General features: G+C 46.5%; 1 protein-coding gene and 2 non-coding genes across 4 annotated transcripts; 2 read left to right on the top strand and 1 right to left on the bottom strand.

Annotated features, from left to right (window-relative positions):
- Positions 1 to 38,677: 38,677 nt before the first annotated feature.
- Positions 38,678 to 138,528, top strand: C1H5orf34 (chromosome 1 C5orf34 homolog). 2 transcript variants are annotated; one of them, XM_063961751.1, is made up of 12 exons: positions 38,680 to 38,971; positions 42,089 to 42,178; positions 43,711 to 44,258; positions 50,868 to 50,963; positions 67,261 to 67,384; positions 69,012 to 69,103; positions 77,915 to 77,984; positions 88,061 to 88,231; positions 89,406 to 89,536; positions 110,095 to 110,181; positions 136,680 to 136,720; positions 138,105 to 138,528. In XM_063961751.1, exons 1-12 carry the CDS (start codon positions 38,780 to 38,782, stop codon positions 138,278 to 138,280), a joined length of 1,818 nt encoding a protein of 605 aa, XP_063817821.1. In that variant the 5' UTR covers positions 38,680 to 38,779; the 3' UTR covers positions 138,281 to 138,528. The 2 variants fall into 2 exon arrangements, with proteins under 2 accessions (XP_063817831.1, XP_063817821.1); XM_063961761.1 differs by lacking the exons at positions 136,680 to 136,720; positions 138,105 to 138,528 and adding an exon at positions 133,700 to 133,785 and having other exon boundaries at positions 38,678 to 38,971.
- Positions 46,358 to 46,476, bottom strand: LOC134935074 (5S ribosomal RNA). Its single transcript, XR_010179884.1, has one exon. It is a non-coding gene; the product is annotated as a 5S ribosomal RNA (ribosomal RNA).
- On the top strand, positions 49,483 to 49,601 carry LOC134934992 (5S ribosomal RNA). Its single transcript, XR_010179849.1, has one exon. It is a non-coding gene; the product is annotated as a 5S ribosomal RNA (ribosomal RNA).
- Positions 138,529 to 144,179: the final 5,651 nt, after the last annotated feature.

Genomic DNA, 144,179 nt, shown 5'->3' with positions numbered 1-144,179 from the left:
TGGAATGTGAAATAATTGTGACTTAAGATGAATTTTATAAAGTCACAGATTGCGTTCTTATGGAATGTTGATAGTTCAGGGTCTTTATCCAGGTATCTTCTGCAGGCTTCTATTCCTTTTTCATGAATAATGGAGGTATATAGGCTTTGCACATCAATCGTAATCCAGAGGTAAGAATCCTTCCATTCCACTGTGGACAGTATATTGATTGCACTGTTGGTGTCCTTCAAAAATGATGGTAAATTGATGACGTATTTACACAAAAATATGTCTACATATTCCGATAAGTGGCTAGTAAGGGAGTCAATCCCTGCGATGATAGGTCTGCCAGGAGGCTTGGAGAGATTCTTGTGTATCTTTGGAAGGTGGTAAAAAGTTGGTATTACCGGTGTTGTCGTCATAAGGTACTGAAATTCATTCTTATCCAGAGTGTTCTTTTGGAAATAGTGTACCAATAGTATTCTGAGTTCTTCTACAAAAAGATTGGTAGGATCTTGTGGAAGCTGTTTATAGGATGATGCATCGTGTAGAAGGCGTAAAGCTTCGCATTCATATGCCTCTCTGTCGAGGATAACAATGCCACCTCCTTTATCTGCTTGTTTTATGATAATATCATTGTTATCTTGTAACTTTTTGAGAGCTTCTTTTTCTTTGTTCTTCAGGTTTGAGAAGGAGGATTTCTTAATCTCGACATCACAAAGGTCCTTTCTTACTAATTCCTGGAACACATTTATGTGATTGCCTTTAGACTCAAGAGGGTAATACTTCGATTTCCTTTTTAGTCCTGATTTTGAAGGTTCAATTAGATCTATTTGTTGTTCTTTCTTCGCAAAATGTCTCTTCAAGGTGAGGGCCCTTAAGAACTTGTTGAGATCTATGAAAGTATCGAATTTGTTCATCTGTTTATCAGGTGCAAATTTTAATCCCTTGCTTAAAAGTGATATCTCTGCTTCATTAAGAATGTAACCCGAAAGGTTAAATATTCCTTGTTCCATCGGGTTCTTTATGGTTGGTACCGTCTTTTGTTTGTTCTTCCTGTGCCCGCCCCTTGTCCCTCTTCTTCTTGGAGGCTTCTTTTCATGGGGGAAACCCCTTTCAGTCTTTCTCTGAAGAATGTTTTCCTTGAAGAGAAGGTGTTGTCTGTTGTTGGGTCCGGGGATAAAAAATCGGAGTCACTATTTGATTCTAGTCTTTGAAGTGCTGAAAATCTGTTATATGTAGCTGTAGTTTTTGAGGTTGTGGGATAGGTTCTTTCTTTTTCGTGATGTATTTGTTGTCGATTTTGATTACGGTAGTTTTTATTCCTGTATGGTGTCATTTTCCATTTCCTTGCTCCTGGGTCCTGATATACAGGAATGTGTTGGTATTGTTTGTCTTGAAATCTGCTCCAATTTTGTATTTTGTTGTGCAGATAATCTTGTTTATCTCTGAAAAATTTCTTTTGTTTACCTTTAATGACATCATCCTCAATGTGTTCAAGTTTCTTTGTTAGTGTTAGGTCATTTGCCTTGAATTCTTCCTTGTCCTTATGTATGGCTAATTGCTGTTCCTTCACCTTGAGTTCGTCCTCAATTTTAACCAGAATTTTTTGTTTTTCTAGGATTATGAGATTCATCAGGTTGATTGAGCAACTGTGCAGAATCTCATCCCACTTGGATATAAATTCCGTGTTGTCTAGGCCAAAGGTAGGCCTTTTTATTAGTCTTAGGCCTCTTGGGATCCTATTGACTTGTTTTTTTAAACAATACTTTTACTGTATATTCTGTGCATAATTACCACATAAATTGCACCCGAGCGCCGTGGTCTCCAATTCTATACTCTAGCTCTGTGGTTCTTTTCTGTCGGCAGCTGGGGCTATTTTTGTGTGTATTCACCAATAATGTTTAAAAATAGAGGTCACGAAAAAAGGAATGATCTCTGTCACCAAATATTTAATGAAGGTTCCACAAATGCTGATACAAATATTCACAACGAAACTGACATAGATTCCCTATTCTGGGAAGCAGAAAGACTTCTCACCAAAGAAATTAAAGCATGGTGGGAGATAAAGGGTCTAGAACAATATATAAAAGTCAATAGGATCCCAAGAGGCCTAAGACTAATAAAAAGGCCTACCTTTGGCCTAGACAACACGGAATTTATATCCAAGTGGGATGAGATTCTGCACAGTTGCTCAATCAACCTGATGAATCTCATAATCCTAGAAAAACAAAAAATTCTGGTTAAAATTGAGGACGAACTCAAGGTGAAGGAACAGCAATTAGCCATACATAAGGACAAGGAAGAATTCAAGGCAAATTACCTAACACTAACAAAGAAACTTGAACACATTGAGGATGATGTCATTAAAGGTAAACAAAAGAAATTTTTCAGAGATAAACAAGATTATCTGCACAACAAAATACAAAATTGGAGCAGATTTCAAGACAAACAATACCAACACATTCCTGTATATCAGGACCCAGGAGCAAGGAAATGGAAAATGACACCATACAGGAATAAAAACTACCGTAATCAAAATCGACAACAAATACATCACGAAAAAGAAAGAACCTATCCCACAACCTCAAAAACTACAGCTACATATAACAGATTTTCAGCACTTCAAAGACTAGAATCAAATAGTGACTCCGATTTTTTATCCCCGGACCCAACAACAGACAACACCTTCTCTTCAAGGAAAACATTCTTCAGAGAAAGACTGAAAGGGGTTTCCCCCATGAAAAGAAGCCTCCAAGAAGAAGAGGGACAAGGGGCGGGCACAGGAAGAACAAACAAAAGACGGTACCAACCATAAAGAACCCGATGGAACAAGGAATATTTAACCTTTCGGGTTACATTCTTAATGAAGCAGAGATATCACTTTTAAGCAAGGGATTAAAATTTGCACCTGATAAACAGATGAACAAATTCGATACTTTCATAGATCTCAACAAGTTCTCAAGGGCCCTCACCTTGAAGAGACATTTTGCGAAGAAAGAACAACAAATAGATCTAATTGAACCTTCAAAATCAGGACTAAAAAGGAAATCGAAGTATTACCCTCTTGAGTCTAAAGGCAATCACATAAATGTGTTCCAGGAATTAGTAAGAAAGGACCTTTGTGATGTCGAGATTAAGAAATCCTCCTTCTCAAACCTGAAGAACAAAGAAAAAGAAGCTCTCAAAAAGTTACAAGATAACAATGATATTATCATAAAACAAGCAGATAAAGGAGGTGGCATTGTTATCCTCGACAGAGAGGCATATGAATGCGAAGCTTTACGCCTTCTACACGATGCATCATCCTATAAACAGCTTCCACAAGATCCTACCAATCTTTTTGTAGAAGAACTCAGAATACTATTGGTACACTATTTCCAAAAGAACACTCTGGATAAGAATGAATTTCAGTACCTTATGACGACAACACCGGTAATACCAACTTTTTACCACCTTCCAAAGATGCACAAGAATCTCTCCAAGCCTCCTGGCAGACCTATCATCGCAGGGATTGACTCCCTTACTAGCCACTTATCGGAATATGTAGACATATTTTTGTGTAAATACGTCATCAATTTACCATCATTTTTGAAGGACACCAACAGTGCAATCAATATACTGTCCACAGTGGAATGGAAGGATTCTTACCTCTGGAGTACGATTGATGTGCAAAGCCTATATACCTCCATTATTCATGAAAAAGGAATAGAAGCCTGCAGAAGATACCTGGATAAAGACCCTGAACTATCAACATTCCATAAGAACGCAATCTGTGACTTTATAAAATTCATCTTAAGTCACAATTATTTCACATTCCAGCGGAACTTCTATTTACAAATATGTGGAACAGCCATGGGCACATCATTCGCTCCCAGTTTTGCAAATTTACTAATGGGCTCATGGGAAGATGAGTGCATCTACAACAACAACCCATTCTTGAAAAATCTAATCATCTACAAACGATATATAGATGATATCTTAATAATCTGGGAAGGAGACGAGGAAACATTCAAAAGCTTCTTTGAGATACTCACTGCAAACCAATATAACTTGAAGTTTACCTATGAGATCAGTAAAGACAGTGTGCATTACCTGGATCTTACCCTCTCGAGTGCCGACTCAAAAGTCATAACTAGTAATCATATAAAAGAAGTAGATACTAACAGCTACCTACATTTCAAAAGTTGTCATGCTCGGAATTGGAAAACAAACATTCCATACTCTCAGTTTCATCGCATTAAACGTAATTGCAGTAACGAACAGGATTGCAATAATCAACTATCAACATATGCCACAAGATTCAAGGAAAGGAGATATCCGGAACGTGTGATAAGTGAAGCATTAGAGAAGACGGCCAATGCACAAAGAACGGATCTATTCAACAAACAAACACAAAAGAAATCTAACAACTTCACTCCGTTCATCACCACATTTAGCAACCAAGAACGCATTATCAAAAAATCCATTAACAAACACTGGAACATCTTACTAATGGATCCAATACTAAAAGATATTCTCCCACCAAAACCAGACATTGTATTTCGGAAAACCAGCAGCCTGAAAGATATTTTGGCTCCAAGTCATTTACAAAACAAGAACAAACCCGGGAATAGCACATTTATCAACTGCAAAGGATGCTATAAATGTGGAAACTGCAATATCTGCAAATATCTTCACCCAAATAGGAAAAAATTCAGTAACCACGACAGCACCAAAGACTACAGCATTAAGGATTTCCTAAATTGCAACTCGACTATGGTAATATACCTGCTGGAGTGTACATGTGGACTAAAGTACGTCGGAAAGACGAAACGAGTTCTCAAGTTACGAATCCAAGAGCACATTAGGAATATCAAGAATAAGGTAGACAACCATACCGTTTCCAAACATTTCACAGAAAAACACAAATCAAACCCGGAAGACATCTCATTTAAAGCAATTGAACTGGTAAAACTTGGGGAAAGAGGAGGTGATGTCCTAAACAAGTTGTCGAGACGGGAAATGTTCTGGATATATGAACTCAAGACCCTATCCCCATTAGGACTGAATGAGGCGTTTGAAATTGCCCCTTTCCTCTGATGCTTCATTCCCCACATATTCCTTTATCACCTTTTATTACCTTTTATCTCCTTTTTAATTCATTACTCTCCTTGATATATAATTAAGTATGGAATTGGTTTCTTTTATATATATATACTAAGTCAAGGCTTTAAGTCATAAGCCATTTCTATGGTCTTTTCCAGCTAAATTTTTCAATGGACGATACCATAAACAAATATGAGAAGTACCGCAAGACGTCCACAAGCGATGTACAAGACTGACTTTACGGATACATCAAAAACTATGGACATCTTCTAAAAACGACTAAGGAAGAATGAATCCACATGACTGTATCGGAAAAGAATTTTTTATTAAGATAAAATGAGTCCAGATTTTACATATACATTATATATAATTATTAACAATTTTTAATAACATCCATTTGCACTCAAAATAAATTAATAATAAATACAGCACTAACACTTTAAATCTAAATGATATATCCCAGGGCACTGTCACTTTAAACCTTTACCACTCACGAGAGATATGTAATTATGTATTTACATATATATACATGCATGTGTATATATATATACAATAATCCATGACACTTGGCACATTAGCACACCACAATCTTAATATCTTGCTAAGTACACTCTGTTAAATTTGGCTATGCGCTCCATAGCGCTATTAAACTACGGTGCGTTCCACCATAATTGACATGTATCTCACTTCCGCATTTCTCACGGAAGTGATGTCATCGGCATAGCGGTGCGTTCCACCGCTATGTCCTATTCCCCTCTAACTTAATGGCGGTGCGTTCCACCGCCCGAATGCACTCACTTCCGTGTTTCCCACGGATGTGAATTAAGTGCTGTGGCGGTGCACGCCACCGCTATCCTTTATTTCTTCTTCCCTACTTGCTCCAGCACATTACTGGCTCACCTCCGATCTATTCTTTACACAGTGAATAATTCACTATTTTAAAGTACACTACGCCGGCCGGAAATGACGCATGCGTTCCACATGCGTTCCACCACCATTTCCGACGGCAATAGACGTTAATTCACCTTCTAATCATGCTTTCTATAAAAGTTTCGGTTCTTTTTTACTCTAATTATACTTCTATTCATTTCCACTGTTTTGAGTGCATATTAGATTATAGATATATTGTTTTCCAACAAAATTAATGACAATCACAGGAAGTGATGTCATTACCAATTTCCTCCTTCTGGGCATAAATAGAGCTAAACGTGCTCAGTGTGGTCATCCCCTTGATGAAGTCCTGTTGCTGACGGACGAAACGCGTTGGGAGTATCTGCAGACATCTCCTCTTTATGGACAGATAAGCCTAAAATAATTTTAAATCCTGTACGCATGCATTTCAGTCATTTTTCATGGACAGATAAGCCTGATATAATTTTTATTCTGTACGCATGCTATACAGCTATTTTTATGTGTGTTTTTATATATTTTTATGTGTGTTTTTATGTGATTATGTTATTAAATTTTTTGTATTTCTAATATATATACTGCTCAGGCTGCAAATTTATATTATGTGGGAATAAGCTAGTTCCCTAATTAGGCCTGTGAAACTAAGCAGTAACATAATACGTAACATAAACGGTACACACTATGTTAGTTTTCTTCTGTTTTATCCGCATGTTCTTAATCCACAAAAAGAGTACTGCTTGAGTCAAGTCTCTACCTACCAGATAAGTGTTTTTAAACCGATCCTTATCATCCGTTTCTCTATACCTTCATTTTCCCTGACTCTAATAATCACACTCTTGGGCGCTTGTTTTCCCCAATTCTCGCAACAAATTTTATATGCACGCCAAGCATATCTATATGTATTACAAGCTGCCGCTCTGATAACTTATTGAGAAGTGCTTTTATATGAAATAGGGACTTTTACCTCACGTATTTTCTTTATTATATTCACTACGTTTTTTCATATTTTTAAACAATACTTTTACTGTATATTCTGTGCATAATTACCACATAAATTGCACCCGAGCGCCGTGGTCTCCAATTCTATACTCTAGCTCTGTGGTTCTTTTCTGTCGGCAGCTGGGGCTATTTTTGTGTGTATTCACCAATAATGTTTAAAAATAGAGGTCACGAAAAAAGGAATGATCTCTGTCACCAAATATTTAATGAAGGTTCCACAAATGCTGATACAAATATTCACAACGAAACTGACATAGATTCCCTATTCTGGGAAGCAGAAAGACTTCTCACCAAAGAAATTAAAGCATGGTGGGAGATAAAGGGTCTAGAACAATATATAAAAGTCAATAGGATCCCAAGAGGCCTAAGACTAATAAAAAGGCCTACCTTTGGCCTAGACAACACGGAATTTATATCCAAGTGGGATGAGATTCTGCACAGTTGCTCAATCAACCTGATGAATCTCATAATCCTAGAAAAAGAAAAAATTCTGGTTAAAATTGAGGACGAACTCAAGGTGAAGGAACAGCAATTAGCCATACATAAGGACAAGGAAGAATTCAAGGCAAATGACCTAACACTAACAAAGAAACTTGAACACATTGAGGATGATGTCATTAAAGGTAAACAAAAGAAATTTTTCAGAGATAAACAAGATTATCTGCACAACAAAATACAAAATTGGAGCAGATTTCAAGACAAACAATACCAACACATTCCTGTATATCAGGACCCAGGAGCAAGGAAATGGAAAATGACACCATACAGGAATAAAAACTACCGTAATCAAAATCGACAACAAATACATCACGAAAAAGAAAGAACCTATCCCACAACCTCAAAAACTACAGCTACATATAACAGATTTTCAGCACTTCAAAGACTAGAATCAAATAGTGACTCCGATTTTTTATCCCCGGACCCAACAACAGACAACACCTTCTCTTCAAGGAAAACATTCTTCAGAGAAAGACTGAAAGGGGTTTCCCCCATGAAAAGAAGCCTCCAAGAAGAAGAGGGACAAGGGGCGGGCACAGGAAGAACAAACAAAAGACGGTACCAACCATAAAGAACCCGATGGAACAAGGAATATTTAACCTTTCGGGTTACATTCTTAATGAAGCAGAGATATCACTTTTAAGCAAGGGATTAAAATTTGCACCTGATAAACAGATGAACAAATTCGATACTTTCATAGATCTCAACAAGTTCTCAAGGGCCCTCACCTTGAAGAGACATTTTGCGAAGAAAGAACAACAAATAGATCTAATTGAACCTTCAAAATCAGGACTAAAAAGGAAATCGAAGTATTACCCTCTTGAGTCTAAAGGCAATCACATAAATGTGTTCCAGGAATTAGTAAGAAAGGACCTTTGTGATGTCGAGATTAAGAAATCCTCCTTCTCAAACCTGAAGAACAAAGAAAAAGAAGCTCTCAAAAAGTTACAAGATAACAATGATATTATCATAAAACAAGCAGATAAAGGAGGTGGCATTGTTATCCTCGACAGAGAGGCATATGAATGCGAAGCTTTACGCCTTCTACACGATGCATCATCCTATAAACAGCTTCCACAAGATCCTACCAATCTTTTTGTAGAAGAACTCAGAATACTATTGGTACACTATTTCCAAAAGAACACTCTGGATAAGAATGAATTTCAGTACCTTATGACGACAACACCGGTAATACCAACTTTTTACCACCTTCCAAAGATACACAAGAATCTCTCCAAGCCTCCTGGCAGACCTATCATCGCAGGGATTGACTCCCTTACTAGCCACTTATCGGAATATGTAGACATATTTTTGTGTAAATACGTCATCAATTTACCATCATTTTTGAAGGACACCAACAGTGCAATCAATATACTGTCCACAGTGGAATGGAAGGATTCTTACCTCTGGATTACGATTGATGTGCAAAGCCTATATACCTCCATTATTCATGAAAAAGGAATAGAAGCCTGCGGAAGATACCTGGATAAAGACCCTGAACTATCAACATTCCATAAGAACGCAATCTGTGACTTTATAAAATTCACCTTAAGTCACAATTATTTCACATTCCAGCGGACCTTCTATTTACAAATATGTGGAACAGCCATGGGCACATCATTCGCTCCCAGTTTTGCAAATTTACTAATGGGCTCATGGGAAGATGAGTGCATCTACAACAACAACCCATTCTTGAAAAATCTGATCATCTACAAACGATATATAGATGATATCTTAATAATCTGGGAAGGAAACGAGGAAACATTCAAAAGCTTCTTTGAGATACTCACTGCAAACCAATATAACTTGAAGTTTACCTATGAGATCAGTAAAGACAGTGTGCATTACCTGGATCTTACCCTCTCGAGTGCCGACTCAAAAGTCATAACTAGTAATCATATAAAAGAAGTAGATACTAACAGCTACCTACATTTCAAAAGTTGTCATGCTCGGAATTGGAAAACAAACATTCCATACTCTCAGTTTCATCGCATTAAACGTAATTGCAGTAACGAACAGGATTGCAATAATCAACTATCAACATATGCCACAAGATTCAAGGAAAGGAGATATCCGGAACGTGTGATAAGTGAAGCATTAGAGAAGACGGCCAATGCACAAAGAACGGATCTATTCAACAAACAAACACAAAAGAAATCTAACAACTTCACTCCGTTCATCACCACATTTAGCAACCAAGAACGCATTATCAAAAAATCCATTAACAAACACTGGAACATCTTACTAATGGATCCAATACTAAAAGATATTCTCCCACCAAAACCAGACATTGTATTTCGGAAAACCAGCAGCCTGAAAGATATTTTGGCTCCAAGTCATTTACAAAACAAGAACAAACCCGGGAATAGCACATTTATCAACTGCAAAGGATGCTATAAATGTGGAAACTGCAATATCTGCAAATATCTTCACCCAAATAGGCAAAAAATTCAGTAACCACGACAGCACCAAAGACTACAGCATTAAGGATTTCCTAAATTGCAACTCGACTATGGTAATATACCTGCTGGAGTGTACATGTGGACTAAAGTACGTCGGAAAGACGAAACGAGTTCTCAAGTTACGAATCCAAGAGCACATTAGGAATATCAAGAATAAGGTAGACAACCATACCGTTTCCAAACATTTCACAGAAAAACACAAATCAAACCCGGAAGACATCTCATTTAAAGCAATTGAACTGGTAAAACTTGGGGAAAGAGGAGGTGATGTCCTAAACAAGTTGTCGAGACGGGAAATGTTCTGGATATATGAACTCAAGACCCTATCCCCATTAGGACTGAATGAGGCGTTTGAAATTGCCCCTTTCCTCTGATGCTTCATTCCCCACATATTCCTTTATCACCTTTTATTACCTTTTATCTCCTTTTTAATTCATTACTCTCCTTGATATATAATTAAGTATGGAATTGGTTTCTTTTATATATATACTAAGTCAAGGCTTTAAGTCATAAGCCATTTCTATGGTCTTTTCCAGCTAAACTTTTCAATGGACGATACCATAAACAAATATGAGAAGTACCGCAAGACGTCCACAAGCGATGTACAAGACTGACTTTACGGATACATCAAAAACTATGGACATCTTCTAAAAACGACTAAGGAAGAATGAATCCACATGACTGTATCGGAAAAGAATTTTTTATTAAGATAAAATGAGTCCAGATTTTACATATACATTATATATAATTATTAACAATTTTTAATAACATCCATTTGCACTCAAAATAAATTAATAATAAATACAGCACTAACACTTTAAATCTAAATGATATATCCCAGGGCACTGTCACTTTAAACCTTTACCACTCACGAGAGATATGTAATTATGTATTTACATATATATACATGCATGTGTATATATATATACAATAATCCATGACACTTGGCACATTAGCACACCACAATCTTAATATCTTGCTAAGTACACTCTGTTAAATTTGGCTATGCGCTCCATAGCGCTATTAAACTACGGTGCGTTCCACCATAATTGACATGTATCTCACTTCCGCATTTCTCACGGAAGTGACGTCATCGGCATAGCGGTGCGTTCCACCGCTATGTCCTATTCCCCTCTAACTTAATGGCGGTGCGTTCCACCGCCCGAATGCACTCACTTCCGTGTTTCCCACGGATGTGAATTAAGTGCTGTGGCGGTGCACGCCACCGCTATCCTTTATTTCTTCTTCCCTACTTGCTCCAGCACATTACTGGCTCACCTCCGATCTATTCTTTACACAGTGAATAATTCACTATTTTAAAGTACACTAGGCCGGCCGGAAATGACGCATGCGTTCCACATGCGTTCCACCACCATTTCCGACGGCAATAGACGTTAATTCACCTTCTAATCATGCTTTCTATAAAAGTTTCGGTTCTTTTTTACTCTAATTATACTTCTATTCATTTCCACTGTTTTGAGTGCATATTAGATTATAGATATATTGTTTTCCAACAAAATTAATGACAATCACAGGAAGTGATGTCATTACCAATTTCCTCCTTCTGGGCATAAATAGAGCTAAACGTGCTCAGTGTGGTCATCCCCTTGATGAAGTCCTGTTGCTGACGGACGAAACGCGTTGGGAGTACCTGCAGACATCTCCTCTTTATGGACAGATAAGCCTAAAATAATTTTAAATCCTGTACGCATGCATTTCAGTCATTTTTCATGGACAGATAAGCCTGATATAATTTTTATTCTGTACGCATGCTATACAGCTATTTTTATGTGTGTTTTTATATATTTTCATGTGTGTTTTTATGTGATTATGTTATTAAATTTTTTGTATTTCTAATATATATACTGCTCAGGCTGCAAATTTATATTCTGTGGGAATAAGCTAGTTCCCTAATTAGGCCTGAGAAACTAAGCAGTAACATAATACGTAACATAAACGGTACACACTATGTTAGTTTTCTTCTGTTTTATCCGCATGTTCTTAATCCACAAAAAGAGTACTGCTTGAGTCAAGTCTCTACCTACCAGATAAGTGTTTTTAAACCGATCCTTATCATCGGTTTCTCTATACCTTCATTTTCCCTGACTCTAATAATCACACTCTTGGGCGCTTGTTTTCCCCAATTCTCGCAACAAATTTTATATGCACGCCAAGCATATCTATATGTATTACAAGCTGCCGCTCTGATAACTTATTGAGAAGTGCTTTTATATGAAATAGGGACTTTTACCTCACGTATTTTCTTTATTATATTCACTACGTTTTTTCATATTTTTAAACAATACTTTTACTGTATATTCTGTGCATAATTACCACATAAATTGCACCCGAGCGCCGTGGTCTCCAATTCTATACTCTAGCTCTGTGGTTCTTTTCTGTCGGCAGCTGGGGCTATTTTTGTGTGTATTCACCAATAATGTTTAAAAATAGAGGTCACGAAAAAAGGAATGATCTCTGTCACCAAATATTTAATGAAGGTTCCACAAATGCTGATACAAATATTCACAACGAAACTGACATAGATTCCCTATTCTGGGAAGCAGAAAGACTTCTCACCAAAGAAATTAAAGCATGGTGGGAGATAAAGGGTCTAGAACAATATATAAAAGTCAATAGGATCCCAAGAGGCCTAAGACTAATAAAAAGGCCTACCTTTGGCCTAGACAACACGGAATTTATATCCAAGTGGGATGAGATTCTGCACAGTTGCTCAATCAACCTGATGAATCTCATAATCCTAGAAAAACAAAAAATTCTGGTTAAAATTGAGGACGAATTCAAGGTGTGTTTTTATATATTTTTATGTGTGTTTTTATGTGATTATGTTATTAAATTTTTTGTATTTCTAATATATATACTGCTCAGGCTGCAAATTTATATTCTGTGGGAATAAGCTAGTTCCCTAATTAGGCCTGTGAAACTAAGCAGTAACATAATACGTAACATAAACGGTACACACTATGTTAGTTTTCTTCTGTTTTATCCGCATGTTCTTAATCCACAAAAAGAGTACTGCTTGAGTCAAGTCTCTACCTACCAGATAAGTGTTTTTAAACCGATCCTTATCATCCGTTTCTCTATACCTTCATTTTCCCTGACTCTAATAATCACACTCTTGGGCGCTTGTTTTCCCCAATTCTCGCAATATATATATATACATACATACGTACACATACACATACACACAGATGCTGTATTTCTCTGACGTCCTAGTGGATGCTGGGAACTCCGTAAGGACCATGGGGAATAGACGGGCTCCGCAGGAGACTGGGCACTCTAAAAGAAAGATTAGGTACTATCTGGTGTGCACTGGCTCCTCCCTCTATGCCCCTCCTCCAGACCTCAGTTAGAATCTGTGCCCGGCCAGAGCTGGGTGCTCCTAGTGGGCTCTCCTGAGCTTGCTAGAAAAGAAAGTATTTGTTAGGTTTTTTATTTTCAGTGAGATCTGCTGGCAACAGACTCACTGCTACGTGGGACTGAGGGGAGAGAAGCAAACCTACCTGCTTGCAGCTAGCTTGTGCTTCATAGGCTACTGGACACCATTAGCTCCAGAGGGTTCGAACACAGGGCCTGACCTCGATCGTCCGTTCCCGGAGCCGCGCCGCCGTCCCCCTTGCAGAGCCAGAAGACAGAAGAGAAGCGATGAAATCGGCGGCAGAAGACTCCTGTCTTCATTAAGGTAGCGCACAGCACTGCAGCTGTGCGCCATTGCTCCCACAGCACACCACACACTCCGGTCACTGTAGGGTGCAGGGCGCTGGGGTGGGGGGAGCCCTGGGCAGCAATTATAATACCTTTTGGCATAAAATACACATAATACAGTCAGTTAACTGTATATGTGTAAAACCCCCCGCCATTAAGTTACAGAAAACGCGGGACAGAAGCCCGCCGCTGAGGGGGCAGGGCCTTCTTCCTCAGCACACCAGCGCCATTTTCCCTTTACAGCTCTGCTGGAAGCAGCTCCCCAGGCTCTCCCCGGCAGTATCCTGATACAAGAAGGGTAAAAAAGAGAGGAGGGGCACATAAATTTAGGCGCAAATAAGATATTTAAGCAACTATTGGGTAAATCACTTTTTATAGAGTGAATCCCTGTGTTATATAGCGCTGTGGTGGGTGCTGGCATACTCTATCTCTGTCTCCCCAAAGGACTTTGTGGGGTCCTGTCCTCAGTCTGAGCATTCCCTGTGTGTGTGCGGTGTGTCGGTACGGCTGTGTCGACATGTTTGATGAGGAGGGTTACGTGGAGGCGGAGCAGGGGCAGATAAATGTGGTGTCACCCCCGACGGGGCCGACACCTGATTGGATGGATATGTGGAAGGTCTTAACCGACAGTGTCAACTCCTTACATAAAAGGTTCGATGACGCAGCAGCCTTGGGACAGCCGGGGTCTCAGCCCGCGCCTGCCCAGGCGACTCAGAAGCCGTCGGGGGCTCATAAACGCCCGCTAGCTCAGATGGTAGACACAGATGTCGACACGGAGTCTTACTCCAGTGTAGATGAGGATGAGACAAATGTACAGTCTACAAAGGCCATCCGATGCATGATTACTGCAATGAAAGATGTATTGCACATTTCTGACATTAACACGGTTACCACCAAGAGGGGTATTATGTTTGGGGAGAAAAAGCAGCCAGTGACTTTTCCCCCATCTGATGAATTAAATGAATTGTGTGAAGAAGCGTGGAGTTCCCCTGATAAGAAACTAGTGATTTCTAAGAGGTTACTGATGGCGTACCCTTTCCCGCCAACGGATAGGTTACGTTGGGAAACATCCCCTAGGGTGGACAAGGCGCTCACACGCTTATCTTAAAGGGTGGCACTGCCGTCTCAGGATACGGCCGCCCTAAAGGAGCCTGCGGATAGAAAGCAGGAAGCTATCCTGAAGTCAGTGTATACACACTCTGGTACTCTACTGAGACCTGCTATTGCTTCAGCCTGGATGTGTAGTGCTGCAGCAGCATGGACTGATACCCTGTCAGACAACATTGATTCCCTCGACAGGGATACTGCTTTGCTAACCCTCGAACATATAAAAGACGTCGTCTTATATATGCGGGATGCCCAGAGGGACATTTGCCTGCTGGCATCTAGAATTAATGCAATGTCCATTTCTGCCAGGAGAGTACTATGGACTCGGCAGTGGACAGGTGATGCTGATTCTAAAAAACACATGGAGGTTTTGCCTTATAAGGGTGAGGAATTGTTTGGGGACGGTCTCTCGGACCTCGTATCCACAGCAACAGCTGGGAAGTCGACTTTTTTGCCTCAGGTTCCCTCACAGCCTAAGACAGGGCCGGCTCCAGGCATGTTCGACTAGAGCGGCCGCGCGGGGCGCCACTCTTATAGGGCGCCGCACGCTGCGGCCGCCATATTCCTGCCTGGAGCCAGCCTTCAATCAGTGTCCCGGCTGCTTGTGTGCGCGCTATGCAGCGCGCTGTGCAGCGCCGGCGTCTGACGTTAGACGCCGGCGCCGCGCAGCGCGCATAGCGCGCATACAGAAGTGTTCATCCGTCCGCCCACAGCAGTACTCCCCCTCCCGGCTCCCAGCACCGCAGTGACATGTAAGTGAAAATCTGGCACTGTGGGGTCATAACTGCACTGTGAGGGCGTTTATGTTTCTGGCACTGTGGGGCATATCTGCACTGTGGGGGCATTTATGTTTCTGGCACTGTGGGGGCATATCTGCACTGTGGGGGCATTTATGTTTCTGGCACTGTGGGGGCATATCTGCACTGTGGGGGTATTTATGTTTCTGGCACTGTGGGGGCATATCTGCATTGTGGGGGCATTTATGTTTTGTGGCACGGGGGGCATTTATGTATCTGGCACTGTAGGGGCATATCTGCACTGGGAGCATTTATGTATCTGGCACTGTGGGGGCATATCTGCACTGTGGGGGCATTTATGTTTCTGGCACTGTAGGGGCATATCTGCATTGTGGGGGCATTTATGTTTTGTGGCACGGGGGGCATTTATGTATCTGGCACTGTGGGGGCATATCTGCACTGTGGGGGCATTTATGTTTCTGGCACTGTGGGGGCATATCTGCACTGTGGGGGCATTTATGTTTCTGGCACTGTGGGGGCATATCTGCATTGTGGAGGCATTTATGTTTTGTGGCACGGGGGGCATTTATGTATCTGGCACTGTAGGGGCATATCTGCACTGTGGGGGCATTTATGTTTCTGGCACTGTGGGGGCATATCTGCATTGTGGGGGCATTATGTTTTGTGGCACGGGGAGCATTTATGTATCTGGCACTGTGGGGGCATATCTGCACTGTGGGGGCATTTATGTTTCTGGCACTGTGGGGGCATATCTGCATTGTGGGGGCATTTATGTTTTGTGGCACGGGGGGCATTTATGTATCTGGCACTGTGGGGGCATATCAGCACTGTGGGGGCATTTATGTTTCCGGCACTGTGGGGGCATATCTGCATTGTGGGGGCATTTATGTTTTGTGGCACGGGGGGCATTTATGTATCTGACACTGTAGGGGCATATCTGCACTGGGAGCATTTATGTGTCTGGCACTGTGGGGGCATATCTGCACTGTGGGGGCATTTATGTTTCTGGCACTGGGGGCATTTATGTTTCTGGCACTGTGGGGGCATTTATGTTTCTGGCACTGGGGGCATTTATGTTTCTGGCACTGTGGGGGCATTTATGTTTCTGGCACTGGGGGCATTTATGTATCTGGCACTGTGGGGGCATATCTGCACTGTGGGGGCTTTTATGTTTTGTGGCACGGGGGGCATTTATGTATCTGGCACTGTGGGGGCATATCTGCACTGTGGGGCATTTATATTTTGTGGCACTGGGGGCATTTATGTATCTGGCACTTATGTATCTGGCACTGTGGGGTCACTGATTTATCTGGCACTGTGGGGGCACTTATGTATCTGGCACTGTGGGGGGCACTTATGTATCTGGCACTGTGGGGGCACTTATGTATCTGGCACTGTGGGGGCACTTATGTATCTGGCTTTGTGGGGGCATTTATGTATCTGGCACTGGGGGCATATCTGCACTGTGTGGCCATTTATGTATCTGGCACTGCTGGGGGGCATGTCACGTGTAGCTGGCACTGCTGGGGGGCATATCATGTAGTGTATCTACTAGGCGTCTGTGGCTAGGCAAAGTGTCTAACGTGCGCTGCCTGGCGCAAAGTGTCTAACGTGCGCTGCCTGGCGCAAAGTGTCTAACGTGCTCTGCCTGGCGCAAAGTGTCTAACGTGCTCTGCCTGGCGCAAAGTGTCTAACGTGCTCTGCCTGGCGCAAAGTGTCTAACGTGCTCTGCCTGGCGCAAAGTGTATAGGAGGTTCTACCTGGTGCAATGTGTATTAGCTGCACTACTATGTGGTGTAATGCGAATTGCCACTATTCTGTGGTCATGCACCCTCCCCACAAAGCAATGCCCCTAAATTTTTGCTGCGCGCCTCCGGCGCGCACTGTCCCTGCTTCTGCATGTGGGTGGAGGAGCACCAAGCATTACAGTATGTACATCATTTTGCCCTCCTTACTTAAAAATGTGCCCTCCTTGTGATCAGCACCCTGCCCTAAAACGTGAACACTATCATGTGTAGCTGGCACTGCTGGGGGGCCTATTGTGTGTAGCTGGCACTGTTGTGGGGCATGTCATGTGTAGCTGGCACTGCTGCGGGGCATGTCATGTGTAGCTGGCACTGCTGCGGGGCATGTCATGTGTAGCTGGTACTGCTGCGGGGCATGTCATGTGTAGCTGGCACTGCTGCGGGGCATGTCATGTGTAGCTGGCACTGCTGCGGGGCATGTCATGTGTTGCTGGCACTGCTGCGGGGCATGTCATGTGTAGCTGGCACTGCACATTATGTGTATCTGGAACTACACTGGAGACATTGTGTGTAAGGAACACTACTGTGGCTGTTCTGCGTAAGGCTGCTAATTGTGTGCATAGAGGGGGTGTGAAAAAATATATTTATTTATAGTTTGATAATATGAAGTTACGAGGCCACACCCACTTTCCCAGGAGGCCACGCCCACTTTCACCGAAGCGCGCATGGGTTCGGGGGCGCTTTTACATTTTCTCGCTCAGGGTGCTAGTAGGCCTGGAGCCGGCCCTGGCCTAAGAAAGCACCGTATTATCAAGTGCAGTCCTTTCGGCCTCAGAAAGGCAAGCGGGTCAGAGGAGCATCCTTTCTGGCCAGAGGCAAGGGTAGAGGAAAGAAGCTGCACCAGGCAGCCAGTTCCCAGGAACAAAAATCCTCCCATGCTTCCACTAAGTCCACCGCATCACGTTGGGGCTCCACAGGCGGAGCCAGGTGCGGTGGGGGCGCGCCTCCGAAACTTCAGCAACCAGTGGGTTCGCTCACAAGTGGATCTATGGGCTGTACAAATTGTATCTCAGGAATACAAGCTGGAGTTCGAGGCGACTCCCCCTCGCCGTTACCTCAAATCTGCCTTGCCAGCTGCTCCCAGGGAAAGGTGTCACGATCCGGGTATCTGGACGCCATTTCTTACCCATCAGATGCCTCCTAAGGCTGGCTCAGCGCTCCAGGACCGGATCCCATCTGTTATCCTAATGTTCACATTCCTGCATCCTCTCCTGTCTCTCTGAGACGCTGTCACAGTAACGCCATATTACATCTGGCATGGCGTCTCCCGCGGCCTCCGCCGCCGTCCCTGAGCTTCTGCATGCAGAGTGTCAGAGTGGCGATTACGTCAGCCGCGGCCTCCGCTGTGTCCGCGTGGTTGGATGTGCACTTGTCAGCCTGGCGTCTCCTGTCTCCGGTGGCCGGCGCCGCCATTACTGTTTTCATTACCACATGGATTACAAACCAAACTTCCCTCCAAGTGTCTGCATGGGCGCAGCCATCTTGGATTCTGTCAGCTGATCATTTCCACCAATCTGTTGTCAGTATTGTTAATCTGCATAATTGCCTAGCCAATCCCTTCCTTGCTGCAGGTATAAGTAATCTGTGCCTGAGCAAGGAAGGCGTCAGTGCTTTGGTTGTCAAACCTAGTTCCTGTTTGTCTCTCTCCTGTGATTGTCTTCCAGGTTCCAGCTCCTGTCTCCAGACTTCTGCTATAGAGACCCGCACCAGCATTCCATCTGCGGTGTAGCCTGACTCTCCGATCCATTCTGGACTCACCTGTTTCCAGCTTCAACAATCACCTGCTTCCAGCCCAGCTTCCAGCAGTGTACAGCTTCTCTTAAAGGGCCGGTGTACCAGCATTCCATCTGCGGTGTAGCCTGACTCTCCGATCCATTCTGGACTCACCTGTTTCCAGCTACAACAATCACCTGCTTCCAGCCCAGCTTCCAGCAGTGTACAGCTTCTCTTAAAGGGCCGGTGTCCTTTCTGCAGTTTACCTCTCTCCACCGGTATTATTATTTCTCCGTTCTCAAATTCTACATTTCATCCATATTTCATCGCTCTCAAGCCTCATTTATTATTTAACTGGTTCCAGCCAGTATCCACTCTGTGCCAACACCTGTCTGGTTCTAACCAGTACCCACAGCAGCATTTTATCTTCAGCAGTCCAGCTTTCCCTGGAACACCAGCTGGTACGACCCTGGGCTTTCTGCATTGCTACAGTTGAGCCTGGTAAGGACTTTCCAACTTGCAAATAATAAGAACTGTCTCATACCACCAGAGCTCTGTGGCCCCTGCCACCCTGTAGTACCCAGGAACTGTATTATTATTTCTCTGCTGATTTTTATGTTTCTTTACTGCTACTGTGATGCATGGAGTTTGTCATAAATAAACATCATTGACTTTTATTCCTGGTTGTCGTGGTCACGCCTTCGGGCAATTCTTCTATATGTCTAGGGGTCTGATACAACCTGCCAGGTTCCATTACACCTCAGCCCCTACAACTGAGGCTGCCTCCCGTCAGCTCAGGCCCTCAGTTGTGACAGTAAGCACTGACCTAATGAATCCAGCCGGAGACCAGGATCAAGCGGCTAGGCCAATGCAAGAACTGGCAGCCCGACTTGAACATCAGGAGGCTGCACAGGGCCACATCATCCGCTGTCTCCAGGATCTCTCTACTCGGCTGGATGGGATTCAGACAACCCTCCGTGGATCAGACGCGTCCGGTGCGTCAACCACAGTGACTCCAACTATAACCCCACCCACCTTACCCGTTTCTGCTCCACGTCTTCATCTTCCAACGCCAGCAAAATTTGACGGATCTCCAAGATTCTGCAGGGGATTTCTCAACCAGTGTGAGATTCAGTTTGAGCTACAACCTGGCAATTTTCCCAGTGACCGTACAAAAATTGCCTACATCATCTCTCTTCTCAGTGGCTCAGCCCTTGACTGGGCATCACCGTTATGGGAGAGGTCCGACACCCTGCTATCTTCTTACACTGCATTCGTGTCAACATTCAGGCGCATCTTCGACGAGCCAGGCCGGGTAACTTCAGCTTCGTCTGAGATTCTCCGTTTACGCCAGGGATCACGTACTGTAGGACAATATCTTATACAGTTCCAGATCCTGGCATCCGAACTGGCATGGAACGACGAGGCCCTGTATGCTGCATTCTGGCATGGTTTATCCGAGCGTATTAAAGATGAGTTAGCTACCAGAGACTTACCCTCCAAGTTAGATGAGCTAATCTCACTTTGTACGAAAGTTGACTTACGGTTCAGAGAGAGAGCAACTGAGCGTGGAAGATCATCTGCTCCAAAATCTTCTGCTCCTCCTCCTCGCCAACTGTCACCATCTAAAGATGAGCTCATGCAAATTGGTCGTTCCCGTTTAACTCCTGCTGAGCGCCGAAGACGTCTCTCCGAGTCTCTCTGTCTTTATTGTGCAGCTCCGTCTCACACCATTAATGCCTGTCCCAAACGTCCGGGACTCCAGACCCTAGCTCGCCAAGGAGAGGGCCGGCTAGGAGTAATGATCTCCTCTCCATCTCCTCAAGATTGTAATCTCCCAGTCTCGCTTCAAGTTGCTCAACGTTATCAGAACGTCATTGCCCTCCTGGATTCCGGAGCAGCTGGGAACTTTATTACTGAAGCCAATGTTAAACGGTGGTCCCTACCCACCGAGAGACTTCCTTCCTCCTTTTCCTTAACTGCCGTGGATGGCAGTAAAATTTTTGATACAGTTATTGCTCTAAGGACTCTACCAGTTCGTCTGAGAGTGGGAGTTCTTCATTCCGAACTTATTTCACTTTTAGTGATTCCAAGAGCCACACATCCTGTGGTCCTGGGCCTTCCATGGCTCCGTCTTCACAATCCTACAATTGATTGGACGACTACGCAAATCCTGGCATGGGGTTCCTCCTGTGCTGAGACATGTTTGTTTAAAGTGTTGCCTGTCTGTTCTTCCTCCCCCAGGTCGTCTGATGTTCCACCTCCTCCATATCAAGATTTTACGGATGTGTTCAGTAAAGCTTCTGCTGATATCCTTCCTCCTCATAGAGAATGGGACTGCCCGATTGATCTCGTTCCAGGGAAGGTTCCACCTCGAGGCCGAACTTATCCGTTGTCTCTGCCCGAGACGCATTCTATGGAGGAATACATTAAAGAGAACCTAGCAAAGGGGTTCATTCGACCTTCTTCTTCTCCAGCCGGCGCAGGCTTCTTTTTTGTAAAAAAGAAGGATGGTGGTCTGCGGCCGTGCATCGACTACAGAGGTTTGAACGACATTACCATCAAGAACCGCTATCCTTTACCCCTGATTACTGAGCTCTTTGACAGAGTTAGCGGAGCTACCATCTTTACAAAGCTGGACTTGAGAGGTGCATACAATCTCATCCGGATCCGTGAGGGTGACGAGTGGAAGACCGCATTTAACACCCGTGACGGACATTATGAGTACCTCGTCATGCCCTTCGGATTGAGCAATGCTCCAGCTGTCTTCCAGCATTTCGTCAATGAGATCTTCAGAGACATTCTATACCGTCATGTCGTGGTCTATCTAGATGATATCCTCATTTTTGCCAACAATTTAGAGGAACATCGTTTTTGGGTAAAGGAGGTTCTGTCCCGTCTCCGTGTCAATCATCTCTATTGCAAATTAGAGAAATGCGTCTTTGAAGTCAAGTCCATTCCGTTTCTAGGGTACATTGTGTCCGGTTCCGGACTAGAGATGGATCCTGAGAAACTACAAGCAATCCAGAATTGGCCGGTACCCTTAACCCTCAAAGGGGTCCAGAGGTTCTTAGGGTTCGCCAATTATTACCGAAAGTTTATACGAGACTTTTCCACCATTGTGGCGCCTATTACTGCTTTCACCAAGAAGGGTGCTAACCCGTCCAAGTGGTCTGAAGAAGCCATGCAAGCTTTTCATCTTTTAAAACAGAGGTTCATCTCTGCGCCTGTCCTGAAACAGCCTGACATCGACTCTCCTTTCATCTTAGAGGTGGATGCCTCCTCCGTTGGAGTAGGAGCGGTGTTATCTCAGAGGGCTAAAGATGGCCATTTACATCCTTGCAGTTTCTTCTCACGGAAGTTCTCCCCAGCGGAGCGCAACTATGCCATTGGCGACCAGGAGTTGCTAGCCATAAAGCTCACTCTAGAGGAGTGGAGATATCTGTTGGAGGGAGCTTCTCATTCAATCACCATCCTTACAGACCACAAGAACCTTCTATATCTGAAAGGCGCACAATGTCTCAACCCTCGTCAGGCCAGATGGGCACTTTTCTTTTCCAGGTTCGACTTTAAACTCCAGTTCTGTCCGGGCTCTCAGAATCGCAAGGCCGTTGCCCTTTCCCGCTCATGGGAGCAAGAAAATGAGTCAGAGTCTTCAGACAAGCATCCTATTATAAATCCGTTGGCATTCTCCACGGTAGGGATGGACTCTACGCCCCCATCAGGGAAAAGTTTTGTGAAGCCGACACTAAGGAAGAAGCTCATGCATTGGGCCCATGCTTCCCGCTTTGCCGGACATACAGGTATCCAAAAAACCCTGGAGTTTATCTCTAGGTCCTATTGGTGGCCAACTCTGAAAAAGGACGTTTTGGAGTTTATTGCATCTTGCCCAAAGTGTGCTCAACATAAAGTATCCCGCCAGTCGCCTGCGGGGCAACTGGTTCCACTATCTGTTCCCCGTCGACCATGGACCCATTTGTCGATGGATTTTATTACAGATTTGCCCATGTGCAACAAGTTTAATACCATCTGGGTGGTAGTTGACCGGTTCACCAAGATGGCACACTTCATTCCTCTCACCGGTCTTCCGTCAGCTTCCAAGTTGGCTCAAGTGTTCATACAAGAGATCTTTCGACTCCACGGTCTTCCAGAAGAAATTATCTCAGATCGAGGAGTTCAATTCACAGCCAAATTCTGGCGAAGTTTATGTCAAGTCCTCCAAGTCAAGCTAAAGTTTTCCACGGCTTACCATCCTCAGACCAATGGTCAAACTGAGAGGGTGAATCAGGACTTGGAGTCCTTCCTCCGCATCTATGTGTCCTCCTCTCAAGATGACTGGGTTCAATTACTTCCCTGGGCCGAGTTCTGTCATAACAACCAGTATCATTCTTCATCTTCTTCAACACCATTCTTCACCAACTTTGGATTCCACCCTAAAGTCCCTGAGTTTCAACCGCTTCCAGCAACTTCTGTTCCCGCAGTGGATATCACCTTGCATCAGTTTGCCAATATCTGGTAGAGCGTACGATCAGCTCTGCTCAAGGCATCGTTCAGGTACAAGAAGTTTGCGGATAAGAAGCGTCGAGCAGTTCCTGCTCTCAAGGTGGGTGTTCGGGTATGGTTATCCACGACGAATTTGAGGTTAAGAGTTCCCAGTATGAAGTTTGCACCTCGCTACATCGGTCCTTTTAAAATTGATCAAGTCATCAATCCTGTTGCTTACAGACTCCAGTTGCCTCCCTTCTTAAAGATACCCAGGACATTCCATGTTTCCCTGTTGAAACCGCTAATCTTGAATCGGTTTCATTCCTTACTTCCTCCAACTCCGAAAGTCCAAACTCAACGAGGCGTTGAGTATGAAGTAGCCAAGATCCTGGACTCGCGTCACCGTTACGGTCAACTTCAGTATCTTATTGACTGGAAGGGTTATGGCCCTGAGGAACGTTCATGGACCAATGCTTCTGATGTCCATGCTCCTGCCTTGGTCCGGAGATTCCATTCCAAGTTTCCTCAAAAGCCAAAGAAGTGTCCTGGGGCCACTCCTAAAGGGGGGGTGCTGTCACGATCCGGGTATCTGGACGCCATTTCTTACCCATCAGATGCCTCCTAAGGCTGGCTCAGCGCTCCAGGACCGGATCCCATCTGTTATCCTAATGTTCACATTCCTGCATCCTCTCCTGTCTCTCTGAGACGCTGTCACAGTAACGCCATATTACATCTGGCATGGCGTCTCCCGCGGCCTCCGCCGCCGTCCCTGAGCTTCTGCATGCAGAGTGTCAGAGTGGCGATTACGTCAGCCGCGGCCTCCGCTGTGTCCGCGTGGTTGGATGTGCACTTGTCAGCCTGGCGTCTCCTGTGGCCGGCGCCGCCATTACTGTTTTCATTAACACATGGATTACAAACCAAACTTCCCTCCAAGTGTCTGCATGGGCGCAGCCATCTTGGATTCTGTCAGCTGATCATTTCCACCAATCTGTTGTCAGTATTGTTAATCTGCATAATTGCCTAGCCAATCCCTTCCTTGCTGCAGGTATAAGTAATCTGTGCCTGAGCAAGGAAGGCGTCAGTGCTTTGGTTGTCAAACCTAGTTCCAGTTTGTCTCTCTCCTGTGATTGTCTTCCAGGTTCCAGCTCCTGTCTCCAGACTTCTGCTATAGAGACCCGCACCAGCATTCCATCTGCGGTGTAGCCTGACTCTCCGATCCATTCTGGACTCACCTGTTTCCAGCTTCAACAATCACCTGCTTCCAGCCCAGCTTCCAGCAGTGTACAGCTTCTCTTAAAGGGCCGGTGTACCAGCATTCCATCTGCGGTGTAGCCTGACTCTCCGATCCATTCTGGACTCACCTGTTTCCAGCTACAACAATCACCTGCTTCCAGCCCAGCTTCCAGCAGTGTACAGCTTCTCTTAAAGGGCCGGTGTCCTTTCTGCAGTTTACCTCTCTCCACCGGTATTATTATTTCTCCGTTCTCAAATTCTACATTTCATCCATATTTCATCGCTCTCAAGCCTCATTTATTATTTAACTGGTTCCAGCCAGTATCCACTCTGTGCCAACACCTGTCTGGTTCTAACCAGTACCCACAGCAGCATTTTATCTTCAGCAGTCCAGCTTTCCCTGGAACACCAGCTGGTACGACCCTGGGCTTTCTGCATTGCTACAGTTGAGCCTGGTAAGGACTTTCCAACTTGCAGATAATAAGAACTGTCTCATACCACCAGAGCTCTGTGGCCCCTGCCACCCTGTAGTACCCAGGAACTGTATTATTATTTCTCTGCTGAATTTTATGTTTCTTTACTGCTACTGTGATGCATGGAGTTTGTCATAAATAAACATCATTGACTTTTATTCCTGGTTGTCGTGGTCACGCCTTCGGGCAATTCTTCTATATGTCTAGGGGTCTGATACAACCTGCCAGGTTCCATTACACCTCAGCCCCTACAACTGAGGCTGCCTCCCGTCAGCTCAGGCCCTCAGTTGTGACAAAAGGGAGGTAGTACTGGCGGCAATTCACAAGCTGTACCTCCAGCAGGTGATAATCAAGGTCCCCCTCCTTCAACAGGGCAGGGGTTACTATTCCACAATGTTTGTGGTACCGAAACGGGACGGTTCGGTGAGACCCTGTCACAACTGAGGGCCTGAGCTGACGGGAGGCAGCCTCAGTTGTAGGGGCTGAGATGTACCGGAACCTGGGAGGTTGTATCAGACCCCTGGACATGTAAGTAACATGAATAATAACTGCCCGAAGGCGTGACCACGACAACTTGGATAAAAGTCAATGATGTTTATTATGACAACTCCGCAACACAGCAGCAGTAAAAGAAAACGTAAAAGTCAGCAAAGAATAAATACAGTTCCTGGGTACTACAGGATGGCAGGAGCCACAGGGCACTGGTAGTGTGAGATAGTTCTTATGATCTTCTAGATGGAAAGTCCTTACCAGGCCCGACTGTAGCAATGGAGATAACCCAGGATTGTGCCAGCTGGTGTTCCAGGAAAAGCTGGGTTGCTGAAGATAAAACAGCTGCTGTGGATACTGGCTGGAACCAGACTGTTGTTAGCACGGAGTGGATACTGGCTGGAACCAGTTAAATAATAAATGAACTTGGGAGCGATGAAATATGAACTGAAATGTAGAACTTGAGAGCGGAGAAATAATAATACCGGTGGAGAGTGGTAAAGTGTAGAAAGGACACCGGCCCTTTAAGGGAAGCTGTACTCTGCTGGAAGCTGAGCTGGAAGCAGGTAATGTTGTAGCTGGAAACAGATGAATCCACAATGGATTGGAGAGTCAGGCTACACCGCAGGTGGAATGCTGGTGCGGGTCTCTATGGTGGAAGTCTTGAGACAGGAGCTGGAACCTGGAAGACAATCACAGGAGAGAGACAAACAGGAACTAGGTTTGACAACCAAAGCACTGACGCCTTCCTTGCTCAGGCACAGTGTATTTATACCTGCAGCAAGGAAGGGATTGGCTAGGCAATTATGCAGATTATCAATACTGAGAACAGATTGGTGGAAATGATCAGCTGACAGAATCCAAGATGGCTGCGCCCATGCAGACACTTGGAGGGAAGTTTGGTTTGTAATCCATGTGGTAATGAAAACAGTAATGGCGGCGCCGGCCACCGGAGACAGGAGGCGCCAGGCTGACAGATGCACATCCAACCACGCGGACACAGCGGAGGCCGCGGCTGACGTAATCGCCACTCAGACACTCTGCATGCAGAAGTTCAGGGACGGCGGCGGAGGCCGCGGGAGACGCCATGCCAGGTGTAATATGGCGTTTACTGTGACAGCGTCCCAGAGTGACAGGAGAGGATACAGGAATGTACACATCAGGATAACAGATGGGATCCGGTCCTGGAGCGCTGAGCCAGCCTTAGGAGGCATCTGATGGGTAAGAAATGGCGTCCAGATACCCGGATCGTGACAGCACCCCCCCCTTTAGGAGTGGCCCCAGGACACTTCTTTGGCTTTTGAGGAAACTTGGAATGGAATCTCCGGACCAAGGCAGGAGCATGGACATCAGAAGCATTGGTCCATGAACGTTCCTCAGGACCATAACCCTTCCAGTCAATAAGATATTGTAGTTGACCGTAACGGTGACGTGAGTCCAGGATCTTGGCCACTTCATACTCAACGCCTCGTTGAGTTTGGACTTTCGGAGTTGGAGGAAGTGAGGAATGAAACCGATTCAAGATCAGCGGTTTCAACAGGGAAACATGGAATGTCCTGGGTATTTTTAAGAAGGGAGGCAACTGGAGTCTGTAAGCAACAGGATTGATGACTTGTTCAATCTTGAAAGGACCGATATAGCGAGGTGCAAACTTCATACCGGGAACTCTTAACCTCAAATTCTTTGTGGATAACCATACCCGATCACCCACCTTGAGAGCAGGAACTGCTCGACGCTTCTTATCCGCAAACTTCTTGTACCTGAACGATGCCTTGAGCAGAGCTGATCGTACGCTCTTCCAGATATTGGCAAACTGATGCAAGGTGATATCCACTGCGGGAACAGAAGTTGCTGGAAGCGGTTGGAACTCAGGGACTTTAGGGTGGAATCCAAAGTTAGTGAAGAATGGTGTTGAAGCAGATGAAGAATGATACTGGTTGTTATGACAGAACTCGGCCCAGGGAAGTAATTGAACCCAGTCATCTTGAGAGGAGGACACATAGATGCGGAGGAAGGCCTCCAAGTCCTGATTCACCCTCTCGGTTTGACCATTGGTCTGAGGATGGTAAGCCGTGGAAAACTTTAGCTTGACTTGGAGGACTTGACATAAACTTCGCCAGAATTTGGCTGTGAATTGAACTCCTCGATCTGAGATAATTTCTTCAGGAAGACCGTGGAGTCGGAAGATCTCTTGTATGAATACTTGAGCCAACTTGGAAGCTGACGGAAGACCGGTGAGAGGAATGAAGTGTGCCATCTTGGTGAACCGGTCAACTACCACCCAGATGGTATTGAACTTGTTGCACATGGGTAAGTCTGTAATGAAATCCATCGACAAGTGGGTCCATGGTCGACGGGGAACGGATAGTGGAACCAGTTGCCCCGCAGGCGACTGGCGGGATACTTTATGTTGGGCACACTTTGGGCAAGATGCAATAAACTCCAAGACGTCCTTTTTCAGAGTTGGCCACCAATAGGACCTAGAGATAAACTCCAGGGTTTTTTGGATACCTGTATGTCCGGCAAAACGGGAAGCATGGGCCCAATGCATGAGCTTCTTCCTTAGCATCGGCTTCACAAAACTTTTCCCTGATGGGGGCGTAGAGTCCATCCCTACCGTGGAGAATGCCAACGGATTTATAATAGGATGCTTGTCTGAAGACTCTGACTCATTTTCTTGCTCCCATGAGCGGGAAAGGGCATCGGCCTTGCGATTCTGAGAGCTCGGACAGAACTGGAGTTTAAAGTCGAACCTGGAAAAGAAAAGTGCCCATCTGGCCTGACGAGGGTTGAGACATTGTGCGCCCTTCAGGTATAAAAGGTTCTTGTGGTCTGTAAGTATGGTGATTGAATGAGAAGCTCCCTCCAACAGATACCTCCACTCTTCTAGAGCGAGCTTGATGGCTAGCAACTCCTGGTCGCCAATGGCATAGTTGCGCTCAGCTGGGGAGAACTTCCGGGAGAAGAAACTGCAAGGGTGTAAATGGCCATCTTTAGCCCTCTGAGATAACACCGCTCCTACTCCAACGGAGGAGGCATCCACCTCTAAGATGAAAGGAGAGTCGATGTCAGGCTGTTTCAGAACAGGCGCAGAGATGAACCTTTGTTTTAAAAGATGAAATGCTTGCATGGCTTCTTCAGACCACTTGGACGGGTTAGCACCCTTCTTAGTGAAAGCAGTAATAGGCGCCACAATGGTGGAAAAGTCTCGTATAAACTTTCGGTAATAGTTGGCGAACCCTAAGAACCTCTGGACCCCTTTGAGGGTTAAGGGTACCGGCCAATTTTGGATTGCTTGTAGTTTCTCAGGATCCATCTCTAGTCCGGAACCGGACACAATGTACCCTAGAAACGGAATGGACTTGACTTCAAAGACGCATTTTTCTAATTTGCAATAGAGATGATTGACACGGAGACGGGACAGAACCTCTTTAACCCAAAAACGATGTTCCTCTAAATCGTTGGCAAAAATGAGGATATCGTCTAGATAGACCACGACATGACGGTATAGAATGTCTCTGAAGATCTCATTGACAAAATGCTGGAAGACAGCTGGAGCATTGCTCAATCTGAAGGGCATGACGAGGTACTCATAATGTTCGTCACGGGTGTTAAAGGCGGTCTTCCACTCGTCACCCTCACGGATCCGGATGAGATTGTATGCACCTCGCAAGTCCAGCTTTGTAAAGATGGTAGCTCCGCTAACTCTGTCAAAGAGCTCAGTAATCAGGGGTAAAGGATAACGGTTCTTGATGGTAATGTCGTTCAAACCTCTGTAGTCGATGCACGGCCGCAGACCACCATCTTTCTTTTTTACAAAAAAGAAGCCTGCGCCGGCTGGAGAAGAAGAAGGTCGAATGAACCCCTTTGCTAGGTTCTCTTTAATATATTCCTCCATAGAATGCGTCTCAGGCAGAGACAACGGATAAGTTCGGCCTCGAGGTGGAACCTTCCCTGGAACGAGATCAATCGGACAGTCCCATTCTCTATGAGGAGGAAGGATATCAGCAGAAGCTTTACTGAACACATCCGTGAAATCTTGATATGGAGGAGGTGGAACATCAGACGACCTGGGGGAGGAAGAACAGACAGGCAACACTTTAAACAAACATGTCTCAGCACAGGAGGAACCCCATGCCAGGATTTGCGTAGTCGTCCAATCAATTGTAGGATTGTGAAGACGGAGCCATGGAAGGCCCAGGACCACAGGATGTGTGGCTCTTGGAATCACTAAAAAAGAAATAAGTTCGGAATGAAGAACTCCCACTCTCAGACGAACTGGTAGAGTCCTTAAAGAAATAACTGCATCAAAAATTTTGCTGCCATCCACGGCAGTTAAAGAAATGGACGAAGGAAGTCTCTCGGTGGGTAGGGACCACCGTTTAACATAGGCTTCGGTAATAAAGTTCCCAGCTGCTCCGGAATCAAGGAGGGCAATGACGTTCCGATAACGTTGAGCAACTTGAAGCGAGACTGGGAGATTACAATCTTGAGGAGATGGAGAGGAGATCATTACTCCTAGCCGGCCCTCTCCTTGGCGAGCTAGGATTTGGAGTTTCCCGGACGTTTGGGACAGGCATTAATGGTGTGAGACGGAGCTGCACAATAGAGACAGAGAAACTCGGAGAGACGTCTTCGGCGCTCAGCAGGAGTTAAACGGGAACGGCCAAGTTGCATGGGCTCATCTTTAGATGGTGACAGTTGACGAGGAGGAGGAGCAGAAGATTTTGGAGCAGATGATCTTCCACGCTCAGTTGCTCTCTCTCTGAAACGTAAATCAACTTTCGTGCAGAGTGAGATTAGCTCATCTAACTTAGAGGGTAAGTCTCTGGTAGCTAACTCATCTTTAATACGCTCAGATAAGCCATGCCAGAATGCAGCATACAGGGCCTCGTCGTTCCATGCCAGTTCGGATGCCAGGATCTGGAATTGTATCAGATATTGTCCTACAGTACGTGACCCCTGGCGTAAACGGAGAATCTCGGATGAAGCTGAGGTTACCCGGCCTGGCTCGTCGAAGATGCGCCTGAATGTTGACACGAAGGCAGTGTAGGAAGATAGCAGGGTGTCGGACCTCTCCCATAACGGTGATGCCCAATCAAGGGCTGAGCCACTGAGAAGAGAAATAATGTAGGCAATTTTTGTACGGTCACTGGGAAAATTGCCAGGTTGTAGCTCAAACTGAATCTCACACTGGTTGAGAAATCCCCTGCAGAATCTTGGAGATCCGTCAAATTTTGCTGGCGTTGGAAGATGAAGACGTGGAGCAGAAACGGGTAAGGTGGGTGGGGTTATAGTTGGAGTCACTGTGGTTGACGCCCCAGATGCGTCTGATCCACGGAGAGTTGTCTGAATCCCATCCAGCCGAGTAGAGAGATCCTGGAGACAGCGGATGATGTGGCCCTGTGCAGCCTCCTGATGTTCAAGTCGGGCTGCCAGTTCTTGCATCGGCCTGGCCGCTTGATCCTGGTCTCCGGCTGGATTCATTAGGTCAGTGCTTACTGTCACAACTGAGGGCCTGAGCTGACGGGAGGCAGCCTCAGTTGTAGGGGCTGAGATGTACCGGAACCTGGGAGGTTGTATCAGACCCCTGGACATGTAAGTAACATGAATAATAACTGCCCGAAGGCGTGACCACGACAACTTGGATAAAAGTCAATGATGTTTATTATGACAACTCCGCAACACAGCAGCAGTAAAAGAAAACGTAAAAGTCAGCAAAGAATAAATACAGTTCCTGGGTACTACAGGATGGCAGGAGCCACAGGGCACTGGTAGTGTGAGATAGTTCTTATGATCTTCTAGATGGAAAGTCCTTACCAGGCCCGACTGTAGCAATGGAGATAACCCAGGATTGTGCCAGCTGGTGTTCCAGGAAAAGCTGGGTTGCTGAAGATAAAACAGCTGCTGTGGATACTGGCTGGAACCAGACTGTTGTTAGCACGGAGTGGATACTGGCTGGAACCAGTTAAATAATAAATGAACTTGGGAGCGATGAAATATGAACTGAAATGTAGAACTTGAGAGCGGAGAAATAATAATACCGGTGGAGAGTGGTAAAGTGTAGAAAGGACACCGGCCCTTTAAGGGAAGCTGTACTCTGCTGGAAGCTGAGCTGGAAGCAGGTAATGTTGTAGCTGGAAACAGATGAATCCACAATGGATTGGAGAGTCAGGCTACACCGCAGGTGGAATGCTGGTGCGGGTCTCTATGGTGGAAGTCTTGAGACAGGAGCTGGAACCTGGAAGACAATCACAGGAGAGAGACAAACAGGAACTAGGTTTGACAACCAAAGCACTGACGCCTTCCTTGCTCAGGCACAGTGTATTTATACCTGCAGCAAGGAAGGGATTGGCTAGGCAATTATGCAGATTATCAATACTGAGAACAGATTGGTGGAAATGATCAGCTGACAGAATCCAAGATGGCTGCGCCCATGCAGACACTTGGAGGGAAGTTTGGTTTGTAATCCATGTGGTAATGAAAACAGTAATGGCGGCGCCGGCCACCGGAGACAGGAGGCGCCAGGCTGACAGATGCACATCCAACCACGCGGACACAGCGGAGGCCGCGGCTGACGTAATCGCCACTCAGACACTCTGCATGCAGAAGTTCAGGGACGGCGGCGGAGGCCGCGGGAGACGCCATGCCAGGTGTAATATGGCGTTTACTGTGACAGCGTCCCAGAGTGACAGGAGAGGATACAGGAATGTACACATCAGGATAACAGATGGGATCCGGTCCTGGAGCGCTGAGCCAGCCTTAGGAGGCATCTGATGGGTAAGAAATGGCGTCCAGATACCCGGATCGTGACAGACCCATTCTGAATTTAAAGTCCTTGAACACTTATATAAAGAAATTCAAGTTCAAAATGGAATCGCTCAGAGCGGTCATTGCAAGCCTGGAAGAGGGGGATTTTATGGTGTCGCTGGACATCAAAGATGCTTACTTGCATGTCCCCATTTACCCACCTCACCAGGAGTACCTCAGATTTGTGGTACAGGACTGTCATTACCAATTCCAGACGTTGCCGTTTGGCCTGTCCACGGCACCGAGAATATTTACCAAGGTAATGGCCGAAATGATGATACTCCTTCGGAAGAAGGGAGTTATTATCCCGTATTTGGACGATCTCCTCATAAAGGCGAGGTCCAGAGAGCAGTTGTTGGTCAGCGTAGCACTCTCTCAGGAAGTGTTGCAACAGCACGGCTGGATTCTGAATATCCCAAAGTCGCAGCTGATTCCTGCGACGCGTCTGCTTTTCCTGGGCATGATTCTGGATACAGAACAGCAGAAGGTGTTTCTCCCGGTGGAGAAGGCCCAGGAATTGTCATCTCTGGTCAGGGACCTCCTGAAACCAAAACAGGTGTCGGTGCATCACTGCACGCGAGTCCTGGGAAAGATGGTGGCTTCTTACGAAGCAATTCCCTTCGGCAGGTTCCATGCAAGGATCTTTCAGTGGGATCTGTTGGACAAATGGTCCAGATCGCATCTTCAGATGCATCGGTTGATCACCCTGTCCCCAAGGCCAGGGTGTCTCTGCTGTGGTGGCTGCAGAGTGCTCATCTTCTCGAGGGCCGCAGGTTCGGCATACAGGACTGGGTCCTGGTGACCACGGATGCAAGCCTCCGAGGATGGGGGGCAGTCACTCAGGGAAGAAACTTCCAAGGCCAGTGGTCAAGTCTGGAGACTTCACTACACATAAATATACTGGAACTAAGGGCCATTTACAACGCCCTGAGGCAAGCAGAGCCCCTGCTTCAAAACCAACCAGTACTGATTCAGTCAGACAACATCACGGCGGTCGCCCATGTAAACCGCCAGGGCGGCACAAGAAGCAGGATGGCAATGGCAGAAGCCACAAAAATTCTTCAATGGGCGGAGAATCACGTGCTAGCACTGTCAGCAGTGTTCATTCCGGGAGTGGACAACTGGGAAGCAGACTTCCTCAGCAGGCACGACCTCCACCCGGGAGAGTGGGGACTTCATCAAGAAGTCTTCACACAGATTGTAAATCGCTGGGAACTGCCACAGGTGGACATGATGGCGTCCCGCCTCAACAAAAAGCTAAAAAAATATTGCGCCAGGTCAAGGGACCCTCAGGCGATAGCTGTGGACGCACTAATGACACCGTGGGTGTACCAGTCGGTTTATGTGTTCCCTCCTCTTCCTCTCATACCCAAGGTACTGAGGATAGTAAGAAAGAGAGGAGTAAGAACTATACTCATCATTCCGGATTGGCCAAGAAGAACTTGGTACCCAGAACTACAAGAAATGATCTCAGAGGACCCATGGCCTCTGCCTCTCAGACAGGACCTGTTACAGCAGGGGCCCTGTCTGTTCCAAGACTTACCGCGGCTGCGTTTGACGGCATGGCGGTTGAACGCCGGATCCTAGCGGAAAAGGGCATTCCGGATAAAGTTATTCCTACGCTGATAAAGGCTAGGAAAGACGTGACAGCAAAACATTATCACCGCATATGGCGAAAATATGTTGCTTGGTGTGAGGCCAGGAAGGCCCCTACAGAGGAATTCCAGCTGGGTCGATTCCTGCACTTCCTACAGTCAGGAGTGACTATGGGCCTAAAATTAGGATCCATAAAGGTCCAGATTTCGGCCCTATCTATTTTCTTTCAAAAAGAACTGGCTTCACTGCCTGAAGTTCAGACGTTTGTTAAGGGAGTGCTGCATATTCAGCCCCCTTTTGTGCCTCCAGTGGCACCTTGGGATCTTAACGTTCTGTTGGATTTCCTGAAATCACACTGGTTTGAGCCACTTAAGACCGTGGAGCTAAAGTATCTCACGTGGAAGGTGGTCATGCTGTTGGCCTTGGCTTCAGCTAGGCGTGTGTCAGAATTGGCGGCTTTGTCATGTAAAAGCCCGTATCTGATCTTCCATATGGACAGGGCAGAATTGAGGACTCGTCCCCAATTTCTCCCAAAGGTGGTATCAGCGTTTCATTTGAACCAACCTATTGTGGTGCCTGCGGCTACTCGGGACTTGGAGGCTTCCAAGTTGCTGGACGTAGTCCGGGCTTTGAAAATTTATGTTTCCAGGACGGCTGGTGTCAGGAAAACTGACTCGCTCTTTATGCTGCATGCACCCAACAAGCTGGGTGATCCTGCTTCAAAGCAAACTATTGCTCGCTGGATCTGTTGCACGATTCAGCTGGCACATTCTGCGGCTGGACTGCCGCATCCTAAATCAGTAAAAGCCCATTCCACAAGGAAGGTGGGCTCTTCTTGGGCGGCTGCCCGAGGGGTCTCGGCTTTACAGCTTTGCCGAGCGGCTACTTGATCGGGTTCAAACACATTTGCTAAATTCTACAAGTTTGATACCCTGGCTGAGGAGGACCTTGAGTTTGCTCATTCGGTGCTGCAGAGTCGTCCGCACTCTCCCGCCCGTTTGGGAGCTTTGGTATAATCCCCATGGTCCTTACGGAGTTCCCAGCATCCACTAGGACGTCAGAGAAAATAAGAATTTACTCACCGGTAATTCTATTTCTCGTAGTCCGTAGTGGATGCTGGGCGCCCGTCCCAAGTGCGGACTCTCTGCAATACATGTATATATGGTTATTGCTTCACTAAAGGGTTATTGTTATGAGCCATCCGTACAAGGAGGCTCTGTTGTTGTTCATACTGTTAACTGGGTATGGTTATCACAAGTTGTACAGTGTGATTGGTGTGGCTGGTATGAGTCTAACCCTGGATTCCAAATCCTTTCCTTGTTGTGTCAGCTCTTCCGGGCACAGTTTCCCTAACTGAGGTCTGGAGGAGGGGCATAGAGGGAGGAGCCAGTGCACACCAGATAGTACCTAATCTTTCTTTTAGAGTGCCCAGTCTCCTGCGGAGCCCGTCTATTCCCCATGGTCCTTACGGAGTTCCCAGCATCCACTACGGACTACGAGAAATAGAATTACCGGTGCGTAAATTCTTATTATCTGTAAAGGGCAGGCTATGATCATGCTGCACTATATACACCAGTACTGGCACATGTAAGCTCACCAGACCCCACACGGCTCCTGGCCAGTCTGGAGGTAAGGGACACCAGTAGCCACAATCAGCTGGCTGGAGGGATCTGAGCATGGCTTGTACGTGGCATGGGAGGGGCGAGCACAGGACCCCGCCCCTCCACAGGCCCAAAGGACATATAAAGCAGCTGAGCCAGTTATCCGCCTCTTCCTCACCCACATCATCTGCAGCCCCAGCACCGGCTCCTCCGCCTCCAGGTCACCGCAGTGCTCACCCCACACAGGGTCTCACCCCTTTCTGCCGGACTGATTCACCTACTTCCCCCACGAGTAAGTGGCCATATGTGTCCCCAGTGCCTCCGCTCTGAGCAGTGCAGGACCGTCTGGTGGTTCCTGCATCAGTTTCCTGGTTACTGCTGCTACTTGTTGCCAAGTCCCGTGATGACAAATAACCTGGGGTTGCACCATAGTATACGGAGGAGCGGGTGCAGAGTATGCAGTATATGGTGGTAGGAGGGGGTGCCCTGTATGTAGGGGGCACTGTTTTGTAGTGCAGTGTGTATATAGAGGCAGAATATGGTGGGGGGTGCAGAATATTTAAGAGGATGGGGTTGTAGTATATGGTGGGGGGTGCAGTGTACATAGGGTGTGTCTGTGTGTGTCCCGAACAGAGATCCCTTGGGCGCCCCCCCAGTGGGCGCTGGCGCCACCACAGAGGTGAGGAGCAATGTTAGCCTTTTGTATATATATATCAGCAAGTGTCCAAGTGAATAGACAAGGTGGCACAAGGCTGAAATTTATTCCATGTAAGTCGACATTTCAAGGCCCAACGGCCTTTTCATCGGGGTGTGACAGAAATTGCTGGTATATGGTAAACCTAGGAGGGCATTCCGGCAGCTGTTGAATACTGTCTGAACCAAGAGTGCTATTTGATGTATGGATACAGGTAATTTGTGATCCGTAGGAGGAAATTCAGCATATTAAAAATCCCTGACTTGCCGATTGTGAAAATTTTTGGTTGGAATTGGTAAACCAGGTATTTTTCAACTTGGTGGATTTATCTGATTCCGCGACCCCAGCAGAATGGAGAATAAGGGAAATTAATCGGCTGCCAACTCAATTAGTTGCAGCTTATTTGTTCTTTTTCTTTTGAGTATGCATGGCAAGAGCTGGCAGGTTTTACTTATAGAATAAAACATAAATGGACCGCTAAGAGTGTAAAAACGCTAATACCTGTAGGGGGAAAAAAAAAATCAATTTTAATATAAAAACAAATGTTTAACAGCACTTTTGTGTGCAGGTGTGTGAGTCCATAAAAGGTCCAATGTGGTGGGTTCCGTTTAAGTTGGAGGCGGTCAGCACCGCACTTAGGGGCTAATTCAGACCTGATTGTAGCTTGCACGGCTAAGATCAGGTCTGAATTTTGCACGGCTACGATCAGCCATCCTGACATGCGGGGGGATGCCCAGCACAGGTATAAAAGCACTGCACGGCGGCAATGCTTTTGTACCTGAAGAGTAGCTCCCTACCAGCGCAGCTTCTGCGCGTTGCAGGGAGCTACCCATTGCTCTCCGGGTCGCAGCGGCTGCGTGTGACATCATACAGCTGCCGTGGCCCGGGCATGCCTGTGTTGCCCGGACCGCACCCCAAAAACAATGCCCATGTGGGTTGCAATATGTAGGACAAACCAGAGGAAGATTGAAAACATGGATTGTTGACGGCCGGCAACTTAAATGGAACCCACCACATCGGACCTTTTATGGACTCACACACCTGCACGCAAAAGTGCTGTTAAACATTTGTTTTTATATTAAAATTAAATTTTTTCCCTACAGGTATTATCGTTTTACACTCTTAGCTCTTAGCGCTCCATTTCTGTTTTATAATATATTGCCTCCGATTTGAACGGAGCCGCTTGTACATTTCATTTAGCATGGTGAATATAAACATAATATACTAGGGTTTTACTTATAGCACACAAATACTGAGCTCACTTGTTTTTGGACTGCACTTTGGATATTCACTAAAAGGCAACACATCCCCCCCTCCCCTTTTGTCCACACATTTAAAAATTCATATATATATATATATATATATATATATATATATATAGTGCCTTGCTAAAGTAGTCACCCCCTTTGCATTTTTCATGCTTTGTTGCCTCACAACCTGGAAATAAAATGGATTGTTTGAAGGTTTGCCTCATTTCATTCACAGAACATGGCTACAACTTTGAAGACGCTTTTTTTTTTATTGTGAAGCAAACAACAAATAGGACAAAATAACAGAAAATGTCAGCGTGCATAACTATTCATCCCCTAAAGTCACTACTTTGTAGACCCACCTTTTGCAGCAATTACAGCTGCAAGTCGCTTTGGATAAGTCTCTATGAGCTTGCCACATCTTGCCACTGGGATTTTTGCCCATTCCTCAAGGCAAAACTGCTCCAGCTCTTCATGTTGGATGGTTTCCGCTTGTGAACAGCAATCTTCAAGTCTGACCACAGATTCTCAATTGGATTGAGATCTGGGCTTTGACTAGACCATTCCAACACATTTAAATGTATCCCCTTAAACCACTCGAGTGTTGCTTTAGCAGTATGCTTCGGGTCATTGTCCTGCTGGAAGGTGAACCTCCGTCCCAGTCTCAAATCACAGGCAGAATGAAACAATGCTCAAGCCAGGTTCTGATTGGCCCAGCAACAGCCAGCAGTGAGTTAAAGACTGGAAGGGATGAACCTCAGTGGGTGAAACCATCCATGGTTCTCTAGTACACAGAAGTTGCTACAGTCGATAGTTTCACCATCGATGGTAAGCGTCAGATGGCATCCCTCCCTGGCTGACAGGACTGTCTGCGCATGCGCAGTAAGCACAGCCCGGCGTCCTTACAGTCGCTGCTAGGTGACATGCGTAGGCGTAGCCTAGAGAGCGTCCAGATCGGTCACCCTGACAACCTCCCGCCTTATCCAATCAGATGGTCGCTCGGTTCACACTCCGTCCAGTTAGCGAGTTGTTGGGCGGGGCTTAGTGTGACCGGGCTGTTTGAACGGCGGAGAGGCGGAAGCGCCGTGTGTGTCAGTCAGTGCCAGGATGTCGTCCGGCTGCGCGATGTTCCTGTACGCGGATGACTCGGTGGAGGCGCAGTACCGGGGCGGGGGGAGGCTGTGCCTGTCTCCGTGCGGGGCGGAGTTCATGTATGAGAGACCTCGGGCTGGCGGTCACCCGGTGCAGGGACCGGAGAGGGGCCGCCACAGGACGGAGTTCGTGACCAGCAGCTGCCGGGTGAGCTCTGGCTTCTCATTCAGACATCATGTTCCCGTTCCCCCCCCTATGTGACATGACTCCCCTTTCCCACCCACCCTTTGTAACGTGACTCCCCCTGGTTAACGTGCCCCCCCTTCCCCCATTTGCTCTATGTAACGCTACCACCCCCATTTGCCATATCTAATGTGCCCCCTACAATCCCTTTATATAACGTGACCCACCCCCATTACCCTGTATAATGTAATCCCCCATTCCCTCTATATAATGTTCTAACGTGACTCCCCTTATGTGAACTGCCCTTTCCCCCTATGAGATGGGGCTCCCTATTTCACCCCACTCTACAGTGTAACGTGACTCCCCATTGCCCTTCCCATCATATAAAGGGACTCTCTTTTGCCCTCACTATATAACTTGATCTCCCCTTGCCCCCTACCCTTTTCAGCCCTCATATAGTTTGACTCCCCTTCCCACCTCCTCACTGTATAACGTGCTCCCCATTCCCTCGCTGCGTGTAATGCGACTCCCCTTACCTATTGCCTCGTCTACCATTTAACGCTACTCCACTTTGCCCCCTTCACTATATAACGCGACTCCCCATTGTCCCCGTCCCTTTGTATAATGTGACTCCTCCATGCCACCTTGTCCCCTTCTGCCCAGTGTTGGACTGGGGGATGTGGAGCCCACCGGGGGAATGCTGTGGTAGGGGCCCATGTTTAGGGGTGTGGCCTGCCACCTTATTTTAAATAACTATTAGAGAGTGCAATGTCTGGGCCCCTTCATAAATATATACAGTAAATTCAGCTGCTGCATGCATGATAATGTACCAGATTAATAACAGCAATGCACTGTAGAAAATGCACCGTAGTCCAGTATAAGGTAACATATGTTTAATGTATAATTCAAATGCACAGTCTAGAACCTGATCCTTGGAGCAGGAGGTGGGCCCCCAGGCAGTAGGCCCCCCCGGTGGTTTCCCCTGTACCCCTGTGGGCCATTCCAAGCCTGCTTCTGCCCTTCATATAGCTTAGCTTGACACCCCTTATCCCTTCCCCACTGTATAATGTGCTCTGCTATTGCAGTCCTGCGCTGATGATAACTCTATGGTGAGTAGGTGCCCCCATAACCGTCCTAAGTGTCGCTTTTTGGGAAATACAGTATGTGTCCTGTCGGAATAAAATATACAAGTATTGTGGACTCTCACCAGGTTGCTAACTATTGTGTCTGGTGGTGTAGGGGTTTTATTTCCTTTCCCATCTATATCTCCCTCTGCCCCCATCTCTCTCTCCCCACTTTCTAGGGTTTGACCCCCCATCTGTGTCACTGTTCGCTCTGTGTTCTCCTCTCTCTTCCATCTGTCTCCCTACCTCTTTTTTGGATTCTTTCCTTCTATGTTCTCCCTTTCTTCTGTTCTCTCTTCTCCATCTTTTGTCATTTGCTGCCTCAGTATGCTTTAGGGGGATATGTACTAAGCAGTGATAAGAGTGGAGAAGTGAGCCAGTGGAGAAGTTGCCCACGGCAACCAATCGGCTGCTCTGTATAATTTTATAGTATGCAAATTATAAATGTATCCTCAATGCTGATTGGTTGCCATGGGCAACTTCTCCACTGGCTCACTTCTCCACTATTTTCACTGCTCAGTACATCTCCGCCTAAGCTCTGTCTCTGTCTCTGTCTCTGTCTCTGTCTCTGTCTCTGTCTCTCTCTCTGTCTCTCTCTCTGTCTCTCTCTCTGTCTCTGTCTCTGTCTCTGTCTCTGTCTCTGTCTCTCTCTCTCTCTCTCTCTCTCTCTCTCTCTCTCTCTCTCTCTCATCTAGTAGTAAACGCTTGGTGGTGGTGGTGATGATGATATTAATCTGACCCATGTCACATATCAGAAACAGATACAGATGTGTCCTCATATGTCCAGCCTCCATACGCCATGCAGCACAAGATGCCTGGCATGAGTGAGCCCGCAGGTCCTGTGCAACTCTGCAAGTGTTGAGCGTCTCTTTGTTTTGCCGAAAAAAAATGCATCTGTGACTAGGATGCTCCAGGAGACTGCTTATTCATTGATATGTAAAATGTATGCATATGTGTCGCTTGTATATTGTGTGTGTCTGAGACTGTATATGAAGCACAGCAGAACTTGGCAAGGACAAGATCTGCGGCTGCTACATTGTAGCACTTTGCAGATTCAGAGACTCAGTCACACACTGATATACAAGTGTCACATGACAAATTAATCAGCAGTCTCCTGCTGTGTCCTAATCGCACTGCGACTAAAGCCCATTTTCAGCAAAATAAGTTGCCCGATGATAGCAGAATTTCGGAGGACCTGGCGCGAATGCAGCAATGATGTATGAGGACACATCTGTACACCACTCACTACAGTAGGCTTTTTCAACCAGTGTGCCGTGGCACACTAGTGTGCTGCGACCAGTTGCAAGGTGTGCTGTGGAGCCAGAGCTGCTTCCTGCACTTTCAGAGTGAGCTGTTGGCCCGGGCTCCTCTTAGAGGATCAGTTGTGCTCTGGCCGTGACCTATGCTTTGAAGACACGGCGGTGTGATATCATAGGTCACGGCCGCCGCGTATCGCCAGCCAGCCAGCCCACCCGCCTGCATACACATCTTCCAGTTTTTGCCTGCATACATAGCTTTCCTTGTCCACCCACATCCACACCTGCCCGACCGCCCGCTGCTCAGTATTCAGCACACTCCACTATGAACAACCCCCGCCACTGAGGGACAGGAAGGAGGACAGCTGATCGGTAGGGGCTAATATTTGTTATTTTATTTCTCCTGTGGGGAACAATAGGATTTATGGGGGGAACAATGTGAATAATTCATGTGGGGAGCAACATGATTTATGTGGGGAGCAATGTGATTGTTTTTTTCTGTGCAGGCCAGTGTATGTGTGGATTTTTTTTACTGTGATTTCAAATGTGTGTGTTTTGGTTTTTTTCTGTGGGGAACTGATGGTGTGCCTTGGCAATTTTAAAATATTGTTCGGTGTGCCCCGAGTAAAAAAAGGTTGAAAATCACTGCACTACAGGGACGATCTTGTCTCGGTGTCTTGGAATACTCAAATAATGATGCGTTATAATAATTACTAATTACTAATAATAATTACTTTCTAATAATAGTTTCTTTGTTTTAGGACCAGGTACTTCATGCTCTAAACTTCCGCAACACATTTGCCAGCCGTCCGTTTCTACCTTCGAGTCTCATACCGTCAGAGAAAAGAATTGTATGTAGTTTTTTTTTTTTTTTTTTTTTTTTTTTTAATCATAAAGTCTAAAAAGTGTATGATCTGCACTTGCAGCAAACACGTGGAAATGTCAGGTTTTATAGTGTTACTGTACATGTTTATTATGAATTGAAGCATAGATAGTTAGGCCTGCTACGGGATGTCTTTAACTTGGGTGGTTGTTCTCCACATTAGTAAGGGTACATGTCAATTCCAAGCACCACCCGCCCGTCATTCTGGTAAGATTTGGGGCCTAATTCAGACCTGATCGCAGCGGCAAAATTGTTATCTAATGGGCAAAACCATGTGCACTGCAGGTGGGGCAGATATAACCTGTGCAAAGAGAGTTAGATTTGGGTGGGTTATTTTGTTTCTGTGCAGGGTAAATACTGGCTGCTTTGTTTTTACACTGCAATATAGATATCAGTTTGAACACCCCCCACCCAAATCTAACTCTCTGCACATGTTATATCTGCCCCACCTGCAGTGCACATGGTTTTGCCCATTAGAGAACAATTTTGTTGCTGCGATCAGATCTGAATTAGGCCCTGGGTTTCCAGTTGTATGCTATAAAATGAAGTTCAGGTGAAGGAGTAGGGAAAAACCGGGGACAAGAAGTGTGCTGGTAATCTGAGTTGAACGGATGAATTTGGTTTGGGGGAACAGATGGCAGAAACACTGATAACTGAATTAGCGGTTAGTTGGAGTAAAGAAGAGCGGGTATAATTAACAAGTACCTTTTATAAAACTCATATTTCCATGATATGACTGCTCAGGACTGCTTGCATGAGGCAGATTCTGTGTCAGGGATTAATGACTGCAGCAAAGAAGGCAGACGGATTTGAAAAAAACCCCTAAAATTAAAATAACTTGTACAAGCAATGAACATAAGGGGTCATTCCGAGATGATCGTAGCTGTGCTAAATTTAGCATAGCTACGATCATTCACACGGACATGCGGGGGGACACCCAGCACAGGGCTATCCCGCCCCGCATGTCAGTGCCGGTGACCCCCCCCCCAGCTGAAGTGTAAAGGCATCACACAGCGGCAATGCTTTTGCACTTCAAGAGTAGCTCCCGACCAACGCAGCTTTAGCGTGCTGGCCGGGAGCTACTCATCGCTCCCTGCGGCCTTCCCCCCAGTTCGGTCTGGCCACTCCTGCGTTGGCCGGACCACGCCCGCGAAACGGCGGCCGAACACCGCCGTTCCATCCAGCGACCGCCTCTGCCTGTCAATCAGGCAGAGGCGATCGTGACGACCTTCGGCCGTCTGGCATGCGCCAGCGCACTGCGGCGCCGGCGTATGTGCAGTTCTGACCCGATCGCACCTCTGCGATAAACTGCAGCGTGCGATCGGGTTAGAATGACCCCCATAGTGTAGAGGTACTTTTTTAACAATATTATTATTCCTGCATACCTGTTATTCTTGTGACATTGCTCTAATCTTTTCTTCATTTAGCAATCTAGTTACCTTTTTTTCTTTTTTTTTCTCTCCACACTGTTCTTTATTCTGGTCTCTTATTTTGCTTTAGAGTCTTTTGACTGAGATCTCGGAGGTTACATGGCCCACCGTGGAGGATGATACAAGATATGTGGCACATCTGGATGATGGCCGTGTGAAGGTTTCCTCCTTGGATGGGTATGCCCATTTATACATGACCCCTCTGCAGAAAGAATTCACAGTGGAGTTTTTATGCCAGCTCAGTTGTACGATCCCTGCACCAGACACGGCATCCCACAGCAAAGATCTAGTGAACAGCGATCCCAGGGCAGCAGGAAATAAAACCCCGAGAGACATCGGCCGGACTAAATATTCTTCTTGTGTCTTCAACGAGGAGACCCAGCTGTTTGTGACCAAACATGCCTTTCACTATACATGGCTGGTACAGCGCTTTTCTGTATCCTGCTGCCCAGAGTCTCTTCAGTATCCTATGGGATTAGCTCTCCATTTCCACAGACAAAAGGAACCTGCAGACATCTGTGAGACTACTGCTGTTCCGGATCATTCGGAACATCTTGAAAATGTTTCTTTTGTACCAAGAGCTCTGCCTCTGAGGTGTCCTGCTACTCACATGCACAGGTAATTGTCAGAGCACACCTTGTGTGCTTCTGGTTTGTATATTTCTGTATGTGTATGCTGAATTGTGATCTTAGCAAAATATATTTAATAACTAGTAAAGAGACCTGGGTCACAGCACATTCGATTCCCACCATGGCCCTGTGTGGAGTTTGTATATTCTCTCCATGCTTGTGTGAGCTACCTCCGGCTACTGCGGTTTCTTCCTACGCTCTATAAATACACTGGTTGGTTAACTGTTTCTCAACGAAAAAAAAAAAAAAGTCCCTAATGTACACTGCCCGCACCACTAGCCAAGAATACCTGCCTGGGTGGAGATGAAGACATTCAGATCAGTGGATGTGGGGAGGGAGAGTGGACACCAGAGAGAGGATGTCGGGAGGGTGAAGAGGACATCTACAGCAGCGGGGCAATCAGTATCACTGGAGCTGGGAGAGATGAAGCCCTGCACTCAGCATCAGCTCAGCAAAAGTGATGCTGGTGATGTGAGCTGGCAGATCCCAGCTACAAGGGAGATGACAGATCCAGGCTGCGGAGCAGAGGGCAGAAGCCGGGCTACTGCAGAGGAGGCTGAGCGTTGGTGGGGCAAGACACGGACAGAGGCTGTGGGTAGGGCTCAATGATTCTAATGGGCTATAGGCGATAACCCCCCCCCCCTACAGAACATCCACAGATAGCACCCAAACTACACCGATAGAAACATCAGCCGATGGCATTGCCAAGCGGCCCCAGTGCTTTGCTTTGCCCAGGAATCTACAGTACTGTTAGGACTGCCCTGCACTGATGCTGTATGCAGTATGTGCGGGTCACTGATGCTGTCTGTAGTATATGGTGGTCACTAATGCTGTCTAGTAAATGGCAGTGAGGCCACACCCCTTTTTCAGACGCACAGGGTTGGGGGCCGCGGTCCAATCCATATTACTGCACCTGGGCCCACCACTCACTAGTTCCACCACTGGTCCAGATGATGGCCTTCACGCGTGATACACATTTGTAGTCGATCTCTAAAGTTTTGCATCACTTGGGGCCATTTCCGGCGTTATTGCTACAACTTCTTTATGAAGCTCATTTGTCTGGCTACGTTAACAAGCAGAATTTCTGTTACTGGATGGAAAACCTCATCAGTTTCATGACAGGCCTCTGCACAGCCAACGGGGGCATCTGACAGCTGAGGTTGACCGAGAACCATTAATGAACTGGAGGCTGCTATACGCCAATGACTATATCATATTCAAAACCAACTGAAAGTAACTGTATTCCATGAACTATTAGATTATGTTCTAAAAATTGTGAATAGCATTTACCATGTCCTTTTTGTTAACCTTTCAAATCTGGGAGTTTTTTTCCCTCGCCCTGTGAAATTCCTGGCTGCCAGTCACTAAACTAATGCAGCAAGCACATTCATTATCCTCCGTAGTATCTCACACTGCTGGGAAGGGAGAGTGTGCTGTTTATTGAACCCAGAAGGACAGTACAATTCTCCCCTAGCAGAGCCTTCCCAGCCATGTAGGACAGGGTAGGCAACATAGTATAATAGCCATTGCACAGGCCATTTGGGTTTGGGCAGTGCGGAGATTGCTGGATTTTAGAATATGTTGTAGAGAGGTTTGCGCAAGAGGCAAAAAAAGGGGGACTATTGATAATGTCTCTCAGGGGCACACTTGATTCAGTATATTGAAAAGATAGAATTTGGTAATGTGTGGGTAGGAAAAGATAAAACTTAACTTTTAATCACAGACGAAAGGATACTAAAAATATTGCTGTAAATCAGCAATATAGTTAAACAAGTATTAAACAAAAATATTGTTGACGATACAGTTTGTAACTCACTTGTATGAAGAGGGTGACAGAAAGTTTCTCTGTAAACCCCCTGATTAGTAAGTGAGTATTAATGTTTGACGTTTAGTCAAAAAGCGAAAATATAAATATTCCTGTTATCTCTATGATACTATGAAGTTATATACATGTGTATATTCATATGAGAGATAATGGAAAGCCGGCTTATATAAAATCTGGACTCCCGGAAGTGGGTTAACTGCGGTAATGGAGTACAAGGCTCGAATGGAATTAAATTTGCTGATCAGCAGAAGGTGTATTCCTTGGTGCTACAGTACCCGGTATTCCCAGAGGGTCACCCTTTCTGGTACTAACCTGGCCCAATGCTGCTTGGCTTCCAAGATCAGACGAGATCGGGCATGTCCAGCATGGTATGACTGTAGAAAGTCAGGTCAGTGCCTATCTGCTGGGGGGATGGCTAGTACTTGAGCTATTGAGGACAGATTGGTCCAATGGATGGCGTTATCGAAAGCCAAATATTTGCCCAAGAGGCAGCTTGAGCAAAAGACCACCACTATATTATTGAAAATAAATGGTGCAGAATGATATGTTTCTTTTATGGGAATTCCCCCACAAAGGAATTACGGTAAGAACAAATGCCAAATTTCCCACAAAGAAAATGTGGTGTGGCAATAAACAAGGTGATATGTCTTAATTGATGGGATATTTCTTTGAAATGGAAGGTGCCGTAAAGATTCACCTTTTACGTTAATTTCCAAAATTAAACTGGATATAACAGAAAAACAATAACTCGGGAAATAATTCCGGAAGTAATTATACACATTGAATATATCATCGTAATAATACAGCCTGAGTGGATAGTACTCAGAATTGCAAAATATCAGAATTGCAAAAGTTTCCAGCAATAGTGCCCAAATGCTATATGCTGAGAAATAACATTTGACATAGGATCCAGCACATAAGTTGCCCAAGCCGCTATCTGTCTGCTTGCAGGAAAAACAATTGTGTTACAATAATTGTCACAGAAGAAATTACTGAATATATTGCGACAATGATGACTCCTATGGTAGTGACATGAAAATTCACATACATATTCAGCACATAAACTGCATTGGCAACTATCTGTCTGTTTTGGAAAAAGTACAATTTTGTTTAAACACTCATCATGCAGATAAATCGCTGAATAGATTGCATAAATACCATTGGCTGACTCAAATAGCACCATAAAAGAGTACCATGAAAAACCACATAGACTCCAGCACTGTAGCTGTCCGTCTATTGAAAAGAGATACAAAAGTATTTAGACAATTGTCACAATTTGTGAAGACAGAGTGTACATAAATAAACAAATGCTGGTAATAAAATTACAAAAGCAAGGTTCTCCTGCTGCAGGGATGTGTGTGATCTATAAATTACCTGACTAAGCTAATAGCTACAATTCTGAAAGTAATGGCTTAAATGCACAAGTGATGAGCTGATAAGCAATTTCCCTGCACACTGTGTGTGTGTACAATCACCGGGAAAAATGTCAGGCAACAAACTGGTTGCTAAGGTAACTGTCCCGTCTGTGCAGCATGTACAGAGTGGAGGAAATTTCTCCCCTGTACCGGCGCTGGACACAAGGGGACTGGGGCCAAACCAAAAGGAGCTTATGCCGGCTGCAGCAGGCGAAGTTGTACTTGCTGTGTGTGAGCTGGAGGGGAGTCCGCTCGTCGGAGCTCCGTTACGGAGGTCCCGGAAGTCGGGTGCCGGACCGGAAGTGACGCGCGTTTCGCTGGGAGGAGCTTGTTCACATGATCATGTGAACAAGCTCCTCCCAGCGAAACGCGCGTCACTTCCGGTCCGGACTCCCCTCCAGCTCACACACAGCAAGTACAACTTCGCCTGCTGCAGCCGGCATAAGCTCCTTTTGGTTTGGCCCCAGTCCCCTTGTGTCCAGCGCCGGTACAGGGGAGAAATTTCCTCCACTCTGTACATGCTGCACAGACGGGACAGTTACCTTAGCAACCAGTTTGTTGCCTGACATTTTTCCCGGTGATTGTACACACACACAGTGTGCAGGGAAATTGCTTATCAGCTCATCACTTGTGCATTTAAGCCATTACTTTCAGAATTGTAGCTATTAGCTTAGTCAGGTAATTTATAGATCACACACATCCCTGCAGCAGGAGAACCTTGCTTTTGTAATTTTATTACCAGCATTTGTTTATTTATGTACACTCTGTCTTCACAAATTGTGACAATTGTCTAAATACTTTTGTATCTCTTTTCAATAGACGGACAGCTACAGTGCTGGAGTCTATGTGGTTTTTCATGGTACTCTTTTATGGTGCTATTTGAGTCAGCCAATGGTATTTATGCAATCTATTCAGCGATTTATCTGCATGATGAGTGTTTAAACAAAATTGTACTTTTTCCAAAACAGACAGATAGTTGCCAATGCAGTTTATGTGCTGAATATGTATGTGAATTTTCATGTCACTACCATATGAGTCATCATTGTCGCAATATATTCAGTAATTTCTTCTGTGACAATTATTGTAACACAATTGTTTTTCCTGCAAGCAGACAGATAGCGGCTTGGGCAACTTATGTGCTGGATCCTATGTCAAATGTTATTTCTCAGCATATAGCATTTGGGCACTATTGCTGGAAAACTTTTGCAATTCTGATATTTCTATTCAGCGATTTATCTGCATGATGAATGTTTAAACACAATTGTACTTTTTCCAAAACAGACAGATAGCTGCCAATGCAGTTTATGTGCTGAATACGTATGTGAATTTTCATGTTACTACCATATGAGTCATCATTGTCGCAATATATTCAGTAATTTCTTCTGTGACAATTATTGTAACACAATTGTTTTCCCTGCAAGCAGACAGATAGCGGCTTGGGCAGCTTATGTGCTGGATCCTATGTCAAATGTTATTTCTCAGCATATAGCATTTGGGCACTATTGCTGGAAACTTTTGCAATTCTGATATTTCCGTACTATCCACTCAGGCTGTATTATTACGATGATATATTCAATGTGTATAATTACTTCCGGAATTATTTCCTGAGTTATTGTTTTTCTGTTATATCCAGTTTAATTTTGGAAATTAACGTAAAGGTGAATCTTTACGGCACCTTCCATTTCAAAGAAATATCCCATCAATTAAGACATATCACCTTGTTTATTGCCACACCACATTTTCTTTGTGGGAAATTTGGCATTTGTTCTTACCGTAATTCCTTTGTGGGGGAATTCCCATAAAAGAAACATATCATTCTGCACCATTTATTTTCAATAATATAGTGGTGGTCTTTTGCTCAAGCTGCCTCTTGGGCAAATATTTGGCTTTCGATAACGCCATCCATTGGACCAATCTGTCCTCATTAGCTCAAGTACTAGCCATCCCCCCAGCAGATAGGCACTGACCTGACTTTCTACAGTCATACCATGCTGGACATGCCCGATCTCGTCTGATCTTGGAAGCCAAGCAGCATTGGGCCAGGTTAGTACCAGAAAGGGTGACCCTCTGGGAATACCGGGTACTGTAGCACCAAGGAATACACCTTCTGCTGATCAGCAAATTTAATTCCATTCGAGCCTTGTACTCCATTACCGCAGTTAACCCACTTCCGGGAGTCCAGATTTTATATAAGCCGGCTTTCCATTATCTCTCATATGAATATACACATGTATATAACTTCATAGTATCATAGAGATAACAGAAATATTTATATTTTCGCTTTTTGACTAAACGTCAAACATTAATACTCGCTTACTAATCAGGGGGTTTACAGAGAAACTTTCTGTCACCCTCTTCATACAAGTGAGTTACAAACTGTATCGTCAACAATATTTTTGTTTAATACTTGTTTAACTATATTGCTGATTTACTGCAATATTTTTAGTATCCTTTCGTCTGTGATTAAAAGTTAAGTTTTATCTTTTCCTACCCACACATTACCAAATTCTATCTTTTCAATATACTGAATCAAGTGTGCCCCTGAGAGACATTATCAATAGTCCCCCTTTTTTTGCCTCTTGCGCAAACCTCTCTACAGTTTGTTTTGGAACTGATGTCTGGGAGCACCACCAACCTTAGTCTACTTTAAAAGCCTCAATAGGCGAAGTCAGTAGCTTCATGTTGGTTTGAATATATTTTGTTACATATGATTGATATCAATTGAATTCAAATTTTTGTACAATCTGGACCAGTGCAGATTCCTAAAAACCCCCACCCAATACGGATTTTAGAATATACCAAATGCTGTGACTTTCATGCCTGCCTCCAAGACATCTTCCAATCTGCCACCTCCACTCATACTCCCTCCCATGCCAAGTGAGACTTTCTGCCAGTCTCACTATCTTCACACGTTCACTCAGTACGTACCTTTCCTAAATCTCCACTCTTCTCTCATCCCCTGACCTTCGCCCCCACCGCCTTCCGCAGTCCACCCTCCACTTCTTCACTCATCCCCTTTAGTATATAAGCTCACACAGGCAGGTTCCTCCTTTCTTATATTCATCCGTGCACTATCCTGGCTTCCAGTTCTCCTGGTCTCCTTGTCCCCTTCAGAGTAGAATACTGTAAATGAGGATGGTGATGATGATAAATACTTTTATATTGGTTTCACATAAATTGTCCTTGCTGTCTATTATTGTTTGTGGTTTGATTTTAGTTAGTGAAATGCTTTTGTTTTTCTCCCAATATATTTGGGATGAGCTTTGAGTTTACTATCGTTGCGCTGCAAACGCTTAATACGAAGTAATTACCCTAAGTTTATTTAAAATGAGTAGTCGTGTATCTTATACATTTTTAGATCTAATTTTTGGAACGTCTCCTTGGAAAAAGACAATGAATCCACAGTGCATCCATTACCCCTGAAGGTTGTGATGTGCAATGACATCCTTTACAGGTAAGTTCCAAAACGAATTAATGGTAATGTTTGGTTAATTCTTGAGCATGCCTGGTTTGTGCACTTTGTAGTGATTAACAAAGTACAGACATGTCCACGCACAACTAGCCTCCCTGCACGTTAAACAGCCCTTTTAGTCACGCCATACCGTGGCGTGACTTGGTAGCGCTGAGTGTCATTTCATGCAACTTTTTACATTAAAATGCCTCTTATTTGCGTCTCTATGCGAACAGGACACACATTCAGATGCGCAAATCAAGATGGTGTACGCCCAATGAAATGGCCTAAAAACTGCTCAATTCAGGTAAAGGAAATATAAATGTATACAAAGGCAACACTATAATAAAGCACACCAACAAGTCCTCTGGATTAAACATGCTCTTATTAATGTTTCCTCCCGGAATGGTACATTTAAATAAAGCAATGTGTAGTATTGTCTTATTTGGAAATGTACAGAAAGTGGTGAAGAAAGTAGGACGAAGTTCTCGTCACCAAAATGATAACATATGGCATACCAAAAACTCACTTGGCAAGTGTATACAGCATGTATATAAAGGTTTCTTTTTCAAAATAAGCTGAACACCCGAAGAAAGGGAATGATATAATGTACCAAAACTCACAAAAATAGTGGCTGGGTTCCTCATATAAATGTTTCTTTAACTGGATCTGTGGTGGTCAATTCTCCTCTTATTCACTTTTCCTCCAGATTAAGCACATATAAATAAATTAGAATATAACAATGTGTAGTATTCTATTGGAAAATGTTTCACACCGTAGTGTTGGCATTATAAGAAAATATAGTGTATACTATAGATCTCAACACCAAAATAACATCAGGCGTACCGAAAACTCACTTGGCACATAGAACATGTATATCAAGGTTTCTTTCAAAGAAAGCTTGGTACCACTCAGACCAATCGCCAAAAGATAATGGTGCATACCCAACTCACAGTTAAAACGGTTGGAATCCTCATATAGCAGTTTCTTTGCGTCTATCCAAAAAATCTTTTCACAAACGACGCTGGGTTTAAGAAGATTTTAATTTCCCCCAAAAATTAAAAAAAGACAAACATATGGGAATCCATTCAAAGTCCAACACCACGTAGGTATGACAGCATGTGTTAAAATGGTGTGTCTAGATGGAAAGGTGCAGGTCTGGACTACAGTCTAATACAAACAGGCACATCATACCTTAAACTGTGTAAATCGGGCTTTAGAATGGTCCTTAAAAGTCCACACTCTCCGCAGAAACACGTTTAAATCCATTAGGGATCTTTGTTAAGGTGTCTGTGGCTGTAACTGCATATTTTCCTAGAAAACACTGTAACATACCATTTTGTATGCAGATACAGCAGATGTAAAAAGAATATAGGCATGCTGCATATCATTTTAATCAGCAGAGTTAGATGGACACGTATGTATGTCTGACTGAATCACAGATATGGCCCCTGACGAGTATGTCACTCCTTTATGGGCTGGCCATGTTTGTACTGAGCAACTGTGCTTTGATTACACAAGGCCTAGTGCGGGATGGTCTTCAGTATGCCGACTGTCGGGATACCGGCGCACAGTATACCGGCGCCGGAATCCCGACACCCGGCATACCGACACTTTTTCTCCCTCGTGGGGGTCCACGACCCCCCCTGGAGGGAGAATAAAATAGCGTGGCGAGCGCAGAGAGCCCACGAGGGGCTCATTTGCGCCCAACTTCCTAAAGACTTAATGGTCCTGTTTCTCTGCTGACAGGACACTGAGCTCCTGAAGGAGTCCTTCGCAAGCCCCACCACGGCGAGCGTACCCTCCCGCAGCACGCTGCCACCTCTAACAGAGCCAGAAGATAAGAGTGGTGAGAACAGCGCCGGCATCCCGGTTAGCGGATCGCAGGAGGGAATGGCGGCACAAAGGTAGGAGCGCAGCTCTGAGTGCAGGATGCGCTCCAGGGGGCTCAGTAGGACGTACAGTGTAGTGTGTCCCGTTGTGAGGGGCGCGCTGAGCCACCACTGATTACCCACACTGGCTAACATACCTAACAAGGGTTTTAACCCTCTGTTAGACACAGAAATACCTCAGGCCAGTATAAAAAAAAAAGGGGGAAGCCGAGCGCCATTAAGGGGGCGGGGCTTCACTATGAGCAGATCACGCAGCTCTCCAGCGCCGTTTTCCCTCTGCAGCTGACACTGACAGGATTCACAGGGAAGCGCAGCTCCTCCACCAAGTCTCCATGTCTCCTCAGCAGTACCAGGGGGTCTTGGATGGGGGGATGGGGGGGGGGGGGGGTGCTGTAGAATACCAAGCTCTGTTAAGGGACTTAGTGTGGTGACCCAGCTAAGTTTTACCTGGCTACAAGGGCGTTGTGTGGCTGGCTCCATCTTTTGTGTCTCCCTGCGGGCTCTGTGGGGGTTAAACTGTGTTTCACCTTCTGTGTGTGTGTGTGTGTCCGTGTCCCTTCATGTTGCCATGTCCAGGGACTGTGTGTCCTGCAAAGCAGATTGTCTATCCTCCCCCGGAGACACTCTACCATGTACCCAAATTAGTACACATTCTCAGGCTAGTGGGGCAGAAGCCCCATGGTTAGATTCCATTAAAAGGATGATATCTAATAATTCTACAAAATTGTCCCATAATGAGAGAGAGAGAGACGCAATTCTTAAGAAAGTCTATGGATGACCTGATTAATAGAGATTCAGTTCCCATACCAGCGTCTCCAGCCCCTGCCATTTGCCCACAAAAGCGTACTCTGGCCCAGCTCATGCAGGCTGATACTGATGACGATACGTCAGACCCAGAGGAGGGTGAAGTGGAGGCGAGGGGGGGGGGGGATGCTATCCTGTCACAAGGAATACAGGCCCTAATAGGAGCTATTAGAGATGTTCTGCACATTCCTGACAAGGTGGCGGAGGTAGAGGGGGAATCTTATTTTAATGTAAAAAATAAATCCTCAGCTACTTTTCCTTTATCAAAGTAATTGAATGCCCTGTTTGAAGAAACTTGGGCTAATCCTGACAAAAAGTTTCAGATCCCTAAAAGATTAATTACATCCTTTCCCTTCCCTCTGGAAGATGGAAAGAAATGGGAAAACCTGCCGATTGTGTACGCATCGGTGTCTAGGTTGTCACGTAAGATAGTCTTGCCTGTTCCTAGGGCAGCATCCTTAAAGGACACAGCTGACCGCAAGATTAAGACTACTCTTAAATCTTTATACACTGCTGCTGGGTTAGCCCAGAGACCCACTATTGCTTGTGCATGGATCACTAAGGCCATTGCTAAGTTGTCAGGTTAGACTCCCTACCCAGGGGGGAGATAATTTTACTCCTACAGCATATTCAAGACACTGCTAACTTTATGGTGGAGGCCATAAAATAAATCTGTTTGCGCAACGCACACACCACTGCCATGGCAGTGTCCGTACGCAGGGGCTTATGGCTACGCCAGTGGACTGCAGATGCGGATTCCAGGAAAGGCGTGGAAAACCTGCCATTCACAGGTGAGGCCCTTTTTGGAGATGAGCTGGATACGTGGATATCCAAGGCTACGGCGGGTAAGTCTACATACCTTTCTCCCGCAGCACCCCCAGCTAGGAAAACCTACTCTTCTCCAACTCTGCAGTCCTTTCGGACAGCGAAATTCAGAGGCAAATCCAAAGGTTCTTCTACAGCCTTCAAAGGTAATAGAGGTAAACCCAGAAAACCAGCAGCTGCAGGTTCTCAGGAACAGACCTCCGGGTCTGCTTCCTCAAAGCCTTCAGTATGATGGTGGTCCGCACTGCCTGGAAGACGGGCAGGTGGGAGCTCGGTTACGTTATTTCAGTCACGTTTGGGCAACATCTTGCCAGGATCCCTGGGTCACAGACCCTATCACCCAGGGATACAGACTGGAGTTTCAGGAACTCCCACCTCGCAGATTCTTCAAATCAGACTTGCCAGCTTCTCTGGAAGCAAGTATGACTTTACAGGCAGCAATTCAAAAACTGGTACAAACCCAGGTCATTGTTCCAGTTCCACCTCGGCTACAGAACAAAGGTTATTATTCCAATCTGTTTGTGGTACTGAAACCTGATGGTTCGTTAAGACCCATTTTAAACCTCAAGTCACTGAACCTATGTTTACGGGTGTTCAAATTCAAGATGGAGTCTCTGAGAGCGGTGATCTCAGGACTGGAAGAGGGGGAATTCCTGGTGTCTCTGGACATCAAGGATGCGTACCCTCGTATTCCAATTTGGCCGCCTCATCAGGCTTATCTACGGTTTGCACTACAGGACTGTCACTACTAGTTCCCGGCCCTGCCATTTGGCCTCTCCACGGCACCGAGGGTGTTCACCAAGGTAATGGCAGAGATGATGTTTCTCCTCCGCAAGCAGGGAGTGAACATAATACTGTACCTGGACGACCTGATAAAAGCGCCTTCCAGGGAGAGGTTGTTGGACAGCATTGCCCTCTCAACCTGACTACTTCACGATCACGGATGGATTCTGAACCTACCAAAATCCTACCTGTAACCAACACTGAGGCTTCCGTTCCTAGTGATGATTCTGGATACGGAGGAACAGAAGGTATTCCTTCCGTTGGAAAAGGCATTGGTAATCCAGTAGATTGTGCGGGATGTTCTAAAACCAGCCCGGATATCGGTGAATCTATGCATTCACCTTCTGGGGAAGATGGTCGCCTCTTACGAGGCACTGCAGTACGGAAGGTTTCGTGAGAGGCCCTTCCAGTTGGATCTGCTGGACAAATGGTCCGGATCGCATCTTCACATGCACCAGAGGATACGTCTGTTGCCAAAAACCAGGATTTCTCTTCTGTGGTGGCTTCAGACTTCTCACCTGACCGAGGGTCGAAGGTTCGGGATTCAAAATTGGATTCTGCTAACCACAGACGCAAGCCTCAGAGGTTGGGGAGCAGTCACCCAGGGGGAACAGTTCCAAGGTAAATGGTCAAGGCAGGAAACCATTCTTCCGATGAACATTCTGGAACTAAGGGCCATATACAACGCCCTTCTACAGGCATCACATCTTCAAGATCACGCCATTCAAGTTCAGTCGGACATTGTAACGGCAGTAATGTACGTAAACCGACAGGGCGGAACGAAGAGCGTAGCAGCAATGTCGGGGGTAACCCGAATTCTCCTCTCGGCAGAAAGACATGCGGTGGTGCTGTTGGCAGTCTTCATTCCGGGAGTAGACAACTGGGAAGCGTACTTCCTCAGCAGACGCGACCTCCACCCGGGAGAGTGAGGCCTTCACCCGCAGGTGTTCGAGTCCTTAACACATCGGTGGGGAATTCCACAAATAGACATGATGGCCTCTCATCTCAACGAGAAGCTAAAGCGGTATTGTTCCAGGTCAAGGGACCCGCAAGCAGTGGCGGTGGACGCTCTGGTAACTCCATAGGTCTACCAGATGGTTTATGTGTTTCCACCTCTTCCACTGATCCCAAGAATTCTCAAAAGAATAAAAAGGGAAAAGGTTCAAGCAATACTTATTGCTCCGGATTGGCCAAGAAGGGCCTGGTACGTGGATCTACTGGAGATGCTCCTGGAGGACCCGTGGCCTCTGCCTCTTCGCGAGGATCTTCTACAACAGGGACCGTTCGTCTATCAAGACTTACCACGGCCACGTTTGACGGCATGGAAGTTGAGCGTCAAATTTTAGGCCGGAAAGGCATTACGGACAAGGTTATTCCAACTGATCCAAGCCAGGAAAGGGGTAACGTCAAAACATTACCACCGTATTTGGAAAAAATATGTCTCGTGTTGTGAAAACAGAAAATTTCCTGTAGTGGAATTTCAACGGGGACGTTTTCTCCTTTTTTCTACAGTCTGGTGTGGATGTGGGCCTACGTTTGGGCTCCTTGAAGGTCCAGATTATCCATTTTCTTCCAGAAACAATTGGCTTCCCTCCCTGAGGTTCAGACCTTCTTGAAGGGGGTTCTGCACATCCAACTGCCCTTTGTGCTTCCTATGGCACCCTGGGATCTTAACGTGGTGTTGCAGTTCCTACAATCGGAATGGTTTGAGCCTTTACAGGAGGTTGACGTAAAGTTTCTTACGTGGAAGACCATTACACTGTTGGCCTTAGCTTCTGCAAGGCGTGTGTCCGAACTGGGGGCATTGTCTCACAAAAGCCCCTATTTGGTTTTTCATGAAGATAGAGCTGAACTCTGAACTCGTCAGCAATTTTTTCCTAAGGTGGTGTTTGCGTTTCATATCAACCAACCTATTGTGGTTCCGGTGCTTACTGTCACCTCTGCTACCGCAAAGTCCTTGGATGTTGTGAGGGCTTTGAAGATCTATGTGAAGCGGACAACTTGTCACAGGAAATCTGATTCGCTGTTTGTTCTCTATGATCCCAAGAAAATTGTGTGTCCTGCTTCAAAGCAGTCTATTGCTTGCTGCATCAGGCTTACTATCCAGCATGCTTATTCATCGGCAGGATTGCCGAATCCTAAAGTACAGGCCCACTCTACTAGGTCGGTGGGTTCTTCCTGGACGGCTGCCCGGGGTGTCTCGGCTTTACAGCTCCTCCGAGCAGCTACTTGGTCGACTTCGAACACGTTTGCTAAGTTCTACAAGTTCGATACTTTGACCAAACTGAAGGTCCTCCAGAGGCCAATCAGTTCTGCAGGAACCTTAGCACTCTCCCACCCGGTTTGGGAGCTTTGGTACATCCCTATGGTACTGATGTGGACCCCAGTATCCTCTAGGATGTAAGAGAAAATAGGATTTTAATTACCTACCGGTAAATCCTTTTCTCGTAGTCCGTAGAGGATACTGGGCGCCCGCCCAGTGCTTCGTTTTTCCTGCACTGTTACTTTAAGTAATGTTGTTGGTTCATCTGTTGCTGTTCCTGTTCAAGTTTGGTTAGCATGGCTTTCCTCTTGTTTGTGTGTGTGCTGGTTCGAATCTCACTACTGTTCTGTTACAGCCTTCCTCAGGATATGTCCGTCTCCTCTGGCACAGTTTCTAGACTGAGTCTGGTAGGAGGGGCATAGAGGGAGGAGCCAGCGCACACTATTGATTACTTAAAGTGCCCAAGGCTCCTAGTGGACCCGTCTATACCCCATGGTACTATTGTGGACCCCAGTATCCTCTACGGACTACGAGGAAAAGGATTTACCGGTAGCCAGTAGGTAATTAATATCCTATTTAGATTTATTTTTATAGTCTTGCTCTTCCTTTTTTTTTTTTTTTTGAGCTATCTTTCTAAAAAGCGTCTTATACATACCTTAGAAGAGTTCCTCCAACAACTTCCCACCGGGTCGCGACGCTTACCCACATGTACAGTGCTGTTTCAGCAGGCATCTGTGTAGGATGTACTAGCGGGTCCAGCAGACATTACCAGGCTGTGGTTGGAGCATGGGGAGAAGGTAAGGCATCAGTTCCGCTTAGCAAGGGAAACACGAGACACAGCCACACTGTTTCGGGATGTAGACTTCCAAACAGACGCTGATGCAGCTGCCACCTCGGGTACATCAGTGCTAGGCCTCAGGGATCATAGGCTTCAGGGGTAGTATGATGCCACGATCCCTGGGGTTTATGTCAGCAGTGGGGAGTAAGACGCTCCCCTGGTCACCCTTCCCCCTGTTTCATGACCAGTTTCCTGCCATGAACTGATTTCCCGCTTCCGTCTGAGACGCTGTGCATCTAAAAAGACCCAGTCGAAGCATAGGCGGCTGTATGATTGGTGCGTCTGTGTTCACTTGGGTGTCTGAGTTCACTGTAGGTTCACTGGGCGGTTGTGTACACTAATAGCGTGTGGACCCATTCAGCGTTCACTAACGTTTTGATCGATCCTGGAAGTGGGGTGAAGTCTCCCTGTATCCCACTCTCCTGAGCTGGGTGATACAGCACTAAGGGGGTCATTCTGACCTGTTTGCACGCTGCCGTTTTTTGCAGCACAGCGATCAGGTCACTACTGCGCATGCGTATGCACCGCAATGTGCAGGCGCATCATACGGGTACAAAGCAGATCGTTGCTGAGCGATGGATTTTATGAAGAATCCATTCGCACAGCCGATCACAAGGAGATTGACAGGAAGAGGGCGTTTGTGGGTGTCAACTGACCGTTTTCTGGGAGTGTTTGTAAAAACGCAGGCGTGTCCAAGCGTTTGCAGGGCAGGTGTCTGATGTCCATTCCGGGACCAGACCGGCTGGAATGATCGCAAGGGTTGAGTAAGTTCAGACCTACTCAGAAACTGCACAAAATGTTTTTGCAGAGCTCGGCTGCACAGGCGTTCACACACTTGCAAAGCGAAAATACACTCCCCTATAGGCGGCGACTATCTGATCGCAGCGCTGCAAAAAGTAGCCAGCGAACGATTAACTTGGAATGACCCCCTAAGTCTCTACCTACCATTAAGTACGAATAGTTGGATAAGTGCCTGATGCATATGAGTCTGTAAATTATTACTGCTGTTTCTTTTGCTGTGTGACTGAATACTTTTAAAGTCTTATATAAGGTAATGTAGTAATGTTTCTCCTACATACTTGAAATGTAGTTGTATATGTGCTCATATTGCTTATTCTACTAATGTATATCCTGTGACTGATTGCTAGTGTGATTGTTGACTTTACTATTTTTTGTCAGTTTCTGTGTATTCCGATCCTCAATGCTGGTTCAAAGCAGGGAGGGATCGGATTGTATGTCACTTTAGCAAGTTTTAAAGTGATTTCAGTCACAAATTCTATAGTTAATGCTGTACAGGTGTGTGATTTGTTTATCATGGCTAAGAGAGGCAAGAGTGAGGAGGATACACTCTCCACAGCAGCACCAACACTCATTTCATGTATTTCTTGCAAAACTGGGTTAACTTTTCTCAGGATCTGGTTCAAAATGGATTATGTGCAAACTGTTTTAGTTTTTCACCAAAGCCTCCTGAATAATCCAAGGCAGGCACAGGTTCAAATGGAACCCCCATGGGCTACATTTGCTCAGACATTATCCAGTATAGCTGAGCAGATAATGCCAGCTCCTATATCAGGGATAGGTTACCCTATTTACTCTTACATGCAACATTCCTCCTGGGGTTTATCACACCCAGTACAGGAATCTGCAGCCTTTCAACAAAAACAGGCTGAAAGGCCGATGGAAAGTAAATCACATAGACCTGAAACAATATCTTCAGTCTACACATGTTTCTGCTGGGGACTCGTCGGAGGATGAGGACTCATCGCACTCTGAGTCTGCCTACAGAGATGAGGATGATCTTAGCTCAGTGGACATACCTGAGCTAATTAGTGCTATGAAAGCCATTCTATCCTCAGAGGAAGCAGCAGAGCCTTTGTTAAAAGCTAAGGCACCTGTGTTTAAACGTCCCAAAACAGTTAGGACTGAATTTCCTGGGTCAGAACAGCTGACGGAAATTATGCAAGAGGCTTGGGTAACACCCAGTAAGAAGTTTATAATTCCAAAGAAATGGAATTCCCATTATCCTCTACTGGCTGGGGACTATTTGAAAAGGGAGGTGACTCCCAAAGTAGATACGCATGTCATTCGATTGGTGCGGAAATCTACATTACCTCTGCCTTCAACATCATTAAATGATGTCATGGATAGGAAAATAGATGGGTTTTCTAAAAAAAACATTTTCTCCTTCTCTGGGGCAATGATAAGACCAGCCATGGCTTCAGCTTGGATGGAAAAAGCAGTAGCACCCTGAGCTGATGCATTGGCGGATGATCTTTCTTTGGCATCTGGAGAGCAATAATCCCATATTGCACATATCAAACAGGTGGCTATTTTTACGAAAGAAGCAGCCTTGAATATGGGTACAATTGCCTCTCAGGTATCATCCTCAGCAGTAGCAGCTCGCAGAGCAATTTGGCTACGTATATGGAAAGCTGACTCAGAATACAAGAAGGTTCTGGAGTCTTTGCCTTTTACTGGAGATATTCTTTTTGGTAAATAATTAAACAGTATTTTGGACTCCGAAGCAGACTCCAAGAAAGTGAAGTTTCCTTCCACACGCAAATCCAAGCCTAGATTTCCATCTTTTCTGCTCTTTCGAACTCAAGGGAAAACAAAAGGAAAGGGTTATGGTTATGGCAAACCGTTTCAATCTAACAAGTCTGGTAAGACTAAAAAGCATTGGGCTACCAGAGGGCCGGCTTCCAAGTCAGAAGATAGGGCTGGCTTCCAAGTCAGGTGCGGGCCTCCACCCGCCAAGGTGGGGGGCCAACTTCTTCATTTTACACAGATCTGGCAGCAGTCTACCACAGATGCCTGGGCGCAAGAAGCGGTATCTCACAGTTATGCATTTGCTTTCAAGCAACACCCTCCTCAAAGGGTTGTTGGTTTTTTTTTTTTTGGTACCATCCTGTCTTCAGTGGAAATGAAGGCCAGAGCTTTGCAAGAGGCAGTTCAGAAGTTGCTTCAGTCAGGAGTGATAATTCCAGTTCCTCCTGCACAACGAGGACAAGGTTTATATTCCAACCTGTTTCTAGCCCTGAAGTCAAATGGGGCGTTCCGGCCCGTACTCCATCTCAAAACACTGAACAAGTACATTTGGGTGCCTTGGTTTCATATGGAGACTTTTTACGTTCCATTATTTTGGCCATGGAGCCAGATGACTTTATGGTATCCCTAAATATCCAGGATGCTTACCTACATCTTCCTATAGCACTGTCCCGTTAGCACTATCTCAGGTTTACTATCCTCCAGCAACATTTTCAGTTTCAGACCCAGCCATTTGGACTGGCCACAACTCCCAGGGTATTCACCAAATTTATGGTGGTAATGGCAGCTTATCTCCATCAGCAAGTGATAAGGATGTTTCCATACCGCAACGATTTATTAATCCTGGCACAATCTCAGGAATTGCTACAGTGTCATCTGCAACAGACGATTTGCAGAGACACGGTTGGCTCATAAACTGGGCAAAGTCATCCCTGGTTCTATCACAACTGATGACTCACTTGGGGGCTGTGTTGGATTCGGGTCTTCAGAGAATAGTTTTACCTATGAACAAAATATACAAAATTCAGTCAAGGATTCAGGAGCTGCCTCACAGTCAAAGGGTATCCATTCAAGCAGCAATGCATGTGATGGGACTGATGGTGTTGACATTCGACATGGTGGAGTATGCTCAGTTCCACTCAAGGCCTCTGCAACGTCTGATCCTTTCCAAATGGAGTGGTTTCCATCGGGCAAAAAAACAGACTATGGTCCTTCCTCTGGAAGTAAGGAGGTCATTATCCTGGTGGCTACAGACATCCCATCTGGACAAAGGGAGACCCTTTTGGATATCAGATTGGGAAATTCTGACAACAGATGCCAGTCTTCAGGGCTGGGGTGCAGTGTCATGAAGAATTTGCTTCCATTGACAGTGGACCAAGGAAGAAAGTTGCCTGCCAATAAATATATTTGGAACTTTGGGCCATTTTATTTGGCACTCCATTCAGGCAAAGGGCATTCTTCAGGGGAAACCAGTTCAGATTTGCTCAGACAATGCAACAGCAGTAGCGTACCTCAATCATCAAGGAGGAACTCGCAGCCAAAAAACAATCAAGGAGGTAAGTTGCACGTTAAGGTGGGCAGAACGTTGTCATCCAGCCTTGTCCGCAGTGTTTATTCCGGGAGTTCTAAACTGGGAAGCGGATTTTCTCAGTCGACACGCCATTCGTGCAAACGAATGGGCTTTACACCCCAAGGTCTTCCAGACTCTGGTAGACATGGGGGGGTTACCGGAGATGGTTCTCATGGCGTCCCATCAAAGCAACAAAGTTCCTGTTACGGATCAATAACAAAGGATCCCAGAGTGATCTTTGTGGATGCCCTGTCAGTGAGATGAGAATTTCGTCTGGCCTATGTGTTTCCACCGATCGATGCGAAAGGTAAAACAAGGAAAGGACGCTGTAATACTAATTGCTTCAGCTTGGCCCAGAAGACATTGGTACACAGATCTGCAGAGGCTGTCGATGGATGCTCCAGTTCTACTCCCTCAACGTCCAGATCTACTGTCACAGGGTTCTTGCTATTACAAGCACCTGGATTGACTGTCTTTGACGGCCTGGCTCTTGAGACTTCCATTCTGAAAGCAAGAGGATTCTCACAACAGGTAATTCAAACAATGCTCAGAGCAGGGAAACCATCCTCTGCTTGCATTTATCACCGAATATGGCAAGCCTATATTCAATGGTGCAGTGACTGGAAATTGGACCCTAGGTCTTTCAGAGTTTCCAGAGTCCTAAGAATCCTTCAGGCAGGAATGGACAAAGGTCTACGGGTGTCTTCTTTGTGAGTGCAAGTGTCAGCATTGACTGTTTGGTTCTAAAAGAAAATTGCTAACCTACAGGATGTTTGCACTTTCTTCCAGGGTATGCTACACATCCAACCTCCCTTTGTTCCTCCTGCAGTGCCTTGGGATTTAAGTTTAGTCCTAAAGGCGCTTCAAGGTGCTCCATTTCAACTAAATTTGAACTAAACAAGTGGATCTTAAATGGTTGACATCTAAAGCTCTATTTCTACTGGCTATTGCTTCAGCTAGAAGAGTTACAAATTTAGGGGTATTATTATGTCAACCTCCTTTTCTGATTTTTTTTTTTTTTTTTTTCTTCATCCAGATAGAGCGGTTCTTAGAACCAAATCTGGGTATCTTCCTAAGATGGTGTCTAAATTCCACCTTGACAAAGAAATTGTTGTCCCGACCTTCCAATGGCTGGACCTTTCTGCGGGAGATGCATCATTGGACGTAGTCCGTGCCTTAAAGATCTACGTGGATCGTACCAGACAGACACTCTCTTGGTTCTCTACGGATTTCACAAGAGAGGATGGCCTGCTTACAAGCAGACACTGGCGAGGTGGCTTCAGATGACTATTTCAGAAGCATATTCTCAAGCTGTTGTCCCTGTTCCGGCTAATGTCTCTGCTCACTCTACTCGGAAAGTAGGTCCGTCATGGGCAGCACAACGTGGTGTGTCAGCTGAACAGATATGTAAGGCAGCACATGGTCTTCCAATAACACATTCATTAGAATAACCTGTGGACCCTGCAGGAGAAATAATAGTTATGGTAGACTTACCGTTGATAGGAGAAATAGAGTTAAGTCCACAGTATCCACAAGGATCCCACCCTACCAACACCTGATTTGAGGATCCTTTCACCTACTAACCTCTTTCTTGTACGGAAGGGTGTACATGTGTGTTCTTCTCGCCTGATTAGGGCTCTCTATGATGCCCCTGCCTTGAGCTTTGGTAAACAACTGAATTGCCTGTGCCAGGAGGCAGGGATATAAGGGACTGGCCCGTTGCATTCTGGGAGGCCAAAAGCTTTGATCGTTTGTGCCAATCCGCTGTATCTACCTTTATAGCCCAATGTTTATCTTGTGGATGCTGTGGACTTAGGAGAAATACAGTTATCAATGGTAAGTCTACCATACCATAATATAAATATATGAACATTGGCTACTTACTTAGATTTTATTTGCTGAACGCTTCCCTGTGTGATCGTTGAATGGATCAACACTCCGGTTTGACTCTTTCTGGCCACAGCAGTGTCCACCATCAGGATACTAGATGTGGGTTTAGATTGGTGTTTAGATTGGTGTTCAGAACCGTTTGCTTTGCATTTTTGTACCCTCCTTAAAGCAAATATATTACAAATATTTAATAGTGCTTCCCCTAGTATTGTGGGCGGGCAGGGTGCATAGGTGTGGGGCTGGTAAAGCTCAAAAAGGGGGTACGGCTGGTTGGGGAGGGGGCACAGCCCCTCATGCTTCACTATTGGGGACGGTCCTACCCCCTCTACGTCACTAATGGGTGCGTGCCACAGCCACCGTGGTGTCACTGAAGGGGGCGTGCTGAGCACCTGCGGAGGTGCTGGGCTTCCCCCAAGCGCTCCCCTTAAAGTTGGCATGCACACGGCATCTATTCAGGCGGCACGACAGGCTTTTTTTAGTAGGGCACATTTTGCCCTTGACAAATCGGGCAGGGCAGTGCACCTTGCTAAAACAGCATAGTGTGAACACTATGGGGTATATTTACTAAAATTCGTATTTTTCCGAATGAGGTTAAAGTTCAAACACGAATGACATCGAAAGTGTAAAATTGCAACTTTTTGAATTTTTTACGACTAATTTACTAAGCTGTCGTATTCTGCATGTTCGTATTTTCCGATGTCGATGTCATTCGTATTTTTTGGCAGTGTTTTACGGGAGTGAATTGTAAAACACTGCCGACATTAACACAATGAATCTCGGCCGGATCTGTGAGATCCGTGCTGGGCTTCATTGTGCACCATTCGTAAAAAATAAAACATTGTTAAAAATCCCCCCCAAAAAAAATGCGTGGGGTCCCCCCTCCTATACAAAACCAGCCTCGGGCTCTTTGAGCCGGTCCTGGTTGAAAAAATATGGGGGGAAAAATGACGGGTACCCCCATATTTAATCAACCAGTACCGGGCTCTGCGCCTGGTCCTGGTTCCAAAAATACTGGGGACAAAAAGCGTAGGGGTCCCCCGTATTTTTGAAACCAGCACCGGGCTCCACTAGCCAGGTACATAATGCCACAGCCGGGGGACACTTTTATATTTGGTCCCTGCGGCCCTGGCATTACATACCCAACTAGTCACCCCTGGCCGGGGTACCCTGGAGGAGTGGGAACCCCTTAAATCAAGGGGTCTCCCCCCTCCAGCCACCCAAGGGCCCAGGGTGAAGCCCAAGGCTGTCCGTTCCCCCCCCCCCCCCCCATCCAAGGGCGGCGGATGGGGGGCTGATAGCCTTTTTGTCAAAATGTGAATATTGTTTTTAGTAGCAGTACTACAAGTCCCAGCAAGCCTCCCCCGCAAGCTGGTACTTGGAGAACCACAAGTACCAGCATGCGGCGAAAAACCGGGCCCGCTGGTACCTGTAGTACTACTACTAAAAAAATACCCCAATAAAAACAGGACACACACACCTTGAAAGTAAAAGTTTATTACATACATGCACACCTCCAAACATACATACTTACCTATGTTCACACGAGGGTCGGTCCTCTTCTCCATGTAGAATCCATGGGGTACCTGTGGGAAAAATTATACTCACATAATCCAGTGTAGATCGGTCCTCTTCTGTTCTTTTTGTAATCCACGTACTTTGCAAAATAAAAAAACGGGCACCCGACCACGCACTGAAAGGGGCCCCCATGTTTTCACATGGGACCCCTTTCCCCGACTGCCAGGAACCCCCCCTGACTTCTGTCTAAGAGGGTTCCTTCAGCCAATCAGGGAGCGCCACGTCGTGGCACCCTCCTGATTGGCTGTGTGCTCCTGTAGTGTCTGTCAGGCAGCACACGGCAGTGATACAATGTAGCGTCTATGCGCTCCATTGTAACCAGTGGTGGGAACTTTGTGGTCAGCGGTGAGGTTACTTTCGGTCAACCGCTGACCGCAAAGTTCCCACCATTGGTACTTGCTGGTACTTGTGGTTCTCCAAGTACCAGCTTGCGGGGGAGGCTTGCTGGGACTTGTAGTACTGCTACTAAAAAACAATATTCACATTTTGACAAAAAGGCTATCAGTCCCCCATCCGCCGCCCTTGGATGGGGGGGACAGCCTCGGGCTTCACCCCTGGCCCTTGGGTGGATGGAGGGGGGGACCCCTTGATTTAAGGGGTTCCCACTCCTCCAGGGTACCCCGGCCAGGGGTGGCTAGTTGGGTATGTAATGCCAGGGCCGCAGGGACCAATATAAAAGTGTCCCCCGGCTGTGGCATTATGTACCTGGCTAGTGGAGCCCGGTGCTGGTTTCAAAAATACGGGGGACCCCTACGCTTTTTGTCCCCCATATTTTTTCAACCAGGACCGGCTCAAAGAGCCCGAGGCTGGTTTTGTATAGGAGGGGGGACCCCACGCATTTTTTTTCAACAAATTTAACACTTTCCCACCCCTTCCCACTGATAAACATGCACGAATCTCATGGATCCGTGCATGCCTATCAGAACACGGTAAAAAAAAGCAGGTCTGTTTTATTTTAGCACTTTTTTACGATTTGTATTTTTTCACGGCAGTGTTTGGCTATTGCTGGCATGGTTTGTGAATTACACTTTTTTAGTAAATTACAGAGTTCTACCAAATAACAGGCGTATTTGACCGATGGTGTATTCATTCGTAATTTTTTTCTTTGAGTTCCAAAAAAATACGAATGCCCTCATCACTGCCGTGATTTGAGTTTAGTAAATTCCCGAGATGACACTTTGAAGAAAAAAACCCATCTCGGACAAAATCGGGAGCTTAGTAAATTTCCCTATATGTGATATACCTGTGTCTTCTCTCTACCCTTCTTGTTCATGCTTCTTAATCTGGGTTTTGTTTTGTTTTGTTTTTTACAGATTCTTTTTGGAAGGTACCAATTTGGTGGAAATACACCCAGGAGATGGGTCCGTTTTTCTTTCAGTGGGCGAATCCATGGGGAAATATTTCAAACACTACTTCCTTACAGGAGACACAAAACGGGTAACATATGCTTAAACCAGTGATCACCAACCCGTCGCTCGCGAGCTACCGGTAGCTCGCCGTAGTATTTTTGGTAGCTAGTCTAGCCGACACCCATGTGACGGAGTGTACCATTTACCTGGAAGACCTGCATTCACTCCGCACAGAAATGCGAAGTCCCCCTTGAAATGTAGCCCTTGGCGTAATTAAAATATTGGTGTTTCTCAAATACTCGCTTCATTGCGGCACATCTGTACAGGTTGAATTTAGACATGGGCTTACTCGCTTTAAATCACCTCATGGTCTCATTTTGTCAGTAGCCTAAAATGCTAATATCGCCAATGAATGTTATAGTAACATTTACTATATGGAAATACTCAGGTGTTCCCAATGTTCTTTTCTGACTGGGGCCAGCCTGTTCACTGCATCCCTTGGTTATGTTGTCTTAAGTAATACTGTTGGTTAATATTACAAAGAGGATATTGGCACATCTTACAAAACATCTTCAAATGTAAAAAGAGTTGGTGTGTATAGTTTAGATTGTATAAATGATATGGAGACCTATAGGTTTGGAACCAGAGCTACTTATTGTCTAACACCTCTGCCAAGCTGTCAGTCACTGTTGGATCAGTCGATAAATACACAGGCGAAGGGCTAGTGATGTCATAGCAACTCATGATTGCGTTCGCCGCTTTGTGATCTGTAAAAGGTCCGTTTGCGACACTGTGGTAAAGACGTGGGAGGAGCTACAGCTGTTGTAATGGAGTGGGTGGGGTCAGTAACATAAAGACATTCCCCTACAGCTCTGTGTGTTGTACCATCATGGCTTATATCTCCGCATGTAAATTATGAGTAATATCCTGTAAGTGTATAATGAGTAATTGCTGAAATTGCACTTAATAAAAAAAATAAAAAGTAGGTTCGTAAATGTACTATTATTAATAATAATGTTTTTTATTTTAAAAAGTATTTGGTAAAGGTGTACGTGTTACATTTAGTATCCCACTGACACCCCCTTCCCCTAATATGTACTTGTGTAATGGGGGTCATTCCGAGTTGATCGCTCGCTAGCTAGTTTTAGCAGCCGTGCAAACGCTATGCCGCCGCCTACTGGGGAGTGTATTTTAGCTTGGCAGAAGTACGAACGCATGTGCAGCCGAGCTCTACAAAAACAGTTTGTGTAGTTTCTAAGTAGCTCTGAACCTACTCAGCGCTTGAGATGACTTCAGCATATTCGTGTCCAGAATGACGTCATACACCCCCCCAGTGAACACCCAGCCACGCCTGCGTTTTTTCAGACACACCTGCATTTTTGCAAACACTCCCTAAAAAACGGTTAGTTGACACCCAGAAACGCCCCCTTCCTGTCAATCTTCTTGCGGCCATCAGTGCGACTGAAAACTTCGCTAGAACCTGTGCACAACCACAGCGGCCTTTGTACCCGTACGACGTGCGCGCGCATTGCGGTGTATGCGCAGAAAAGCCGATTTTTAGCCTGATCGCTGCGCTGCGAACAACGGCAGCTAGCGATCACCTCAGAATGACCCCTAATGTGTCTTCCCAGGCAGTAGATCTAACACAAAGTAAATAAAAATAAAAAAGTCCATACAGTAATACGTTGTATATTTAACTGTTTTTTCTATATTAGGCAGAAGACCGACTCTATACTGTGAGAGAGCTCCCTCCTGACAAGCCAAGAGCATTGTATTCCGTGCGTTCCATCATATCCCAGGCTAGAAGGTCAGTGCAAGTGTCTCGTATTCATTACTGGTCTGATTTAACAAAGCTTCTAAAGCGAATGTGGACTTGCCTCCATCTGGATGGTAGGTAGACAGTACATATATAATAAAACCTAATTCCCATGTGCGCGATATTAGTTGAAAATTATTTTCATAAATTCTTCCAGAAAAGTTAACACAGGTGTAGACTGCAGATCGGGGAATGATTGCTGCCTTTCTGAGGTCCTAGAAAGGATTTCCCTCACCAGAAAGTCACCCAAAAGAGGCCCAAGGCCAATTAGTACCAATTTGTTATTTATTAACACAAATTTCATACAAAATGTAAAATTGTACAAAGATAAAACTTAATGAATCAATAAGAATTATCCAGAATGTGATGGTGACATATTAGATCCTCCCTCACCTTAGTAAGGTGTGAGCTCAAAAGGGAGAATCTTCACAGATTGGATTACACACTTATGACTGACAGACCCTACGCGTTTCGTCTAATCGACTTCATCAGGGGTAGTTCAGCATTGAAAGCAGGTCCAGGTTACCCAATTAAAATTAAATGTATAACGGTCATGCACCAACCTCAATGAATATTTTATTCTCAAAAATTGAGTTTTCATTTGGGCCCAACAATCTTGGTAATGCTCATCTATTAATAAGATGTGTGTTTGAGAAGGTGTCCTTGAGAACACCTGGCTCCTCATCCTCTGGGGACAATACCTCATTCTCAGGTAGCTCGACATGCCTCCTTATAGCAATATTGTGCAGGATTGCACACAGGACCACAATTTTATTAACCATTTCCGGCGATACATTAGGTCGCCACCAGTGCGGTGGAGCACAAAGAAGCGTCCTTTTAGGAAATGGATATGATAGTCAATAGGTCGAGACCAGATGATCGAAAGGGTCAAGAGGTCAATGCAAAAAAGACTGACACTAACCCTCCCTCCCCCCTCCCCCCCCCCCCCCACCCCCCCAACCCCCTCCCCCCACACACACACACAATTATTAGGGTTGGGCACTTGGTGGACGGTTAGGGTAAGGCTGCAGAAGGGGGCGGTTAGGGTTGGGGGAGGGTTAGGTTAAGGCTGCAGAAAGGGGGGGTTAGAGTTAGGTACTTGGGGGAGGGTTAGGATTAGAGTTAAAATAACCAACAAAAACTACCTTTAGACCCGGTCGACCATTTGGTGTCGACCTATTGACTGTGCATCTACAGTATGTACTGCCTCCTTCAATCCACACCCACTCCTATGTGCCCACTGATACAGTGGGGCAGATTTAACAAGGATTGATATTCTTGTCATCACTCATTACAAATATTAAATAGTATTCCAACCAATTAGCTCCTAACTGTCATTTTTCAAACACATGGCAGGAACTGATTGGCTGGAGCCCCATTTAACATTAGTTACGAGTGATAAGAATATCGCTGATTCTTAAATCTGCCCGTGTTTCACCTTTCTGAACCAGGACAAAGACTTTAGATTACATTTATGGTTCTTGTTATAACTGTAATATGGTACTCAGGAGCAGATTTATTAAAAAATCTACAAAGAAATATAAGTAGGCGCTGGTGTACTGGCTATGAGACACTGATGATATTAATACTGACTGCAGCTTCACTTATTTGAGGTGCTGAGCCTCAAAAAACAAAAATTAATAAAAACCACAGAGAGAAGTGCTGTCACTAAAGTATTAATATATTTTATTAAAAATGACCTTATTCATATATAAAAATTATAAGAAAACCTAAACATCCTGTGACTTTAAAAAATCTTTTAGCAGCAACACATCAAAACATGTAACAATTTGTATTCCTCACTAAGGTCTCCTTTGGAACAATGTATCAATCTACCCTTTATATAATGTATGGTAACTCTTGTGACTAACAGGAATTCCTTAGAGCAGAGGTTCCCAAACTTTTTTGAATCACGGCACCCTAGAGTATTAGATTTTTTTTCACGGCACCCCTAGGCCAAAGGTTTCTCTTTGAGAAATTTAGAAAGAAATATTGACTGAAGTAAATTTTGTTTATATGTCATCCATAGGTTCAGTTATATGGTGAGGGACAAGATTTGCTTCTGTTTGTCCACCTATATTATTACTGACAGCCACCAGCACTTGTTTTTACCTATTACATTGACAATTAATAGTTGGAATTGGTCCTAGATCACCAACCCAGGGCACCCCTGCAAGGGTCCCGAGGCACCCCAGGGTGCCACGGCACACAGTTTGGGAACCACTGCCTTAGAGTAAGCTCCACGCGTGGGCTGATTGAAACACTTGAAACCATATATTGGTAGAGGGTTTAAAAGTTCTTCCGTGATGTATATAGGGATTATTCACATTGATGTCATCCGCTCCATTATTTGTGAAATCCCTATTTAGCTCTTATTTCTCAATAATGCCGTCCAGAATTGATCAGCTTTTCTTATGAAGCTTATAATTGCACAATAACAGATTAAGCATGTGACGCTATTTTGGAGTCTGTTATTATACTAAACCCAACTTATGCAATGGGCAACAATTGTGTTATGTCCGTAGGGCGCCGGCTGCCCGCTCTGGGACACTGCAATAGAATGTGCAGGGCTTGTGAGAAATAATAGATAAAACGCTCACAGTCTCATTCAGATCGGCATAAAAATTCAAAGGCTATAATGCTCTCTCACCACTTTCCATCAAGCTTCACCTGGAGCATACTGCTAGCTATCATAAGCTGAATCTCCGTTTGGTGCGGTGAGCCAAATGCCGAACAGATGCTGGGTGAGGCGCTGAGCGGCGGATGCTGTCGGGGACGTGCTGCAGAAATCAGTCTCTGTTCGTGATGGTTAGCTGGATGCCAAGCAGAATGTCGGGCAATGTAATCAGACGGATTGCTTGACGCGTTTCTCAGCCTCAATCCTGGGGCTGTTTCCTCAGAAGAGTTACTATACATTATATAAAGGGTAGATTGATACATTGTTCCAAAGGAGACCTTAGTGAGGAATACAAATTGTTACATGTTTTGATGTGTTGCTGCTAAAAGATTTTTTAAAGTCACAGGATGTTTAGGTTTTCTTATTTTTATATATGAATAAGGTCATTTTTAATAAAATATATTAATACTTTAGTGACAGCGCTTCTCTCTGTGGTTTTTATTGCAGATTTATTAAGCCTGGTGCAGTGATAAAGTGGAAGGTGATAGAAGTTAGGAGCCGATTGGCTGAGACTTTATGTTACAAGCTGGGTTTGAAAAATGATAGTTAGGAGCTGACTTTATCACCTTCCACTTTATCACTTCACCAGGCTTAATAAATCTGCCCCTGTAGTTGTTACTGACTGATTTTCTGTTATTGTTTTCTTTTATCTTGTTCTACGTAATAAAAATATACCTGATTTTACAAAGATGGGTTTAGCTACCATTTTATAGAATGTACTAGCTAAATAATCGCTACATTCTGATTGGTTGCTATGGGCAGCACCTCTATGGAGATTTGATGGGGTGAATTCAGTTAGCTGCAGAACTTACCATGGACTTATAGCTTCCAGGGTATTTCCCACAGTAAGCACCAAGGGTGCACTTAATGCAGAGTACTTTTAGCACCTCAGGAGGGTGCGAACAGAATTCCGTGGTAAGTGCACCCTCGGGGCTTACTGCACAAGGCCTGCCATTTTGGAGATGCACTGACCCAGTCATCTGGCCATCACAATTTGGCCTTTGTCAAAGTCGCCAAGTTCTCCTGGGGCTTTGTGTTTTGTCTGATTTAAGGTTTTCATTCATTAATTTTCATGATTTAAGTCAGGCATGTCCAAACTGCGGCCCTCCAGCTGTTGAGAAACTACACATCCCAGCATGCCCTGACACAGCTTTAGCATTCTCTGACAGCAAAACTGTCAGGGCATGCTGGGATATGTAGTTTCACAACAGCTGGAGGGCCGCAGTTTGGACATGCCTGATTTTAAGTAATCTCCTTTTTCATTCCCCTCCCCCCGCCTTTATCTACATTGTTATAGATCCAATTTCTTCAGGGTACATAGGGTTTCCACATGGAAACATCGGGGTTGTAGTGGTGGCTGAGAATCCGGGCACCAAACAGTTAAAGCTTTAAGCGTATCTCAGAATGCTCGGCTTCCCTCCTCTATAACCCCGCCTCCAGTCACAGGCAATCAGTTATCAGTTGGTGATGCAGAAAGAAGGTGCACTGTGACAGGGGGCTGCTACAACAGCCTCAAGAGTTTTTTCATTTTTATTAAAAGATTTTTTTTTTATTGTTTCTCTCTCTTTCTCTGGGCTGTCAGCGCTGTAAATCAGGATGACTTCAGCGTTGCAGCTCCATCACCCAGCCCCCCCTTTGCTGGCGCCGAAACGTCCGCTTGTTTAGAGCCTGAGACGGGTACTTGCGTTAGGGGGCGCACGCTGTAATGAGCACCGCTTGCTGTGGGGTCCCCAGAACTGCTTTGCCAGCTTCGGGGGGGGGGGGGGGGGCAGGTAAGAGGGCCTCCTCTATGGGACCTGCATCTAAATCGCAGCCCGCCGCGGTCCATGGAGACAGCCCGCGATGCTGGCGTGGACACTGTCTCATAGACCTGTTTTAATAAGGCTCAAAAAGTACCTGGGGTGGAAGACCAGCATAGGGGAGGTGGTGCTTGACCTGTAGCCCCTCCCCAGCTCTGGGCGCCATCTACTGCTGATTTTTTGCCCTTGAGCTGCCTCACTCTCCCTCTTTCCCTTACAGAGACCTGGGCAGCCATCTCACAGCAAGGCAGCAAGCAGGTCTCCGGGAATGCTGGGCTAAGTTTCCCTGTAAAAACGTCTGCTATGCCAGGTTTTTACATTTCACTTACAGTATATATACTAACTGCTTCAATATAGTAATATTGTATATGCTCTGCATTGTAAATGTGACTGTGTGCTAGTTCTGTCTGTTTTCACTTCCAGTGTATCTTCTATACCTATCCCTGTGTTTTCTGTACCCTAGAGCTTAGGTGCATTCAGGGTTATTTTTATTTATCGATTTATCTAAAATCTTAGCTGTGTTCAGTCACATACTAAGCTCTGCACTTGGATATCACTGTATTCAGTGTGCAGGGTACGTCCACTTTGTTTTACTGACATGTCTAACAAAAAAGGATGTAAATAAGCAGAATCCCCTGTGTTACTCTCATGTAGAGTTTGCTCAGCAGGGTTAACTGCAGAGTATATTGTACAGGATGGCCTCTGTGCTAACTGTTGTACACCTCCTAGTCAGTCCACTGCTCCTGCCTCCGCAAGAGCCTCCCTGGGCAGCCTTTTCTAAAACTGTTGTGTACGCTGGTAGACCGACTTACGCCCCCTAGGGGCCCCCCTATGGCACTACCACCCAGTATAGTACCAATGGTAAATCCGCCTTGGGCGGATACCCTGTCTAATCAGATGCATCAATTAACACAAGCTCTGTCTAGACAAAAGGTTCTTACTGGGCATACACATGCCCCTGGTTCCTCTAAGCAGGCTACCTAATCCTCCCAATCCACAGTCCTCTCAGACGTGTCATTTTAGGAGAAAGATGAGCATACACATCTCTCTGACACAGACTACTGTGCTGCAGAGGAATTTTGGTAGTTGTCCCTGCCCTAGTGGCAGCTATTAAACGTATTCTTCAACTCTCAGATGAGGAAGAACCCACACCGGTTACTAAGAAAACTGATGTGTTTAAAAAGCAAAGGTGATTAATACAGAATTTCCCCATTCTGACCATTTATTGGAAATTAGGCAGGAACCCTGGAACATGCCAGGTAAGAAGTTCCCTTTGTCTAAGCGTGGGAAAGCTCGCTATACTCTGCCAGCAGCTATCTGTGCCGGGTAGGAAACCCCACCTCCGGTGGACTCTCATGTCACCCGTCTCATGGTGTAGCCCATTCTGCTTATCACCACTGTCACCTTACTGAAGGAACCGACAGACAAATGTATTGAAAGCTGTCTGAAATCTATTTATTCCCTCACAGGGGCTATACATAGACCCCCACTGTTGCAGCGTCCTGGGCCGCAAAGGTTACAGAAGCATGGGTGAGTACAGGCAATTGAAGAAAAACTGCCTTCGGATATGTCAGATGAATGCAGACTGTATTTAACTCCTATCAAGGGGTATGTTCAATTGGTGTAGAAATTGGTCTTGTCGAAAAGATGGCAGTTTTCGACTTTTTCAGGTTGGAAGGGGTTCCGATCTATTCAGTCCCCAGCTTTTTTATCCGACAAGTCGGGGAATTCGATTTGATGGAAAGCACGTGGATCAGCCGATCTGCGTGCTTCTGTCTGAAACGGTGCCAAATCAGGCCCTGAGGTCCCGTTTGCTGGAGCCAGGTGGACGCTGCGGTGAGGTCTGGCGACTGTGCCCCATCCTCCGGCTAAGCTGCTGTAGCCGCTGCTGACCGCCGTCTCCCCGCTGCTCACTCCCGTCTCCCCGCTGCTCTCCCTCAGCACCCTCATCTCAATCCGACTTTTTTTTAAAGTCGGATTGAGATGTCAGGAATGGCCAAATCCATTCTGATTTGGCTGCATTGAATAGGTTCTGTTGGATCCATTCCGACAAATTCATGTAGGAATGGATCAGGTTTTAATTGACTATACCCCCAAGTCTGCTTCTTACTATGTTCAGAGAGCTTTATCTGAGGCTGGCGTGTTGGCAAAAACAGGTCACATCGGACTATTTTCAATCTCAAATCTTTAAACAAGTTTGTGAAGGTTACCAAGTTTTGCGTGGAAACATTGCATTCCATAGTTCTAGTCATGGAACCTGGGGACTCCATTGATTCCCTGGATATACAGGTTGCGTGTCTGCATATTCCTATTGCTTCTTCGCATCAGCAGTTACTATGGATTGCTATTTGCAACCAACATTATCAATTCCAGGCTCTTCCGTTTGGCCTGGCTACGGCACTTAAAATTTTTACCAAGGTCATGACTATCATGACAGCATATCTCCGTCGCCAAGGTATCCGGATTCTTCCGTACCTAGACGATTTGCTGATTCTGGCGAACACTCGCAATGTTCTCCTCAGTCATCTCCAACGGACAGTAGCCTTCCAGCAACATCACGGCTGGCTGGTGAATTGGAAGAAATCCTCCCTTACTCCTTCACAGAAGATGGTACATCTGGGAGCACTTCTAGACACTTAGTCATTGACTGTACCCATCACCGGACAGGGTTTTGAAACTACAGAGCAATATACGACACTTACTTCCTTCACCGTCCTCGAGTATCTGTGCATTCAGGGTCCTTCGGAAGTTCAAGCAAGAAGGAGGCGTGACCCAGACTACACTGGTTCTCAGACCTACAGAGTCTCTCAGTGGAGCGATCTCTTCAACTTCCTCAATGGCCAGACGTTCTCTGTCAGGGCCCATGTCTCCATCCGGACCTGGCCCGACTGTCTTTGACGGCGTGGCTCTTGAATCATTTGATCCTAAAGGCGAAAGGTTTTTCGAAGGCCGTGATTCAAACTATGCTTCAGACCCGTAAACCGGCCTCGGCACGGATCTACTATAGAGTATGCACACTTACTTCACGTGGTGCGCTGCCAAGTGTTATGATGCCACTACATTTTGGACCTCTAGAATACTTGCTGTTCTTCAGAGGTTTAGATCTAGGCCTTCGTCTTGCCTCTCTCAAAGTACACATTTCTGCGTTTTCTATGTGGCTCCATGGGATCTGTGGTGTTGAACGCTCTTCAAGAGGCTCCCTTTGAAACTTTGGTGTCAGTGGATCTCAAATGGCTAACTGCCAAAACTCTTTTTGCTTGATACTTCTTCAGCCAGAAGGGTATCTGACTTGGGAGCCCTCTCCTGTCATCCTCCATTCCTGATTTTCCACCCACACAGGGCAGTTCTACGAACCAGACCTGGTTACCTCCCTAAGGTGGTTTCTCCTTTTCACCTTAATCACAAGCTTGTAGTTCCGGCCTTTGTCTCACACTTGTTGGCAAGGGAACGTTCTTTAGATGTGGTTAGGGCTGTACATATATACGTTGAACATACTTGTCCTATCATACATTCTTACGCCCTCATTGTTCTTTTTGGATTTCACAATCGTGGCTGGCCTGTTACTAAGCAGATACTGGCCAGATGGATCAGTATGGTCATTGCACATGCTTGCACGCGAGCTGACCTTCCAGTACCAGCTTCGATTTCTGCCCATTCTACTCGGTCTGTAGGACCTTCATGGGCGGCAATTGTGCAAGGCGGCTACGTGGTCTTCGGTCTAAACGTTTCTTAGGTTTAATGCCTTTGATACAGTCGCCTCCCAGGATGCTTCCTTTGGACGCCGGATTCTCTTATCCTCTCAGGTGCGTCCCCACCCTTGAAGTACTGCTTTAGGACATCCTCAATGTTTCCCTGTGGAAACCCTATGTGCGCTGCTGAAGAAAGGGAGAGTTATGGTAGACTTGCCTTTTGTTAACTCTTTCTTCGAAGTACATAGGGTCCACAGGGCACCCACCCTTACGCACCTGACCCCTCTGGTTCTTTTCTCCTATCCGTGAGAATGTGTTCTTATATTCCTAACATCTTCTTCTTTCTTTTTTGCTTCCTGTGCCTGGAGGCGGGGTTATAGAGGAAGGAAGCCGAGCATTCTGGGATACGTTTGAATGCTTTAACTGTTTGGTTCTTGTATTAACATCCACCACTACAACCCCGATTGTTTCCCTGTGGACCCTATGAACTTTGGAGAAAGAGTTACCAAAGGTAAGTCTACCACAACTCTCCTTTTAACAATATCACTGGATTATGTTGATGTACTTTGCAATTTATGACTAGATTTACTTATTATAATTGTCTTTTTTTTTTTTGTCTTTTTCTTCATTAAAACAGATTTTTAGAATCCTGTTGCAGGAACAAGCTTTCCCTCAATGCTCTGTCTCACACCTGTTGTTGGAAGATGGTAATCCAGCTGTGACTTTATCATTTCCATATGTATTTGTATAATCCTTTTCCTTACAACCATGCAAAATGTGGTACAGAAAAGGCTATTTAAATATAATTGCAGCCTTCTTGTCATATGAATGCCTTTAGACTCATGTCTGTGTTGAAATTGTTGGAAATGGCTCTAGCAGTTAAAATAATACAGCTTGTTTTTGCTATGTAATACATAACTTTATTTTTATAGCTACTTGGCTATTAGGCCGGGTACACACCAGGACGACATCAGTAAGATGGGTCGTTATAATTTTGCCCAGGAATGACATATCGTCTGTATCGTGCAGTGTGTACCCATGAATGTGCGCTCCCGCAGGTTACAAACGATATCTACTGGTTGGCTAGGCTGCACGGTCAATCAGAAGATGTCATTAACGGTGCCGTGCTGCTCAGTTCAGCATGGCATGGTACATCGTGCCTTTGCACCACTGCATCGTGCAGTGTGTACGGGTGACACGATATGTCAGTCGGGAACACACCATACTGATGTGTACCTAGCCTTAGGTTGTATCAGTAATGCTGTATGCTTTGATAGTTGGGATAACATGAACAGGTAATTTAGTTTCTACCTTCTCAAAAACATTTAAGGAATTCCTTGCAAAATGTATGTTCTTTATTGCTGGACAAATTAAAAAAATTGCAGCTCTTCTATACTCCAACTACCCCCTGATGCCCTAAACCTAACACTGAAGTGTGATTGGATCATGCATACTTACAAAGGGGATCCGGTCGGGTTCCTGGCAGTCGGAAGACTGTTGGCAGAATCCCGATGCTGCTCAGAATATCAATGCCAGGATCCTGACATGGAACGCAATGCCAGGTCCGGGATCCTGAACGAATGGCTGCTGGGACTGAGAGAAGGGCGGACAGGTTTTTTTTTTTAGTGTTAGGCTGCGGGTGAGGGCACTTAGGGTTAGGCAGTGGGGGAGGAAGGGTTAGGTTTTGGCCGTTAGGGTTGGTGGGGTTAGGCACCACCGAAGAGGGTTAGACCGCAGGAGGGGGAGGCTAGGCTCAGGCTGCGGGTAAGGAAAGTTAGGGATTAGGAGTAGCATAGTTACCACGCAGGTGTCGGAATCCTGAGTGTCATTGATGCTGCTATCTGTCCAGTCAGCAAACTTTCCCCTTACAATATGCAGCAAATCAGTTTTTTGCCCTATGTGGGTGGAAAATCAGGAATGGAGGATGACAAGAGAGGGCTCCCAAGTCAGATACCCTTCTGGTTGAAGCAATATCAAGCTAAAAGAGTTTTGGCAGCCATTTGAGATCCACTGACACCAGGGTCAAGAGTGCTGCTGTTTTTTTAGCAGCCATAAGCTTTCTTATTTTATTTTTATACTCCTACTATTTTTCTTGAGTGACCTTTCTAAAAAGTGTCTTATACGTACCTTAGAAAGAGACGCTCCAACAACTCCTCGCCGAGTCGCGACAATGCTTACCCACGAGTACAGTGCTCTTTCAGCGGGTGCCTGTGTCGGATATACTAGCAAGTTCAGGAGACGTTACCAGGCTGTGGCTGGAGCACGGGGAAGAAGGTAAGGCATCGGTTCTGCTTAGAGGGGGAACGTGGACACAGCTGCACTGTTTTGGGAGGATACTACCAAACAGTTGCTGACGCGGCTGCCACCTAGGGTGCCCCAGCGCTAGGCCTTAGGGATCATAGGCTCCAGTTGTAATATGAGGCCGCGATACCTAGGTTTGATGTCAGCAGTGGAGAGTCAGAGTTCACTTGGGCGTCTGTGTTCCCTGTAGGTTCATGGGACGAGTGTGTACACTATTAGTCAACGCCGAGTGTATCCAGACGCTAATGTATTGATTGGTCCTGGAAGCGGGGTGATTTTCCCTGTGTCCCACTCTACTGAGCACGGGTAATACAGCACCAAGGGCCTAATTCAGACCTGATCGCTAGGGTGCGTTTTTTGCATCCATGCGATCAGGTAGTCGCCGCCTACAGGGGGAGGGGGTAGTCGCTGTGCAGGGGTGCTATCTCATGTTCAGAGAGCTGCACAAACAAAAGTTTGTGCAGTCTCTGCACAGCTCAGGATTTACTCTTCCAGTGCGATCATCCGGCCCAGGGGTGACGTCAGGAACCCTCCCTTCCAACGGCTGGACACGCCTGCGCAAACGCACACCAGCGATCGGGTCTGAATGACCCCCCAAGTCTCTATCTACCTTTGGATAAGTGCCTAATGCATATGAGTCTTATAATTATTACTGTTTTCTTTCGCTGTGCTACGGAATACGGTTAAATACTATATAAGGTATTGCAGTAATATGTTTCTCCTACATACTTGAAATGTGTTAGCTGATTATGTGCTCATATTGCTTATTATACTAATGTATAACCTGTGACTGATTGCTAGTGTGATTGCTGACTTTACTATAATTCTGTCAGTTTTTTCTGTCTATTCCGATCCTCAATGCTAGTGCAAAGCAGGGTAGGGTCGAATTGTATGTCACTTTAACACAATTTAAAGTGGTTACATTCACAAATTGTGTAGTACACTGTGCAAGTGCGTGATTATTTATCATGTCTAAGAGTGGTAAGGGTGAGGAAAATACACTCAAACCAGCACCAACACTCATGTCACGTTTGTCTTGCAAAGCTGGGTTAACCTCTCAGGATCTGGTTCAGAATGGTTTGTGTGCAAATTGTTTTAGCTTTCACCAAAGTCTCTTGAAAAATCTAAGGCAGACACAGGTGCAAGAACTCCCTTGGGCTATGTTTGCACAGACATCCAGTATAGCTGAGCGGATAATTCCAACTTCTGTACCAGGGATAGGTTACACTATTAACCCTTACATGCAGCATTCCACCTGGGGTTTATCACATCCAGCAGAGGAAGCAACAGCCTCTCAACAAAAACAGGCTGAAAGGCCAGTGGTAAGTAAATCCCATAGACATGAAACAACATCTTCACAGTCTACACATGTTTCAGATGAGGATTCGTCGGAGGATGTAGACTTATTACACTCCGGTTCTGCATACGAAGATGAGGAGGAAGGTCTCAGCTCAGTGGACATATCTGAGTTAATTAATGCGATAAAAGCCATTCTATCCTTAGAAGAATCAGCAGAGCCTGTGTTAAAATCTAAGGCACCTGTGTTTAAACGTCCCAAAACAGTTAGGACTGAGTTTCCTGGGTCAGAACAGTTGACGGAAATTATGGAAGAGGCTGGTGCTACGCCCAGTAAGAAATTTAGAATTCCAAGGAAATGTGTGGCCGGAGAGACCAACCAGCCACACGTGTAATGGCGGCTGCGGCACTGAAGGTGTTAATCCTCGTGCCCGGCGCCATATTAAGGGACAATGGGCGCTTGGCGCCACTTTAAAACTGTGCACTGGTGCTAAGCACCATCTTTAAATGTAGTGTGGGTGCTAGGCACCGGGTATTTAAAAATATATTTAGTACTGTGTTTTCACCAATGTTATATTTAAGGCAATAGGCACAGTTGTAAGACTGCACATTTACATTGCAGCAAATGCCAGCACTTAGAAGGAATGTGTAAGCTGTGTTGGTTTTAAAATGCATTTACGTTTGTGGACAAATGGCTTGGAAGCTCCTCACCTAGGAATTGAGATGCTGATGACCATGGCACCTGGAAAGGGGTGTATGGACAAGCCATTTGTTTGAGATTGAGATGTGTCTCTGTGTAACTTTATAGACACATGGCGGTGAAAGGATTTGTTGCTGTCTTCTCTGAATATTGTGTGAACTGGGTTTGCATGGAGATGTTAGAGAGACAGGAACATGTGTTGATCAGATTGTTTTACAAATGCAAACTAGTGGGTTTCATTCAACAACAGTTTGACGTAACATTTCTTAGGCTGCATTATGTGTGATGCAGATTATGTTTCATTCACAGTATAAGAACGTTGTCTATGTGTGAGAGGGTGAATGCAATTGAAATGCAAGTTACATTTACATTTGTGAAAGAGACAGGAAGATGATAATCAGATTGTGTTTGGGAAAGCCACTGGTCTGGTTATATATGAAGAGGAGCAGGAATGTGCTTTATCTAAGTCTTAACTTTTGAAATGTAAACTTGTATTTCTTTATATTTTCTGCGATAACCTGATTGGTTGGAGAAGACAGGGAGGGCTTACCCCCCTGTGGTACTGTGTGTAGAACTGAGATAAAAAGAGGATGCCTGTGAGCCTCCAGGTGTATTGTAACATCTTCTTCTGCTGAAAACATCTTGATTGTATGCTGTTGCCCCTAGCAATAGGGAGGAGCCTTTTTAAAGGTTATTTGAGCAATAAACACCTTTGCCTCAAGAAGACTGCTTCATCTTGTGACCTACAGGGTTAGGCCAAACCTAGCCCCGTTCTCCGGCTGTCCAGGGAAGCACCTGACGTCTCCAAGCTCCGCCTTCCGCCAGCTACCGGTAGAGGCCTAGCAAGTGGCTAGAGGGGATTCGTCAACACCACACAGCTGTGGTAAGGCAGTGCGTCGGCACATACAGAGCAGAACCGTGGTTCCAAACGCCACGGCAGGTTAGGAGTTTGGTGGTGGCAGCAAGAACCCGCCCACAGCGCAGTGGGTGGAGTCAGTAACAGGCGGTTACTGACGGTAAGCGGGAATCCCCTATGTGGTCAGGCCTCGTGCGGCTTGACCTTCCATTCTGTGCGCAGTCAACGGGACGCGGCAAGCGGCGAGTGCTTCCGTACGGTACCGTCCTGTCACAAAATGGAATTCCAATTCTCTTCCGGCTGGGGACTGTTTAAAGAGGGAGGTGGCCCCTAACGTAGATATGCATGTCATTCGATTAGTGTGAAAATCACATGGTAGCTCAGTTTTAAGTTGGCGCCTGCAGCAATAGCAGGTGCACTGAACAACCAGCCCAGAAATCTTTTTTTCTTCCTTTTTTTTTTTTTTTTTTTTAACTTCAATTGAAATTTTTTTTTTCTCAGAGCTAGCAGCACTGTAAGTCGAATTGACTTCAGCGCTGCAGCTCCATCACCCCCCACGCTGGCGCCACATACTCCTGCTAGCTGTGTTCGGGTACTTGCAGCAAGGACTTCCAAGGCACTGGCACTGCTGCGGCTTTGAACCCTGGACCGCGTGGCCGACACCGTGGGGACAGGTAAGAGGGTCTCCTAGCGGGACCACCATTAAATCGCGGCTGGTGTGGACACTGTCTTCAAGCAGGGACCCCACTAGACCACCACGGCAGGAGGGCACAGGTCTACGTGTATTAACACCTATTTTAATAAGGACCATAGTACCTGGGGTTGAGGACCAGCATAGGGGAGGCAGCACTTTGAGCTGCAGCCCCTCCCCCTTCTCTGGGCGCCATCTACTGCATATTTCCCACCCTTGAGTTTTCTCACTCTCCCTCTTCCCTCAGAGAGACCGGACAGCCATCTTACAGCATAGCAGCAGCAGGTCTTTGGGATTACTGGGCAATGTCCTCTGTAAAAACAGCTAAACAGGACAGGTTTTTACATCACTTAAATTATCCTACCTGCCTCATAAGGCTGTGTTAGTTGATATAAGGGTTCATTGCAGCAGTATTGTATAATTTTCTGCATTATGTGTGATTTGTGTGCCTTCTTCTGCTGTCTGGTTTCACTTTCATTGTATCTCGGATATCTATCACTGTTATTCGGGATAGTACTCAGATTGTGTGTGTATATGTATACATGTATATATGTATGTATGTGTGTGTTGCAGTCGCATAATACCCTGTACCCCTTATATTTAATATTTTACTGTATACGCCCACTTTGTCCTTCTACTATGTCTAACAAAAAAGGGCGCAAACAGGCTGTTGCCCCTGTATTGCTCTCCTGCAGAGTGTGCTCAGCCGGTTTATCTGAGGAGGATATGTTAAATGACGGTCTTTGTGCTGTTTGTTATACACCTTCCAGTCGGTCTGCTGCTCCTGCCCCCGCGCAGGAGCCCCATGGGAAGTCTTTTCAACACTCCTGGGTACTCTGGTGGAACGCCTTGCGCCCTCTATGACCAAAATACGTCACTTCCTTCACCATCCTTGAGTGTCTATACACTCTGCGATGAAAATTCTCGGTCTAATGGTGTCGTCTTTCAACATGGTCGTGTACGCTCCGTTTCATTCCCGCCCTATACAACGCTTAATCCTCTCCAAGTGGAATGGCCTGCCTCATCGAATCAGATCTCAAATGATCTCTTTGACTCTGGAGGTTCGCCTTTCGCTGACCTGGTGGCTACAGGACCAGCGATTGAGCAAGGGCCATCCCTTCTGGATCCCCAACTGGGTCCTGCTGACAACAGACGCCAGTCTTCATGTCCGGGAAGTGGTGACAGAGCAACACTCGTTTCATGGACATTGGACTAGGGTAGAATCTCTGCTTCTAATCAATATATTGGAGTTGAGAGCAGTATTCAATGCACTGACTCTGGCTCGCCCTGTCCTGCAGAACAGACCAGTTCAACTTCAGTCGGACAACGCCACCACGGTGGCCTATATCAACCATCAGGACGGCACTAGAAGCCACATGGCAATGATGGAAATGTCCAAGATCCTGCATTGGGCGGAACGGTATCTTCCGATCATATCGGCGGTGTTCATCCTGGGTGTACTCAACTGGGAAGCAGACTTCCTCAGTTGTCAGGATGTTCACGATGGAGAGTGGGCTCTTTATCTCGAAGAAGGAGGAAAGCTCATTCTCATTGCTGCAGCGTGGCTCAGACATCACTGGTTCTCAGATCTGCAGGAACTTTTGGCAGAGCAACCCCTTCTACACCAGGGTCCTTGCCTTCATCCGGACCTGGCCTTCTGTCTTTGATGGTGTGGCTCTTGAAGCTTCGCTTCTGAGGTCAAAACGTTTTTCTGAGGTGGTCGTACAGACTATGCTGAAGGCCTGTAAACCGGCCTCTGCCCATTTATATTATAGGGTATGGCACGCTTACTTCACTTGGTGCGCTGGTAAACATTATGATGCCACTAAGTTCAAGACTTCCCGAATATTGGCTTTTCTTCAAAGAGATGTACTTCCGGTTCCGGTGAACCCCGAACCGGAAGTACATACCCACCATCTTTAAAAGCCCATCTGGATACACAGTGAGACCATCAAGCCCTGAGGAAGAGATTATACATCTCGAAACACGTTGGCTATTGGACATCTATACGTTTGGCTATTGGACATCCATACGTTTGGGACCAGGACGTTTGTGGATGAACTTCCATTGGTAAGCTCAGGAGCCAGAGCAGGGTGAAGTCTGGACCACCCTGCCATTTATACCACCTGCAGCTCCTTTGCTACCTTTTTGGTACGATTCATTTTATTTAGAAATTGGGACATATGTCCTTATTCTGTTTTATGTATGATTTATTTTATTAAACTTATTGTCATTTTAACACACTTTTATTACATTTATTGGAGGTATTAACCTATGACTCTGTAAATACTGGTTTAAAAAGTGAACCATCAGTTATTATGCTTGCACCCAGCCACTGAAAGTGGGCGCCCAGGTTACACCATTCCATATTTCTAAAAAGAGATAAAGACCTAGTCCTTCATCTTGCCTCTCTCAAGGTACACATTTCTGCCTTGTTTATATGGTTCCAACGCAAGATTGCTTCCCTTCCTGATGTGCACACGTTCCTTCAGGGCGTTATTCGCATTCAGCCTCCCTATGTCCCTCCAGTGTCACCATGGGATCGATCTATTTTGTTGGAGGCTCTTCAGTAAGCCCCTTTCAAACCTCTTGAATCTGATGTAATCAGTTGGCTGATGGCCAAGGTTCTCTTCCTACTGGCTCTTGCTTCGGCAAGGAGGGTTTCGGACTTAGGTGCATTTTCCTGTCATCCTCCCTTTTTAATTTTTCACCGTGACAAAGCTGTTCTTCGAACTAGACCTGGTTACCTCCCTAAGGTGCTGTCCTCTTGTGGTTTGGCCTTCATCTTGCCGGACTTGTCGACTAAAGAGAGCGTTCTTTAGACGTGGTTAGGGCTCTACATGTCTATGTGGACCCCGTACTGCCTCCTTTAGACATTCTGATGCCCTTTTTTTGTTTTCACAAACGTGGGTGGCCTGCTAATAAGCAGATTCTAGCCAGATGGATTAGAATGGTGATTGCACAGGCTTACACTCGGGTTGGTCTTCCAGTTCCAGCTTCGATTTCTGCCCATTCTACTCAGACCTTCTTGGGCGGCACGCTGTGGGGCGTCCGCTGAACAATTGTGCAAGGCAGTTGCGTGGTCTTCGGTACCCATGTTTCTTAGGTTTTATGCTTTTTGATACATTCGCCTCCCAGGATGCTTCCTTTGGACGCCGGATTCTCTTATCCACTCAGGCGCGTCCCCTCCTTTGACATACTGCTTTGGGAAATCCCCTATGTACCCTGCTGCAGAAAAGAGTTATGGTAGACTTATTTTTTGTTAACTGTCTTTCTGCGAAGTACATAGGATCCACAGGGCGGCCACCCTTACGCACCTGACCTCTCTGGGTTTGTATGGCATTGGCCTCTGGTTCCTTATCCTGTCAGTGAAAATGTGTTCTTATGTGCCTAACATCATTATTTATTTATTTATTCTCTCCTTCTTGCTTGCTGCATTGGACTAGTTAACAAAACTGAGCTACCAGTGCCTGGAGGTTGGGTTATATGGGAGTGAAGCTATGCATCCTGGGACAGCTAAATCTTTAACTGTTTGGTGCCCGGATGCCTCATCCACTACTACACCCCCAATGTTTCCCTGTGGATCCTATGTACTTCGCAGAAAGAGCAGTAACAAACGTAAGTCCGCCATAACTCTTCTTTCCTGCAACAATATAGCTGCAGCTTTTATTAAAACCAGTATGCTGTCTTTTGTGGCTTATTGTTTTGTCACATCTGCAGGATTACCTGCTGGTATGTGCAGTGACCCTAGTATTGCCTGACTCAGAATAGCGCCAGCGTCTGTCTGCATGTGACGTCTTGTGGTTTTGCACATTGGGACCGGTCAGAGGAGGTAAAACGCAGCACATTAGTACTAGGCTGATGCACTAAAAGACTTGCTGAGATCTCCGGAGGGGGGAATATCTCTCCACCACTCTCAGGTATACGAAATAAATCTCGGCATTATTGCGCCGTGCTTAACCTTGACCAACTGCGACACGTGCCATTTAATAACCTCTCCTCCATTGCCTCTTTCCTGTTATTTACTTGTATGTGTCTCATAAAACGTCTCTTACATGTATTTTAAAATGAAGTGGGTAAATGTTCACCTGTATAGTAAAATCGAACTTGTGAATGTTTGTTTAATAAACTTTGCGTTGAGATACAACGTCAGATGGGCAGATCATAACTGAGATTTTGGCTCCATTCTGGTACCATCTGACCCGATTGCAGCAGCACTTCTGTGCATGCCCGCAATAACACCTGTGCTGTAAGGAGTTTCTGAAGTTTTTCGTGCAATCGCAGAAAAATCACTCGACTACGTAACATTGGATTTATTTGCAGTTTGCGTGCACCTCTGAATTAGACCCATATTGTGGCAGAGTTATGGGGATTGTGAGGTTTCATAGCATATACAAGGAGGAGGACATGTTTCCTTACTACTGTATATATGGTTTATAGATGCCGCAGCTGGAAGTAGTGACGTTATAATGTGAGTTTTTTTTGTCTCTATCATGTGGACAAAGCAACACTCACTAGTTCCGTCACATAATAGGTGACTGACATTCTGGAGTTGATTGATGCCCAGGATTCATGCAGCGTGTGACAGCAGTGTTATTTGTATATAATGTGTTATTGTTCTAGGTGCTTTTCTCATGGCAACTGAAGTGGAAAATCGCGCTAATTACAGCATGACATGCTGCCTTTTTGTTATAGTGCTTGTGTGGCCTAACGTAACTATAACCAAGAAAAGCGATAGGGGCTGGATCACAGCATCTGTGACGTTACATTCAGGAGTAATAATACTGTATAATGCTATTCCTTCCTCTTATTATAGTTTTCTAACTATGTCCTACCTATTGCATAGTGACTGAGGAGTGTAATTGCTGGCTAACCCTGATACCTCGTATTGCTATTATGTACATTTCTGTGTAAGAATATAAATGTTCCCTTATTCCAGGAACATGGGCCGGACGGCAAAGCCGCTGTACCGGTGCTGCTGGAACAGTCTTTCATCCCAGACAGAGGCAGCTTTGCCGTCTACTCTGATAATATGGTGCTGGCCAGTTACCTGGATGGTGTCCTGTTATATATGACGTGGAGTTTTGCTAACTTCAATAAAGGTGAAGAGGTAATTATATTTTTTTGATACTCCTTTATTCATTCTCTGTAAGGAGCTCTGTTACAGTCCCTCTGTAATGTAATGCCGGTAGTAATTACTAGTCATAAAGTCTGCAGATAGGAGCTAAGGTGGCCTCCAAGCTGGCTCATGACTAGACGTGGCCATTTATGTCGGTAGAACCCCTTAGGCGTAATCTTAAAAACTGTCTGACCAGTCTATTGGGAGTGACAGGGAATATGATGATCGCACTGTAGTGTTCTGAGCTTGCCCACGTTTGTCCCACGCTAGTGATGAGTGTGGTTTGGGCATTTGCCTATAGTGATATGTTTTGACAGGTTTATTTTAGTACTAATTTGATGACTTTTGAGTGCTGTATTATGTGTAAAACAAAGAAGTTTAGGCTCCACTTTGCAACATATATATTATAATCATTTGTTCACTAGACATATACGTATTTATTTTGAGCCACAAATGTATAACTTTTATGTTTAAGTCCTGCTAAGGTAAATAAGTAGTTAGGAATTCAGTATTTCTTCCCTCTACTGTTCTCACGTGTTCCTTCTACATATTACTTACCAGTAAATGATATGTCATCTAGACTGACACTAATCCATGTAAATGTAATCACCTCGCTATGTTACATTAGGGATAGCCATCAGAAGGGTGACACTAAGTTGTTCCCATGTTGCAGCCATCATTGGGCCAGTCCCGGGATCACTGGTGTCCTGGTATATTTATTTTTTCCTGTGGGCCTGTGCTGGGCCATGATTCACTTGTGCACAGGCCCACAGTAAAAAAAAATAACTGTCATTGCCCCTCACACCACTTACCTAAGTACAGAATAATACTATTTTCATTGATCAACTCAATCGGGGAAAAAAAAAGAGATGGGATTGCCCTCCCTAGCTACAACCAAACCAATCATCGGTTTAAACCATCGATAGCATGCAAGGGACACTGACATTAGATCTCATTGAAATGTAGGAAGCGATGACAACAATCTCCTTCATGGAATCAAAGTGAAAAGCTACTGTATCCCCATCTGACTAAAAGCCTAAATAGTTACGACCCATCTGTAACTGATGACCATCCATGTGTAATATTTAATCACAGTTACTGTAGGAGTGGTGTAATGGGATAACAAGTAATCCCTGATCTTTTTGTATTTCTGCCCTATTGTTAGCTGCAAGACAGCACAGCGCCACACAGAGCACCCAGTGCTTCTAAGCACCAACACTTTGGTTGGTGCTGTTTACGTTTACCTAATGGATCATCAGAACTTGTGGAACTGGAGTGTCCTGGGGAGTATGCCAGGTATGTATTTTGTCCTCTGAATCACTGCCGTGTCCTCTGAAATGCATCTAGAACTATGTAAGTAGCACCTTGGTAGAATTAGAGTGCAGTCATATCAGAAATCCCTATAGGCCTACGGATAAGGGGCCGTATTCCGACTGGATCGCAGTCTGAAACCCTTTGAGGAGCGCGCACCCCAGGATGCCCAGTGAGATGCTAAAAGCATCTCAGGGCTGTGATCGCCTCTGCCTGATTGACAGGCAGAGGTGGGGCGGGAGGGGGCGTGCCAATGGCGTTAGAACGTAGTTGGTGGGGCGCGGTCAAGACAACACAGGCGTGTCCGGACCATTGCGGGGTTGGGTCGCAGTGGCTGCGTGATGTCACACGCAGCCGCTGTGACCAGAGACCCGGCAGGTAGCCGCCTGCCAGCGCAGTGCAGGGAGCTACTCGACTGGTGCAAAAGCAACGCCGGCATGTGACGCTTTTGCACCCTTGCAGGGGATAGGGCCACACATGCGGGGCGGACTAGCCCTGTGTTGGGCGTCCCCCCACATGTCAGAGAAACAAATTGATCGTAGATGTGCTAAATTTAGCACATCTACAATCAGATCTGAATCACCCCCAAAGAACACTAGCCAAAGCTATGCAATGACTACATGTATAGGCAGCCAGCCGTGCCACTTCCAGAACAGTTCTAATGTAGTGGTTATTGCACATTCTTTATTGTAGAACCACATCTGAAGGGGTAATCAGCACTGCGCCCTAAGAGGAAATAAATCCCATTCAGTCTGGCACTAGAGGAAAATGAATGACAGTCTAGCAAAACTTGTGTAGCTCCAGGAAAAACATAGAGAAATAGGCACAATTTAATTTGTGCAGGAAAAGTATACCGTAGAGACAAAGTGAGGAAACAATGTGTGTGAGTATCTGCCACGTTTGTATATAGGGCCTAATTCCCACCTGATCGTAGATGTGCTAAATTCTGATCGTAGATGTGCTAAATTTAGCACATCTACGATCAGTCCCACACTGACATGCGGGGGGACGCTCAGCACAGAGCTAGTCCGCCCCGCATGTCAGCCCCCCCTGCACAAGTACAAAAGCATTGCACAGCGGCGATGCTTTTGTTCTTTAGGAGTAGCTCCCTGCCAGCGCAGGAGCTACTCGTCGCTGTGAGGGTCACAGCGGCTGCGTGTGGCATCATGCAGCCGGCGTGGCCTGCCCCTCCAACGGTGCGGGCACGCCTGCGTTGCCTGGTCCGCGCCCCCTAAACGGCGGCCTAATGCTGCCGGCCCGCCCCTCCCACCCACCCAGCGACCACCTCTGTCTGTCAATCAAGCAGAGGCGATTGCAGGGCTGAGGCAGCCGTCAGCTGTCTGGCATGCGCTGGCACCGGCGCATGCGCAGTTCAGACCTGATCGCCCGCTGGGCGAAAACGCACAGCACTGATCAGGTCTGAATTATTAGGCCCTTATTACCATAGTGTAAGTGTGAGGATATTGGGTTCAAAATCACTCAGTCACGGTGGTAGATGAAAAACCAACAGTGGTTTATTAACAGAATAGGTTATAACACAGTTCAGCACACTTCTGTGATCCAATTCTACACGACAATTCCCTCCTGGAGCTCCTGACAGAACATTACTTCTTAGTCAGTCTCCTGCCTCTCTCTCACCCTCTGTCTCACGTCCCCTCTTTGCTATTATCAAACCTTTGTCTTTTCCTCCAATAAGGCGACACCCCCAGACAGTTTCAGAGCAAACCTAGTTTCACATGTACAGGCATGTCCCCTAGGCCACAATAGATGTTAATTAAAGTAACCTTGCTTAATCTGATTTGTGTGGCCTGGAATCCATTGTGTGGGGAAGAATGAGGGGGGTGTATGGCCTGACATCTGAGACTGGCTGTATCTACACAACAGCAAACACACAGGTTATCTGCGCAGTCATATGGGGGGAAACATTATTTTACAAACTATAACACAATAACCAATACATTCATATATATACATCGAAAACATAACTGTACCCTTGTAACAATAACATCATACAATATAATACAATATTGCCTAATACATAGCCAAATACAGATCAACAATCAGTGTAGTCCATGGGTCAGACCAGGGCTAGGGAAGTAGCTGCGTGTCTTTTACCACTGTGCGACACAACGCGCCGGCTGTGTTGTCACATTTCCTCCCTCTACTTCCAAGCCCGGTGTCCTGGGTGGCTTAAGCTTGCTGAGAGTAATGGTATTCTCCTGTACCCTGGGTATTTGTAGCGAGGGATTTCCTGGGCTTGCTCGGCGCTTGGTCTGGTTCCTGCTGACGGGACAGGCCATCTGCGTTCCCGTGATCTCTGCCCTTTTTATGAGAGATAGAGAAATTGTATAGTTGTAGGGCTAAGCTCCATCTCAGCAGTCGTCCATTGTCTCCGGCAGTGCGCTGTAACCAACTAAGGGGACTGTGGTCTGTTACCACTGAGAACTCGCGCCCGTACACATATGCCTGCAATTTCTTGAGTGCCCAGACTATGGCCAGGCACTCCTTTTCAATAGTGGCATAGGCTATCTCACGGTCCATAAGTTTTCGGGAGAGAAAGGCAACTGGGTGTTCACAACCATCCTCCCCTACTTGGCTCAACACAGCTCCTATTCCACAACCCGAGGCATCTGTTTGCACAATGAACCGCCGGCGGAAGTCGGGGGCTGCTAACACTGGGGATTGGGACAAAATGTCCTTCAGCTGGGAAAAAGCCTGCTCACACTCTGGGCTCCAGTCAATTTGTCGGGTGTATTTTTTTGTTGTTAGGTCAGTCAGGGGTTTGGCAATGGTGCTGTACTGGGGCACAAATTTACGGTAGTACCCTGCTGTTCCAAGGAAGGCCCGCACCTGCTTTTGGTTAGTGGGCCGAGGCCATTTCAGGATGGCCTCAATTTTAGCTGGCTCTGGACGAATATGGCCTCCGCCAACCCTATGCCCGAGGTACAACACCTCTGCCATCCCCATCTGACATTTGTCAGGTCTGATTGTTAACCCTGCCTTGCTGATCCGTGCCAACACCTGGGCCACATGCTGCAGATGCTCCTCCCATGTCTGACTAAAAATGGCTATGTCATCAAGGTATGCCTGGGCAAAGTCCTGACACCCTGTCAGTAGGTGATCTATGGTACGCTGAAAGGTGGCTGGGGCATTCTTCATCCCAAAGGGCATGGCAGTAAATTCAAAGAGCCCAAATGGGGTGCTGAATGCAGACCTCTCCTGTGCCTCCCTGGTAAGGGGTATCTGCCAGTATCCTTTGCTAAGATCCAGAGTGGATACATAGCGTGCCATTCCCAACCTGTCTAACAGCTCATCTACCCGGGGCATGGGGTATGCGTCTGTCACTGTCACCTCGTTCAGCCTCCTATAGTCCACGCAGAAGCGGGTACTGCCATCTTTCTTGGGCACTAGGACTACGCTGGCGGCCCAGGGACTATGGGACGGTACAATAACACCAAGCGCCAGCATTTCATCGACCTCCCTTTTGATCATATCAATCACCCTGGGGTTCACCCGATAAGCGGGTTGCCTAGTGGGCCGAGCCTCCCCGGTGTTGACATGATGGGACACTACATGAGTGCGCCCTGGCCTGCTTGTGAATTGTGGCCTCTCTACCTCCAATACCTCCCTCATCTGTAGGGCCTGGGTTTCTGTTAATTGCGAGCCTATGGGCACTGCCTCCACTCCTAGGTCCCTCTTGGTGGCTGCTAGAATATCAGGGATGGGGTCAGTCTCTGGGTCATCCATAGGTGGGCAACAGATTGCCACCGCCCCTATCTCCCTGGTGACATATTTCTTTAACCTATTTATGTGGTAGGTACCCACCCGCTTCCCTGTTTGGTCTAGGGCAATAATGTAATCTACCCGTCCCTGCCGATCCACTACAGTATAAGGCCCTGCCCAGGTCGCCTGTAACTTATGCTTTCGGGCAGGTACTAGCACCATCACTTTCTGTCCAACCTCTAGTTCCCTGTCCTGCGCTCGTTGGTTATAGTACTGGCACTGTCTTTCCTGCGCGCCCAGGGTGTGGTCATGCGCAAGCTGCATCAGCCTGTGCAGTTTCTCCTTCATTTGGACTACATATTCCAAGATGGGAACCTCAGGTTCCTGAAATGACCCTTCCCAGCTTTCCCTGACTAGGTCAAGTGGTCCCCTTACCCTTCGGACATATAGTAACTCAAAAGGAGAGAATCCGGTTGAATCCTGCGGCACTTCGCGGTACGCGAATAATAGCTGTTGCAAGGACTTCTCCCAGTCTCCCCCCTCCGATTCAGCAAATGCCCGCAGCAACTGCTTTAGGGTCGAATTGAATCTCTCACAGAGACCATTAGTCTGGGGGTGATAAGGGGTGGTGCGTAAGGGATGGACCCCAAAGTTGTCCCATACTGTCTGCAGCAATTCCCCTTGAAATTGCGTACCCTGATCAGTAACTACTTCTTGGGGAAATCCTACGCGACTAAAAATATCCATAAGAGCCTGGGCGATATGTTCAGCATCTATGGATGCCAGTGCCACTGCCTCAGGGTATCTAGTCGCGTAATCAACTACAGTCAGTATGTATCTCTTTCCTGTTCGGCTCGGTTTCTTAAAAGGCCCCACAATGTCCATGGCCACTCTCTTAAATGGCTCACTTATGACAGGCATGGGTTGTAGGGGAACCCGGCGTGGGGGTCCCCCGAGGCGTTGGCAGACCTCACATGACTCTCTATACTGTTTTACCTCCTGGTTAACCCCAGACCAGAAGAAATGTCGCAGCAGCCGGGCACGGGTTTTCCGAACCCCTAAGTGGCCTGCTAAGGGAATGTCATGGGCATGGGCCAGCAACCGGGCACGGTACTGCTGTGGAACAATCAACTGTTTTCTTAGGACCCCGGGCTCTAATGGGTCTGCTTTTGCTGGCACCCGGTACAGTCTCCCCTCCTCCCACATAATGCGATCCTCCTGAGGCCCCCAATCTGTTCGTCCCGCTGCCCTGCGGAGGCTAGCTAGGGAGGGGTCGGTCCGTTGGGCTTCCCTAAAGGCTATCCTATCTACTTCCCCCAGATTCTCATCACAGTCAGGCAAGTCCGGGACAGGGTTACTTACCGCCAACGGTTCACGGTTTGTGGCTGTCACTTCCACAGGGACTCCTGGTGCTGGCATGAGAGGGTTCTCATGCACTGTCTCCAATGCCTGTGCTTGGCTTCGGGTGATAGCTCCCACAAAGTAACTAGCCAATCCAGCACTCAGATCGTTGCCCAGAATGACGTGAGTGGGTAATCCATCCAAAAGTCCCACATTTACCTCTCCAGAGTCCAGGCCCCAGTCCAGGTGTACCCTTGCCATAGGTATTACAGTGATCTGCCCTCCTGCCATGGAAATTTTAACTTTCCTTTTCTTCAGTATCTGGCAGGGGGGAATTAATTCTGGCCGTATAAGGGTGATAGAAGCTCCAGAGTCTCTCAACCCTTGCAGCTCCTTCCCATTAACTTTTACAGGTTGTAGGTGGGTCTTCATATTATCCGGGGTGGATTTCCCAATAGCTGCTACCACCTCTACTTGGTATGCTACTTCCTCCGCCTCTGGCGCATCAGGAAAGTAGTCCACCTCGCCCGTTCCAAATGATTCGTGGCACACAGCCACCCGCGACATGGCAGATTGGGTACCTGGGAATGGCCGTCTTACCCGTGTACAGTCACGAAGTAAATGCCCCACCTGGTCACAGTTGTAGCAGCGTCGGCTTGCAGGTGACGCTGGTCCCCGAGACCTTGAATTTCTGGCTAGGGAAGCTGGGGTATGTATTGGGGCCGGCCGGTGGGGGAGCAATGGTAGATCACGATCCTGCTGGGGCCGTCGGAGGGTTGTCCTCTCCTCTGTATTGGCACCTCTCCACCGAGGCCTGTTAGCTGTGAACTCATCTGCTAGGTGTGCTGCTTTTTCCGGAGTGGTAGGGTTCCGGTCTGCCACCCACTCCCTGATCTCTGGAGGCATCTTGTTTAGCAGCTGCTCCAAAATAAAAGCATTTTTAATGTCTGCTACAGTAAGGGCCTTCTTCACAGCTAGCCACTTATCACAGTTCCTCCGCAGCAAGTTATTGAACTCTATAAATGAGACATCTCCTTTCCGCGCCATAGACCGGAACTTTATGCGATACGATTCAGCGGTCACCGCATATCTGGCAAGCAGCACACTCCGTACCTCCTCATATACCAGGATCTGCTCTGGACTCAGGGCATGGAATGCCTCCAGTGCCCGCCCTCTCAGACTGGGTACCAAATATCGAGGCCACTCTGTTGCCTCAATTCCATGCATTATCATAACCGATTCAAACATCTGCAAATGAGTATCAATATCCGAACTGACCTCATCAAAAGGTGGGACCTCATTATACCTCAGCCGGGAGGTCTGCCTTACCGCCACTGCCGGGGCGGTTATACCGGTCTGCGCCCCCAATGCGGCTCCCAGTACTGATGCTCCTTGCCCTAGTGCTGCCAGCAACTCCCGCAACTGATCTGTACTTCCAACGACCAGTGCAGGGCCTGTTGTAGCGGTTCCAGTGGTTCCTTGACCCTCGGCCTGCTCTGGGATGCAGTCCTCATCATCCTCCTGCCCAGGGTGTTCTTGGTCCCATTCAGCTAGCTTTGCCATTAAGACTGCTCTGGTGTCCGATGCATTAAACTCAATCCGTCTTGTTCGACAGAGGTCCTGTAGTTGATCCTTCTTGCTGTATCGGTAGCATAGCGGGGCAGAATCCATTGCCTGCTGTGGTTTATACCTTTCTGCTGGTGTCTTGAGTGATCCCACTGCTGCCACCAAATGTGAGGATATTGGGTTCAAAATCACTCAGTCACGGTGGTAGATGAAAAACCAACAGTGGTTTATTAACAGAATAGGTTATAACACAGTTCAGCACACTTCTGTGATCCAATTCTACACGACAATTCCCTCCTGGAGCTCCTGACAGAACATTACTTCTTAGTCAGTCTCCTGCCTCTCTCTCACCCTCTGTCTCATGTCCCCTCTTTGCTATTATCAAACCTTTGTCTTTTCCTCCAATAAGGCGACACCCCCAGACAGTTTCAGAGCAAACCTAGTTTCACATGTACAGGCATGTCCCCTAGGCCACAATAGATGTTAATTAAAGTAACCTTGCTTAATCTGATTGTGTGGCCTGGAATCCATTGTGTGGGGAAGAATGAGGGGGGTGTATGGCCTGACATCTGAGACTGGCTGTATCTACACAACAGCAAACACACAGGTTATCTGCGTAGTCATATGGGGGGAAACATTATTTTACAAACTATAACACAATAACCAATACATTCATATATATACATCGAAAACATAACTGTACCCTTGTAACAATAACATCATACAATATAATATTGCCTAATACATAGCCAAATACAGATCAACAATCAGTGTAGTCCATGGGTCAGACCAGGGCTAGGGAAGTAGCTGCGTGTCTTTTACCACTGTGCGACACAACGCGCCGGCTGTGTTGTCACAGTAAGATTGTTAAACAGGCTGCTGTCCATATAAGTGCAATACATAGGAACGGATACGAGAATTCATTTACGCAGAATAACGTACCGTTGAGTCTCCCATATCCCAAAATACGGAATATTCCGAAATACATTTTTTGAATGCTATTAAGCTAGTGACACCGTTTGATTTCTGATGGTTCAATGAACACAAACCATACATCTTTGCTGCAGTCACGCCAAACAGCCCCTCTTGGCATGCCAGATTGTGTGAGAATCTTCTAGCGTCTTTTAATGCTGAAAATGCGCCCTAGTCGCAGCGCAATGTGAGTAGGACGCATGAGGCTGAGTAATTTGATATGACACTTGTATATCTGTGTGCGACTTTCCCTTTTTCCTAGCCACTCTTGTCTATACTGTCCAGTTTTGCTACATCTAGAGCTGCAGGGAGATTGGAGACAGTTGTGCTTAACACCAAGGGTTTTACGTACCGGAGAAACTATCCCAAGCGTTAACTAGTAATAACCCGAATGGGAAAGATGACAGGGGTGGAGATCCTTTTTGCTAAGAGTGTTCCAATTTCTGGGTTTTCCTCGCATGTTTTGGATGCAGGATGGGGCCTTTTGGTAAAAGGAAATGTTTTTGATCACAACTTAACATTTGTAAATGTATACCCAATCATGGTCAGTTGGTGTTTTTTAATTAGACCTTTGGAAAGGTTTAGTCTCTCCAACTTGGGATTTTGGTATTAGGGGAAGACCTTAATTGGGTGCTAGAGCCGGCTGTAGACTCGTCAAGGAGTGCCCCTCGCTTATCTTTTTCCAGTCATCGTCAAGTACGATGATTATTTCATCTCCACCAACTGATTGAGTCTTGGCAGCTAGTGGAGGATGATACGGTTCTCCCTTTCCCCTCTCTTTAAGAGAAATGGAATTTGCCGAGAGGAGAATTATGGCAGTAGCTTCAAGTAATACATTTCCTACATAAGACATACTGGGGGAGATTTAATTGTTTGAAAAGTCAGTTGGTTGTCTGTTTTCTCTAACGTCCTAGTGGATGCTGGGGACTCCGTCAGGACCATGGGGATTAGCGGGCTCCGCAGGAGACAGGGCACATCTAAAAAGCTTTTTAGGTCACATGGTGTGTACTGGCTCCTCCCCCTATGACCCTCCTCCAAGCCTCAGTTAGGTTAAGTTAGGTTTTTGTGCCCGTCCGAGAAGGGTGCAAACTGGATGGCTCTCTTAAGGAGCTATTTAGTAAAGTTTTTTTTTTTTTTTTAGGTTTCTAATCAGTGATTCCTGCTGGCGACAGGATCACTGCAACGAGGGACCTAGGGGAGAGACTTGCAACTCACCTGCGTGCAGGAGGATTGAAGTCTTAGGCTACTGGACACTGAGCTCCAGAGGGAGTCGGAACACAGGTCAGCCTGGGGTTCGTCCCGGAGCCGCGCCGCCGATCCCCCTTACAGACGCTGAAGAAAGACGGCGGAACGGAGGTCCGGAAACAGGCGGCAGAAGACTTCACAGTCTTCAGAGAGGTAGCGCACAGCACTGCAGCTGTGCGCCATTGTTGTCACACGGCTCACTGACACGGTCACGGAGGGTGCAGGGCGCTGCTGGGGGCGCCCTGGGCAGCAATATAAATACCTATTTGGCAAATAAATACATCACATATAGCCATTAAGGCTATATGTATGTATTTTAACCCAGGCCAGTTATTAAAAAACCGGGAGGAAAAGCCCGCCGAAAAGGGGGCGGAGCTTATTCTCCTCAGCACACGGCGCCATTTTCCTGATCAGCTCCGCTGGTGAGGAAGGCTCCCACTCTCCCCTGCACTGCACTACAGAAACAGGGTTAAAAGAGAAGGGGGGCATAAATTGGCGATATAATGATATATTAAGAGCGCATATATAGAAACAACACCTTCTAGGGTTGTTATATACATTATAGCGCTTTTGGTGTGTGCTGGCAAACTCTCCCTCTGTCTCCCCAAAGGGCTAGTGGGTCCTGTCCTCTATCAGAGCATTCCCTGTGTGTGTGCTGTATGTCGGTACGTGTGTGTCGACATGTATGAGGAAAATGTTGGTGAGGAGGCGGAGCAAATTGCCTGTAATGTTGATGTCACTCTCTAGGGAGTCGACACCGGAATGGATGGTCTACTTATGGAATTACGTGATAATGTCAACACGCTGCAAGACGGTTGACGACATGAGATGGCCGGCGGACAAATTAGTACCGGTCCAGGCGTCTCAGACACCGTCAGGGGCTTGTAAAAACGCCCATTTACCTCAGTCGGTCGACAGACACAGACATGGACACTGACCCCAGTGTCGACGGTGAAGAAACATACGTAATTTTCCTTTAGGGCCACGAGTTACATGTTAAGGGCAATGAAGGAGCTGTTACATATTTCTGATACTACAAGTACCACAAATAAGGGTATTTTGTAGGGTATGAATAAACTACTTGTAGTTTTGCCTGAATCAGATAAATTAAATGAAGTGTGTGATGATACGTGGGGTTCCTCCGATAGAAAGTTATGGGCGGTATACCCTTTCCCGCCAGAAGTAAGGGCGAGTTGGGAAACACACCTTAGGGTGGATAAGGCGCTCACACGCTTATAAAAACATGGCGTTACCGTCTCTAGATACGGCCGCCCTCAAGAAGCCAGCTGATAGGAAGCTGAAAAATATCATGACAGTATATACACACATACTGGTGTTATACTACGACCAGCAATCGCCTCAGCCTGGATGTGCAGCGCTGAGGGGGCTTGGTCGGATTTCCTGACTGAAAATTTTGATACCCTTGACAGGGACAAGATTTTATTGACTATAGAGCATTTTAAGGATGCATTTCTATATATGCGTGATGCGCAGAGGGATATTTGCATTCTGGCATCAAGAGTAAATGTGATGTACATATCTGCCAGACGAAGACACGACAGTGGTCAGGTGAGGCAGATTCCAGACGGCATGTGGAAGTATTGCCGTATAAAGGGGCGGTCCATCGGACCTGGTGGCCATGGCAACAGCTGAAAAATCCACCTTTTGTTACCCCGAATCACATATCGGCAAAAAAGGACACAGTCTTTTCAGTCTCAGTCCTTTCGTCCCCATACGGGCAGGCGGGCAAAGGCCAGTCATATCTGCCCAGGGGTAGAGGAAAGGGAAGAAGACTGCAGCAAGCAGCCCATTCCCAGGAACAGAAGCCCCTCACAGCTTCTGCCAAGTCCGCAGCATAACGCTGGGGCCGTACAAGCGGACTCAGGTGCGGTAGGGGGTCATCTCAAGAGTTTCAGTACGCAGGGGGCTCACTCGCAAGGGAACTCCGGGATCCTACATGTAGTATCCCAGGTGTACATTGGAAATTCGAGACATCTCCCCCTCACACAATTCACAGGCTGTATTCCCAGCAGGTGATAATCAAAGTACCCCTCTTACAACATGGAAGGGGGTAGTATTCCACACTATATTGTGGTACTGAAGCCAACCGGCTCGGTGAGATCTGAAATATTTGAACACTTACATACAAGCGTTCAAATCAAGATGGAGTCACTCAGAGCAGTGATAGCGAACCAGGAAGAAGGGGACGATATGGTGTCACTGGATATCAGGGACGCTTACCTACAGGTCCAAATTTGCCCTTCTCACCAAGGGTACTTCAGGTTCCTGGTACAGAACTGTCACTATCAGTTCAGACGCTGCCGTTTGGGTTGTCCACGGCGCCCCGGGTCTTTACCAAGGTAATGGCCGGAATGATGATTTTTCTTAAAAGGAAACATGGACGCTTTCCTGATAAGGGCAAGGTCCAGAGAACAGTTGGAGGTCGGAGTAGCACTATCTTAAGTAGTTCTACGACAGCACGAGTGGATTCTAAATATTCCAAAATCGCAGCTTTTTCCGATGACACGTCTACTGTTCATAGGGATGATTCTGGACACAGTCCAGAAAAACGTGTTTCTCCCAGTGGAGAAAGCCAGGGAGTTATCCGAGCTAATCGGGATCCTCCTAAAACCAGGAAAAGTGTCAGTGCATCATTGCACAAGAGTCCTGGTAAAAATGGTGGCTTATTACGAAGCAATTCCATTCGGCAGATTTCCCGCAAGAACTCTTCGGTGGGATCTGCTGGACAAATGGTCCGGATCGCATCCTTAGATGCATCAGCGGATAACCCTATATCCAAGGACAAGGGTGTCTCTCCTGTGGTGATTACAGAGTGCTCATCTTCTAGAGGGCCGCAGATTTGGCATTCAGGATTGGATGCCGGTGACCACGGAGGCCAGCCTGAGAGGCTGGAGAACAGTCACACAGGGAAAAAATTTCCAGGGAAGTGTGATTAAGTCTGGAGAATTCTCTCTGCATAAATAAGCTTAGAGCAAATTTATAAGGCTCTAAACTTAGCAAGACCTCTGCTTCAAGGTCAGCCGGTATTGATCCAGTGGGATAACATCACGGCAGTCGCCCACGTAAACAGAAAGGGCGGCACAAGAAGCAGGAGGGCAGTGACAAAACTGCAAGGATTTTTCGCTAGGCGGAAAATCATGTGATAGCACTGTCAGCAGTGTTCTTTCCGGGAGTGGACGACTGGGAAGCAAACTTCCTCAGCAGGCATGACCTCCACCCGGGAGAGTGGAAACTTCATAGGGAAGTTTTTCAGCATGATTGTGGACCGTTGGCAAAGACCAAAGGTGGACATGATAGCGTCCCGCCCGAAAAACGGGACAGGTATTCCGCCAGGTCATGAGACCTTCAGGCGATAGCTGTGGATGTTCTGGTAACACCGTGGGTGTACCAGTCAGTGTATGGGTTCCCTCCTCTGTTTCTCATAACCAAGGTATTGAGAATTATAAGACATAGAGGAGTATGAACTATACTAGTGGCTCCGGATGGGCCAAGAGGGACTTGGTACCCGGAGCTTCAAGAGATGCTCACAGAGGACTAAGGGCCTGGGGAGCTAAGAAGGGACTTGCTTCAGCAAGTACCATGTCTTTTCCAAGAATTACCGCGGCTGCGTTTGACGGCATGGCGGTTGAATACCGGATTCTGAAGGGAAAAAGGCATTCCATAAGAGGTCATACCTACCTTGGTCAAAGCCAGGAAGGAGGTGACCGCACAACGTCATCACCACATGTGGTGAAAATATGTTGCGTGGGTAAGGCCAGGAAGGCTCCACGAAGGAAATTCAACTAGGTCGATTCTGCACTTCCTGAAAACAGGAGTGTTTTGAGCCTCAAATTGGGGTTCATTAAGATTTAAATTTCGGCCCTGTAGATTTTCTTACAGAAAAAATTGACTTCAGTTCCTGAAGTCCAGATTGTAAAGGGTGTATTCCATATACAGTTCTTTTGTGCCTCTAGGGGCACCGTGAGATCTCAACATAGTGTTGGGATTCCTTAAAATCATATTGGTTTGAACCGCTCAAATCTGTGGATTTGAAATATCTCACATGGAAAGTGACCATGCTGTTGACCAATATCTCACATGGAAAGTGACCATGTTGTTAGTCCTGGCCTCGGCCAGGCGATTGTCAAAAAGAATGGGCGGCTTTGTTTTACAAAAGCCCATATTAAAATTTTCCATTTGAACAGGGCAGAACTGGGACTCGTCTCCAGTTTCTTCCTAAAGGGGTGTCAGCGTTGTCACCTGAAACAACCTATTGTGGTGCCTGCGGCTACTGGGGACTTGGAGGACTCCAAGTTACTAGACGTTGTCAGGGCCCTAAAAATATATATATATATATATATATATATATAGTTAGGACGGCTGGAGTCAGAAAGTCTGACTTGCTGTTTATATTGTATGCACCCAACAAGCTGGGTGCTCCTGCTTCTAAGCAGTCTATTGCACGCTAGATTTGTAGTACAATTCAGCTTGCACATTCTGTGGCAGGCCTGCCACAGCCGAAATATGTAGATGCCCATTCCACAAGGAAGGTGGCCTCATCCTGGGCGGCTGCCCGAGGAGTCTCGGCATTATAACTTTGCCGAGCAGCTACGTGGTCAGGGGAGAACACGTTTGTAAAATTTTACAAATTTGATACTCTGGCTAAAGAGGACCTGGAGTTCTCTCATTCGGTGCTGCAGAGTCATCCGCACTCTCCCGCCCGTTTGGGAGCTTTGGTATAATCCCCATGGTCCTGACGGAGTCCCCAGCATCCACTAGGACGTTAGAGAAAATAAGAATTTACTTACCGATAATTCTATTTCTCGTAGTCCGTAGTGGATGCTGGGCGCCCATCCCAAGTGCGGATTGTCTGCAATGCTTGTACATAGTTATTGTTACAAAAATCGGGTTATTACTATTGTTGTGAGCCATCTTTTCAGAGGCTACTTCGTTTTGTTATCATACTGTTAACTGGGTTCAGATCACAAGTTGTACGGTGTGATTGGTGTGGCTGGTATGAGTCTTACCCGGGATTCAAGATCCTTCCTTATTGTGTACGCTCGTCCGGGCACAGTACCTAACTGAGGCTTGGAGGAGGGTCATAGGGGGAGGAGCCAGTACACACCATGTGACCTAAAAAGCTTTTTAGATGTGCCCTGTCTCCTGCGGAGCCCGCTAATCCCCATGGTCCTGACGGAGTCCCCAGCATCCACTACGGACTACGAGAAATAGAATTATCGGTAAGTAAATTCTTATTTTTTCCTGTCTAATAGGAAAAAACAGACACCCAACCGACTTTTCAAACATTTGAATTCCCATTGTCTTGGATGGACAGTAGAAACAGATCTGTCTATCCAAAGTCTATGAGTACTTGAAATGCACTTTAAATTAATTATGCAGTGGTATAGATGCAGTAATGTTCTCAATAAAATGCTCCCAGGCCTACCTAACTCCTGCTGGTGCTGTGGACAGACACTGTGGTCTCCCCTCCATATTTGGTGGGACTGTCCCAAGATTTGCAAGTTTTAGAACGCAGTTATTCAGTGCTCCAAGACCGTGGTTGGAGAGGGAAAAGCTTTCGGACTCTGTATCCTGGCTGTTCAGTCTGATAGATATACTGTATTCCCATCTCCAAGTATAAAAAAATCTCTACTCAAATGCGGCAGCCACTCCGTTTGACCAACATTGTCTTTATAATTCTAGTTGCAAAGGCTCTATTTCACTTCAGTTTAGGGCAGTACGGATGGTGTAATGGTTAGCATGTTCTTATTTCTTTGGAAATGATAGGAAGTATAAGTGCATTATAATAACAATATTTCTCTGACGTCCTAGTGGATGCTGGGAACTCCGTAAGGACCATGGGGAATAGACGGACTCCGCAGGAGACTGGGCACTCTAAAAGAAAGATTAGGTACTATCTGGTGTGCACTGGCTCCTCCCTCTATGCCCCTCCTCCAGACCTCAGTTAGATTTCTGTGCCCGGCCGAGCTGGATGCACACTAGGGGCTCTCCTGAGCTCCTAGAAAGAAAGTATATGTTAGGTTTTTTATTTTACAGTGAGACCTGCTGGCAACAGGCTCACTGCAACGAGGGACTAAGGGGAGAAGAAGCGAACCTACCTGCTTGCAGCTAGCTTGGGCTTCTTAGGCTACTGGACACCATTAGCTCCAGAGGGATCGACCGCAGGACCCGTCCTTGGTGTTCGTTCCCGGAGCCGCGCCACCGTCCCCCTTACAGAGCCAGAAGCATGAAGATGGTCCGGAAAATCGGCGGCAGAAGACTTCAGTCTTCACCAAGGTAGCGCACAGCACTGCAGCTGTGCGCCATTGCTCCTCATACACACTTCACACTCCGGTCACTGAGGGTGCAGGGCGCTGGGGGGGGGGCCTGAGCAGCAATAAAAACACCTTGGCTGGCAAAATAATCACAATATATAGCCCCAGAGGCTATATATGTGATAATTACCCCTGCCAGAATCCATAAAAAAGCGGGAGAAAAGTCTGCGAAAAAGGGGCGGAGCTATCTCCCTCGGCACACTGGCGCCATTTTCTCTTCACAGTGTAGCTGGAAGACAGCTCCCCAGGCTCTCCCCTGTAGTTTTCAGGCTCAAAGGGTTAAAAAGAGAGGGGGGGGGGCACTAAATTTAGGCGCAATATTGTTTATACAAGCAGCTATTGGGGAAAATTCACTCAGTGATAGTGTTTATCCCTACATTATATAGCGCTCTGGTGTGTGCTGGCATACTCTCTCTCTGTCTCCCCAAAGGGCTGTGTGGGGTCCTGTCCTCAGTCAGAGCATTCCCTGTGTGTCTGCGGTGTGTCGGTACGGCTGTGTCGACATGTTTGAGGAGGCTTATGTGGAGGCGGAGCAGATGCCGATAAATGGCATGTCGCCCCCTGTGGGCCGACACCAGAGTGTATGGATAGGTGGAAGGTATTAACCGACAGTGTCAACTCCTTACATAAAAGGCTGGATGACGTAACAGCTATGGGACAGCCGGCTTCTCAGCCCGCGCCTGCCCAGGCGTCTCAAAGGCCATCAGGGGCTCAAAAACGCCCGCTCCCTCAGATGGCAGACACAGATGTCGACACGGAGTCTGACTCCAGTGTCGACGAGGTTGAGACATATACACAATCCACTAGGAACATCCGTTGCATGATCCCGGCAATAAAAAATGTGTTACACATTTCTGACATTAACCCAAGTACCACTAAAAAAGGGTTTCATGTTTGGGGAGAAAAAGCAGGCAGTGTTTTGTTCCCCCATCAAATGAGTGAATGAAGTGTGAAAAAGCGTGGGTTCCCCCGATAAGAAACTGGTAATTTCTAAAAAGTTACTGATGGCGTACCTTTTCCCGCCAGAGGATAAGTTACGCTGGGAGATATCCCCTAGGGTGGATAAGGCGCTCACACGTTTGTCAAAAAAGGTGGCACTGCCGTCTTAGGATACGGCCACTTTGAAGGTACCTGCTGATAAAAAGCAGGAGGCTATCCTGAAGTCTGTATTTACACACTCAGGTACTAGACTGAGACCTGCAGATAGTGCTGCTGCAGCGTGGTCTGTAACCCTGTCAAACAGGGATACTATTTTGCGAACATAAGACGTCGTCTTATATATGAGGGATGCACAGAGGGATATTTTGCCGGCTGGCATCCAGAATTAATGCAATGTCCATTCTGTCAGGAGGGTATTAGAGACCCGACACTGGACAGGTGATGCTGACTTTAAAAGGCACATAGAGCCTTATAAGAGTGAGGAATTGTTTGGGGATGGTCTCTGGGACCTCGTATCCACAGCAACAGCTGGGAAGAAATTTTTTTACCTCAGGTTTCCTCACAGCCTAAGAAAGCACTGTATTATCAGGTACAGTCCTTTCGGCTTCAGAAAAGCAAGCGGGTCAAAGGCGCTTCCTTTCTGCACAGAGACGAGGGAAGAGGGAAAAAGCTGCACCAGTCAGCCAGTTCCCAGAATCAAATTCTTCCCCCGCTTCCTCTGAGTCCACCGCATGACGCGGGGGCTCCACAGGCGTAGCCAGGTACGGTGGGGGGCCGCCTCAAAAATTTCAGCGATCAGTGGGCTCGCTCACAGGTGGATCCCTGGATCCTTCAAGTAGTATCTCAGGGGTACAGGCTGGAATTCGAGGCGTCTCCCCCCCGCCGGTTCCTCAAATCTGCCTTGCCGACAACTCCCTCAGGCAGGGAGGCTGTGCTAGAGGCAATTCACAAGCTGTATTCCCAGCAGGTGATAGTCAAGGTGCCCCTACTTCAACAAGGACGGGGTTACTATTTCACACTGTTTGTGGTACCGAAACCGGACGGTTCGGTGAGACCCATTTTAAATTTGAAGTCCTTGAACACATACATAAAAAAATTCAAGTTCAAGATGGAATCGCTCAGAGCGGTTATTGCAAGCCTGGAGGAGGGGGATTACATGGTATCCCTGGACATCAAGGATGCTTACCTACATGTCCCCATTTACATCCTCACCAGGAGTACCTCAGATTTGTGGTACAGGATTGCCATTACCAATTCCAAACACTGCCGTTTGGACTGTCCACGGCACCGAGGGTCTTTACCAAGGTAATGGCAGAAATGATGATACTCCTTCGAAAAAAGGGAGTTTTTAATTATCCCGTACTTGGACGATCTCCTTATAAAGGCGAGGTCCATGGAGCAGTTGTTGGTCGGAGTAGCACTATCTCGGGAAGTGCTACAACAGCACGGATGGATTCTATACATTCCAAAGTCACAGCTAGTTCCTACCACACGCCTGCTGTTCCTGGGGATGGTTCTGGACACAGAACAGAAAAAAGTGTTTCTCCCGCAGGAGAAAGCCAAGGAGCTGTCATCTCTAGTCAGAGACCTCCTGAAACCAAAACAGGTATCGAGTCCTGGGAAAAATGGTAGCTTCTTACGAAGCAAAATTCCATTCGGCAGGTTCCATGCAAGAACCTTTCAGTGGGACCTCTTGGACAAGTGGTCTGAATCGCATCTTCAGATGCATCGGCTGATAACCCTGTCTCCAAGGACCAGGGTATCTCTACTGTGGTGGCTGCAGAGTGCTCATCTTCAAGAGGGCCGCAGATTCGGCATACAGGACTGGGTCCTGGTAACCACGGATGCCAGCCTTCGAGGCTGGGGGGCAGTCACACAGGGAAGAAATTTCCAAGGACTTTGGTCAAGTCAGGAGTCGTCCCTACACATAAATATTCTGGAACTGAGGGCCATTTACAATGCCCTAAGTCTGGCAAGGCCTCTGCTTCAAAACCAGCCGGTACTGATCCAATCAGACAACATCACGGCAGTCGCCCATGTAAACCGACAGGGCGGCACAAGAAGCAGGATGGCGATGGCAGAAGCCACAAGGATTCTCCGATGGGCGGAAAATCACGTCTTAGCACTGTCAGCAGTGTTCATTCCGGGAGTGGACAACTGGGAAGCAGACTTCCTCAGCAGACACGACCGACACCCGGGAGAGTGGGGACTTCATCCAGAAGTCTTCCAACTGTTGGTAAACCGTTGGGAAAGGCCACAGGTGGACATGATGGCGTCCCGCCTAAACAAAAAACTAGATATTGCGCCAGGTCAAGGGACCCTCAGAAATAGCTGGGGACGCTCTAGTGACACCGTGGGTGTACCAGTCGGTTTATGTATTCCCTCCTCTGCCTCTCATACCAAAGGTACTGAGAATAATAAGAAAACGAGGAGTAAGAAGGATACTCGTGGTTCCGGATGGGCCAAGAAGAGCTTGGTACCCAGAACTTCAAGAAATAATATCAGAGGACCCATGGCCTCTACCGCTCAGACAGGATCTGCTACAGCAGGGGCCCTGTCTGTTCCAAGACTTACCGCGGCTGCGTTGGACGGCATGGCGGTTGAATTCCGGATCCTAAAGCGAAAGGGCATTCCGGAGGAAGTCATTCCTACGCTGATAAAAGCCAGGAAAGAAGTAATCGCAAACCATTATCACCGTATTTGGCTTAAATAGGTTGCGTGGTGTGAGGCCAGGAAGGCCCCAACAGAGGAATTTCAGCTGGGTCGTTTTCTGCACTTCCTACAGTCAGGAGTGACTATGGGCCTAAATTTGGGTTCCATTAAGGTCCAGATTTCGGCTCTGTCGATTTTCTTCCAGAAAGAACTGGCTTCACTGCCTGGAGTTCAGACATTTGTAAAGGGAGTGCTACATATTCAGCCCCTTTTTTGTGCCTTCTGTGGCACCTTGGGATCTCAACGTGGTATTGAGTTTCTCAAAATTACATTTGTTTGAGCCACTTAAAACTGTGGATTCGAAATATCTCACGTGGAAAGTGGTCATGTTATTGGCCTTGGCTTCGGCCAGGCGTGTGTCAGAATTGGCGGCTTTGTCATGTAAAAGCCCTTATCTGATTTTCCATATGGATAGGGCAGAATTGAGGACTCGTCCCCAGTTTCTTCCTAAGGTGGTATCAGTTTTTCACTTGAACCAACCTATTGTAGTGCCTGCGGCTACTAGGGACTTGGAAGATTCCAAGTTACTGGACGTAGTCAGGGCCTTAAAAATTTATATTTCCAGGACGGCTGGAGTCAGAAAAACTGACTCGTTTTTTATCCTGTAGGCACCCAACAAAATAGGTGCTCCTGCTTCTAAGCAGACTATTGTTCGCTGAATTTGTAGCACAATTCAGCTGGAGCATTCTGCGGCTGGATTGCTGCATCCTAAATCAGTAACAGCCCATTCCACGAGGAAAGTGGGCTCATCTTGGGCAGCTGCCCGAGGGGTCTCGGCTTTACAACTTTGCCGAGCTGCAACTTGGTCAGGGGCAAACACGTTTGCTAAATTCTACAAATTTGATACCCTGGCTGAGGAGGACCTTGAGTTCTCTCATTCGGTGCTGCAGAGTCATCCGCGCACTCCCGCCCGTTTGGGAGCTTTGGTATAATCCCCATGGTCCTTACGGAGTTCCCAGCATCCACTAGGACGTCAGAGAAAATAAGATTTTACTCACCGGTAAATCTATTTCTCGTAGTCCGTAGTGGATGCTGGGCGCCCATCCCAAGTGCGGATTGTCTGCAATACTTGTATATAGTTATTGCCTAACTAAAGGGTTATTGTTGAGCCATCTGTTGAGAGGCTCAGTTATATTTCATACTGTTAACTGGGTATAGTATCACGAGTTATACGGTGTGATTGGTGTGGCTGGTATGAGTCTTACCCGGGATTCAAAATCCTTCCTTATTGTGTCAGCTCTTCCGGGCACAGTATCCTAACTGAGGTCTGGAGGAGGGGCATAGAGGGAGGAGCCAGTGCACACCAGATAGTACCTAATCTTTCTTTTAGAGTGCCCAGTCTCCTGCGGAACCCGTCTATTCCCCATGGTCCTTACAGAGTTCCCAGCATCCACTACGGACTACGAGAAATAGATTTACCGGTGAGTAAAATCTTATTAAAACTATAAGTAGAATAGACTTTAGCATGCCCCAGATCAAAATACAGTTGTCCTTTCCCTTCTGTTTCATTCTCGCACCAGTGAAGGTCCATATTGTGCAGGTGTGGGATCCTAAGGGAGCTCTGAAGTGTGATTGGCTGACGGCTACATACAGGTGTTGTGGAGTGATGTGAAGCTGGAGTAACTAGCTTTCGATCCGTTTACAGTTCTTTTCATACATTGTGCTGCGTAGCTCGCTATGGTGTAAGCAACATGTCCTCTTTCCCTGTAGCTACATCAGAACAGCAGCAGAATGGTGCCATTGGCTGGATGAGAAGACTCTGCAAGAAATGCTGACACCTGCTGCTACTGAACATTGGTAAGTGAGCTGGTAGAGGGCTTCGGGTGGGTTGGTTATTGAGTATCCACAGATGGCACCTTTTGTGGCGGTTGTTTCATATGAATGGACAGTAGGGCTTCAGTTTGTTGTTGATCCCCTTTTCATATAATTATACCTTCATTTTACCATTAGGAACACTCTGCACAACAGTGAATTTAAGTAATAATCACTCTCTTGGTAACACCAGATATGGTCTGTGCTTTTTAAGCTAGTTGTGCTTCATAGACAGATCAGTAGTCTTTTAGTTCAGTTCCACAATGCCATTCCTCAAGTACCCTCAACAGGTCATGTTTTCTGGATTTCATTCATCTGCACATGAGTAGTAATTATCCCACCTGTTTCCACCTACAGAAATACTGAAAACATGACCTGTTGGGAGTAGATGATCTTTGAAGTTGAGAACCACTGTTCTAGCTGGTCATACACTTACAACAATAGTGCCACCTGTGAAGCAAAAAGTCTCCGTATGGGAATGCTATGGTTTTTAATTTAATACAAAATACCTTTAAATGAAACCCTGTAGAACAGAAGCTATTACCGTGTGTGACAAGATAATGGGATTATGGTACAAAACCAGTAGCAAACTATGGATGCATCATTGTACAGACACCCTGCAGTGCAGCTACTCGTATACTTTGCCCTTCGGGATCTCTAACAGTTTCTGTTTTCCAGATCACCTGTGGATCTTTAAAATGTGACCGGAATGAATGCACCTGTGCACCAGCTAGCTGGTCAGGAAAACAGGATCTGTTGGGGTCTTGGGGACAGAGTCTGAGAAACATTGCTTTAATGGAAAGGGGAAATAGCTTATCTTCACATTGAAGTATTATCTGAATAGTCAGGCCATATCACATCTCAAAAGAGGTCTTTTATATTTCTCAGACGTCCTAGTGGATGCTGGGTACTCCGTAAGGACCATGGGGAATAGACGGTCTCCGCAGGAGACTGGGCACTCTAAAGAAAAGATTAGGTACTACATCTGGTGTGCACTGGCTCCTCCCTCTGTGCCCCTCCTCCAGACCTCAGTTACAATCTGTGCCCGGCCTGAGCTGGATGCACTTAGTGGGCTCTCCTGAGTTCACTAAAAGAAAAGTATTGTTTAGGTTTTTTATTTTCAGTGAGATCTGCTGGCAACAGACTCACTGCTACGTGGGACCTAGGGGAGAGAAGCAAACCTACCTGCTTGCAGCTAGCTTGTGCTTCTAGGCTACTGGACACCATTAGCTCCAGAGGTATCGAACACAGGGCCCGACCTCCATCGTCCGTTCCCGGAGCCGCGCCGCCGTCCCCCTTGCAGAGCCAGAAGACGGAAGAAACCGGAGGAAATCGGCGGCTGAAGACTTCGGTCTTCATTAAGGTAGCGCACAGCACTGCAGCTGTGCGCCATTGCTCCCACAGCACACCACACGCTTCGGTCACTGGTGGGTGCAGGGCGCTGGGGGGGGGCGCTCTGGGCTGCAATTAATATACCTTTTGGCAATAAAAAAGCACATAATACAGTGTTTAACACTGTATATGTGCAGAAACCCCCGCCATTAACGATATAAAAAGCTTGAGAAGCCCGCCGTTGAAGGGGCGGGGCTAGCTCCCTCAGCACAGCCAGCGCCATTTTCTCTTCACAGCTCCGCTGGAAGGACGCTCCCCAGGCTCTCCCCTGCAGTATACACTACAGAAAGGGTAAAAAAGGGCACATAAATTTAGGCGCAAATTGTGATATAAGCAGCTATAGGGGGAAAATTCACTTTGTGTATAGTGTATATCCCTCTGTTATATAGCGCTCTGGTGTGTGCTGGCATACTCTCTCTCTGTCTCCCCAAAGGACTTTGTGGAGTCCTGTCCTCAGTCAGAGCATTCCCTGTGTGTGTGTGCGGTGTGTCGGTACGGCTGTGTCGACATGTTTGATGAGGACGCTTATGTGGAGGCGGAGCAGGTGCCGATAAATGTGATGTCGCCCCCTGCAGGGCCGACACCTGAGTGGATGGATATGTGGAAGGTATTAACCGACAGTGTCAACTCCTTGCATAAAAGGTTCGATGACGCAGCTTTGGGACAGCCGGCATCTCAGCCCGCGCCTGCCCAGGCATCTCAGAGGCCGTCAGGGGCTCAAAAACGCCCGCTACCTCAGATGGCAGACACAGATGTCGACACGGAGTCTGACTCCAGTGTCGACGAGGATGAGACAAATATACAATCCACTAGGGCCATCCGATGCATGATTACGGCAATGAAAAATGTGTTGCACATTTCTGACATTAACCCGGTTACCACAAAAAAGGGTATTATGTTTGGGGAGAAAAAGCAGCCAGTGACTTTCCCCCATCTGATGAGTTAAATGAATTGTGTGAAGAAGCGTGGGGTTCCCCAGATAAGAAACTAGTATTTTCTAAGCGGTTACTAATGGCGTACCCTTTCCCGCCAACGGATAGGTTACGCTGGGAGACATCCCCTAAGGTGGACAAGGCGCTCACACGCTTATCAAAAAAGGTGGCACTGCCTTCTCAGGATACGGCCGCCTTAAAGGAGCCTGCAGATAGAAAGCAGGAGGCTATCCTGAAGTCTGTGTATACACACTCAGGTACTATACTGAGACCTGCTATTGCTTCAGCATGGATGTGTAGTGCTGCAGCAGTGTGGTCTGATTCCCTGTCTGATGACATTGATTCCCTGGACAGGGACACTATATTGCTAACCATAGAGCATATTAAAGACGTAGTCTTATATATGAGAGATGCACAGAGGGACATTTGCCGGCTGGCATCTAGAATTAATGCAATGTCCATTTCTGCCAGGAGAGTATTATGGACTCGGCAGTGGACAGGTGATGCAGATTCTAAAAGGCACATGGAAATTTTGCCTTATAAGGGTGAGGAATTGTTTGGGGACGGTCTTTCAGACCTCGTATCCACAGCAACAGCTGGTAAGTCGACTTTTTTACCTCAGGTTCCCTCACAGCCTAAGAAAGCACCGTATTATCAAGTACAGTCCTTTCGGCCTCAGAAAGGCAAGCGAGTTAGAGGCGCGTCCTTTCTGTCCAGAGGCAGGGGTAGAGGGAAAAAGCTGCACCATACAGCCTGTTCCCAAGAACAAAAATCATCCCCTGCTTCCACTAAGTCCACCGCATGACGCTGGGGCTCCACAAGTGGAGCCAGGTGCGGTGGGGGCCCGTCTACGGAACTTCAGCGACCAGTGGGTTCGCTCACAGGTGGATCTCTGGGTTCTACAAGTGGTATCTCAGGGATACAAGCTGGAATTCGAGACGTCTCCCCCTCGCCGTTACCTCAAATCAGCCTTGCCAGCTACTCCCCAGGACAGGGAGGTAGTACTGGCGGCAATTCACAAGCTGTACCTCCAGCAGGTGATAATCAAGGTTCCCCTCCTTCAACAGGGACGGGGTTACTATTCCACAATGTTTGTGGTACCGAAACCAGACGGTTCGGTGAGACCCATTCTAAATTTGAAATCCTTGAACACTTATATAAGGAAGTTCAAGTTCAAAATAGAATCGCTCAGGGCGGTTATTGCAAGCCTGGAAGAGGGGGATTACATGGTATCAATGGACATCAAGGATGCTTACCTACATGTCCCCATTTACCCACCTCACCAGGTGTACCTCCGTTTTGTGGTACAGGACTGCCATTACCAATTCCAGACGTTGCCGTTTGGTCTGTCCACGGCACCGAGGGTATTTACCAAGGTAATGGCCGAAATGATGATACTCCTTCGAAAGAAGGGAGTTATAATTATCCCGTACTTGGACGATCTCCTTATAAAGGCGAGGTCCAGGGAGCAGTTGTTGGTCGGAGTAGCACTATCTCAGGAAGTGCTACAACAGCACGGCTGGATTCTGAATATCCCGAAGTCGCAGCTGGTTCCCACAACGCATCTGCTGTTCCTGGGTATGATTCTGGACACAGAACAGAAGAAGGTGTTTCTCCCGGAGGAGAAGGCCAAGGAGTTGTCATCTCTGGTCAGAGACCTCCTAAAACCAAAACAGGTGTCGGTGCATCACTGCACGCGAGTCCTGGGAAAGATGGTAGCTTCTTACGAGGCAATTCCATTCGGCAGGTTCCATGCACGGATCTTTCAGTGGGATCTGTTAGACAAGTGGTCCGGATCGCATCTTCAGAAGCATCGGCTGATCTCCCTGTCCCCGAGGGCCAGGGTGTCTCTGCTGTGGTGGCTGCAGAGTGCTCATCTTCTCGAGGGCCGCAGATTCGGCATACAGGATTGGATCCTGGTGACCACGGATGCAAGCCTCCGAGGTTGGGGGGCAGTCACTCAGGGAAGAAACTTCCAAGGACAATGGTCGAGTCAGGAAGCTTCCCTACACATAAATATTCTGGAACTAAGGGCCATTTACAATGCCCTAAGTCAGGCAAAACCCCTGCTTCAAAACCAGCCGGTGCTGATTCAGTCCGACAACATCACGGCGGTCGCCCATGTAAACCGACAGGGCGGCACAAGAAGCAGGATGGCGATGGCAGAAGCCACAAGGATCCATAAAGGTCCAGATTTCGGCCCTATCCATTTTCTTTCAAAAGGAACTGGCTTCTCTTCCTGAGGTTCAGACGTTTGTAAAGGGAGTGCTGCATATCTTAACGTAGTGTTGAGTTTCCTGAAATCTCACTGGTTTGAGCCACTTAAGACCGTTGAGTTAAAGTATCTCACGTGGAAAGTGGTCATGCTATTGGCCTTAGCTCCGGCTAGGCGTGTGTCAGAATTGGCGGCTTTGTCATGTAAAAGCCCCTATCTGGTTTTCCATATGGACAGGGCAGAATTACGGACTCGTCCGCAATTTCTGCCGAAGGTGGTGTCATCTTTTCATTTGAACCAACCTATTGTGGTGCCTGCGGCTACTCTTGACTTGGAGGATTCCAAGTTACTAGATGTAGTCAGGGCTTTGAAGATTTATGTAGCCAGAACGGCTGGAGTCAGGAAAACTGACTCGCTGTTTATCCTGTATGCATCCAACAAGCTGGGTGTTCCTGCTTCAAAGCAAACTATTGCTCGCTGGATCTGTAACACGATTCAGCAGGCTCATTCTGCGGCTGGATTGCCGCATCCAAAATCTGTAAAAGCCCATTCCACAAGGAAGGTGGGCTCTTCTTGGGCGGCTGCCCGAGGGGTCTCTGCATTACAGCTTTGCCGAGCAGCTACTTGGTCGGGTTCAAACACGTTTGCAAAATTCTACAAGTTTGATACCCTGGCTGAGGAGGACCTTGTGTTTGCTCATTCGGTGCTGCAGAGTCATCTGCACTCTCCCGCCCGTTTGGGAGCTTTGGTATAATCCCCATGGTCCTTACGGAGTCCCCAGCATCCACTAGGACGTTAGAGAAAATAAGATTTCTCTGACGTCCTAAGTGGATGCTGGGGACTCCGTCAGGACCATGGGGAATAGCGGCTCCGCAGGAGACAGGGCACAAAACTAAAGCTTTAGGATCAGGTGGTGTGTACTGGCTCCTCCCCCTATGACCCTCCTCCAAGCCTCAGTTAGGTTTTTGTGCCCGTCCGAGCAGGGTGCAATCTAGGTGGCTCTCTTAAGGAGCTGCTTAGAAAAAGTTTTTAGGTTTTTTATTTTCAGCGAGTCCTGCTGGCAACAGGCTCACTGCATCGAGGGACTTAGGGGAGAGAAGTTCAACTCACCTGCGTGCAGGATGGATTGGCTTCTTAGGCTACTGGACACCATTAGCTCCAGAGGGAGTCGGAACACAGGTCTCACCCTGGGGTTCGTCCCGGAGCCGCGCCGCCGACCCCCCTTGCAGATGCTGAAGATTGAAGGTCCAGAAACCGGCGGCAGAAGGCTCTTCAGTCTTCTTGAAGGTAGCGCACAGCACTGCAGCTGTGCGCCATTGTTTGTCACACACTTCTCACCAACGGTCACAGAGGGTGCAGGGCGCTGCTGGGGGCGCCCTGGGCAGCAATGTAAATACCTTTTATGGCTAAAAAATACATCACATATAGCCCTTGAGGCTATATGGATGTATTTAACCCCTGCCAGATATTACAAACTACGGGAGAAAAGCCCGCCGGAATAGGGGGCGGGGCTTATTCTCCTCAGCACACAGCGCCATTTTCCTGCTCAGCTCCGCTGTGAGGAAGGCTCCCAGGACTCTCCCCTGCACTGCACTACAGAAACAGGGTAAAACAGAGAGGGGGGGCACTTTTTTTGGCGATATTTTATATATTTAAGCTGCTATAAGGATACAACACTTATATAAGGTTGTTCCCATATATATTATAGCGCTTGGGTGTGTGCTGGCAAACTCTCCCTCTGTCTCCCCAAAGGGCTAGTGGGGTCCTGTCTTCGATAAGAGCATTCCCTGTGTGTCTGCTGTGTGTCGGTACGTGTGTGTCGACATGTATGAGGACGATGTTGGTGTGGAGGCAGAGCAATTGCCGGTAATGGTGATGTCACCCCCCAGGGAGTCGACACCGGAATGGATGGCTTTGTTTATGGAATTACGTGATAATGTCAGCACATTACAAAAATCAGTTGACGACATGAGACGGCCGGAAAACCAGTTGGTACCTGCCCAGGCGTCTCAGACACCGTCAGGGGCTGTAAAACGCCCTTTACCTCAGTCGGTCGACACAGACCCAGACACGGACACTGAATCTAGTGTCGACGGTGAAGAAACAAACGTATTTTCAAGTAGAGCCACACGTTATATGATCACGGCAATGAAGGAGGCTTTGCATATCTCTGATACTGCAAGTACCACAAAAAGGGGTATTATGTGGGGGGTGAAAAAACTACCTGTAGTTTTTCCTGAATCAGAGGAATTGAATGATGTATGTGATGAAGCGTGGGTTAACCCAGATAGAAAAGTGCTAATTTCAAAAAAGTTATTGGCATTATACCCTTTCCCGCCAGAGGTTAGGGCGCGCTGGGAAACACCCCCTAGGGTGGATAAGGCGCTCACACGCTTATCAAAACAAGTGGCGTTACCGTCTCCTGATACGGCCGCCCTCAAGGATCCAGCTGATAGGAGGCTGGAAACTACCCTAAAGAGTATATACACACATACTGGTGTTATACTGCGACCAGCCATCGCCTCAGCCTGGATGTGCAGTGCTGGGGTGGTCTGGTCGGATTCCCTGACTGAAAATATTGATACCCTGGATAGGGACAGTATTTTATTGACTATAGAGCAATTAAAGGATGCTTTTCTTTATATGCGAGATGCTCAGAGGGATATTTGCACTCTGGCATCGAGAGTAAGTGCGATGTCCATATCTGCCAGAAGAAGTTTATGGACGCGACAGTGGTCAGGTGATGCGGATTCCAAACGACATATGGAAGTATTGCCGTATAAAGGGGAGGAATTATTTGGCGTAGGTCTATCGGATCTGGTGGCCACGGCAACTGCCGGAAAATCCACCTTTTTACCTCAGACCCCCTCCCAACAGAAAAAGACACCGTCTTTTCAGCCGCAGTCCTTTCGGTCCTATAAAAACAAGAGGGCAAAAGGACAGTCATATCTGCCCCGGGGCAGAGGAAGGGGTAAGAGAGGGCAGCAAGCAGCCCCTGCCCAGGAACAGAAGCCCTCCCAGGGTTCTGCAAAGCCCTCAGCATGACGCTGGGGCTGTACAAGCGGACTCAGGAGCGGTGGGGGGTCGACTCAGGAATTTCAGCGCACAGTGGGCTTGCTCACAGGTGGACCCTTGGATCCTGCAGGTAGTATCTCAGGGTTACAGGTTGGAATTCGAGAAGTCTCCCCCTCGCCGGTTCCTAAAGTCTGCTTTGCCAACGTCTCCCTCAGACAGGGCGACGGTATTGGAAGCCATTCACAAGCTGTTTTCTCTATCGTCCTAGTGGATGCTGGGGTTCCTGAAAGGACCATGGGGAATAGCGGCTCCGCAGGAGACAGGGCACAAAAAGTAAAGCTTTAGGATCAGGTGGTGTGCACTGGCTCCTCCCCCTATGACCCTCCTCCAAGCCTCAGTTAGATTTTTGTGCCCGGCCGAGAAGGGTGCAATCTAGGTGGCTCTCCTAAAGAGCTGCTTAGAAAAGTTTAGCTTAGGTTTTTTATTTTACAGTGAGTCCTGCTGGCAACAGGATCACTGCAACGAGGGACTTAGGGGAGAAGAAGTGAACTCACCTGCGTGCAGGATGGATTGGCTTCTTTGGCTACTGGACATTAGCTCCAGAGGGACGATCACAGGTACAGCCTGGATGGTCACCGGAGCCTCGCCGCCGGCCCCCTTGCAGATGCTGAAACGAGAAGAGGTCCAGAATCGGCGGCAGAAGACTCCTCAGTCTTCTTAAGGTAGCGCACAGCACTGCAGCTGTGCGCCATTTCCTCTCAGCACACTTCACACGGCAGTCACTGAGGGTGCAGGGCGCTGGGAGGGGGGCGCCCTGGGAGGCAAATGAAAACCTTTTTTTGGCTAAAAATACCTCACATATAGCCTCCGGGGGCTATATGGAGATATTTAACCCCTGCCAGAATCCATTAAAGAGCGGGAGACGAGCCCGCCGAAAAAGGGGCGGGGCCTATCTCCTCAGCACACAGCGCCATTTTCCCTCACAGAAAGGCTGGAGGGAAGGCTCCCAGGCTCTCCCCTGCACTGCACTACAGAAACAGGGTTAAAACAGAGAGGGGGGGCACTAATTTGGCGTTAGAAATATATAAAAGATGCTATAAGGGAAAACACTTATATAAGGTTGTCCCTATATAATTATAGCGTTTTTGGTGTGTGCTGGCAAACTCTCCCTATGTCTCTCCAAAGGGCTAGTGGGTCCTGTCCTCTATCAGAGCATTCCCTGTGTGTGTGCTGTGTGTCGGTACGTGTGTGTCGACATGTATGAGGACGATGTTGGTGAGGAGGCGGAGCAATTGCCTGTAATGGTGATGTCACTCTCTAGGGAGTCGACACCGGAATGGATGGCTTATTTAGGGAATTACGTGATAATGTCAACACGCTGCAAGGTCGGTTGACGACACGAGACGGCCGACAAACAATTAGTACCGGTCCAGACGTCTCAGAAACACCGTCAGGGGTTTTAAAACGCCCGTTTACTTTAGTCGGTCGACACAGACACAGACACGGACACTGAATCCAGTGTCGACGGTGAATAAACAAACGTATTCCTTATTAGGGCCACACGTTAAGGGCAATGAAGGAGGTGTTACATATTTCTGATACTACAAGTACCACAAAAGAGGGTATTATGTGGGATGTGAAAAAACTACCGTAGTTTTTCCTGAATCAGATAAATTAAATGAAGTGTGTGATGATGCGTGGGTTCCCCCCGATAGAAAATTATGGGCGGTATACCCTTTCCCGCCAGAAGTTAGGACGCGTTGGGAAACACCCCTTAGGGTGGATAAGGCGCTCACACGCTTATCAAAACAAGTGGCGGTACCGTCTATAGATAGGGCCGTCCTCAAGGAGCCAGCTGACAGGAGGCTGGAAAATATCATAAAAAGTATATACACACATACTGGTGTTATACTGCGACCAGCGATCGCCTCAGCCTGGATGTGCAGAGCTGGGGTGGCTTGGTCGGATTCCCTGACTAAAAATATTGATACCCTTGACAGGGACAGTATTTTATTGACTATAGAGCATTTAAAGGATGCATTTTCTATATATGCGAGATGCACAGAGGGATATTTGCACTCTGGCATCAAGAGTAAGTGCGATGTCCATATCTGCCAGAAGATGTTTATGGACACGACAGTGGTCAGGTGATGCAGATTCCAAACGGCACAAAGGTGTATTGCCGTATAAAGGAAGAGGAGTTATTTGGGGTCGGTCCATCGGACCTGGTGGCCACGGCAACTGCTGGAAAATCCACCGTTTTTACCCTAAGTCACATCTCTGCAGAAAAAGACACCGTCTTTTCAGCCTCAGTCCTTTCGTCCCTATAAGAGTCATATCTGCCCAGGGATAGAGGAAAGGGAAGAAGACTGCAGCAGGCAGCCCATTCCCAGGAACAGAAGCGTTCCACCGCTTCTGCCAAGCTCTCAGCATGACGCTGGGACCGTACAGGACCCCTGGATCCTACATGTAGTATCCCAGGGGTACAGATTGGAATGTCGAGACGTTTCCCCTTCGCAGGCTCCTGAAGTCTGGTTTACCAAGGTCTCCCTCCGACAAGGAGGCAGTATGGGAAACAATTCACAAGCTGTATTCCCAGCAGGTGATAATCAAATTACCCCTCCTACAACAAGAAAAGGGGTATTATTCCACATTATATTGTGGTACTGAAGCCAGAAGGCTAGGTGAGACCTATTCTAAAAAAATTTGAACACTTACAAAGGTTCAAATCAAGATGGAGTCACTCAGAGCAGTGATAACGAACCAGGAAGAAGGGGACTATATAGTGTCCCGAGACATCAGGGATGCTTACCTCCATGTCCAAAATTTGCCCTTCTCACTAAGGGTACCTCAGGTTCGTGGTACAGAACTGTCACTATCAGTTTCAGACGCTGCCGTTTGGATTGTCCACGGCACCCCGGGTCTTTACCAAGGTAATGGCCGAAATGATGACTCTTCTTCGAAGAAAAGGCGTCTTAATTATCCCTTACTTGGACGATCTCCTGATAAGGGCAAAGTCCAGGGAACAGTTGGAGGTCGGAGTAGCACTATCTCGGATACTGCTACAACAGCACGGGTGGATTCTAAATATTCCAAAATCGCAGCTGATCCCGACGACAAGTCTGCTGTGCCTAGGGATGATTCTGGACACAGTCCAGAAAAAGGTGTTTCTCCCGGAAGAGAAAGCCAGGGAGTTATCCGAGCTAGTCAGGAACCTCCTAAAATCAGTGCATCATTGCACAAGGGTCCTGGTAAAGATGGTGACTTCCTACGAAGCAATTCCATTCGGCAGATTTCACGCAAGAATTTTTCAGTGGGATCTGCTGGACAAATGGTCCGGATCGCATCTTCAGATGCATCAGCGGATAACCCTATATCCAAGGACAAGGGTGTCTCTCCTGTGGTGGTTACAGAGTGCTCATCTTCTAGAGGGCCGCAGATTCGGCATTCAGGATTGGATGCTGGTGACCACGGAGGCCAGCCCGAGAGGCTGGGGAGCAGTCACACAAGGAAAAAATTTCCAGGGAGTGTGATCAAGTCTGGAGACTTTTCTCCACATAAATATACTGGAGCTAAGGGTAAATTTATAATACTCTAAGCTTAGCAAGACCTCTGCTTCAAGGTCAGCCGGTATTGATCCAGTGGGAAAAACATCACGGCAGTCGCCCACGTAAATAGACAGGGCGGCACAAGAAGCAGGAGGGCAATGGCAAAAACTGCAAGGACTTTTCGCTGGGCGGAAAATCATGTGATAGCACTGTCAGCAGTGTTTCATTCCGGGAATGGAAACTGGGAAGCAGACTTCCTCAGCAGGCACAACCTCCACCCGGCAGAGTGGAAACTTCATCGGGAAGTTTTCCACATGATTGTAAACCGTTGGGAAATACCAAAGGTGGACATGATGGCGTCCCGTCTGAACAAAAAACGGGACAGGTATTGCGCCAGGTTAAGAGACCCTCAGGCAATAGCTGTGGACGTTCTGGTAACACCATGGATGTACCAGTCGGTGTATGTGTTCCATCCTCTGCTTCTCATACCTAAGGTACTGAGACTTATAAGACGTAGAGGAGTAAGAACTATACTCATGGCTCCGGATTGGCCAAGTAGGACTTGGTACCCGGAACTTCAAGAGATGCTCACAGAGGACTTATGGCCTCTGCCGCTAAGAAGGAACTTGTTTCAGCAAGTACCATGTCTGTTCCAAGACTTACCGCAGCTGCGTTTGACGGCATGGCGGTGGAACGCCAGATCCTAAGGGAAAAAGGCATTCCGGAAGAGGTCATTCCTACCCTGGTCAAAGCCAGAAAGGAGGTGACCGCACAACATTATCACCACATGTGGCAAAAATATGTTGCGTGGTGTGAGGCCAGAAAGGCCCCACGAAGAAATTTCAACTCGGTCGATTCCTGCATTTCCTGCAAACAGGAGTGTCTATGGGCCTCAAATTGGGGTCCATTAAGGTTCAAATTTCGGCCCTGTCGATTTTCTTCCAGAAAGAAGTGGCTTCAGTTCCTGGAGTCCAGAAGTTTGTCAAGGGAGTATTGCATATACAACCCCCTTTTGTGCCTCCAGTGGCACTGTGGGATCTCAACGTAGTTCTGGGATTCCTCAAATCACATTGGTTTAAAACCAGTCAAATCTGTGGATTTGAAGCATCTCACATGAAAAGTGACCATGCTCTTGGCCCTGGCCTGGACCAGGCGAGTGTCAAATTGGTGGTTTTTTTCACAAAAAAGCCCATATCTGGTTGTCCATTTGGACAGGGCAGAGCTGCGGACTCGTCCCCAGTTCTCTCCCTAAGGTGGTGTCAGTGTTTCACCTGAACCAGCTTATTTTGGTGCCTTGCGCCTACTAGGGACTTGGAGGACTCCAGGTTGCTAGATGTTGTCAGGGCCCTGTAAATATAGGTTCCAGGACGGCTGGAGTCAGGAAAACTGACTTGCTGTTATCCTGTATGCACCCAACAAACTGGGTGCTCTTGCTTCTAAGCAGACTATTGCTAGTTGGATGTGTAATACAATTCAGCTTGCACATTCTGTGGCAGGCCTGCCACAGCCAAAATATGTAAATGCCCATTCCACAAGGAAGGTGGGCTTATCTTGGGCGGCTGCCCGAGGGGTCTCGGCTTTACAACTTTGCCGAGCGGCTATTTAGTCAGGGGCAAACACGTTGGTAAAATCCTACAAATTTGATACCCTGGCTAAGGAGGACCTGGAGTTCTCTCATTCGGTGCTGCAGAGTCATCCGCACTCTCCCGCCCGTTTGGGAGCTTTGGTATTATCCCCATGGTCCTTTCAGGAACCCCAGCATCCACTAGGACGATAGAGAAAATAAGAATTTACTTACCGATAATTCTATTTCTCGGAGTCCGTAGTGGATGCTGGGCGCCCATCCCAAGTGCGGATTATCTGCAATACTTGTACATAGTTACAAAAATCGGGTTATTATTGTTGTGAGCCATCTTTTCAGAGGCTCCGCTGTTATCATACTGTTAACTGGGTTCAGATCACAGGTTGTACAGTGTGATTGGTGTGGCTGGTATGAGTCTTACCCGGGATTCAAAATCCTTCCTTATTGTGTACGCTCGTCCGGGCACAGTATCCTAACTGAGGCTTGGAGGAGGGTCATAGGGGGAGGAGCCAGTGCACACCACCTGATCCTAAAGCTTTACTTTTTGTGCCCTGTCTCCTGCGGAGCCGCTATTCCCCATGGTCCTTTCAGGAACCCCAGCATCCACTACGGACTCCGAGAAATAGAATTATCGGTAAGTAAATTCTTATTTTCTCAGCAGGTGATAGTCAAGGTACCCCTCCTACAACAGGGAAAGGGGTATTACTCCACGCTATTTGTGGTACCGAAGCCGGACGGCTCGGTAAGACCTATTCTAAATCTGAAATCTTTGAACCTGTACATACAAAAATTCAAGTTCAAGATGGAATCACTCAGAGCAGTGATAGCGAATCTGGAAGAAGGGGACTTTATGGTGTCCCTGGACATAAAGGATGCTTACCTGCATGTCCCAATTTGCCCTTCACATCAAGGGTACCTCAGGTTCGTGGTGCAAAACTGTCATTATCAGTTTCAGACGCTGCCGTTTGGATTGTCCACGGCACCTCGGGTCTTTACCAAGGTAATGGCCGAAATGATGATTCTTCTGCGAAGAAGAGGCGTATTAATTATCCCTTACTTGGACGATCTCCTGATGAGGGCAAGGTCCAGAGAACAGCTGGAGGACGGAGTAGCACTAACCCAAGTAGTGCTGCAACAACACGGGTGGATTCTGAATTTTACAAAATCTCAGTTGACCCCGACAACACGTCTGCTGTTCCTGGGAATGATTCTGGACACGGTTCAGAAAAAGGTGTTTCTTCCGGAGGAGAAAGCCAAGGAGTTATCCGAACTTGTCAGGAACCTCCTAAAACCAGGAAAAGTGTCTGTGCATCAATGCACAAGAGTCCTGGGAAAGATGGTGGCTTCTTACGAAGCAATTCCATTCGGCAGATTCCACGCACTAACTTTTCAGTGGGATCTGCTGGACAAATGGTCCGGATCGCATCTGCAGATGCATCAGCGGATAACCTTATCGCCACGGACAAGGGTGTCTCTTCTGGGGTGGTTGCAGAGTGCTCATCTGTTAGAGGGCCGCAGATTCGGCATACAGGACTGGGTCCTGGTGACCACGGATGCCAGTCTGAGAGGCTGGGGAGCGGTCACACAGGGAAGAAACTTCCAGGGAGTATGGTCAAGCCTGGCGATGTCTCTTCATATAAATATACTGGAGCTAAGAGAAATTTACAATGCTCTAAGCCTGGCAAAACCCCTGCTTCAGGGTCAGCCGGTGTTGATCCAGTCGGACAACATCACGGCAGTCGCCCACGTAAACAGACAGGGCGGCACAAGAAGCAGGAGAGCAATGGCAGAAGCTGCAAGGATTCTTCGCTGGGCGGAAGATCATGTGATAGCACTGTCAGCAGTGTTCATTCCGGGAGTAGACAACTGGGAAGCAGACTTCCTCAGCAGACACGATCTACACCCGGGAGAGTGGGGACTTCATCCAGAAGTCTTCCACATGATTGTGAACCATTGGGAAAAACCAAAGGTGGATATGATGGCGTCTCGCCTCAACAAAAAACTGGACAGGTATTGCGCCAGGTCAAGAGACCCTCAGGCAATAGCTGTGGACGCTCTGGTAACACCGTGGGTGTACCAGTCAGTGTATGTATTTCCTCCTCTGCCTCTCATACCCAAAGTACTGAGAATTATACGGCAAAGGGGAGTAAGAACGATACTCGTGGCTCCGGATTGGCCAAGAAGAACTTGGTACCCGGAACTTCAGGAGATGCTCACGGAAAATCCGTGGCCTCTACCTCTAAGACGGGACCTGATTCAGCAGGGACCGTGTCTATTCCAAGACTTACCGCGGCTGCGTTTGACGGCATGGCGGTTGAACGCCGAATTCTAAAGGAAAAAGGCATTCCAGAAGAGGTCATTCCTACACTGGTTAAAGCCAGGAAGGAGGTGACTGCACAACATTATCACCGCATTTGGAGAAAATATGTTGCGTGGTGTGAGGCCAGGAAGGCCCCCACGGAGGAATTTCAACTGGGTCGATTCCTACATTTCCTGCAAACAGGATTGTCTATGGGCCTCAAATTGGGGTCCATTAAGGTTCAAATTTCGGCCCTGTCGATTTTCTTCCAGAAAGAATTGGCTTCAGTTCCTGAAGTCCAGACTTTTGTAAAAGGAGTACTACATATACAGCCCCCGGTTGTGCCCCCAGTGGCTCCGTGGGACCTGAATGTAGTTTTGGATTTTCTCAAATCCCATTGGTTTGAGCCACTCAAATCGGTGGATTTGAAATATCTTACATGGAAAGTAACCATGCTACTGGCCCTGGCTTCAGCCAGGAGAGTATCAGAATTGGCGGCTTTATCGTATAAGAGCCCATATCTGATTTTCCATTCGGACAGGGCAGAACTGCGGACGCGTCCTCATTTTCTGCCTAAGGTGGTGTCAGCGTTTCACCTGAACCAGCCTATTGTGGTGCCTGCGGCTACTAGCGATTTGGAAGATTCCAAGTTGCTGGACGTTGTCAGGGCATTGAAAATATACATTTCAAGGACGGCTGGAGTCAGAAAATCTGACTCGCTGTTTATACTGTATGCACCCAACAAGCTGGGTGCTCCTGCTTCTAAGCAGACGATTGCTCGTTGGATTTGTAGCACAATTCAACTTGCACATTCTGTGGCAGGCCTGCCACAGCCTAAATCTGTCAAGGCCCATTCCACAAGGAAGGTGGGTTCATCCTGGGCGGCTGCCCGAGGGGTCTCGGCATTACAACTCTGCCGAGCAGCTACGTGGTCGGGGGAGAACACGTTTGTAAAATTCTACAAATTTGATACCCTGGCTAAAGAGGACCTGGAGTTCTCTCATTCGGTGCTGCAGAGTCATCCGCACTCTCCCGCCCGTTTGGGAGCTTTGGTATAATCCCCATGGTCCTGACGGAGTCCCCAGCATCCACTTAGGACGTCAGAGAAAATAAGATTTTACTTACCGATAAATCTATTTCTCGTAGTCCGTAGTGGATGCTGGGCGCCCATCCCAAGTGCGGATTGTCTGCAATACTTGTACATAGTTATTGTTACAAAAAAATCGGGTTGTTATTTGTTGTGAGCCGTCTGTTCAGAGGCTCCTACGTTTGTCATACTGTTAACTGGGTTTAGATCACAAGTTATACGGTGTGATTGGTGTGGCTGGTATGAGTCTTACCCGGGATTCAATATCTTTCCTTATTGTGTACGCTCGTCCGGGCACAGTATCCTAACTGAGGCTTGGAGGAGGGTCATAGGGGGAGGAGCCAGTACACACCACCTGATCCTAAAGCTTTAGTTTTGTGCCCTGTCTCCTGCGGAGCCGCTATTCCCCATGGTCCTGACGGAGTCCCCAGCATCCACTACGGACTACGAGAAATAGATTTATCGGTAAGTAAAATCTTATTTTTACTTACCGGTAAATCTATTTCTCGTAGTCCGTAGTGGATGCATCAGGTTTGTCTGATGCTCTGTTGTTGTTCATACTGTTAACTGGGTAAGTTTATCACGAGTTATACGGTGTGGCTGGTATGAGTCTTACCCTGGATTCCAAAATGCTTTCCTTGTACTGTCAGCTCTTCCGGGCACAGTTTCCTTAACTGAGGTCTGGAGGAGGGACATAGAGGGAGGAGCCAGTGCACACCAGTAGTCCTAATTCTTTCTTAGAGTGCCCTGTCTCCTGCGGAGCCCGTCTATTCCCCACGGTCCTTACGGAGTCCCCAGCATCCACTACGGACTACGAGAAATAGATTTACCGGTAAGTAAAATCTTATTTTCTTATTATCAGGGAGCACTGCTGGCAACAGGCTCCCTGCATCGAGGGACTGAGGAGAGAGGAGCAGACCTACTTAAATTATAGGCTCTGCTTCTCGGCTACTGGACACCATTAGCTCCAGAGGGAGTGGAACACAGGTTCGTCCTGGGCGTTCATCCCAGAGCCGCGCCGCCGTTCTCCCCACACAGCCGGAAGAAAGAAGATGTCTAAGGCGGCAGAAGCCTTCGGGTGCTTCACTGAGGTAACGCACAGCACGGCAGCTGTGCGCCATTACTCCATTACACCTCACACACTCCGGTCACTGTAAGGGTGCAGGGTGCAGGGGGGGCGCCCTGGGCAGCAATAAATACCTCTCCTATGGCAAAATAACCTATATACATGTACAGGTGGGTACTGTACATGTATATAAAAGAGCCCCCGCCATATTTTACAAACTTTGAGCGGGACAGAAGCCCGCCGCCGAGGGGGCGGGGCTTCTTCCTCAGCACTCACCAGCGCCATTTTTTCTTCACAGCACCGCTGAGAGGAAGCTCACCGGACTCTCCCCTGCTTGACACACGGTGACAGAAGGGTTTTAAAGTAGAGGGGGGGCACATAATTGGCAAATATATATACTACAGCGCTACTGGGTAAACATTCTGTGTTTTTCTCCTGGGTCATATAGCGCTGGGGTGTGTGCTGGCATACTCTCTCTCTGTCTCTCCAAAGGGCCTAAGGGGGATCCTGTCTTCAGAAAAGAGATTCCCTGTGTATGTGGGAGTGTGTCGGTACGCACGTGTCGACATGTTTGACGATGAAGGCTCGCCTAAGGAGGAGGGGGAGTGCATGAATGTCGGGTCGCAGTCGGCACCGCCGACACCGGACTGGGTGGATATGTGGAATGTCTTGAATGCTAATGTAAAATTATTGCATAAGAGATTAGACAAGACTGAGGCTAGGGATCAGTCAGGTTGTCAGATCCCAGTGGCACCGGGACCTTCTGGGTCTCAGAAACGCACATTATCCCAGATCACTGACACAGATACCGACACAGATTCAGATTCTATGAGGATGCAAAATTACAGCCAAAAGTGGCTAAAGGTATTCGTTACATGATTGTTGCGATTAAAGAGGTTTTGCATATCACTGAGGAACTCCCTGTCCCAGACACGAGGGTGCACATGTATAAAGAAAAAAAAAAAACCTGAGGTCACTTTTCTGTCCTCAATTGAGCTAAGTGAATTGTGCGAAAAGGCTTGGGAATCTCCAGACAGGAGATTACAAGTTCCCAAAAGGATTCTTATGGCGTATCCCTTCCCACAAAAGGATAGGATACGATGGGAATCTTCGCCTAAAGTAGACAAGGCGTTGACACGCTTATCCAAGAAGGTGGCACTGCCTTCCCAGGATACGGCTACCCTCAAAGATCCTGCAGATCGTAAGCAGGAAGTTACCATGAAGTACATTTACACACAATCCGGTACTATTGTTAGACCGGTGATGGCATCGGCCTGGGTTTGTAGTGCTGTCGCAGCATGGACTGATTCCTTATCTAATGAGATTGATGCCCTAGATAAGGATACCATTCTAATGACCCTAGCGCATATCAAGGATGCTGCATTATATATGAGGGATGCACGAAGAGACATTTGTTTACTGAGCTCCAGAATAAATGCTATGGGGTATATGCAATTGCCGGCGAATCGCGGCAATTTTTCGCCCGTTTTTTAATTCGACACAATTCGACCGTCGAATTCCGGCAGGTGGGTGCCGGAATTCAACATATTCAATAAAAAACGGATTCGACAGTCCCGCTGTCGAAAAACGGCCGATTTGACGGATTTTGATTAGATTTTAAAAAATGTTACAAAAACGGGAAAAAACCCGAAAAAAAATTGCGTGGGGTCCCCCCTCCTAAGCATAACCAGCCTCTGGCTCTACGAGCCGGTCCTGGTTCTAAAAATACGGGGGAAAAACTGACAGGGGATCCCCCCGTATTTTTAAAACCAGCACCGGGCTCTGCGCCTGGTGCTGGTGCAAAAAATACGGGGGACAAAAAGAGTAGGGGTCCCCCGTATGTTTTACACCAGCATCGGGCTCCACTAGCTGGGTAGATAATGCCACAGCCGGGGGTCACTTTTATACAGCGCCCTGCGGCCTTGGCATTAAATACGCAACTAGTCACCACTGGCCGGGGTACCCTGGAGGAGTGGGGACCCCTCCAATTAAGGGGTCCCCCCCTCCAGCCACCCAAGGGCCAGGGGTGAAGCCCGAGGCTGTCGTTCCCCCCCCCCCCCCCCATCCAAGGGCTGTGGATGGGGGGCTGATAGCCTTTGGAAAAATGAAAGAATATTGTTTTTTCCAGTAGTACTACAAGTCCCAGCAAGCCTCCCCCGCAATCTGGTACTTGGAGAACCACAAGTACCAGCATGCGGGAGAAAAACGGGACCGCTGGTACCTGTAGTTCTACTGGAAAAAAACACCCAAATAAAAACAGGACACCGTGAAAGTAAAAGTTTATTTCATACATGCCGACACACACATACTTACCTATGTTGACCCGCCGACTGCCACCTCTCCAATGTCGCCGACGATCCGGGGTACCTGTGAATAAAATTATACTCACCTGATCCAGTGTCCTGTGGTCTTTTATTATAATCCACGTAGATGGCAAAAAAAAAAAAACACCCGGACCAGGTGGACTGAAAGGGGTCCCATGTTTACACATGGGACCCCTTTCCCCGAATGCAGAGACCCCCGTGACTCCTGTCACAGAAAGGTCCCTTCAGCCAATCAGGAAGCGCCACTTCGTGGCACTCACCTGATTGGCTCTGCGCGTCTAAGCTCAGACGCGCATTGCACAGCCCCCTCCATTACTTTCAATGGTGGGAACTTTGCGGCCAGCGGTGAGGTCACCCGCGGTCAGCGGCTGACCGCGGGTAACCCCACCGCTGACCGCAAAGTTCCCACCATTGAAACTAATGGAGGGAGCTGTGCGATGCGCTGTCTGCCAGCTCAGACGCGCATACAGCCAATCAGGAGAGTGCCACGAAGTGGCGCTTCCTGATTGGCTGAAGGGACCTTTCTGTGACAGGAGTCACGGGGGTCTCTGCATTCAGGGAAAGGGGTCCCATGTGTAAACATGGGACCCCTTTCAGTCCGCCTGGTCCGGGTGTTCGTTTTTTTTTTTTTTGCCAAGTACGTGGATTATAATAAAAGACCACAGGACACTGGATCAGGTGAGTATAATTTTATTTTCAGGTACACCGTGGATTCTACTTGGACAAGTGGACAGAGGTCGGCGTGTGAACATAGGTAAGTATGTGTGTGTCGGCAGGTGTGAAATAAAGTTGTACTTTCACGGTGTGCGTGTCCTGTTTTTATTTGGGTATTTTTTTTCCAGTAGAACTACAGGTACCAGTGGGCCTGTTTTTCTCCCGCATGCTGGTACTTGTGGTTCTCCAAGTACCAGCTTGCGGGGGAGGCTTGCTGGGACTTGTAGTACTACTGGAAAAAACAATATTCTTTCATTTTTCCAAAGGCTATCGGCCCCCCATCCGCAGCCCTTGGATGGGGGGGAAAAACAAAATCTAAACAAGAGAGCGCAGGCAGACTCCGCTGAAATATCACAATTTTAATATACACAGTGATCACATAATATGGTATACATAATTAATACTAGATTAAAGCCAATAAAAATCCGCACTAAAACTTCATATAATTCCACACAATTTAGTGCACTGATAACCTGATATGATGATGATGTATGGATTAATATGTCCTGAAAGTTGGCAGCTGATATTTAGATGCTGAAAGTCTGGATATTATCCATATAGCAAACTGATATTTGAAATTGCTTTGTTCAGGTTAAAGTCAGATGAATACAAAACAAGTGCACTGTTGATTATAGATTAGACCTCTATTACCCCAAGTCGACACCGCACCAGTTCTGCTCTGTTTAATGTAGCAGCATATTGTGGTGATATCGCTTACCACTTCCTCGGTGTATATGTAACACTGACAGGTGCTCGGGTGCCGCTAGCTCCGGCGGCTGAGTCCGATGCTCTCTCCTTACTGCAGCGTATCAGACCAGTGATCGCTCGCCGCTTCTACGGATCATCTGGCGGTGCTGTAATTATCCAAGATGCCGCTGATCCGAGGCGATGAGCTGGCAGCCACGGTCCCCGTATTGCAAAAGGGACCAGTGCAGGTGGCTTTGCTCGGGCAGATTTAACCCGACAGTGGAGTAGAGCTGGAACGGGTGAAAAGCCGTAAGAAGTTAAGGTGGTCAAAGCCTTTAGGGCTGTTTCAGGATCCGACTACTTTTCATTTGACCACCTTAACTTCTTACGGCTTTTCACCCGTTTTTATGTTTTTAAATTTTTTTATTAGATTCCGCCAGCAAAGTGTGGCGGATTGAAAATGACAAATTTACTGTCTAAAAGCACTGTTGTCGAATTATCAATCTTCAATTGAATATACTTTTGTCGAATTGCCGCATTTGTACCATTGCAGAAATGTCGAATTTGACAAATGTCGAATTTCAAAAAGTCGAATTTGGAAAGTCCGTTTTATTGGCGAAAAGTACTGAATTGCATTGTCGAATTTTTTTTTTTTTTTTTTGCGAAAATGTCCCGTTTTTCAACATTTTCGGGAATTCGACCGCAATTGCATATACCCCTATGTCTGTTTCTGCTAGGCGACTCTTGTGGACCCGACAGTGGACGGGGGATGCCGACTCAAAGCGGCATATGGAGTCGTTGCCGTACAAGGGGGAGGAGTTGTTTGGAGAAGGCCTCTCGAACCTGGTCTCTACTGCTACAGCTGGTAAATCAAATTTTTTTTACCTTATGTTCCCCCGCAACATACTAAGAAGGCGCCTCATTATCAAATGCAGTCCTTGCCTTCAAATAAAAGCAAGAAGGTACGGGGATCGTCCTTTTTTACCAGAGGTAAAGGCAAGGGAAAAAAGCTGCACACAGCTAGTTCCGAGGACCAGAAGTCCTCCCCTCCGTCTGCAAAATCCACCGCATGACGCTGGGGCTCCCCTGGGGGAGTCGGCTCAGGTGGGGGCACGTCTTCGAATTTTCAGCCACGTCTGGGTTCGCTCACAGGTGGATCCCTGGGCAATAGAGATTGTTTCTCAGGGATACAGGCTGGAATTCGAAGAGATGCCTCCTCGCCGGTTTTTCAAATCGGCTCTGCCCTCTTCTCCGTCAGAGAGGGAGTTGGTGTTATCTGCAATTCAAAAATTGTATCTTCAGCAGGTGATAGTCGAGGTTCCTCTTCTCCAGCAAGGAAAGGGGTATTACTCAACCCTGTTTGTGGTCCCGAAACCGGACGGTTCGGTCAGACCCATTTTGAATCTAAAATCCCTGAACCTATACTTAAAAAAGTTCAAGATTGAATCGCTCAGAGCGGTCATCGCCAGCCTGGAGGGGGAGATTGGATGGTTTCCCTGGACATTAAGGATGCATACCTTCATGTTCAGATTTTTCCTCCTCACCAGGCGTTCCTGAGATTTGCGGTACAGGACTGTCATTACCAATTTCAGACGTTGCCGTTTGGGCGTTCCACGGCCCCGAGAATTTTCACCAAGATAATGGCGGAAATGATGGTGCTCCTGCGCAACCAGGGTGTCACATCCTCTAGGACGTTAGAGAAAATAAGATTTTAAACCTACCGGTAAATCTTTTTCTCGTAGTCCGTAGAGGATGCTGGGCGCCCGTCCCAAGTGCGGACTACTTCTGCAAGACTTGTATATAGTTATTGCTGACATAAGGGTTATGTGTTGGTTAATCGGTTGAACCGAGGCTATGTTGTTGTTCATACTGTTAACTGGGTAGTTTATCACAAGTTATACGGTGTGATTGGTGTGGCTGGTATGAATCTTGCCCTTGGATTAACAAAATCCTTTCCTCGTACTGTCCATCTCCTCTGGGCACAGTTTCCCTAACTGAGGTCTGGAGGAGGGGCATAGAGGGAGGAGCCAGTGCACACCCAGAATCCAAAGTCTTTCTTAAAGTGCCCATGTCTCCTGCGGAGCCCGTCTATCCCCATGGTCCTTACGGAGTCCCCAGCATCCTTTACGGACTACGAGAAATAGATTTACCGGTAATTCTAAAATCTTATTTTCTGTGCAGGGTAAATAATGGCTGCTTTATTTTTACACTGCAATTTAGATTTCAATTTCACCCCACCCAAATCTAACTATCTCTGCACTTTATATCTGCTCTCCCTGCAGTGCACATGGTTTTGCCCAACTGCTAACAAATTTGCTGCTGCGATCAATTCTGAATTACCCCCATTGTCAATCTTTCTAATGCCTTGATAATGGTTATGAGCGATTCTTATTACATTCAGAAACTGTGAAAATGACTGCATTTTTAAGGGGGGCAGGATGAGCACTACTCGCTAACAGAACATTGTTTCTGTCACTTGGTTTGGTGTATAGAGGAGGCATTAACCTGACCTCCTTTTTGGTTAGCGTGACGTCCAGGAATTTACACTGCTACTATCCACAGTGCAAGTGAATTTAATAGGATGGTCATGGCTGTTGTGTTTGTCAAAGACATTGTTAAATTCAACTTCTGTTCCACCCCAGATAACCAGCAGGTCATCAATATAACGATAACTTGCCTGCCAATATCCGGTTCTGCGAGAAAGACATCCTGCTCTATAATGAACATGTACGCATTCGTGTACGATACGGCCACATTCGACCCCATTGCACAGCCCAAAAGCTGGAGGTACGTGGTCCCGTCTTACACAAAATAGTTTCTGGTCAGCACTAGCTGTAACAATGCCATAAACAATTCAATGCAAGGACCCGTATACAAAGCATTATTAGACAAGAGGGGCGTAGTATGGTTTGCCGGCGGTCATGGTCCCGACGACCAGCATACTGGCGCCGGAGTCCCGACCGCCGGCATACCGACAGCTGGGCGAGCGCAAATGAGCCCCTTGCGTGCACGGTGGCGCGCTGCTCGCGCCACTCTATCTATTCTCCCTCCAGGGGGTCGTGGACCCCCAAGAGGGAGAAAAGATGTCGGTATGCCAGCGGTGGGGATTCTGGCACCGGTATGGTGGTCGCCGGGAGGCCGGCCGCCGGCAACCTGAAGACCACCCGACAAGAGGAGTCTTGTGGTCTGCATCCCCACTGAATGCGGGATGCAAGTGTAAAGGCTACTCACATCCACAGAACACATCAAGCAATCTGCAAGTAAATCAGATAATGTGGATATAAACAACAATAGATTGTTAGTGTCCCTCAAAAATGTGGGCATATCCTGTACGCAGGATTGTAATAGCAAATCTAGATATGTTGATACAGGGACCCCTTGGCAGTTATATTCGGATGGCCAGGTGGCATTAATTAATTTTTGTGTAACTTAGGGATCAAATACAGAAACGGTCTGAAAGGGAAATCAACATACAAAGCTATTTTGATGGCTGGTGAAATTAAACCCTCAGAGCATGCATTGGTCAATAACAAATCAAAGCCCAGATTTATCAAGCCTCGGAGAGTGATAAATTGCATGGTGATATCCTACCTGTCATTTTTCAAACCACGTCTGTTACATGGCAGCTCGGAGCTGATTTACTAGTACTTTATTACCGTGCAATTTATCACTTTCCAGGGCTTGATAAATCTGGGCCCGAGCTCTTTCTCTCTTGAATATTGGCGTCTAATCCTGAGATTTTCTATAGGTGACAGTGTCACTCAGTTGTTTTACAGCCTCATTTTTATAATCCGAGAGATTGTGGTTGACCGTATCGCCCCCCCCTTGTCTGCTTGATATATTAAAATGTCATCATACCAGGATACAATAAGTCCTTAAGAGCTTTTCCTGCCTGGACAATTTCCAAACTTAGGTTTTTTGATGTAACTGTCCTTCATTATGGACTTATCCAAAAGATGAGTTAATGAAGGATTATTGCTCACTGGATGGAATCATGACCTTTCTGTAGTTTCTGTAATTGAGGCGGTATATCTGACATTAGACTGGGTTTGTCATGAAAATGTTCTTTGATGTTGATGCTCCTATTAAGCATGCAAGACTCTATTTTCCACTGAACACGGTCAAAGAGAAGTAGTGGGCACATTTTTAATTCGAAATCCTCGAGGGATCTTTTTGTCTTTGAAATACTTGGACATTGTCAGACCGTGAAAAAGTCTCTCTCTTTCCTTCATTTTAGTCATTCATTATCAAGGTCATGTGATCACTGAACTCTTCAGGGAATACAATGGCCTCTGACTCAGAGTAAACTGAAAACTGCTCCTGTTTCCAAAGTGATTCTCTGCGGAACACCTTCCGTGTTTTCTGAAGCCATGTGAACAAAGACTGTGCTAATAGCAGGAATGAGTGTCGCTTCATGCAGTATCTAGGCAACTAATGGCTACAACTTCTTTATATTTCATTTTTTATTCATTTTTCTATTCATTTCTTTTGCTATATTTTGCCTGCATCATTGACGTTTTTGTGTTTACACACCAGCAGTTGCTTTACGCTGTTTATTATATTATTGTTTCACTGTCATTTGTTTATTTGATACATCATTTAATGTTGAACATTGTGTTAGTACATCCATCCTTGACGTTGGTATATGCACATGGGCCCTCATTCCGAGTTGATCGCTCGCTAGGTACTTTTAGCAGCCATGCAAACGCATAGTCACCGCCCGCGGGGGAGTGTATCTTCGCTTTGCAGGAGTGCGAACGCCTGTGCAGCCGAGCGGCAACAAACACATTTTGTGCAGAATAAGACCAGCCCTGTAGTTACTTATTCTGTGCGATGATTGCTGCGACGAATGACCCGGTAATGACGTCCGATACCTGCCCAGCAAACGCCCGGCCACGCCTGCGTTTTTCCAAACACTCCCAGAAAACGGTCAGTTAACACCTACAAACGCCCTTTTCCTGTCAATCTCCTTGCGATCGGCTGTGCGAATGGAATCTTCGCTAGATCCAGTGCACAGCAGCGATGCTCTTTGTGCCCGTATGACGCGCGTGCACATTGCGACGCATGCGCAGTTTTGCCATTTTTTTTTTACCTGATCGCTGCACTGTGAAAATCGGCAGCGAGTAATCAACTCATAATGAGCCCCTTAGTTCCATCATGTATCATTAGCTTTTGCCAGTGCAGACTTGTTTTTAGTCTGTATTGTTTGGGGCAGTTTGTCCTTTCCTGTTTCCAAGTCCAGGAAGCAGGAACAAGCGTGCAGCGTGCAGCGTGCCTGGGGGTGGTGGGTGCTATTTAATGTTGGTAAGTGCATGTTAATTTTTGTATACGGCTTGAAAAAATACATACATCATACATACATACATACATACATACATACATACATACATACATACATACATACATACATAGTCAGTCGTACGTACATACATACATACATACATACATACATATGTAGTCAGTCATACATACATACATACATACGTAGTCATTCATACATACATACATACATACATACATACGTAGTCATACATACATACGTAGTCATACATACATACATACATACATTCCCAGCAGAGCTAAAGTTTACTTTTTAATTCCTGCTCATGTTTTTCTCACCAGCTCGGTGGCAGCAGAACTTCACAAAATTCAGACATTTAACTGTATCCTTTTATTTATTAATACTTATATCCTTTTTTATTGTGGACAGCTGGGAGATGCAAACTGTGTCATTTTATTTTCTTCACTGTGTTTCCACATTTTCTGTCTCTATCCCCTCTCCATGATGTGTGGCTAAAGTGTGCACAATTGTCTGTTTTGTATTTTTCTTAAAGGTATGTTTAGAAATCAACAATATTTAACAGTTGTGACTTTCCCTCATTCTGAATGCATTGCCTCTGTTCACTGTACAAACATAGGGATATGAGTCGTTGGGTCGACTCAACTTAGATCGACCACTGAAGGTCGACGTGAGCATTAGGTCGACCTGTACTAGGTAGACAGGTGAAAAGGTCGACATGAGTTTTTGGACTTTTTTTGGTGTCGTTTTCTCTGTAAAGTGACGGGGAACCCCAGTTAGTGCACCGTGTCCCCTCACATGGCTCGCTTCGCTCGCCATGCTTTGGGCAAGGTTCCTCGCTGTGCTTACCACTGCGCTCGGCGCAGGTTACCGTTCACAATTGTAGTCCACGTGAATCGTAAAGTATGAAAAAGTCCAAAAAGTGAAAAACTCATGTCAACCTTTTGACCTGTTGACATAATAACGGTCGATCTAAGTTGAGTCGACATAACGACCGTATCCCAAACATAGATGACTTTATGCTTGCTAATTACATGGTAGTGTTGTATATGACTATATACATAATCACGATATCCTCTTGCACATTTTTCAAATTGTGATAAACCATGGAAAATAAAAAATATTTGTATGATGGATCTATAGGGCAGATATATAAAGCCTGGAGAAGTGATAAGTGGTAGGTGATAACGCACCAGCCAATCCGCTCCTGTCATTTTTTTTAAACCTGTAATGATTGGTTGGTGCGTTTATCACCTTCCACTTATCACTGCTTTATCACTTCTCCAGGCTTAATACATCTGCCCCATGCCATATATACCACAAAAACTGAACTTAAGGCCCATATAGACGGGCCGATGTGCGAGAGATGTGTGCTGAGCGTGCGGGGGGAAACGGGGAGGCCGCTCATTCCACCCAGCGGGTGAAATGAGCAACCCGCTAGATTGGCCTGCATGGCAGGCCAATCTAGCACCAGCGATAGCGATGCGCGGGGCTGCGCATCGCTATCGCTGTATGGGGTACACACGGAGCGATCCTACTTAAATTCTAAGCAATCTAGTCAGATTGCTTAGAATATTGCTCCGTGAGTACCCCCCTTAAGTGTGTCTTGGCTGCTGATATTGGAAATGCCTGCTATAATGGATGTGCAGTTAGTTCATTGATTATTCAGATTCAGATTATTTGATTATAGACTGCGTAAATCTTAAATATTTTTTTTAAATTCATATCCTTAACTAAAAATGTTTTAGTCCTGCTGGAAAACAGGTGTACACTGAGCCACAACAATGATCTTAAGCTTTCCAGCCAGCCGGCTAGTGGGGACCGCCTGCAGGAGAGAATCGGCGATATAAATATACAGACTATTCTGGAGAAGACATCAAAAGCCATACAAGATATTGACTTACTGCTATCTTCTAGAAAGTAATAACTGCGGGGAATGAATAAAGCAATAGGACTTCACTCTCTGAGAATATTATGCTGTCTTTGGTGGCAGTTTATATGTATATATTGCTTTTGTAGTGGAAGGAATGGGATTCTGTGCCAGATGAAAGTGTATTTTATATTTTGTTTTCTATCTCTGTAATGACGGACTGAAGTTTCATTGCCTGTGTGCTTCATGGATTCAGACTGATTATAGTATTCCTTTTGTAAGGCAATATATTCATTTAGTGAGCCCTGTCCTGACTCTGCGTTCTGCTTATAGCAATCTAATCAACTTGCAGCGACTTGTGACTTAATTTTCTTTATCATGGGTGCACTGTCCTGTGGGAACCGTGTCATTTGTCAGCACAACTATTTGTCTTCCTCCTACCTTTCAGCTGTGAACATAGAGTACCAACCCTGACCATGGACTTAAGTTGAGGGAATTCAGAATACTGAGTATTTGTGTGATTTCTGCAGAGCTTGTTCTCCTAGACATGTCTTAATCTGTCCACATGTCTGGTCAGTAGCAACATTATCTAGGAATGCATCTGCTACAGAAGCGTATGCAGTTCTACAATGAGTCTAGTAATAATCCCTTCAAACTTGATTTGTGGGCAATTCCATTAGTGACAGACACGACAAATGATTCACTACAAGAATAATGATGATTTTTTTCATTAATAAAATATCAGAAGTTCTGGAAACTTTGCTAGTTATAAACTATAATCATTCCGTTAACTGTTAAAGTAACAGGGAAGTTTAATTCTGTAATTATCAGAATTATGCAGGTACACAATAATATTATGTGACAGACACGACACTGAATGAGAACACAAATTCAGGATGAGTATAACTTCCTTCCAAATCTTCCAAAATATGAAACCTACAGTTCCATGACTTAACACTGGGGCAGATGTATTAACCTGAAGAAGGCATAAGGAAGTGATAAACCAGTGATATGTGCAAGGTGGTAAAGACACCAGCCAATCAGTTCCAATATGTAAATTAACAGTTAGGATCTGATTGGCTGCTGCCTTTATCACCTTGCACATATCACTGTTTTATCACTTCCTTATGCCTTCTCCGGGTTAATACATCTGCCCCTGAGAATGATAGAGTTGTTGGTTTGGTTGCGTAAAGAAGATAAGAAATTTCAAGTATTTGTAAATATTCTATTAAACATTATACCTGTGACAGACATGACATAGGAATTGTGACAGACACGACATGTTCCAAAATACTTGCAAAAACCATTTAAATCTCAATTAAACTACATTTATTATTATTATTTATTTATTACCAGTTATTTATATAGCGCACACATATTCCGCAGCGCTTTACAGAGAATATTTTGCCCATTCACATCAGTGCCTGCCCCAGTGGAGCTTACAATCTAGATTCCCTACCACATGTACACACAGACACATTCACTAGGGTTAATTTTGTTGGGAGACAATTAACCTACCAGTATATTTTTGGATTGTGGGAGGAAACCGGAGTACCCGGAGGAAACCCACACAAGTACAGGGAGAATATACAAACTCCACACAGTTATGACCATGGTAGGACCTCAGTGCTGTGAGGCAGTAATGCTAACCATTACACCATCCATACTGCCCTAAACAAAGCTACATCTTGAAAATAGAGTTTAAGCCTATTATCATTTAAATCTATAAGACTTATATTATTAGTTATCTCCAACATTATGTGAATATAAGGACAATTACATACCTGTAAACCAGTTGTCAAATACGGCAAAAAATCACCATAGCTTTCCACAGACTGCCATCTTGAATAAACAATGCTGTCAACTTATAATTTATGAAAAACAGGTGTTTATTATCTTTGGTTTTACAAAATATTAACTTCAGAGAATATAAATTTTCACTACAAGATTAATTGTGGCCACTTTCAGGAAAAGATGTTCTGGTTGACATATTCATGGAATTACCCTTATCTGGTTTGTTGGTCGGTGGCGGCTTTCGGCCTGTGGCCGCACTAACTGCTCCCGGTGCTGGACGTGACCTGGCTCCTGGGATGCAGTTCAGTATGGCGAAGCGTAATGAACAAAAACGTTTTAAAATCAGCACAAGATTAGATAGTTTGATAATAGTCACAATGTCCAAATATACTGATACGCAGACTATTGGGGTATCTAATGAGTGTCAAAAAGCGGAAGTGTTCCCTGTTTTTTGTTTTGTTTTGGGTTTTTTTGTCTATTTTTTTCGGGCAATTCTATTAGGACACGTGAAAAAATGTAATTGTCTCACAAAAACACACTGTTTCACTGAAATGTGTTTTTTACGGTTGCAACCCTGTTTTCTCACGACAAAGGGGTAGTTTTGGGGGATTTTGTTTCGCCTGCCTAAGGCAGGTAAAACAAAAACCCAGATAAGCAGCAGCTTGTGCCAGCTTTTGTGGGGGGGTAATTGGATAGCCCTGGGCGAATCCATTAGACACGAGAAAATATTGTGGCTAATAGGGCAATATCCAATGTGTCTTTTCTGGGGCACACTTCCAAATATTGGTTAAAATATAATTTTTAGTGAATACACTTAAAATTTAAGCAACAACACAATTGTTTTTAAAATAATAAAATAGCAATTTTTTGGTACAAGTGATGTCATTTTAATCATTCTAAAGTGAAAGTGAGCAGTGGGTAAGAGAGATTTCTCTAACGTCCTAAGTGGATGCTGGGGGCTCCGTAAGGACCATGGGGATTAGCGGCTCTGCAGGAGACTGGGCACAACTATAAAGAAAGCTTTTAGACTACTGGTGTGCACTGGCTCCTCCCACTAAGACCCTCCTCCAGACCTCAGTTAGATTCTTGTGCCCGGCTGAGCTGGATGCACACTAGGGGCTCTCCTGAGCACCTAGAAAGAAAGTATATTTAGGTTTTTTATTTTCAGTGAGATCTACTGGCAACAGACTCACTGCAGCGAGGGACTAAGGGGAGAAGAAGCGAACCTACCTAAAAGGTGCTAGTTTGGGCTTCTTAGGCTACTGGACACCATTAGCTCCAGAGGGATCGACCGCAGGACCCGACCTTGGTGTTCGTTCCCGGAGCCGCGCCGCCGTCCCCTTACAGAGCCAGAAGCACGAAGAAGGTCCGGAAAATCGGCGGCAGAAGACTTCGGTCTTCACCAAGGTAGCGCACAGCACTGCAGCTGTGCGCCATTGCTCCTCATGTACACCTCACACTTCGGTCACTGATGGGTGCAGGGCGCTGGGGGGGGGGGCGCGGGCACCCTGAGGGCAATAAATAACACCTTGGCTGGCAAAATATACATCATATATATAGTCCCAGAGGCTATATAGATGTAATATTACCCCTGCCAGTATTACAGAAAAAGCGGGAGAAAGTCCGCCGAAAAGGGGGTGGGGCTTCTCCCTCAGCACACTGGCGCCATTTTTCCCTCACAGTTCCGCTGGAAGGAAGCTCCCTGGCTCTCCCCTGCAGTCTAAGAATAGTACAGAAGGGTAAAAAAGAGAGGGGGGGCACTAAATTTAGGCGCAGTATAGATATTATATATATATATGTAATATATATAAAAAAGCAGCTATAGGGAAAACACTCATTGATAGTGGGATCCCAGTGTTATATAGCGCTCTGGTGTGTGCTGGCATACTCTCTCTCTGTCTCCCCAAAAGGCTTTGTGGGATCCTGTCCTCTGTCAGAGCATTCCCTGTGTGTTTGCGGTGTGTCGGTACGGCTGTGTCGACATGTTTGATGAGGAGGCTTATGTGGAGGCGGAGCAGATGCCTGTAAATGTGATGTCACCCCCTGCGGGGTCGACACCTGAGTAGATGGTGCTGTGGAAGGAATTACGTGATAGTGTCGACTCCTTACATAAAAGGTTTGACATACCTAATGTGGGACAGCCGGCTTCTCAGCCTGTGCCTGCCCAGGCGTCTCAAAAACCATCGGGGGCTCTAAAACGCCCGCTACCTCAGATGGTTGACACAGATGTCGACACGGATACTGACTCCAGTGTCGACGACGAAGAGACTAATGTAACTTCCAGTAGGGCCACACGTTACATGATTGAGGCAATGAAAAATGTGTTGCACATTTCTGATGTTACCCCCGCTACCACAAAAAAGGGTATAATGTTTGGAGAGAAAAAACTACCAGTAGCTTTTCCTCCGTCTGAAGAGTTAAATGAAGTGTGTGAAGAAGCGTGGGCTTCCCCTGATAAAAAGATGATAATTTCTAAGAGGTTACTAATGGCGTACCCTTTCCCGCCAGAGGATAGGTCACGCTGGGAAACATCCCCTAGGGTGGATAAAGCGCTCACACGCTTGTCAAAGAAGGTGGCACTACCGTCTCCGGATACGGCCGCCCTGAAGGAATCTGCTGATAGAAAGCAGGAGGCTATCCTGAAATCTATATATACACACACAGGTGTGATACTGAGACCGGCTATAGCTTCAGCCTGGATGTGCAGCGCTGCTGCTGCGTGGTCAGATTCCCTGTCAGAAAATATAGATACCCTAGACAGGGACACTATTTTGCTAAACGTAGAGCATATAAAAGACGCACTTTTATTCATGAGGGATGCACAGAGGGATATTTGCCGGCTGGCATCCAAAATTAGTGCAATGTCCATTTCTGCCAGGAGAGGGTTATGGACTCGGCAGTGGACAGGTGATGCAGATTCCAAACGACACATGGAAGTTCTGCCTTATAAGGGTGAGGAATTGTTCGGGGATGGTCTCTCGGACCTCGTTTCCACAGCAACAGCTGGGAAGTCTACATTTTTACCCCATGTTCCCTCACAACCAAAGAAAGCACCGTATTATCAGGTACAGTCCTTTCGGCCCAATAGGGGCAAGCGGGTTAAAGGCGCGTCCTTTCTGCCCAGAGGTAGAGGGAAAAAGCTGCAGCATACAGCCAGTTCCCAGGAGCAAAAGTCCTCCCCCGCTTCCTCTAAGTCCACAGCATGACGCTGGGGCTCCACAGGCGGAGCCAGGTACGGTGGGGGCCCGTCTCAAAAATTTCAGCAATCAGTGGGCTCGCTCACGGGTGGATCCCTGGATCCTTCAAGTAGTATCTCAGGGGTACAAACTGGAATTCGAGACATCTTCCCCCCCCCCCCGCCGTTTCCTCAAATCTGCCTTGCCAACCACTCCCTCAGGCAGGGAGGCAGTGTTACAGGCAATTCAAAAGCTGTATTCACAACAAGTGATAGTAAAGGTGCCCCTACTTCAACAAGGAAGGGGTTACTATTCCACAATGTTTGTGGTACCGAAACCGGACGGTTCGGTGAGGCCCATTTTAAATTTGAAATCCTTGAACACATATATAAAAAAATTCAAGTTCAAGATGGAATCGCTCAGGGCGGTTATTGCAAGCCTGGACGAGGGAGATTACATGGTATCGCTGGACATCAAGGATGCTTACCTACATGTCCCCATTTACCATCCTCACCAGGAGTACCTCAGGTCTGTGGTACAAGATTGTCATTATCAATTTCAGACGTTGCCGTTCGGTCTCTCCACGGCTCCGAGGGTCTTTACCAAGGTAATGGTGGAAATGATGATACTCCTTCGAAGGAAGGGAGTTTTTTTTTTTTTTTTTGAAAATGTATTTATTCAAATTTTTCAAGTATAGACAAACAGTTTGACAAGGCATCATCTCCACGGCACTACCAATTGCGGCCGCATGGTATTTCTAGCAATGGAGAAATAGTACAATATACATGTCCAATATTTAATACACTAAATAATCAAACAACAAGACAAAGACATTGGGTTGGGAAGGGGGGGGGGGGGCACATATTGAATCAGGCTACATGTTACCAGCCAGGGCGGCTTCATGACATGTCACATTCTAAACATTTGCTCCATCGATTTTGATTTGTGATGGGGTTTTTGGAGTGGCAAGACGCACAGGGATA

The sequence above is a fragment of the Pseudophryne corroboree genome, chromosome 1 (genome assembly GCF_028390025.1).
Source record: "Pseudophryne corroboree isolate aPseCor3 chromosome 1, aPseCor3.hap2, whole genome shotgun sequence".
NCBI lineage: Eukaryota > Metazoa > Chordata > Amphibia > Anura > Myobatrachidae > Pseudophryne > Pseudophryne corroboree.
Note: the sequence above shows the minus strand (reverse complement) of the source record. Positions and strands in the feature narration are given on the sequence as shown.

Bases quoted from the DNA above. Each gene is read 5' to 3' on its own strand.
- C1H5orf34 (XM_063961751.1), top strand. From the start codon at position 38,780: ATGTCGTCCGGCTGCGCGATGTTCCTGTACGCGGATGACTCGGTGGAG. The intron at 69,104-77,914 runs GTCAGTGCAAGT...TCATTAAAACAG, and splicing joins ATCATATCCCAGGCTAGAAG to ATTTTTAGAATCCTGTTGCA. The intron at 110,182-136,679 runs GTAAGTGAGCTG...TTTTCTCACCAG, and splicing joins CCTGCTGCTACTGAACATTG to CTCGGTGGCAGCAGAACTTC.